Source organism: Eschscholzia californica, unplaced genomic scaffold (genome assembly GCF_041429995.1).
Source record: "Eschscholzia californica isolate CP2 unplaced genomic scaffold, dmEscCali1.0.p SCAF_2, whole genome shotgun sequence".
Classification (NCBI taxonomy): domain Eukaryota; kingdom Viridiplantae; phylum Streptophyta; class Magnoliopsida; order Ranunculales; family Papaveraceae; genus Eschscholzia; species Eschscholzia californica.
In genome coordinates this window covers 10,034,133-10,176,864 of record NW_028238309.1, presented here as the reverse complement: position 1 = coordinate 10,176,864, position 142,732 = coordinate 10,034,133, and the positions used below count along the sequence as shown (strand labels likewise).

General features: G+C 36.1%; 12 protein-coding genes and 1 pseudogene across 14 annotated transcripts; 9 read left to right on the top strand and 4 right to left on the bottom strand.

Annotated features, from left to right (window-relative positions):
- Window positions 1-4,580: 4,580 nt before the first annotated feature.
- On the bottom strand, window positions 4,581-11,907 carry LOC147556110 (aspartyl protease family protein At5g10770-like). Its single transcript, XM_086663873.1, has 2 exons — window positions 11,405-11,907; window positions 4,581-6,046 (listed from the first exon to the last, which is right to left on the bottom strand). The coding sequence occupies exons 1-2, from the start codon at window positions 11,601-11,603 to the stop codon at window positions 4,734-4,736; spliced, it is 1,512 nt and encodes a 503-aa protein (XP_086519999.1). The 5' UTR covers window positions 11,604-11,907; the 3' UTR covers window positions 4,581-4,733.
- Window positions 11,908-20,922: 9,015 nt separating this feature from the next.
- On the bottom strand, window positions 20,923-21,968 carry LOC147556109 (protein FAR1-RELATED SEQUENCE 5-like). The gene is made up of 2 exons (XM_086658575.1): window positions 21,740-21,968; window positions 20,923-21,572 (listed from the first exon to the last, which is right to left on the bottom strand). Exons 1-2 carry the CDS (start codon window positions 21,966-21,968, stop codon window positions 20,923-20,925), a joined length of 879 nt encoding a protein of 292 aa, XP_086514701.1.
- Window positions 21,969-26,962: 4,994 nt separating this feature from the next.
- LOC147556108 (uncharacterized) lies at window positions 26,963-37,099 on the top strand. Its single transcript, XM_086663872.1, has 13 exons — window positions 26,963-27,436; window positions 27,847-28,227; window positions 28,356-28,485; window positions 28,597-28,699; window positions 29,899-30,019; window positions 31,827-31,892; window positions 32,164-32,202; window positions 34,139-34,219; window positions 34,469-34,516; window positions 35,120-35,170; window positions 35,285-35,353; window positions 35,915-36,142; window positions 36,364-37,099. Exons 2-13 carry the CDS (start codon window positions 28,078-28,080, stop codon window positions 36,616-36,618), a joined length of 1,341 nt encoding a protein of 446 aa, XP_086519998.1. The 5' UTR covers window positions 26,963-27,436; window positions 27,847-28,077; the 3' UTR covers window positions 36,619-37,099.
- Window positions 37,100-48,668: 11,569 nt separating this feature from the next.
- Window positions 48,669-53,086, top strand: LOC147556107 (putative protein phosphatase 2C 66). Its single transcript, XM_086663871.1, has 5 exons — window positions 48,669-49,425; window positions 51,270-51,629; window positions 51,717-51,834; window positions 51,980-52,203; window positions 52,315-53,086. Exons 1-5 carry the CDS (start codon window positions 49,099-49,101, stop codon window positions 52,855-52,857), a joined length of 1,572 nt encoding a protein of 523 aa, XP_086519997.1. The 5' UTR covers window positions 48,669-49,098; the 3' UTR covers window positions 52,858-53,086.
- Window positions 53,087-56,459: 3,373 nt separating this feature from the next.
- Window positions 56,460-61,118, top strand: LOC147556106 (COP9 signalosome complex subunit 6a-like). Its single transcript, XM_086663870.1, has 9 exons — window positions 56,460-57,035; window positions 58,316-58,404; window positions 58,642-58,735; window positions 58,936-58,997; window positions 59,078-59,156; window positions 59,260-59,352; window positions 59,434-59,534; window positions 60,126-60,181; window positions 60,845-61,118. Exons 1-9 carry the CDS (start codon window positions 56,744-56,746, stop codon window positions 60,924-60,926), a joined length of 948 nt encoding a protein of 315 aa, XP_086519996.1. The 5' UTR covers window positions 56,460-56,743; the 3' UTR covers window positions 60,927-61,118.
- Window positions 61,119-66,910: 5,792 nt separating this feature from the next.
- LOC147556105 (putative WRKY transcription factor 2) lies at window positions 66,911-71,870 on the top strand. Of its 2 annotated transcripts, none has more exons than XM_086663867.1 (6): window positions 66,911-67,394; window positions 67,925-68,439; window positions 69,338-69,496; window positions 69,637-70,454; window positions 70,533-70,691; window positions 70,991-71,870. In XM_086663867.1, the coding sequence occupies exons 2-6, from the start codon at window positions 68,005-68,007 to the stop codon at window positions 71,541-71,543; spliced, it is 2,124 nt and encodes a 707-aa protein (XP_086519993.1). In that variant the 5' UTR covers window positions 66,911-67,394; window positions 67,925-68,004; the 3' UTR covers window positions 71,544-71,870. The 2 variants fall into 2 exon arrangements, with proteins under 2 accessions (XP_086519993.1, XP_086519994.1); XM_086663868.1 differs by having other exon boundaries at window positions 67,066-67,678.
- A 660-nt stretch (window positions 71,871-72,530) lies between these two features.
- Window positions 72,531-85,895, bottom strand: LOC147556104 (chloride channel protein CLC-f-like). The gene is made up of 10 exons (XM_086663866.1): window positions 85,762-85,895; window positions 83,685-84,347; window positions 77,374-77,776; window positions 76,603-76,797; window positions 75,484-75,938; window positions 75,258-75,362; window positions 74,627-74,848; window positions 74,290-74,499; window positions 73,412-73,641; window positions 72,531-72,881 (listed from the first exon to the last, which is right to left on the bottom strand). The coding sequence occupies exons 2-10, from the start codon at window positions 84,060-84,062 to the stop codon at window positions 72,818-72,820; spliced, it is 2,262 nt and encodes a 753-aa protein (XP_086519992.1). The 5' UTR covers window positions 84,063-84,347; window positions 85,762-85,895; the 3' UTR covers window positions 72,531-72,817.
- Window positions 85,896-94,693: 8,798 nt separating this feature from the next.
- On the top strand, window positions 94,694-98,258 carry LOC147556103 (protein GAMETE CELL DEFECTIVE 1, mitochondrial-like). Its single transcript, XM_086663865.1, has 3 exons — window positions 94,694-95,570; window positions 97,202-97,391; window positions 97,700-98,258. Exons 1-3 carry the CDS (start codon window positions 94,843-94,845, stop codon window positions 97,916-97,918), a joined length of 1,137 nt encoding a protein of 378 aa, XP_086519991.1. The 5' UTR covers window positions 94,694-94,842; the 3' UTR covers window positions 97,919-98,258.
- A 19,328-nt stretch (window positions 98,259-117,586) lies between these two features.
- LOC147556102 (aspartyl protease family protein At5g10770-like) lies at window positions 117,587-121,332 on the top strand. Its single transcript, XM_086663856.1, has 2 exons — window positions 117,587-117,912; window positions 119,891-121,332. Exons 1-2 carry the CDS (start codon window positions 117,795-117,797, stop codon window positions 121,165-121,167), a joined length of 1,395 nt encoding a protein of 464 aa, XP_086519982.1. The 5' UTR covers window positions 117,587-117,794; the 3' UTR covers window positions 121,168-121,332.
- A 579-nt stretch (window positions 121,333-121,911) lies between these two features.
- LOC147556101 (WPP domain-interacting protein 2-like) lies at window positions 121,912-125,338 on the bottom strand. The gene is made up of 2 exons (XM_086663855.1): window positions 123,539-125,338; window positions 121,912-122,747 (listed from the first exon to the last, which is right to left on the bottom strand). Exons 1-2 carry the CDS (start codon window positions 124,695-124,697, stop codon window positions 122,038-122,040), a joined length of 1,869 nt encoding a protein of 622 aa, XP_086519981.1. The 5' UTR covers window positions 124,698-125,338; the 3' UTR covers window positions 121,912-122,037.
- A 6,433-nt stretch (window positions 125,339-131,771) lies between these two features.
- On the top strand, window positions 131,772-133,133 carry LOC147556100 (uncharacterized). The gene has a single exon (XM_086658574.1). It carries the CDS (start codon window positions 131,937-131,939, stop codon window positions 133,131-133,133), a length of 1,197 nt encoding a protein of 398 aa, XP_086514700.1. The 5' UTR covers window positions 131,772-131,936.
- Window positions 133,134-133,959: 826 nt separating this feature from the next.
- LOC147556099 (transcription factor MYB30 pseudogene) lies at window positions 133,960-134,685 on the top strand (annotated as a pseudogene).
- A 3,130-nt stretch (window positions 134,686-137,815) lies between these two features.
- LOC147556098 (uncharacterized) lies at window positions 137,816-140,189 on the top strand. 2 transcript variants are annotated; one of them, XM_086663326.1, is made up of 2 exons: window positions 137,816-138,164; window positions 138,326-140,189. In XM_086663326.1, the coding sequence occupies exon 2, from the start codon at window positions 138,343-138,345 to the stop codon at window positions 139,996-139,998; it is 1,656 nt and encodes a 551-aa protein (XP_086519452.1). In that variant the 5' UTR covers window positions 137,816-138,164; window positions 138,326-138,342; the 3' UTR covers window positions 139,999-140,189. The 2 variants fall into 2 exon arrangements, with proteins under 2 accessions (XP_086519452.1, XP_086519451.1); XM_086663325.1 differs by having other exon boundaries at window positions 137,816-138,204.
- Window positions 140,190-142,732: the final 2,543 nt, after the last annotated feature.

Here is a 142,732-nt window from a genome sequence, read left to right as displayed (position 1 = left end):
ATTCTTTTTCAACCTCTACTTTGTGACCAGCTTCTTTTTCTTTATACTTTTTAGGATTAATTCCGTTTTGGCCCCCGATTTGTGACCAACTAGCCGTTTTGGCCCCGAATTGTGTCCGGCAGTTCGTTTTGGCCCAAAAAAATTCCTAAATGGCCCCAAATTTTTTCAACCTCCCAATTTTACCCCCATGGCATTTCTGTAATTTTATTTTTTTCTTTTTCTTTGTCCACCTCATCTAACAATCACCACATCACTCTGTCCACCTCACCCTTCTTCTCCGGCGAAAGGTTGCCGGCCGGAATAAAAAATTCCGGCCGGCCACCTTTACCAAAAAAAAAAAAAATTCTTCATCTCCTTCTTTCTCTCTCTTCTTCATCTTCTTCATTTATCTCTCTTCTTCATCTCCTTCTTTCTCTCTCTTCTTCATCTCCTTCTTTCTCTCTCTTCTTCTTCTTTATCTCTTCTTCCTCTTTCTTTACCTCTCTCTCTCTCTAACCCCTCTCTCTCTAATCCCTCTCTCTCTCTCTCTCTCTAACCTCTCTCTCTCTAACCTCTCTCTCTCTCTCTAACCCCTCTCTCTCTCTCTAACCCCTCTCTCTCAATATAACTCCGGCGAAGGGGCTCCGCCCCTTCGCCGGAGAACCAGACCTTCAAGGTCTGGTTTGAAACCAGATCGGGATCTGGTTTTTATACAACCAGATCCCGATCTGGTTTCAAACCAGACCGGGATCTGGTTGTTACAACCAGATCCCAGTCTGGTTCTCCGGCGAAGGGGCGGACCCCTTCGCCGGAGAACCAGACCTTGAAGGTCTGGTTGAAAACCAGACCGGGATCTGGTTCTCCGGCGAAGGGGCTCCGCCCCTTCGCCGGAGTTATATTTAGAGAGAGAGGGGTTAGAGAGAGAGGGGTTAGAGAGAGAGGGGTTAGAGAGAGAGGGGTTAGAGAGAGAGGGGTTAGAGAGAGAGGGGTTAGAGAGAGAGGGGTTAGAGAGAGAGGGGTTAGAGAGAGAGGGGTTAGAGAGAGAGAGATGGGTTAGAGAGAGGGGTTAGAGAGAGAGGGGTTAGAGAGAGAGGGGTTAGAGAGAGAGGGGTTAGAGAGAGGGGTTAGAGAGAGAGGGGTTAGAGAGAGAGGGGTTAGAGAGAGAGAGATGGGTTAGAGAGAGAGAGAGAGGGGTTAGAGAGAGAGAGGGGTTAGAGAGAGAGGGGTTAGAGAGAGAGGGGTTAGAGAGAGAGGGGTTAGAGAGAGAGGGGTTAGAGAGAGAGAGAGGGGTTAGAGAGAGAGGGGTTAGAGAGAGAGAGGGGTTAGAGAGAGAGGGGTTAGAGAGAGAGAGGGGTTAGAGAGAGAGAGGGGTTAGAGAGAGAGGGGTTAGAGAGAGAGAGAGGGGTTAGAGAGAGAGGGGTTAGAGAGAGAGAGAGGGGTTAGAGAGAGAGGGGTTAGAGAGAGAGAGAGGGGTTAGAGAGAGAGAGAGGGGTTAGAGAGAGAGAGAGGGGTTAGAGAGAGAGGGGTTAGAGAGAGAGGGGTTAGAGAGAGAGAGAGGGGTTAGAGAGAGAGGGGTTAGAGAAAGAGAGGGGTTAGAGAGAGAGGGGTTAGAGAGAGAGGGGTTAGAGAGAGAGAGGGGTTAGAGAGAGAGGGGTTAGAGAGAGAGAGAGGTAAAGAAAGAGGAAGAAGAGATACAGAAGAAGAAGAGAGAGAAAGAAGGAGATGAAGAAGAGAGAAAAATGAAGAATTTTTTTTATTTATTTTTTTTATTTGGTAAAGGTGGCCGGCCGGAATTTTTTATTCCGGCCGGCAACTTTTCGCCGGAGAAGAAGGGTGAGGTGGACAGAGTGATGTGGTGATTGTTAGATGAGGTGGACAAAGAAAAAGAAAAAAAAATAATTACAGAAATGCCATGGGGGTAGAATTGGGAGGTTGAAAAATTTTGGGGCCATTTAGGAATTTTTAGGGGCCAAAACGAACTGCCGGACACAATTCGGGGCCAAAACGGCCAGTTGGTCACAAATCGGGGGCCAAAACGAAATTAACCCTACTTTTTATAAATTCTGATTTACTTCAGGAAAAGACTCCTTCACTATATATATCTCTTTCCAAGGATTTTGTCCCTTTAATGGTGATTTAAAGAAGGGAAGATGAATTTGTTCTAATGGTAATTTTTTTTGGTGGGGGGGGGGGGGTAAAAGTTCAAGGCATGAAGAGGCCATATGCTTTTACTTTAAACAACTTGGATGCAGGCTTGGCCTCCCAGCACCACCCTACTGCTCACAGGTGAGATGGATCTCAACTTTATCTACAAATCATGATCAGAAATTATCTATGCACTTAACTTTACATCTTTTGTTTGCGTATATCTATTTTGGCCCATAGTATGTAAAATTTGTTTTTGACCCCTAAACTAACGGTTTTGTCATTTGACCGCTTGTTTGCGTATATCTATTTTGGCCCATAGTATGTAAAATTTGTTTTTGCCCCCTAAACTAACGGTTTTGTCATTTGACCGCTTGGAATTTTTATCTTCCAGTTTTGCCCATACATCAAAAGTTTAATCGTGCTCTTACTTTTCGCCTCTACTTTCTTTCATCTTTTTTCAAATCCAGTTCAAATTCAACGGACCTCCACCAATTGAATTCCGATCATTTAAACACCATCGTCATCTTTATTACCTTGTCGACATTCTGTACACCGGAAGTGCTAGAATCACAAAAGATCTTAACAAAAGAAATTACCCAGCTGATGTGGCGGTTGTGATATTCATCTCTCAACGGCTTAGATTTAGTCAAACTTTCAAATCACAACTGCCACATCAGCTGGGTACCTTCTTTTGCACAAATGGACCAGTAAATCTTGGGGTTGGATACTCCACCACCCCCTCCTTTATATTTGCGGAGAGATAAAGGAACCTCTTTTTTGCGCTCCTTCAGACACATCAAAGTTGGACTCGCCGCACTCATACGAGTCAGATCCAGATAATGGAAAAAAAAAAACACCACTTGCCACTTAATTGTTTTTTAGGATAAAGCTCAAATGAAGTTTTATTAGCTACATATTTTCCCATCCTCATGGAAACTGATAACCTTTTTGGGGCACTCCCTATGGCCAGTTAGAAATAGATGATTAAACAAGTTTGTAACTGTTATGGGTTTATATTATATAGTTAGCTAGTTCTACTACATTTTGTACCTCATTATCTCAATAATGGTTTTCTCTTTATAATTATAAGCAGGGAAGTTTCTTCAATTCGAAATTCTCATGATGAAAGCTTGATGACTTACTCCACCCAAATAACTTCACAAGTGACGGTGAAGCTAGGCGAGGTAGGCGAGGTGAGAAAGGTGAGAAAGGTAGCCCATTTTTGTCGTCGGCAAGTTCTCAATCTGGAGGACTCAACCAAACTCCTGTTCAAGTAAGAATATAAATACATTTTTGTCACATTTTTGTAAGTGGGTCATAGAAATATACCAAGTGATTGGCCTCAATAATTAATTCTGAATATTTTCGAGTTCGGGTCATGGACCAATAGCTGACCCATCTTTTCCAGTATGTTGATTTTTATGTCTAATTTTGACAGTCTAGTAACTCAGTTGGTATGACATTAGTTCGCAGTTCCGAGTACTATACTGTTTCTTATGAGCTAACTTGAATATGCAGGGAAGAAGAGTTACAGAGGCATTGGTTCACCAAGGTGGGCAAGTTCAGCAACAACAATTGTTGTCTCAGTTTGTTCCTCGGGGTGAAGGCGTGAAGCAAATCAGGTTGCGAATTCTGCAGCAACGTCAAACCATCGTGCTAAGAAAGCTGATAGAGGTTTTGATCTCAACCTAATCCCTGACCCTGAGTCTGATGGAGAAGTAGACCAAGAGTAGACAATGGGAGTATGCGTTTCTTTCTGCACTGAGAGTTTATTTTGATTATGACTAGATTTCCGTTTTAATTTGTTGGATTTAAAATTTACTGAGACTGCTTAATGACCTATGAATTAGACCTATTATGAACTAAGTTTGATTGTGACGTTGGTTTGGAAACTAATATGTGAAATTGAGCTCCCCATTGGCATGGGTTGATCACCTCGCCTTCTAAACGGCTGTCTGTCCAAGTGTATTTTGAGACCTTGACAAGTTTCACTTGACTCGTCCCCGTCATGGATCAGTCTACGAGTGTTGGTTGGTCCATGTTGGAGCTCTCGGGCTATGTTTCAGTGGGTCGGACTCGGCCAAGCAATAATCTCCACTATATACTAGGGCTAAAGCTCGATTAGGCCGGGGAAGGCAAAAGATTGCATAAGGCCGTCGCCTATCACTACCCCTGAAATGCTTCGGGCCTGTCGAAATCCTTGGAGATCAAAAGTCTCTTACCTTAGTGTTATGAAGAGGTCTAATGACTAATGGTCTTAGATTTCAATTTACGGATCCATTGCGGACAATGTTCCGTGTATGTTTATATTTGTCTGTCACTACCTCGAAAGGGTATGCCGAGTGACTCTAACCTTCTTTGTAAGAGACCACCGCCTTATTAGGATGTATGCGCATTATTACACATCATCTGAACATTAGGAATTTTGTGAAATTCCTTCTATTGAAAACTAGTTTTTAGTAAGAGTTGAGGCCCAATAGGCTCTAACAGTAAGAATACAATTACTCCAAAATCATACAAAGCCATTAGATTACTACATGATCCATTATTACTTTTACTTCATACTACAATCCTGGTTTATTTATCATTCTGATGATGAACTCAAATCAACTACAACCTCCTGGTATAAACCCTAATTTCTTCTTTGTTACATCATACAAAACTTTATAAGTCATTTGTTGCCTATTCCCAATAATACCAATATCTGTATCATCTTTGTTTCCAGCAAAAGCTAAACAAATCTGTTCAGCCCTACCCAAAAGTATCCCTGAAATACCAACATCAAGTATTGCTCCTCCTCTGAAATTCAAAGCTATCTTTGGAACACTCACCGTCTCATAACTACTTAGATTATAACAAGTATCAAATAATCTTGTTGGTTGTGTTAATGGATATTGAGACATTGAATCTCGAAAATTCGATCTTAAAACAGAATAAGCGGAAGGAGGCAAACGAGTAATGACCGTACCCGAATCAATAATCGTTCCCTTCGATGCGAAAACAGAAGCTCGGATCGGTAATGTTGCTCCTCCGAGACTTATCGATATCAAATCGAGGAAATAAAATGATGGGTCTTTGGAATTTATGTATAAAGGAGTGAGTTTGAATGAAGTTTTGGTATCTTCTCTTGCATCATTTCCTAGTTTTAGGTACCCAATTGAGTCTAGTCTAGATGGGAGACAATAAGAGAAAATTTTGCCATATTTTTTAGCAGTTTGAGATATCAAAGAAAATTGGTTTCTACCAAGTCCAAGTAAACCTGCAGTTTTACCAAATAATCCTTGATTATTTTGACCACAACCAAAAAGAAAATTTGGAAAAACATCAGAGGGTGTGAAAGTTAATTTATCAGAACTTAAGTACCCAACTGAAAAAGATTGATCACCATATTGAATTCCATATATGCAAGTAGAGGAAGAACTACATCTAGGAGTGATTGAAGTGGCTGATTTAACTTGGGTACATTGAGTAGTTTGACAACTTATGTTTGAATAAGTTTTTGATTTTGAAGGATCAAAAATGGGTTCTTCTTGTTCATGACAAAAACTCACACAAGGAGTACATTGAATCCAAGTAAAATCACTACCAGTATCAAAGATCAATGAAAGATCTCTTGTGGGTGTTCCAAATCCAATCTTTACATAGTAATTTCCAATTCCTAGTGGAAGACCTGATTTTGCAGGGATTGTGGATTTTGAGTAGTCTTTTTTTCTTTGAAGTTGTTTTTTGTTTTTGTTGTTAGAAACTTTAGATTGAATTGAGTTTACCCTTATTTGGTCTAGGCTAAGAAAATCATCTTGGGTCTTTTGGGAAGGAAAGTTTCTTGTTTCTTGATTTTGATTATTGAGATGTTGGTCATACTTTGAGCAAGCATCTTGTCTGTGTACCACTTTTAGTGAAGATGGATCACTGAGATCACCTGAAACCAAAAACCAGATAATGACAATATTAGTACTTACATGCAGTGTTTAAAACCGATCGTAGATTCAATATTTGGTAGCCTAAGTGGTGGATAATGTTAACATAAACTCCGAAAGTCTGAGGTCCCAAAGTTCGATTCTCAAAAGAGGCGGATTCCATGGTTTTTTGAACTTGAGTTATCAAGGTTAAGTTGAGATCCCCTAACATCAGTTTTGCAAATTTTCTTTTGAAATATCCAAAGAAAATCTTCTATTTACATCCATAAAACATATTTTATATAAAAAAGCAAATCACATAAATATATAAGAATTTTTGGGTTTATAGCCCAAAAAACGGGCCCTAATAAGACATTTAGTCCTCTCTAATCCTATAAAGGGTTTCAAAACCAAAAAAATAATATAAATGGATATCTAGTCCATTTGGTGTCATCTAGAGAAAAAACACAAATCCTTATAATACCAAATAAATCATAATTCCTAATCTAACCTTCCTCATATATTATAACTGATTTATCTTCAAAATCCTTAAAGATCTTCTTCCATTTTTATCTCCCACATTCTCTCTCCAATCACGTTTTTAAACAAAGAAATATATATTATAACTGATTTATCTTCAAAATTCATAAAGATCTTCTTCCATTTTTATCTCCCACATTCCCTCTCCAATCACGTTTCTAAACAAAGAAACGTGATTCATTATTTTCAGTAACCGAAACCTCTTTATTCTCTCTCTCTAAATCCGATTCACATAACAAAACCTCCATTAAACTCAAAAATCTTGTTTCATCTTCATTAGATTGTTTTTCAAACATTCGTCTTCTAATCCAACACAAGCTCAGAACTCCATTTCCATTTATGTCTCTTCATATCAAGTTAATCAGGTAAACATAAATCAATTTATAAATTTTTGTGATTCTATTTCAGTTTATAGTAGTTGATTCTCTCTCTCTACATCTTAATCTACTGAAAATCTTCCATTAAAACAAAGAAATTGTTTCATATTCATTAGAGTTTTTCAAAATCAGTTTCTTAATTGTTAATCAGGTAAACAAAATTCTTCTTTAATGATTCTGTTTCAAATCGAGTATGTTGTTATTGTATTTCTCTCTCTAAAAGTTTCTTTAATGATTTCGATATCGATGAGATAATCCTTCATTACTAATTCCTATAAATCGAGTATACTTATTGTTGCAATGAATCATCATATCAGATATCTTTAGATATGTAGTTTAAACCTAATGATATTCGTACTTTTTCTTCAGATCTGGTTTTCAATCCGTACGGATTTATGAAACGTGGTTTTTTCGTACGGTTCCTCATAACAGAATTAACAGTACATGTACTTTATCATAAATTACCATAATTTATAGTAAATTATGCAAACATCTCCCGTACGATGTTTTTCAAAATGAGAACATGATATATGTATTTTCTGACAAATTATATACACTTTATCACGAATATCATGAATATTATATGGAACATTAATTATGCTTTAATCTCAAAAACAGTACTCGTTTCATTATTAGAACAACTTCGCTTATATATGTAAATCCTGTGTACTTTGAAATAAATTACATATAATTTACGTAAATGTTCATGTAATTTATTGTAAATAATATTTTTTTTTTTATATAATTTATATGTATTAATCTCTCTCCATTTGTTATCACAGGAGTTCCAGGCAGAATAATCAAATCAAAATAAGCAAATCAAACTTGAAATACCCTTGTTCTTGTTACTTGACTTTTTGATTGGCTCCTCGAAATATTTCATAACAAATGCACACTTGAATGGATCTTGATCATGATTCCTTGGAAAAACCTCATATTCGGCCCCCTCCATTAGCATTCCAAGCAATAGGGCAACATGGATGAACACCATTATTGAACCAGAGAAGATTTTGTACGTTTTTTTTGTAACAGAATGTAAACGATGTGGTATGTAAAAGAAATAATGTGTAATGTAAAAGAAATTATGTGTAATTTACTGAACAAGACCCAAATACATTTGATAAATTACGTTGTATACTTGACAAATGATGGTTTATTCGTCATAACTAATACATAATTTACGTATTTATTTCATAATTTGTATTCGATGAGTATTTATGTATGAGTAAAAACGAAAACAAATGCTGCTTTAATGTTCCCAGAAAAATATACTATTTCCAAAACTAAAATTTAAGTGAAAGAAAGTGACATATATATGTTTTGTATATTAACCCCCAAATCACGCTAAATTGATCCTAGATTATATACTATTTCCAAATCTGAAAGTTAAGTGAGAGAAAATTGTTTTGAATCGAAAAAAAATTTACATAGTAAGATAGAGTAAATTGATTTGGTTTCCAAATCTGTAAACAAGAGAGAGAAAATTGATTTGGAAATATCCGTGGTGATAACGTTTTGGTTTTGGTTAGGATTTTGGTTTCTGATTGATTCGAATAATAGGAAAGAGAAAATTTGATTTCCAAATCTGTTTAGAGGAGAGAGAAATTATGATTTGTTTCTATCTATTTGTTTCTAATAAATCTCCATATTTTTGGCAAATAAATCTCCATATTAAATCTATAAAGAAGAGAGAGAAAATTGATTTGCAAAAGTTTGGATTCTGTTTCTAAACAGATTATAGAAGAGAGAGAAAATTTCGTGAGAATCTATCTGTTTTTTCCTAAATTTATCCTAAAATCAAGGTACATTAAACCGTGAAAAACGACTGGGACATGGAAGGAATTATGTAATATATATTAAGGGTTTTTAGTCCCAAGAGCAAAAGGACTAAAAATCCATTTTTTGGGAAGATTGGACCCTAAATCCTTTTTGAACATTATTTTGGGCTATATACCCACGGACCCAATATATAAACCTCTTACACACACATAAATTCAAAAACATACTTGAATATGTTTTGAAATTATGAATTTAAGGTTAAGTTAGTTAGGTGAATTTATGTGAATATTTTTAATTAGGTTCAAAATATGCATACTAACATAAAAGATAGGTAGTTATTTAACAAAAAAAAAAAAAAATATATAGGTAGTTCAACAAAGAAAAAAAACATAAAAGATAGGTAACTTCGTTTGATTTTCTAGGCGGAGGTGTGTGTAGAGGTAAAAAAAACTAAGTAAGTTTTGTGCATGGCTTATCTCATCAAAAAAAAAAAATTGTCCATGGCTTTAGGGAATTCTGTTTTGTATTTGGGGCATCCAAGATTTTAGGTGGAAAAAAATTAGATGCCCCCTATCACCACCTTTTTTTCTCCTCACGCTACGCTCGTCGATAAACTATCATTATCAACGACCTCAATCGTGAAATCCTAAGGCCCTCGAGGGTTCTAATACCCTCAATTGTAAGTCTGAAACTCTTGTCAAGGAATTCTTTAAAAACCCGCCATGACTCTCTTGCTCTCCTCTTACTGTTCCGATGAAGGGAATGGTTCTCTTCACCGGAACCCCCTTCCTCTAAATAGAGGAGAAGGGTTTCGCTTGAAACCCAAAACCCTCAATGTATCTGGTGAGGAGAGAGAGACGGGGGTGGGGGCATACAAGAATTTTTTGACCTAAAATCTTGGATTCTCCTTATCATTCAAAATGTTATTCTCTAAAGCAGCAACTAAAATTTACCTCATTTCTTTTATCTTTTGGAATAACACTAAGTTCGCATAGTATTGGTAGATATTATTTTGGTTTTTTTCCTAATTGGCCCCCAAAGTGTGACCAGCTTCACGTATGACACCCCAAGTTCGCATAGAACACTGTTTCGTATTTTTGATGCATTGACTAAGAAGTCAAGTTTCAACTTTCTAATATTGTCCTTTGTCTTTTCTTCTCTTATTTTTGTTTCTCCCTTATGTTCTATGTTTTCACTTTCGTCTTTATCATCTCTCTCTGCGAGGATCTCCATAAAAAGATCTAAAACGACAAAGTTTAAAAAAACACTAAAAATTGAAATTTCTGCACAAACATATATATATTTGTCTTCTTCAAGAACAGGCGTGTTCGTGAAGATTACCAAACAGATGTATTTGTTGTCATCGTGGACAAAATTGTTCATTAAAATCCGTGAATAAAATGATCCAAAGAACTTCATTTTTTCATGAAAATCCGTTGTCTTCGCGAACAAACTTTTTTCAAATATACTTTAACAATTGAGGACCTCTAAGAAAGAAAATAAAAGAGCTTAATTTTGAAAATAAAATTAAGGATCTTCATTAATGGAGGTAATTTTAGAGAGAGAAAAAGAAGAATCTATTTTTTATTTTCGAAAATTTAAAGCAAAAGGATTGGACATCTCCGAGTATTAATGGAGGTCATTTTATAAAGTGACGGAAAATGAAAAATGAGAAGATAGAATACAACAAACTAAAACAGAAATAAAGAAAAAAAAAGACAAGGACAATACTGAAAACGTTAAAATGTGACTTTTTAGTCAATACATCAAAAAACACAAAAAAGTCATCTCGACATTTATACAAACTTAGTGGACCATGCGGGAAGCTGATCACACTTTAAGGGATAACCCTACTATTTTTTTACATTAAGATATGTAGATTCTTATCAATAAATGAATATCCACATATGTTTATTTTTAAATTCACTTGTGTCTGAATGAACGAATGAATGTATAGAATGAAATTTTGTGGTTCTAGTTTCTCTGATATGTAGATTTGATCATGCGATTCTTGAATTTATGGAGTGTGCAGGTTTATGTGTTATGGATGTAAACAAGTTTTTTTTTTTTTTAATTCTGAATTTTTGATTGGTTTTTGTCTGCAAAACTATGTTAGGGGTATCTGAATTTAAATAATTGGCGTTAAGGACATCAAACGTCCAAAAAAATTAGTGTTTGGGCCATTTCAAGTTTTTGGACTAACGGAAGAGTTAACCAAACGTTAAGGGTTGTTAGCTTTGACTGGTAAAATTAGTCAAAGTTAGTCCATACACCAAACAAAATAAACAACATCTTCCTGCCCTAAACTTACGCCTGGAAATTATGTTTGCTGCTCCATTCGTTAACATCTCTAAATAAAATAAATAGAAGAAAATACCTCAACAAAATGTTATTATATAGTTTAACATTTTTCAACAACATCTTATTTCAATTAAACTATTTTACAACTCTTTTAGAATCTTCTAGACATTATTTTAGACTTAACCTAATTTAATCAAAGAAAACTTTAGTTTAGCCACATGTAGAAGAAAATGCAAAGTACCAAAAAACAAATGGAAAATGTGTAGTTGTCTAATCCCATTAAAAAATTAAAATAATAATTATATTTATGACAAAATAAATAAACAATGGTTAGTCCAACAAAAAAAAACAATGGTTGAAATATTAAATGTAGATTTAACTAACCTTGCATGGATGTGTTAATAGTGGAAGTAGAACAAGCAAGTGGTTCTGATAAAAGAGAGCTTCCTTTGATCACATGATAATGTCTTTCTCTTCTACTACTTTCTCCCCTTCCTCCTCCATTATCTGCCTCTGAAGAACACCAAATTATACTGGTTATCAAGAAGAGAAATCTCAAAGAACATATCACAGTTGTACCCATTCTCTCTCAACTCTCTCTATCTCTGAAATTTGTTGATATATCTCTATGTCTTAATTTCTATAAATAGAAGAAAAAAGTGCACAAGACATGATGAAGAAAAAGGGTATATATTTAATAGTGAACAGCCAAGTTTGATTTTTGAAGTTGTCCACTTTGAGAAACAGAAGATGATTATATCCACTAAAAGGACAGACAATATGTGAAGATGATTATATCCACAATAGAATCACCCCCCACTAAATATTAATAGTGCTTCATGGGGTGTTAGGATAGAGTGGGTTTGGAGCTGGATTTTCCTAGGGTTAGAGTCTGTGGTTCTAGAATATTGTAATTTAACAAATTAATTTGGTCAAGGACCCAATTTATCCATCACAAAAGAGAACCACAGAAAATAATCACCTCCTTCCACCCCAACCTCAAAGTTAATACAGATGCATCTTTCACTAACAGTAACGAAAAAATAGGAATAAATTTTATCGTTCATGATCACCATGTTAAATTCATTACAGCATCAAATGGGCGGCAGACAAAGCATATAAGTTCATTGACATAGAGAGTGACAACTTGAATATCATCAACCACTTGGAGGACCCTAAAACTGTCATTCAATGGCAAACTCTATCGACAACCAAGAAGATAAAGCAGATAAGTAAGCATTTCAGTGAAATTCGATCATATCAAAAGGGAATGCAACGTTCAAGAAAATAAATTAGCCAAATGGACAAGAATTCATCAGGAGGAAAGGATATAGAACTCGACTCAAGTAGTTATTTCTAACATGTATTGTAATAATACTAGTTGTTAATGTAAGAACGCTCATTTCAACAACAAAAAAAGGACTCATTTTATCATTAACACAACAATTAATAGATTAGTTAAGGGGATTTTGATTTTGGAGTTTTTACCATAACCTTTGGACACTAATTGGTAGTAATTGAATTGACCTCCTTACTAATGAGTGATTGAATTTGTCTCCTTGGATTTAGAAAACACTAGTGCAATATTTGACCTAAGGAAAGTAGGATCATAAATTAAATAATGGGCCGACAAACAAGTCTCTAAGAATTATAATCTTGACTAAATCAAACAATAAAATAGGGTGTTTCAATTACTAAATTCGTAATACCAGATCATCAACGGTAATAGTTATATTCTTTTTTCGCACATCAAACATTATCTTAGTGTAAATAACAAATATATTAAGTTTAAGGAGGTAAACTCAATACTAATTATTGAGAGAAGTAAAGTAAAAAAATATCTTGACATTTTTGCATCTAGAAATGGGGTTAATTCCTCTCGGCTCTCAATTTGTGGGCAACGATTCATTTTGACCACCAAGTGTGTTTGAACTTCTTTTTTTTATGTTCATTTTTTTTTTTAGTTCATCTTTAGGGGACTTTTGGCTTAATCTCTTCTTGCATTTTTATTTATTTTCTCTCTCTTCTACACACTTTCTCTCTCCTTCTCACCTTTTCTAGAGAAGGAGTGAGAAAAATAAATATCGGAAGATGATGGTAGTGGTGGAAAGATTTTTTCTCTCTTCTACACATTTTCTCTCTCTTCTACACACTTACTCTCTCCCTCTCACCTTACTCCCTTGTACACCATCTTGCCTAAGTGGCACATAAAAGTAGGGGTGTTCTTAAAAGTTGAAACACTTGCAGGGACTCAAAATGAAAAAACACTCCCTTGTCTAATTCTAATACGGTAGACAAGGGAGTGAGGTGGGGAGTTACCCCATCACGGTTGTTTCTATGGAGGGGGTGAGAAAAATAAAGATTTGATGGTTGACCAACCATCATCCCTTTGCCACCAAAAGTAGGATGAAAAAAAATTAACAAAAAATAACAAAAAAAAAATTAAGAAGAAATCGAAGTCAAAGAACCATAAGGTCAAAACTAAAATATAAATGACTTTTAAAAAGGCCAGCGCTTTGGGGAAAGCTAAATAGTTTTCGGGGTGTGAAATTTTAAAGAGAATATGCAAAATTTTAAAAAATTTCCGGAGAAACATATTTTATGGGGAATATGATTCAAAATCAGGCCCGTGGAAGGCCCAGTGCGGGCAGGGCGACCGCACTGAGCCTCCCACCATTAGGGGCCGTTTCTCATAGATATCTTGACTAATCTATTGTTAGAACTACAAAATAAATAAGTTAACCTTCTTAGCTCAACTGGAGAGGAACTTTGAGTTCCATATTAGTGGCTCGGGTTCAAATCCCGTGGCCTTCAATCACTTTTTGTTTCTCTACCAACAGTACAGTTGTTAAGTAACTCCTACTTTCTGCTTCATTATACATTTTAGCATTCTTTTTTGTCAATAAATTATTTTCATTCCCTCATATTTAATAACTTGTAACCAAAATATTCAATACGATATTATAATAAAATGCAAACAATCAATAAAAGTTTGAAATTTTATTGTGTTATTTTTGTTATAACGTACAATCTAAGATATAACAAACATATTTCTTTTTTGTTCCTAAGTGAATGTGGATTCTTAGCCTAGATATACAAAAATATTTTTAAATGAATTTTTTTTCTTTCTATAACTACTTTCTTCGAAATATATATGGATTCACCTACGATTTTCATACAGGTGTTGTAAAATTATCTTGCACTCTAATTAATTTTTACTTGTAGCTTTTTTATTGTACGAAAAGATCGTATTCAAATTTGGCACAGGGCCCCGAAATTCTCAGCCACGGCCCTGTTCAAAATAAAAAAGCCTCCACCTCACCGATCTCTCTCTCTCCACCTCACCTCTCTCTCTTTTCTCCGACTAGGTCGCCGGCCGGAAAATTTTTCGGGCGGCGACCATGAAAAAAAACAAAAAATTTCACTCACTCACTCTCTCTAGAAACCCCGGCGAAGGGGTTTCCCTAGCCGGAGTTCCGGTCTGTAGAAGAACATACCAGATCGGTATGTTGAAGAATAGACCAGAACTCCGACGAAGGGAACCCCTTCGCCGGAGTTTCTAGAGAGAGAGAGAGTGAGTGAAATTTTTTTTTTCTTTTTCATGGTTGCCGGCTGGAAAATTTTTCGACCGCCGACCTAGTCAGAGAAGAGATAGAGGTGAGGTGGAAAGAGAGAAGATGAGGTGGAGAGAGAGTGAGGTGAGGTGGAGGGTTTTTTATTTTTATTTTCTTCTAACAACTTACAAACTAAAATTGTCAAACAAAATTGACCAATTTATTACCAAGTCTTCAAACCCCGAAAACTATTTTGTTTTCCCCTAAACGCTAACCTTTAAAAATGAAGTCCTGACACAATTACATGTGAAAAGAAAGACCTTGACACAATTGAAAGTCAAAACAAATAATTGTACGTATAAGAGCCAAAAAAACTTAAACCCCGCTCCTTTACACTGATGAAAACCAATTACCTTCACATGTAATTTCTTGATTTAATATGACTATTGTTGGAATAGCTTCAACTAAGGACGATAACAATTATTTTACTATTAATAAAAAACACAGACATATAGAACCGCAAATAGATGTATAGCTAGTGGTGGTGCATTCCTTAAATACGCCCAAAGATCTTGCCTTTAGTGTTAGAGAATGGAATTTACATGCAAGATTTTTCCTATGTATTTTATAAGTACCCAAGAAAGTCCATAGTAGTTTGTTTCACTGCACCCTACAAATTCATTTGGTGTTCAATTTATAAGAAAATTAAATGGTAGTGACTAGTGGTGTGCTTATTATATCCTTTTTAACAATTAACATTGTATTGGCATAATTTGCTAGTGTCTTCTATAAAATCAGGAAAATGGAAAGGGTTGACCATTTCTAGGTCCTTTCGTGATCACTTCGATTTGGTGGGCCGTACTTAAAAGTGGCCTACTCCTTTTAGCCATTAATAAAAGGAAGAAGGTTTGCATCATGGATCTCTAGATGGCTTTAGAAAAAGAGAGACAATGTGAGTGCAAAATAGGGTTAGTCTTTTAGGGTCAATATGAATCATGCAATAAAAGAACACAACATATATCCGTCCTCTTCCTTTCTTCTTTTTTTTTTTTTCTAGACAAATTTCTTCTTCCTTTTGGCCCCCAAATTCTCCAAAAGTCTACCTACTTACTTATCAGCTACTAGAACAAATGCAAGGTAGGCGGATTCTCATTTGTCTTTCAACAAAAAAAAAAATTCTAAAGGCGACTAATTTTTTTTAAGAGCGCCCATAAAGGGTGTTTGACTTCCCCAACCTAACTAGGGATGGAAATTGGAGTCGAGTTAGGCGCTAGTGGATACCTATGGCCGGGCTGAGACGTTCTAGACAACCAAAATCAAAGACCAATGTACTTAATGGGCGGGATCAGGCTGGAATGAAACAAAAATTTAATGCACAAAACTGGCCGTGGGTACTATTAGGCAGGCAACGGGCAAAACTGGCTTCTAGCGGATCGGGCTATCGGTGGGGCTTCCGGTACAACCATCACAAATATATGAAAAAAACTCAATTAAGAAAAAAATAATTAATAAAAACTTCTTCACATATCAAGGTCCATGCCTACAAACCTATCCTTTCATACAAAATAAATTTCTTAGATCACAAAATGGACATATTAGATGTCTGAGATTCTGCTTAGAATAATAGGATACACCATAACTCAACAAAATGGACCTATTCCTACCCCTAAGGACTTCACTTTGTCTTCCTAAGCCCCGTACTTAATGTTTGAGGTTGCTATAAGCACCCCGACGTATCACAAAATTGATTTGCTAAAAGTGCGAACACTATTCACATTGAACATCATAATCTCAAGGCGCAAAACTTTTTGTTAGGGCTGCAACAAGCACTACGTTATCCAATTTCTAACAATTCTAAAAGGCACCAGCAAGTCGAGAGGCACCTCGCTAGCGATTTCTTTAATGAAGTTATAACTTGTATACAAATATATAGTTGATGTAAGGGTAGTATAGTCTATATAAATTCTTTTTATTTATCTTGTAAGAATTATGAGAGAAAAGTAATCAATGAAAACTGGTTCAACCAACTTCAACTTTCTCCACTCTTCTCAACTCTAGATCTACAACATCCTCTATGGCGGGAACCCCCTATTTTTGTCAGTCTTCATGCTACATTGATTCAGAGCTCTGATAACTTCTTTATTGTCTTCGTCGATTTCTTCTCATATTTTCGAAGAAAACGTAGGTGAGAGATATTCAATTTACGTCATTTTAGATTTGAGAGAATTAATATCATCTACATATTGAAACCATTATTATATTTTGCACGGTGAATAGAGAAATACAATTTTCAATTATTTCAAGAACATTATTTCAAAAAGAGACCTATCAAGGCAATTTAAACTTACAACAAAAAGAAATCAACCCTTATTCCAAGTCCACCTTCGCATGATTTTTCTCCTAAATCATACGCATAAATCGAGAAAGACTAACTTACCAAGGGTGACAAACATTTCTACGTGTGCTCGTTCGAGATGAATTTCACCTCGGTGAGAGTTAGAGCAAAATCAAAACTACACATAATGCTACCAGTATATTAAGTGAGATTGAGTGAGAAGATTACAACTGTCTGTAATTTAATTTTGGTGAAACAAAAAAAAATTCGGAGTACAAAATTTTTGGTAGAACAATAACTTTGTTTTCCACAATATCCCACTATCATTTATTCTCTTCTTATAAGGCAAGGGTCGCCGAAACCACTGTTAGTTCTTTTTTTATAGCTCTTCTCCCTCCACCTACCACCTTCGACTACACCATTTTCTACTCCTCCTCTCTCTCTGGAAATCTAAATCTAGACGAAGGCTCAATATTTTAGTTTTAATTCTTTTATCTTTCTGAATACTAGTTACAGCCCGTGCCTCCGACATGGTGAAGATCTAATTTAAATATAATTTAGAGGTGCTAGTGAGAATAAATTGTAAGCTTCCATGTTCTTTCATGCTATAGTGTAAAACCCATCAAAATGACAAAAAAATAAGATCGTTCTTGAAAACGTGAAGATAGCTTGTTATGTATTTAAATTTTTTGGGAATTAATTCTATTTAGCTACCAAGGGTATTTCTTAACAAAAATTTGAAATCTTTTTGGGTCTTGGGGGCTAAAACGAACTGTCAGACACCTATTGGGCCCAATACAGTGAGTTGTTCACAAATTGTAGACCAAAATGGAATTACCCCTAAATATTACTTGATCTATAGAACTTCTGAAGCGTATTTCAGATCTGCAAGCGAAGCCTAGGATTGAGCTGACCTTGTTCTTATACTTGCTATGAGACTTGAAGATCACTAACAACTCATAACAGCGGATTTCGACTTATAGCAAATGTCGCTAGATCTGTTGAGGTCTTGTGCTTGCCTCTTTGCTTGGTACTTTTGTTGCCCTACTGGTAAGCTTAGATAGCGCCAATCCCAGGTTTTTCTTTTGAAACACATAAGCTAAGGGGGTGCCTTAATACATACTTTATAAAAGACGGAGGCCCAAAGATTCAAACCGCAAGGGAGGGGCGGCCATTGGTTGTTTAGTATCTTTCCTCCCGTATCCCTTTCTAAGCATTCCTTGATCGGGAGAATACAACAGCCGTGAAAGCTACAGATTGGAACCAAGCTATGCTGCAATTACTTCCTCGGGTAGGACAAGTCATTTAATTACTTCTCTTCGAGTAGACAACAAAGACCAAAAGGCAGTTAGTTGGCTAACGCCCGACAACCAGCGACCTTCGCTCTGGTGGTCGTGAGTGACTGAACCAGTTTCTTTTGCTCTAATCCGACCGACCCCTTGATGGAATAGAATGACATGGTGGGCAGAAGCACCAATTAATAGAGGGGCAGAGAAGATTTAATGATTGGTACAATCGGTACTCCAGGATTGAAAATTGGATTCGCTAGCTCCACCCCCGCTCCAGGTAGGGAAAAGAATGGATGCATAAGCCCAGTCACTTTGTGCCATTCTGTTCAATCTTGGGAAGAATCTACCGCGACAGGTGGAATGAATCTGTCGAGAAATTAGAGTACTTTTGGAACGGCAACGATACAACTGCCGACTCATTTCCCGGCCGAAACCCGGCCTGGTGAGTTGGCAAGCCAACCGGGCGTTGTATCATGACGTGGATGTTGCTTTCATCTGATTTTATATAGAATTTAGTTTTAATCCTCATATTATGTTTAATTTTAGTTGAGGACCCCCCACTTAAACCTTGAGTTGCCCAACTTTCTTTCATAACAAAAATCACGACTAGACATCACCTTCCTCGCGAAAACTAGGGTTTATCTTTCTGCCGGGAGTTGAGGGTCGTTCTCAGCCTGATTTTGGCCGGAAATTGTTGCTTTGGGCGTCGTCTTCTCTCCTTTATAGGTAAGGTTTGATTTTGTTTTGGTTTTATCTATTCCTCCCAACTTATCATTACTGTCTAACTCTCCCTCTCTCTACGAATTTGAAGATTTCACTCTAGTTTTCCGATCTCTCTACAAACCAAAGTGAGTCTTCATGGTTTTCTATCTCTCTAAACTTTATTTGATTATCTTTGTCTGTAAGTAATACTTATGATTTTGACCTAAACTGCCCTAAATTCTGATTTTGCTCTCAATCATGTCTAAATTGTGACCTAAATTGTCTTATGTGATAAAATTGTGGGTTGATTAGAGTTTTATAACATACTAATTTGGTTTTTGAGTTCTTAATCGTATTCATGTAAATCTTTCAAATTAAACTTTTCTGAATTAGATTCTCTTAACCTAATTGAATAAAAAGTATTAAGTTGAGCTTCATCATCATTTCATTGTTTCATTATTGAAGTTCATCAAATTTTTTTTCTAGCTAAAATCGTTTTCTACTACAACTGTTTCCTGACGAAAATAATGTATACTTTGCTATTGAGGATTTTGTTTTACAGACGTAGGCGAAGACAATTAACAAGTAATGATCATATCATTTTGAAATCAAACAACTTCGTCTTCATTCTAAATCGATCTTTATTACTCAACCTACTCTTCTTGGACTCGAAGCTCCTATCAAAATTTGTGGTATTTATAACTCCTATTCATCTATAGTACCAATTTGATTTGATTTATTATCTTCAGTTACATGTTTCAATTCTATATCCAGTATGAAACCCTAAAATGATGGGTTTTTCTCAATTGGGTTTAGTTGCTTATGATTGGTGAAGTTAAGGGTTTAGGGAAACATGGAGATTTCTAGTTGTGCTCTTACATTCAAAATTTTGAATGGAAACTGAACTTTCTCTATTGTTGTTGATTTTTCATTTTGGTTGAATTCTTGAATGTTTTCACTTATAATTTTAAGGAGAATTCGTATTAGAGGTAGTGGTTGTTTGGTCTTGACTTCTTTTAGTTGTGAACGATGAAATGTAGAGTAAGGGGTGAACAAAGTGACCTGGATCTTGAGTCTTGGCAAATTTTGTTTATGCTCCACATAAGGTCCGGCCGACTAATTGGCTGGCTACTCCTGATCTGTTCTCTGGCTTAGCCTAATAATGGTTCCCTCTAATGGTGGCCTACTAGGTTGACATTTTTTTCTAAATGTATACTATTTTTTTCTAAATGTAATGTGATGTTATATTTTGTTTGCTTAGGTTACTGTTTTGCAGGCGATGGCTCGACTAACCGAAAGTGAAAGGTACGTAATGGTGTGGTCGTGTGTGTTTATTTAAATACTATTTTGAGCTTATAATAAAGGTTATCTATTTTTGACAAATAGAAAATCAAAGATAATGGATTCTGTTCAAGAAAGAAAACAAATCAAGTGCGCTTGCTCGAATGGTTTTCTTAAAGTGTTGTTTTCCAGAACTGAGCGGAATCCTAATCGATGGTTCACAAAGTGTCCAAAAGCGGTATCGTTTTCTTTACTAAATTTTATATGTTGAATTATTGAAGTATATAGTTACGATAACTCATAATATGTGTATTATCCTCTTTTTATATGTGTAGAGAGGATTTCATGACAAGGGATGTGGATTTTGGTGTTGGTTGGATGAACTTCCCTTATGTCCATGTGGGGATGGTCCTGCCAAGCTCATCACATCAAAATCGGAAGATCGAAGGTTCTATTGTTGCCCAAAGTCGTCTTATAATGGAAAGCGTGGATGTGGGTTTCACATTTTTGAAGAAAACATCTATGATTGTGATGACATAACGGAGACGTCTACCAGAGAAGACGATGAAATAAGCCGTATTGCTGAGAAATTGATGTCGTTAGAGTTGGAATCTCGTAAAGCCATGGAGCACTACCAACAATGTGAAGAATTGAAGAAACAACTTATAAAAAGCGCAGAGTTGAAGTTGAAAGACATCGGAAAGATGTAGTCATCTGTATGCCATGTACTATGTATGTAGTTTATTTTGGGTTATTTATGGTGTATGGTTCGGAGTGAAAACCTTGAAACTTAGCTAGTGTGTAAATGTCCATCATCTGGTTTTCTATTTCGAAAGGAGTCACACAAGGCAAGACAAAATTATAAGACCTAAAGTCTTCTCTTGCCTCTTTCTCAACTTTATCCTTTAAAGCGACGTTGTATTGTTCAACAAAAAGCTTTAATGACGTTTTCGCGTTAACATATCCATCAAAAAACGCATTCATACTCTCACTTCGTTGGGTACTAGACATTCCAGCCCAGGAGTAAGGTTTTACAAATACTGGAACCCATCGTTTTCTCTCTCTATACATATCATCCAACCATCGATTATCCCATAAACTATAATGATCCATCATATATTTCCACTTAGACTCGAACTCTTCAATGCTAACTGTGTCATAAACAATATCATGTAGCGTAGTATTTATCTTCTTGTATTCTTTGTAGCTACTTAGTTTTTGAGGTATCTTCTTTATTATATGCCAAATACACCATCGGTGTCTTGTGTTAGGAAAAACTTCCTCAATAGCACACCGCATAGCTTGATCTTGATCTGTAATAATACCATCAGGCGCCTTACCATCCATACAATCAAGCCAAGTCCTAAACAACCAACTAAATGTCTCTGTATCTTCATTAGACAATAGACCACAACCCAAAATAATAGATTGCCCATGATGGTTAATCCCAACAAAAGGAGCAAAAGGAAGACCAAATCTATTTGTTAGGTAGGTTGTATCGAATGTTATAACATCTTGTATGCCTCTCTACTCCTCCTATCTGTCCAAAACGCATTACGTAAGCAACCCTTATCGTCTAAATCCATACTAAAAACAAAACCATTGCTCTTCTTCTGCATAGTAAAAAAGTATCGTTGAATAGCTGCAACATCTCCTTCCCCGAGACGAATTGCTCTTTTCTTTTGTATATAATTTATGCAATCTCTTTCATTAAATGGGACCTTCTCATGTCCACCAGCTGCTACAACATGTTGCTTATAGTTTCGGTTCACTTTAATTTGTGCCATATCACTAATCTCAAGTTGTCTTGCCACACGTGCATTAATCTTTCGCTAACATCTGAAGTGGCGAGCTTTTCCGGGGCTAAGAATATGATTGTGCTCTAAAAGAACACAAGTAATTTCGTACTTCCCACTTTCATTCAACTTCCCACAAATTTTGGCTTGACACCCAGTTTTACTAGTATGTTGTGGTTGAATAGGATTGCTACTTGCTGATTTAGCTGGCCCATTTTTCCCACAAGTCAATGTAATGTATCAAACTACTCCTCCCGCTTTTTTTGATGATCGTTTGCTTATTGAGAACCCTTCTTTTCTAGCATAAGAAAGACATACTTCATACATTTCATCAATTCCAAACCAACACTTGGTACAATTACTTCTTTATGTTTGTCACTTTCTTTCTCGGACATTAGCTCAAAATCATCCATATGTTCACTTTCTGAAGATTGCGACATCTCTGCAAAAGATATTCTACTAATTTGGATCACATATAAGACATTTAGGGTTCAATTACAGCAAAATCAGTCATATTTGTTCCTAATAGACACAAGTATTTCTACACAAAAGGAACTAATTAACCACAAACACTTCTTGGACAAGAATTGATAAAAAATGAACAGAAATTTCAGTCATTCATTGATATCGCGAATGGGCAAATAGTAATGTTCACTAAAGAGTAGCTAAATTGAAACAACAAAAAAGCAATTTAAACACAATCTATTATATTAAAACAGGTCAGTCGGTTATCCAGGAGATAAGTCTGCCCGTCCATTTTATTTCAGAGATTTGGTTGGGACATATCCGACGGATGATATAATTTTTTTTTATGTAAATAGACTACAAAAAGAAGGGTATCTATGTAAATCAACTAAAATTGGTTAGAGTAACTACTACCCATATATTTCTCTCCTTTTTTTTTCTATTCAGTAGAAAAACGTGGGAGGATGAGAAATTAGTGGGGAGAAAATCTCTCTTCCACATTCTTGATCGGTTTTTTTATGAAAAACTTCCCAAAGTAACTACTTCGAAACATATATAAATAGAACTCTTGCCAGACTGATATCTTTTCACTGTAAGAAAAAAACAATCTCTCACATCTATTTTATAGTTCAGACTTCAATGAAATATTATTTTTCTTTTTTAAATGTAATTCTCTTTTTTTAAATGTACAATGAAATATTATTTTTCATTTTTAAATGTAATTCTCTTTTTTTTTTAAATGTAAATAGCTTAGTATTTGATTGCTCCTCTTGGTTGTTTAATGTATAATTATTGTTTTCTCTAAATGTAAACACGACGGCGCAGCCAAAAGGGATCTAGCGCGTCCGTAGGACGCGGTGGGAACCTAGTCAACTATAGAATTAAGAGAATTAACATTTTCAAATATACCCAAATTTGTTCTGGGTGTGAATATTTTCCTAACAAATGTAATACCAGAATATTGAACAAGACAAAAAAGTTTAAGCAGATGTTATCAGATTCTAACTACTTCAACTACTAAGAATTAAAGCTGTCTGTAACCAATGAAAAAATCCAATCCATAATTGAATTGCCAGGCACTATATTTTCATTTATCATGATTCTACTCTCCTTCTCCAACAAGATTTTGAAGACAATTAGGGTTTTTAAAAATATACCTAGGATTTTCAAATTCCAGTCTAATGTAACAAAGTTAGAGAGAGAAAATAAATAAGATAGAAAGATAGAGTGAGGGAGGGAGAAATACCTGAGTAGGGCTTTTGGAAAATCAAAGAGAAAATTTAGGGTTGGAAATGGACGAGAAGACGTCGGATTTTGTGGTGGTGGTGGTGTTTCTAACAGAGAGAGAGAGAAACCCTAACTCAAGAAAGGGAAGAGCTTCTTGGTTAGGAAATCTGATTTCTCAAGGCTTTTATGGGGGTCCACAACTATAATTAAACATAATATGAGGGACGAAAACTAGATTCCATATAAAATCAGATGAAAGCAACATCCACGTCATGATACAACGCCCGGTTGGCTTGCCAACTCACCCCGCCGAGTTTCGGCCGGGAAATGAGCCGGAAGTTGTATCATAGTTTCTTTTGGAATTATTTGAGGAGTGTAATATTAAATATGTCTTCTAACAAATAAACCAACCAACTGACTACTATCAAAAGTGAGACCGCATGGAGGCACATTCGAATTTCTACCCAAAGAATTCTCAGAGGAACTAAGGAAGCTACTGGATGAAGATTTCAGAGGGGGATTATCAGCATTCGACAGTCCTTATGCACATAGGGTTCTTTCGTTGGTTTATTTATTGGTTATTGCGTTGTTCTTGAATTTGTTAAAAAAAATTGATTGTTATTAGTTTCTTGTCTTTTTTAGTTTCTTTTAATGTAAAGGGTCGGGCCTTTCGACCCGTTGACAATTTCAATTAAAAAAATTCAAAGTCTTAGTTATAAGGGTCATTTTCAGGTCGGTTAAGAGTTTCGGTATTTTGAACGGGCAACGTTTTTCTTAATGAAGCCCAAGCTAGCCATTATAAGCATGTCAGGTTGGCAGAGTTAAGCATGTCAATAGATATCTGAACATTTGACATCCTATCAGTATCTGTATTTGATTTTCAAAAAAAAAAATTGAAATTTCGGATATCGGATACGGATTCGGATATTTCTTACCGAATATTTTCTTATCGAATACGAATTCAGGTACACCAATATCCAACACGATAAATATCCGTATCTGATAAGTAATACTCTCTCTGTCCCAAATTAAGAGTCTATTATTCATTTTTTAGTCCCAAATTAAGAGTTACATTCCTAATATATTATATAAAATCCCTTACTTATCCATGAATCTCGTTTCTTTAATATTTACAATATATGGTACATTAATTAAGCTAATTAAGACATTTGACACTTTCCAGTACAAAAATTGACTTCTCCAATAAACAAATTCATTCTTTTAGAATAATCTCATTACTTTATTAATGCCCAAATTTGATCGACCTACTAACTAAAAATTTACTTGCAATAAGTGAGGAATTAAAAGCAATAAATAGTTACATGTATTTCTAGAATGAAAATTGTAATCTTTGAATTATTTCAAGAAAAGTTATCAAATAAATAAGGGTAAACTTGGAAGAAGCAAAAATATGAAAATAAGTTAAACTAGTTGCATAAATACTAGTATTAATCTCAGACATCTAATGTCTAACACTAGTATTCTCAGGATCTCATGCATAAGCTAATAATGATAACTAAGTTAAACTAGTTGCATAAATACCTTTATCGCTAGTTTTCCCTCGAACCTTTCCAATCGCTTTTGGGAACCAAGAGCTCCAATTGTAGCTCCTCTACTTGGGACGCCGAGAAATCACCTCGATCTCCCACCTTGTTGCTAGCTAGAACACCAATGGTGGTTAGACGAAGAACACCTTCTTCTTTGACTAGATAGACAGTTGGGATTAATTATCTTTTCTTAGTCTAATTGATGTTGTAGAATAAGAGAGCTCCTTGAGAATTATCCACACCTTATTCAAGTCCTAAGAGACATTATATAGAACCCCAAGTTAGAGTACAACCCTAATTAGGTTTCCCAAAAAGTCCCTTTTGAATAAGATTAAGAAAATAGTCGAAAATAGATCTAGTTTCTATTTTCCTATTTTCTTACATTGGGTCAGCCAAGATATGCTCTAAAAGGGTAGATCTGGTCGGTCCCCTTAGGCTGGTCGGTCAAGCAAGGTCGACCCTTATAATGGGCCAAAAAGCCCTTTTAGGTGCCCGAACCAAATAACCCCTCTTCGGTCCTTTTGTATTATCTTTGCCCAAACTTCCTTTAGGCCTTAGGGGCATATCTATGGGTCTTACCCATCCATATATGTCTCATCCCTCTAGTCATATATTTCAATCAAGTTGTCACTCTTTGTGTAACTCGTTGTAGGATCTGGTCGAAGTTAGCCGCGAATTACTTAGTAATTCGACGATCGTAGTTGGTTTCTAGCTAAACACTACAACCCTAAATCGTTTGGACTTGATGATCTTCTTCATCAATTGTCCTATCCGACAAATTGCTCGCATTGCATCTTTGATCAAAGGACGATCTCCTTCAAATCGAACAACAAGTCTCCATCTATAATCGAGCAAAGAAACAATAATGAAAACAAATTAAAGTAGAAACCTAAAAAGACCTCGTATCTTTTCATCCATTATCAAAACAATGAATAATGAAAACTAATCGAAACAAACCAAATCTTTGTCTACAATCGAAAAAAAAGACAATGAAAACTAATCGAAGTGGAAACCCTAAAAATGCTATGACTTTGTTCAAATCGACTCATCTTCATCTCAAAATGTAATCAATTTGTTTGTCGAGTCGAAGAAATAAAGACAGAGAAGAAGATGAGTTGGTGATAAAGAGAGAAGAAGATTAGTTCCTGATAAAGAAGATTAGAGGAAGATGAAGACGATGAAGGACCAAACATACTTTAGAGAGATAAAATAGAGGTAAAGAGACAAAAATAAACCTGAAGAGGATATGGGTATTTCTAGAATGTGTCTTTTACAAAATGACCTGAGAAACGATTAGACATATTATTTGAAACACAGATAATAGTTACATATATTAATTATGACACATTTTAGTTAATTGAAAAAGCCAAGTATTATTTATTCATTATGTAAAATATATTGACTCAAATTCTCATTTTCTAAAGTTTGATTTGGCACGACTTACTTCGGTAGGTTAGATATGTCGGGTCCGAAAATGTGGCAGGGTCAATCGGACCCGTCGAGGGTAGAGGATTGTGATAGTCTCACATCTCTCGTCAGAGTATTCAAAGGCTGGGTTAAAGGTGTACGCTCAAACTTAGTAAGTGTGGAGGGTATAGGATTGTGATAGTCCCACATTGCTCGCGAGAGTATCCGAAATCTGGGCTATAGGTGTACGTTCAAACCTAGTAAGTGTCAAGGCGTTTTGGATAGGTTCGTGGATCCATCGCCAAGAACAAAATCCCTTACCTATAGACTTGGACCTGAAGTGCAAAAGACGGAAACAATATCGATAACTACTAAAACTTGGAGCGTCACAGTCGTGCCAGTTCCATGGGTCATGTGGCGAGTCAGCCCGGCTCGGCCCGGTCCCCACCAGTAAATTGGGGGATACAAGCAGTCGAGTCAAGTCGTAAATGGTGGTGCATCGAAGCTATTGCATGAGAAGGTAGAGAGAGAAAGACATTAAGAGGGAGAGATAAAGAACAAGTTTGATGATTTTGCTTCTTCCTTCCCTCCTTTTCTAATCTTCAGAACTTATACCACCTCTTTCTCTTTATCTCTCGAAACCCTATTTTGTTTCAACTCTTCTTCCCATTCTATTCGTTTCCCTTAAGACTTCAAACCCTAAATCGCCCGAGTCCGATACCGTTTCAGAACGTTTCAACTCGTTCTCCCTTCGGATCTCTCTCGCGCGTTCTATTCTCTCTCTAACTCGCCCTTGCGAGTTTAAATTGAAGGGTGAAAATCTTTACTCTTGTTGTCTTTATGATCTCCTCTTGTTTGGGAATTCTTTTTTGATGTTCGAATTTGAAAAAATGGCGCGTTTGTTAACCAAAAAAATTTAACCTTGAGAGAGAAAAACCCCATTTTTTAAGACATTGAGTATTCTATTGCTATTGAATTGTATTTTGAAACTAGGGCATTATCCCTGTCGTGATAAAATTTGATTTATCGATCACTAGGGTTAGGTTACATATTGCATTGAGGGTTTATTCCTTTGAAGCTCAGCTATCATAATTCTAGGGCTTTCAATTCTGTATTCCTTAACTCATTTTCTTGTCTGTGATTGCTATTCTTCTAAATTTATTGTTGTTTTTTATTTCTATTCTGGTGGGAGCTAAATTTGTTCTTGTGTTACATTTTTTCAGGTGGTTTGAAGTTTATAGTTATTGAGCTTACCATAGAAGGAGAAGATTAAGCTCGCATTGATTGTTCTGAATTGGGAGCTGGAGAATAACCGAAGGGGCTTGTTTATCGTGAATTATTTTTAAATTGTTAGCTTCATTTTGTATTGTTATTAGTGTTCCTTGTTTGGGAGTTGCAATGGGAGTGGGTTGACTGATGAGAAAAGATTTGATTCCACCGGGCAATGAGCGGACATGAGTAGGCTGTCATTTAGGCCTCGTCCTCTCGACATTCATAAGAAACTTCCAATTGTTAAGTCTCTTAAGGATTTTGATGATGATGATAATACTACTTCAACTCGTAATTCACAGTTATTTCGTCTTGCTGGAGATGTTGAAAATCAGGTAATGTTTTCAATTTGATTAAAAATGATTGGGAGAAAATACTAGGTTAGGGGAAGCCTTTAGAAATGAATAAACTGTTTTCGCCTTTTGTGATTTTCATGATTCTTAACCGTATATTGGTCTTACAGGTTCACCAAACCCCCAGTAAGAAATATGTCCCCGAAATACCTATTCCACAGTTTGATATTGTGGATACGTATGAAAGAGATTACACCCAAACTTTTGCTCAACCAACATCTTATTTACGTGGAAGGGGAGGTATGCCACATAAATCACTTTTATCATTCTCCATTAGAAGGTCAAGAGCATCAAATTACATTAATTAGTTGCTAGTGTAAACTAATGGGCCTTTGCTATAAAATTTTGCAGCCAGAGCGGAGATTGGAGAGTTTGTGGAGTATGACCTGGACAACGAGGATGAGGATTGGCTTCAAGAGTTCAACAATGAAAGGAAGATTCTTACGGCTGAAAAGTAAAGTTATTTTTTTTCCTTTTAGTGTTTCGTTCACATGTTCTGTACGTTATTCATACCCTCCATTCAACTGTGTAAAAAAGGAATCTTTTGTACATTAGAAGCAAACGATTTGTTTACATGTTGGCCCCAGACTCTCAATTACTGCATTTTTCTATTAGTTTGTTTTTCTTTCTAAAATCTGTTGTGTGACTGTCAGATCTACTTGCTTGTTCACGTGACCTTCGTGATCCTTAGCCATGAAGTTGTTTTCCTACCACCCAATCTTGTTCTTCTATAGAAGGAGAAATCCCTTTTCCTTTTTCATTAACTGTTTGTTTTTAATGCATTTATCATTAACTGATGCAATGCATTGATTTACCGTTTCCACTCTGTTCTGCCCGTTTATGGCAGGTTAGATAGGATGGGGTGGCAACCATACTTCTTAAGTTATAGTAACAAGAATATAGTAACTTAATATATCGATATAATTGAAGTATAATATACTTAATAATTGAGTAATCAAGACTAATCGGGTCCGGATGGGGCAGGGGGTAATTGCGATCCCATCTGACCCCATCCTTAAGTCTTAAGAGATTTGGATTGAAACAAAGGCTTCCCATTTTATGGAATATACTACCAACGAAAAATTGAGGCTCTGTGCCTCTGCATCACTTTTAACATATGATATCTTGCTGAATATTTGGCATACTATTACTACCCAGTATACTAAGTAAGTTTACATCATTGGACTCTATGGAAGATGTTGAAATGGATATTTAGTAATTCATCCATCCCATCAACTATAATATGCAATATGAGAGCATCTGGATCGCTTGTTCTTTGGTCCCAGCAATAAGCTTCTTTTTTGGTTGGTGCATCTTTTCCAATTATCTTCCAAGAAAGAAGAGATGAAAAATGGCATGAGTACGTAGGCACATCTCGGTTGTATTGGGTCTTCATCTCTAACAGTATCCGGTTCTGTGTGTTAGTGTTAGCTACTGAAAAATGTATTTAGTACGAATCGAGAAATTATATGCATTCGTTGATGACTAGCTGGTTAGAACTTTCTTAAACTTATTTAACTTAAAACGTCTAGGAACGTAAATTCATGAATTGATTGAACATGTTACTTAATAACTTATTACAACTATCCGAATAAGTAACACTGCACTGCACATTTTTCCTGACTCTTGCAAACTGCGTGGATATGTATTCAGCTTTGAGACCCTTCTTTTCAAATTAGAGGTCTTGGATCACAAGACTCGAGAAAGAGCAGGAGTCATTCCACCTCTGGGCTCACCAGTTCCTGCTATTCTGCAACAAGATGTTGGCATTGAGGTGAAGTTTGATTTTATGATGTGAAAATGAGAATCGTGTTAACTTTTTTTTTATAATTTTAATGTCGTGTTCAAGTATATATTTGTCGTTTCTTTTGATTTCACAACTTCATTAGTTCTTTCTTTTGCTACTCTTTGTCTTGATTATACATGCATTTAGCTCTTCTTTTTTCAGTTACAGTATCATATTTAAACTTAGCAAATGCAGGATCTAAGATATCCCCGTATGTTGAAACCAATGTTGAGTTGTTGGGCTACATAGTTTTTCTAATTTTATTTTCTTTTGTATTTTGCTCATGACATATGTTGCTTATATAGAAACTTATTCTTGTTAACTTGCTGTGGAAAGAAATTTGTTATTTCCTTTTCCATGAAGCAATATTTATCTTCTCAGACTTCCTAATTGCAGAACCTCTCTTTTTGTGCTTTCTGCAAATGAATTAGGATAGGTACCCCCAATATTTGATATTATTCTATTAATTATTTAAGGAAGCTGAATTTATTGAGATGTTTTGTCATAGATCCCTAGGTAGGGAATATTGGAGAATCATTGCCAAAAATAAAATATTGATATTACAAAGTTATTGAACTAGTTACCAGTATGTTTAGGAGCACTTGTAATTTATTGTTTCATGTTGATAAACAAACATATATAGTTGCTTATAAACCGACCAAAGGAAATGCTATGAAGCTTCAAAATTCGATATGGATTGCATTAGTAATTTATGATGAAGAGGAGAGATTGATCATTGATATACCTACGTTTATTGCAAAGGGGTCTTGTTCTTATTTGCTAGTATTTTGACCCGGGAGCATTATTGAGTTCTAATTTTGCCATGCTGAAATATTGGTACAGAAGGCTTGATTTAATCCTCGCTTGCCCTCTTATGTCGTGATATCTGAACAATAGTTCATGGCCTTCCATGCAAATTTGGTTTTATGGAAAATGGCAAACTTGATTGCATTACAAATTTATGATAAAGAGGAGAGATTGATATTTACCTACATTCTATTACTATTGCAAAGGCCAAATGGAACTTGTTCTTATTCGCTACTGTTTTGACCCGGGAGCATTATTAACTTATCATTTTCCGATGCTGAAATATTGGTACAGAAGGCTTGTTTTAATCATGTCGTTCCCTTTTGTGTCGTGATATCTGAACAATAGTTCATGGCCTTTCATGCAAATTGGGTTTTATGGAAAATGGCAAACTTGGGCAATGTTGCCAAATGATGAGACAGGTTTTATGATGTTCATGAAAGTATCTTCTTGGTTTTATGATGTTCATGGAAGTATCTTCTTTATTTAGTTCTTTATGCTTTTTTAAAAAGAATGAACTATCCGTTCCAGCTAATATTAACCAGGACTGAAGATTTTCTATGTCTCTTATTCCACTGGTCCAGGAACTTCCAGTGGGTCAAAAGTCTTACTTATTTGGACTACATTTTACAGTGGGACTGTGGGAGAACATAATAGTGTAACATTGCCCCTATAAGTTCAAATCCTCTTTTGGATTCTTTGTACAATTCTTTTCTTTTAATATTAATTCAAATTGTTCAAAGAAAAAATATTAACCAGGACTGTAAACTTCTCGAACAGAGGTGATTTATTGTAGCATGCTGCATGATTATAGGATACTCAATACTGACACTTGATTTCTATAGTTTGTTCAGTTGCGCACTTTCTCTTACTTGATAATTTTGTTATTGTTGTTTGTGGCGGTTGCTGGCTCAGCTAATTGTGCTGTCTTGTTAATTAAAGATCTGCTGACATTTTGTCTGAATGTTTGTTTTTCCTTGTGATTCAGCTCCTACAATCCCAATCCATTAGATATGCTATCTGCCAATCTGTATATAACTATTGGAAGGCAAAGGTATTACATAACAACTTTTTCTATTTACTTTATAAGGGTCTGTTAAGTATCAGTAGTTTCTATCTGCTATATATGCATTTCATATTCGGTTCAATGAAGGTTTAGTCGTAAGAGGTGCCATATACCAGTAGATATGATGGTTTCAGCGTTTATCTAGATAGTTGAAATTTTTTTCCCCATCTAATCTTGTTTTAGTTTTATTTAGGAGCTTTATGTGTAGTGTGTGCTATATTGTATTCAAGTTATTCATGTTTTCTTCTTTCTTAATCAGCGGGACAGGTGCCAAAAGCCTATTCTTCGTCGGTTACAGGTGAGTTTGTTCACATGTTATAACACTGGAAATTTTAATTCTAGATTATAGTCAATGAGCAGTTGTTTCTCGCTTCCTGCTATGAAGTAATCTAGTACTATGCTGTGTGACCTTGTCAAAAATACATAGGAAACCAGAGCCAGGGACCTTTGTTATTTCTCGTAGAACATTATTGATGCAATTTCGTTGGTTGTATGAAACACAAATCCTTCAAAATAGCTTCTGAACTCATATTTTATACGTGTTAGGTGTGGGGGATGGGGATTCTCAGGATTTCATGGATTATCCACATATCTGATCACACCCATATCCATATTTTGAAAATGTGATGAATCCCCTAGACATATTCTTATATCCACCTACGCCCTAGCTGTCAGTCTCGGCTGGCTCGGCCGAGTAACTCGGGACTCGACTCAGGCTCAGGGGTAGGCCCAGCTGAGCTTGGCCAAGTACTGAAGTGTCGAGTTATCTTGACTCGCCATCTTTTTAGAATGTGGCAAATAAGTAAATCCATATGAAAACTGTTAGAAACTTCTAGAAATAGTTTTTAGAGATACCAAAAGGTATTTCGAAATACCAAAGCCTTTTTAGAAAGTAAAAAAAGGTTATACAAGTCTGCTTACCAAGAGTTGAAAAAAGGAAATAGTTTAAAGCATTTTCATTAAATAATATAAGAACTAGATGATGTCTTTATATAATTAATGATTATTCTTTTTTTTTTTTTACCATGACTCGGCCTAACTCGGCTCCACTTAAGCTCGGCCTTTGGCCGATCCCTAGGCGAGTCTGAGTTGAACAGCTTAGCTTGTGCCTATATTTGTGCTTAATCTTGATCAAGGTTTGAAAATACGATTTTACACCTCGAGGCGGTTTGCTCTCACAAGGCGAGGCGGTGCCTCGAGGCACGCCTCGATGCGTAAAATACGAAAAAAAAGATTTGCTAAAGACAATGACATCAACTATGTAAGAATATATTATAACATGTTTTTGTAATTAAATACCATAAAATATATCAAAACTTCAAAAATAGTAAAACTAGAAAGTAATTGTAAAAGTAGAAGAAGAGATAGAAGATGATACATGTAGCAGGCTAGCAGCAGTAGCATGCTAGTAGCAGGCTAGCAGCAGCAAGCAGTAAAAGTAGAAGTCAGGGACTCAAAATTGTAAAGAGAAAAACACTTGCCAAAAAGTAGAAGAGATAGAAGATGACTAAAGAAGTAGAGGGAGTCTGACTTGTAGCAGCAAGCCATCAACCAACAAGAAAAGTAAAAGAAGATGACTAAAAATAATGTTTTTTTTTTCTGACCTAAAAAACGTACGCCTTGAGGCGCCTCGGGACGGCCTCGCCTCGATGCGCGCCTCGAGGCGTATGATACGGTAGTTTTTTAAAACCTTGATCTTGATTAATGTATTGGCGTATCCAGCCACCCATTAGTTAGCGTATTCAGTATTCCTAACTTGTGTAGCTCTCACCTTTAGATTTAGGATAGATTATTAGTCAGCTTTCAGATGATATTATGCTCTGGCATGTCATGTCAGCATGTGACATCTCCATGTATGTTGCATACATCAGCTTTTTTCTTATTTCTGCCGTCGTTACTTTGTTAATATGGTATAGTTTCTTTTGTTATACCCTCATTTTGGTTCATTTCCTGCATTCAAATTTGTGCTGCAGGAAATGTTATTTTCATCTGTTGCATGTCTGAATTTACCGTTCATTTTGTGATTATAGTATCCATTTTGGTGTGAAGTTGTAGTTGTCTAGTGAATATTATTTAGATATTATTAAATTATAGATATACGAGTGGAATTTGTTGACTGGTGAGTGGTGAATTCATATTCATGCCGTTATGCTGCAGTTCAAATTTTTGAATAACTTTGTTTGACTGGATATGCCATACCTGCTAACTAAATGTGATTTCCTTACGCCATGCAGCCCCCTCCACCAGTTAATGACACCAATCCATTCAATGTATTTAGGCCAAGGGAAAAAGCCCACCGATTGCACACAAGGAGGGTAGGTTTTACTGGTCCTTTAAGTTTATTTCTGTTCGATTTCCAGTAGAAATCAAACAATTTTGTTTTTTTGGCTAATGTAGACTTTAAGCCTTTGTTTTTCTAGACAACCTTTTTGTAACTGTTTTTCATGTCAATATAATTTTCATGTCTTTGTTCAAAACAAATTTCTTCGTTGGTGAAATACAAGGAAAAACAGATCGGTCAAAATCTGATATTTTTTTTTGACTTAACTTCTGGTCTTCTGTAGATGCAAAGGAGGGAGAACAATGTTCAGTCATTTGAAAAGCTACGTCAGGTAAATTTTTCTGTATGATTTGATTATGCAAATGATTTATTTGTGCATGATGTCATGCTGAAGACCAACTCTAAGTGGAATTTATATATGATTAAGACTTCATTTGTAGGTTAGCCCCTTTCCAATATGAGATTTCCAATTGTGTTCCTTAAATTTTCTAGTTATGAAATTTAGTTTAGTAGAAAGAATGAGGAGAAGAAATTAATCAGGAACTGGGTTGACAAAAAATCGTGCCAAATATTTGTTCGGTGGGTAATTTTTTTTCAGGGTGTACAACGCCCTACCTACTAGGCTGTTAGAGGGAGCTCGAGTGAGGACTGACGTAGAATCATTTTGCACTTTGTTTTGTCAAACAAGTCTATATACCTAAATAATACTGGTGAAACATACTTATGCACATATCATTTAAGTCCGGTCTTCAAGCTTATTTGAACCTGTGGAGAGCAGTACTCGTAATGAGTTGGGAACAACACCAACAGACAACAGTTACTTGGTACCCTTAACTATTTGGCACTCACTTAAACTCTTCTAGCAATAAAGATGTTTCTAAATACGCATGACTATGGTCCTTTGTTATTGACTTTTTTTTGTTCATATATTCAGGTGAGGCGCAACCTGGACCAAGCCAAAACAGTACTAGATGCGTTGATTAAGGTAATTATTTTTTCCTCAAAATATTATTTTACTTTATTCTATGATAATTCACTTATTTTTTGAGTCATGATGTTATAGAGAACAAATTATAGTGTGCTAAAATAATATTTGCAGAGAGAAGAGAAGAAACGTGAGGTTATGGAGAGTGAAATTAGCCTACAACGCATCAAAATGAAGTATAAGGTGATGCGTTATTCAATCTTTTTTGGTTGCTCATCAATCATCTACATTGTATCTATTTTAGTTGTTCATATTTTCATTCATTTAGTCTACTATTTTGCGATAATAGTAACAAATATTTCTGTACGAAGGTATACAACAAGGTCTAATTCAAATTTTAGCCACGACTTCTAGTGATGGAGGAGGCCTTCTAGATCCAGCCCGAGCCACTTCATAGGCTGTGCCTGTAACACGTTATTCATTATTATTAATTGTAGCAACCAATGGATATTTAGTTCATTATTAATAGTAGTAGCAACCAATGGATATTTACTTTTGCCGACCAGAGGGAATCATGTTAGAGATAATGGTATTCCTTAAACAAAAATGGGTTCCAGACTCAAGTTAACGCGGCCACAAATCATACCCAATGTCATTAATATTTTGTTCTACATGAATGTATAGCAGTATAGGATTATGAAATCTAATTATCTTGTTTACGAACTTCCTACTAGTAGTCTTTGGTTTGTTTACAATAGCTTGCACTCTTGGCTAGCTAGCTGACAATTTTTAATGTATCATCAGAATGAGACTCGGCTAATTGAAGATGGATTGGCATATATGGATGGCTACTCAGCTCAATTTGGATATGAAGACGATTCTTTCGATTCAGATGATCTTTCAAGTTGTCACCCTCGTACGCGACCAGCTGCAGCACAAAATCCTTCTTTCATGGATCCAAAGCTAATGATGGTTCCATCAGGTCGGAATTACAGACAGCCACCTCTGCACCAGGGATGGCTCCAAAAGCGGGTATATACACTAACTTCTCATGTTTCTCACACAGTAAGAAGAGCTCCTAAATTTGCTTTGGAGTTTCAACGCATATTATTTTCTGCTCATGTTTCTCTCACAGTAAGATAAGCTTCATAGAGACATATATTTTCCATGCATGTCTGTAAGAGAATTGATTGTTATGCCCTAGAGATTTGTCACTACCTCATTATTAATTTAGATTCGGAAAACTTACGCAGGATCCGAATGAGCCAGTTTTGTTGTTCACAAGACCTGTAGATCCAGTTAAACTGGCCACTGCGGGGATCGCCCCACCACCAAATCCTCCACCATTGGAGAATGGTGATATACCTTCGCAGAAATATTGTTACCGTGGACGAATTGGCAGGGGAGGAAGGATCATATTCGATCGGTGGAATCCACTTCTCCAAACTCCAGTAGAGCCTCCTGATAAGTCATCTCCATATTGCAGGCCTCTACCTCATCATGGTTGAATTAGTAGTTAGTTTTCCTCCAAAAAATTTCATGTCTCAGCGTTGAGTCGCAGAAACCAGGGGGATCCCAATGTATCCGTGGTTGAATGAATCCCGTATAAATTTTGCTTTCTGCGAGATTAGAAAATCACCTAGGCAGGCCGAGAATTACCTTGGAAGCAAATCCGGATTCCAGCAGTTTCTATGCAAATTTATTGGGTGGGTACCACGGCGACCAAGGAGAAGATGGTAGTAGCAGCAGCAGCAGCAGATGAAATGGCGATAGATGATTAATGTAATTGTTTACAGAGGTTGGTTGTTGAGGCCATATGGTGCATTTGTAGATGGTTATGATGTTGATGATGTCCCCATTTTTGTGCTGTTAATGTTTTGTTTTATTCCCCAATGACCTATGGGATTCCCTCTGCCACCCTATTGTACAATTGTTGTCACCTTCCTTGCATTATTTATAGAAGAACTATGACCAGCCTCAGTTGTGTTTTAACTATATCCTAACATTAGAGTGCAAAGGCCATTCCTACTATTTGTTGTTTTGCATTGAGGGTTTCTGCAAGGGTAGAGTCGTGGAGATAAACCTCGCACTTTTGCCCAAACCTGTTAGTGCCTTATAACCCTTGGACTTTTTGAGCCTGGATTATCTGCGGTGTGCGAAATTTTGTCCGTGGGACTCGTGTACTCAAAGTCTAATCGAAGGCAGCTCATGAGTTCAAATGTGCCCGAAACTCTGGGGAACAAGGCAAGGGGACCATTGTCCCCACTCTTCTTATTGATGGCTGAAACTCTGAGCCACTACTGTAGATAGGCGGAAGAAAAGAGATGGATTCAAAGAAAGAAATTAGGGTACCCCAATGAATCATCTTCAATTTGTTGACAACACTCTTGTGGACGAAATTAGCGTACCCCAATGAATCATCTTCAATTTGTTGACAACACTCTTGTGGACGACGGTCCATGACAACTCAGGAAACTTGAGGATATTTTGATCTGGTTCGAGTTAAGGGTCTCTAGGTGAACAACTTAAAATCTAAAATCTACCCTATGATGTTTATAATGAAAGGACCACTGGGTTGCATAGAACCTGCTACCTCGGGACATCTAGGTAGGGGGATTGGGAATTAAAAATCTAGAGATTATGAATGATGCACTGTTATTTAAGTGGATATGGAGATTCACAGCAGAGAAAACATTGCTTTGGAGGAGAACAATTGCAGAAAAGTAGGCTGAGGAAAAGGGGGATGGGAACTCAAGATCACCAAAATTTTATGAGTGGTGTTTGGAAAGGGATATAATGCAGATCAAGATGCTTCAACACGATCACACGATGGAAATTAGGTAAGGGTAAGACAATTAGCTTCTAGAATGATGTATGGTGACATACCATTTGCTTGATAGACAGATTCCCAACAAGTTTCCACATATCTACATTGAAAGAAGCAACAGTTCATCAAATGTTCGATTGGAACTATGGCTCTTAGGAGATATTCTTAAGAAGAAACCTTAACGACGGGGAGATCCCAATACTGTGACAGCTCTTGGAAATAGTCTAGGAGCACCGTCCTAGGGAGGGTGAAGAAGACAAACGAAGCCATGGAAGCACAACACTGAATTTGGAGCAAACAAATTCCAACAAGGGAGAGCTGTACAGTTTGGGCAGCCATAAAACACAAGGTTCGGACATTAGATATGCTCAAAGGGCGAGGGATGTCGATGCTCAACAGATGCATAAGATGCAAGCAATAAGAAGACACAACAAGATATCTCTTTCTTCACTGTGAGAAAGTAAGAAGTCTGTGAGACTATTTTTATCACTAGCCGGTGAAATCAATGGTGCATTCGATAAACCAGACTATATTCCAACGCAAAAACACCTTCCGGTTAAGAAGACAAAAGAAGATCTCTGGACTCTAATTACAATAGAAATTGTATGGACTATTTGGCAGGATAAAAGCAACAAAATCTTCAAGGACTCAAATCCACACATCACGCTAGTAGTAGACGATATCTGGACTCCGTTGTTTCATTGGTCCCGACTTACATTTGAGCAAAAGATGATATCTCCTTCAGATCTAGAAGATCGAAGAGTTCATGTGGGATGCTACAGAGTACAGAGATGACCTTCGACCATGACAAGCTCACATCCTTCTTCTGCGCGCTTGTTCCAGGTCTTCGGACTCACTTCCTGAGTCTGCTTCAAATATTGTCTTGCACTCTTGCCCGCTCCTTCTGTGATATTTACATGAGCAACTAAAGAACTTTTTAACGCTTTCGGCTATGTTCTATTTCCGATCTTGACAATACCCGTTGGAACTAGAGGACCAAAAGGTATAATTGGTTAGAAATAGGAACGGGTTCCCCAACGTGTAAAAAAAAATTGCCTGCAGAAAGCCAAAACAATTAGAGTCGGACATGTAAAACTTAACCAAAAATTCCTCAGCTACTTTTTACGATTCCTATGATAATTATCGTAACAAGTTAAGTCATATTCATCCAATAATCAGTAGTGTAAAATCAGTGAAATGATTTATGGTAGTCTGAAACCGTCCTCCAAGAAAAGAAAGAATCTATTATCAGCACAAGCCCCGTAGTTATTACAACATATGTGTGGCAGACAAAGATTCACAAGAAATTGTTATCAATGTCGAATATCATAAGTGAACAAACAAAAAAATGAAAATCGAAGAGAACCACAACTAGAGCCCGATAGAGCTATTAAACATTTACCAACATTCAATGCAACCAAACCAAACCAAACCAAACCGATCATAAAGAAGTAACATGGAAATGAGTGTATGACAACACTATGCTTCCTAAATTGATTGAGACTCAGTGAATCAGTAAATACAATTTGAGTGAGTTTGGATCCTAAAGTTTTTTGAAAAATAACGAAATTTCTCAAAACATAAGGGAAAAGTAAAAAAAAAAACGCTAATTGTTATGTAGAAGTCTATCTTATTATCGCAATGCCAATAACAGTTCAAGGCAAGTTTGGTGGTCGACTAAAATATAATTTTGAATAACAAGTTCTTCGCCTTAATCTAAATCCTAAAGGAACGAATTTTAACATTACAACGACAATCAAGAAACTGCAAATAATGATCTACAATGATATTAACATAACTCGCAACCAAATGAACACCCATAATGGATCTCAGGAAAAGCTAGGAAGAACATTTGAGGAGTTTTTGTATAGTGACAACAAAAGAAGACATAAAACCTAAAGCGACTGCTATGAACATTCGATAGGTACTCTTTGATCTATCAAGTCACCAAGGAGGAGAAACCTTGAACAATCACCTGAAAATTTCTTCCTCCGAAATTCCTCAATTATATTACTTGAAATTCCTCATTTATATTACTTAAAATCTCTATCATAAGTTCAATGATCAAATCCTTAATCAAATGGGCAATTTTTTTACTATAATACTATTATGAATTAGATAACAAAGGTGCCGTTTGTTTTTTTATAAATCTGAAAACTGAAATGATTAGATATGCAATTTTAGTTGTTTTGCATGCTTTTATATTAAGATCTTCAAACAAGTGTTCATGTTCAATGCACATGTTTTCAACTTTTAAAACACATCGGGTTTTGAAAATAAGACTTTGTTTCAAGGTCTGAATTGATTAGAGAAGTAAATTCATGCAAATACTCAAATTATATAAGTAATTACACATTATTTATTTCAGATTTCAGACTTAGAGTTAACGAAAAAACAAACAACACCTAAAACTAGAGATCCAGATAAAAGTTTAACATAAAACTTCTGATTTCTATTAGTTATAAACATGATTTAGACCAAATAAACACATACCATAAAACTTTATGGACTACCATTATAAACCAGAATGAAAAATATCAAATAGAAATAACAACTATGGAAGTAATAATCAAACTAGAGAATGAGTAAGCAAAATTTACGCCTTGTGTCGATCTTACACAAAGAATGGGTCAATCGTACTTATCACATCTTATTTATATATTAATGACACTGTAATTACTTTCATAATCAATTTTCAAAAAAAGAAGCCACTGAAATTTTCATTTCCTTACTTTTTACTGTTTTACTGGCTTATTTTCCAATTTGTATGGTTTGAGTGGTACTTTACAAATATTGGTGGTATCAGTTTAGTATAAAAAATAATATTGTAGAAAAGACCAAAAATCTATTAAAATTTTAAAATGGTTGTTCACTACAATCCAAAATATTATTTTTCTTGTTTTTTTTTTCAATTTTTGACTTATTTTCATTAATTATATTAATTATTCCCGTCTTTTATAGTTGTCTTGTCTTCATATCGTTTTCTCAAATGTATTTTACTTTTTGACTGTTTTTTGTTTTTTAATGTTACTGTTGTTTTTTTCTAAAGTTTTTTTTTCTTTTTTTTTCAAGTAAATACAAACGGCAGTTGTCACAAATACATACTTATTTGTTTTACTATATTATTATTCTTTATTCTAATAATGATTTATTAACCAATTCATGTCTGGAATATTTTTCGTTTATTTTATATTAATAGAAATCACATGATTTTGGTACCAATACACGAATATTTGTTCTATTTTTTTCTAAATTGACTACGATGTACGATAGTTATTACAATGACGTTGATATATCAAAGATGTGATAAGCACGATAACCACTTAATTCAAACTCTTACAAGAACGGACATGTGGTCCAACTAAATTATGACCTAATGTCCAATAACTTTATTTATATCTTAATAATTTAAGTTCAATAAACCATGAAATCCACCTCCTCTAAGAATCTAACCTAAGACCTTAGGTTGTGTTTGATAACAGGGAAACAATTCCATGGAAATACAAGAGTTCCATGGAAAGTCTTCCACTGAATTTACTCCGAGAGTTCTTTCGTTTGATAGTCATTTATTATTCCGTGGAATTACGGACTCTGTTATTTGGTTAACAACTAACTTCTACGAATATAATATTCAATTGAGAGTTTTTATTTACTCTTTATGTAGTCTAAATAATATTTTTACTTTTGCGAAAATTACATTTTCATCCTTATGTTGTCTAAATTACATTTTTACCCTTATGTTTTCAAAATTATATTTTTATCTCTATGTTGTAAAATTATTTAATCTTGTGTCACTTTACTAATTTAAGGGTAAAAATGTCATGTTGATATTATGCGAGGGTAAATATGTAATTTTGACAACGTAAGGGTAAAATGTCAATTTGATATTATAAAAGGGTAAGAATGTAATTTTAGCTATAAAAATCCAAAATGTCATTTTGACAACTTTGTAGCCATGTTATTTGGTAAGAAGGACAAAAATGTCATTTGCCTAATGTATAAGTAAAAATTTATTTTGCTAAATTTTATGGTAAAAAATCATTTTGAACATATATGGAGAAAAATATTAGGTTTCAAGTATCTGAACATATTAAAATATTTTTATTTTGATTTTTGACTTTCCACGGAAACTAATTCCGAGGGGGGAGCAAGGAATTAAAAGTGGACTATTTCATGGAAATAGATTCCCTAGGGAATTAAAGTCATGGAATTACAATGCGTATCAAACGGTGGAAATACCTATTTCCATGAAAATTCTTTTATTTCCATGGAAATGGGAGATATCAAACACACCCTTAAGGATTTTGGAATTTGTTCTATTGTAAAAGTGATTAGCCAAATTATTGTTGCAATCAATCTTTCTCTACTTCATCTTGGTCATTGTGAGGAACATGAAAGTGTTGAATTCAAGGATGCCCTAAAAGGTAGTGATGCAGGGAGATTTTCATGAGATATTCCAAGTATCTTGGATATCTTAAAATCTAGTTATTTTAGTAGTATAATATTTTTGTTCGTAGAGAAATATTATTTTAGCATTTTTATATTTTTAGGAAACCTTTTATCTTTTAAATTCTAGTATTTTACTAGGGTATATCCCGTGCCCTAGGGCACAGACACTTGTATCAATCAATTGTTACGAAATTTATTGTTATATTTTATTAAGAGGGACATTTTTATTAGTTATTATTTTTTTGTTTCTTTTCTCTTAAATTAGTTATTATTTTATTGAGAGAGAGAAAGAGATTTTAATTTCTTTTTTTAACCCTTGAAATTTATTTTGTTTCTTTTTTTCTTAAATTAGTTATTTTATTTCTAAGAAGGAAATGATTATTGTTTATTAAATAGGTATCTTTATTTCTACGAAGGACTATATTTTAAATTTCGAGAAGGGCTTCTAGACAATAATCTTTATTAAAAAGGGATGTTTGTCCCGGTCATCGTTTTCCCTTCTGTTTTATTATATAAATTTATTTAGAAGTTGTTTTTAGAATTTGATTAGGTTTAGGAAAGTAGTATTTTATTTATTAGAAATTGTTATTTGAGTTTGATTAGGTTAAGGAAACCTTAAGTCTATATAAAGGGGGATCTAGGAGTTGTTTTGTTCATTCAAGTTGATCAATAAAATCCAGTATTTTAATTTAATCTTATTAGTTTTGGTTCTACAAGTCTTAAGACGGAGATCTAAAGGCTTTTTCTAGGTTTTAAAAGTTTTAGACGGAGTTCTAATTCTTTTCGGAATTTTCCGCTGCGTATTTAGAAAAATATCCTAGTGATATTACATTTGTATCCCTCTAGGTATATTATCAAGTTGCACGAAGAGAAATAATAAAAAAGAAGAACTCTATAACCGCTTAGTCGTAGAGAGAGAAAGAGAGTTTGAGATCTAATTTTTCCGGCGAAGGCAATCCCTTCGCCGGATTTCCCTCTTTTTGCTTTTCTTTTTCGTTTCTTTCGCTCTTTCTCTCTTTAATCGTTGTTTCGTTCTGGTTGTGGTGGTGGATTAAGATTGGTGGTGGATTAAGATTGGTGGTGTTTTAAAATGAAAGAACTTTTTCAAGAACCAAATCAATCTGATAAATTTGTTGAAGAAGCAACTTCTGAGAATTTACTTGAACCAGATTGGGCAACTAATCTTGAGATCTGTGATATGATCAATACAGAAAAGATTAATAGTGTTGATTTTGTTAGTGGAATTAAGAAAAGGATCATGATGAAGAACCCTAGGGTCCAATATTTGTCTTTCGGTTTGCTTGAAACTTGTGTGAAGATTTGTGAGAAACTTTTTTCTGAAGTTCCTGCTGAAAGGGTTTTTAGATGAGATGGTGATGATTCTCAAACTGTTTTTAACCGAACCTGTGAGGATTGCTCAAGTCCAGTGATGGGTTTCTGATTTGTCTTAAGTGGTGCGGTCTGCGGCGGTGATGGTGTGGCAGAGCAAGGGAGAAGAAAGTGTTATTTAGTTTTCTATATAATAAGTACAATAAATGTTATGGTTCTTTGTTGGTCTTTAGGTCCTATATTGTTTGTCTTTAGGGCCTCTTTTGTTGGTCTTTAAGATCTTTTTATTTTTCGTTTTATTCAGGTATGAGTGTTTTGATCATCGATCACTATTGGGAGTTTTTTTCATCAACTTACAGCTCTCTTTACCGATGTACCTGATACAGTGACGCAAACTGGAGATTTACACGCCGACGGTTGACGCGGCGAGAAGAGAAGAAGGTGAAAGAAGCATCAGTTATTCTACTACCCTTAGTTGGTTAGTGGCGACTACCTAGAAGTAGCCCACCAGTTAGATCGGGCAGCTCTAGAGGCACTCCAAGTGGGCATAACTAGTCTTGTTTGTGCGGTTTTGGTTGTGTCTTTGTTCTTTTAAACTTCATGATGTAATTCTCATTAGCCTTTTGGCCTTTAAATGAAGTTTGATTTCCAAAAAAGAAAATAAGTAAAGTATTATCTCAATTTGGAGATCTATATAATAAAACTGGTGGATGGGTGCTGACTGGGACAAACCCCTGGATAAATCCACCTCTGACTCCAGTTGATCAAAATCACTATTGAAGAAGAAGAAGAAGCAGAGGAACCCAGAAAAGGGTTTCAGTTTTTTTACTACTACTACTACCACTACTCTCTCTAACTAGTGATTTCTCTCTCTACCTGCTTACATATTTTCTTTCTTTTATCTCTCTCTTCTTTGTTTTTGGGAAACTCAAAAGAGTAAAAGAAAAGAAACAAATATGTATTGTTTAACTTGTTATTTCAGGTATTGGTCTCTAGTTTCATCTTCAGTCTTCAATTTCTCAACTCCATTTCTTTTTTGAGATTACTATATTATTTAAAATCTCTGTTTTTAAGAATTGGGTTTTTCTTAGAATGCAAATTTGGGTTTTCTAATTTGAAGAAATCAACAAGGTGGGGATTATTGTTGATTGTTTAGGTTATAAATCAATGGGAAGCTCTGGTGATAGAGTTCATACTCAATTTCCTGCTGGTCTTAGGGTTTTTGTAGTTGATGATGATCTTACATGCCTAAAAATCATTGAAAAGATGCTTCATTATTGTCTCTATGAAGGTATAATCTTTAATGGGTTTTCACTTTTTCTTGTTTTTCAAGCATCAAAACTTCAATCCTTTTTAGTTTTTTTTACTCTTCTGGGGTTTGTTTTCCAGCCGAAGAGGGTGAGAGGGAGAGAGAGAGAGAAGAGGAAGGAGAGAGAGAGAGAGAGAGAGAGAGACATGAAAGAGAAAGAGAGAGAATGGAGGTGGAGGAGATGATTGGAGAAGAAGAAGATTAAAAAAACAATGGGGGTCGCCGGAAAAAGGTGTCGTCCGGCGACTTTCTCCGGCGACATTTTCCGTCAATATCTTATGTGGACAAATGTGACGTGAAAATTGCTCGGTGAGGTGGACATAGAGAAAGAAAAACAATTAAATTACAGAATTACCATAAGGGTATAATGGAGAAGCTTATAAAAAAATGTGGAGGCCAAACAAGAAATTGGGGTCAAAACGAACTGTCGGACACTTACTGGGGTCAAAACGGCGAGTTGGTCACAAATCGGGGGCCAAAACAGAATTAACCCGACTAATTATTTGCGGTTGTTGTAGAGACAGATTACTGACCTTGCATGTTCATTCAATACAATGGTGATTTCATCTTGAATAGAAGTGTTGATTTCAATACTATCCAATTTGGATTTGGCTTCTCTCTGCTTTCTTCAGTTTCAACTCATTCCATTCTTCGACTTGAAATCTCTACCATGGGCTACAAAGTCGATAAAGTTGTAGATGTCAAACTCCATTACAGTAGTTGATGGGTTGCGCAATATAAATTTTACCAGTATTCATTACAGAGAGTACTTTGGTGGAGATGAATTTGTCGTTTAATGTCGATATCACTTCAAAATATCTCACTTACATGAAGTTAACTGAAATTGCGTTTGAGGCATTCAGATTGCTGGATGGAGAAGTTTTCCTAAATATCAGTACTATTTTTCAGAGCAACGGGTTTTATGTTGTTCTTTCAACACTCTGGGTTGCAAATGATATCCAAGAAGACTAGAGTATATCTTGGGGGGTACCTGCATTTCTACGTGCAAGTTGATCCTCCAGAATCGTGCACCCCCTCCCCCCACATCCCAAACCCATTTTCTATCTCGAGGGAAAAACTCCTAAGGTTCAAGAAATTTGTTAGTTTAGCGTTTTCCTGTCGAAATATTTTCTTTTTGTTGTTTATTTCATATCTTCTCTAAAAGATCAAACAAGGTTTATCTGATTTATTTTTTAGGGAGGCAGAAAAAGATAAAATCTGAAAATTTTCATATTTTTTTTTGTTGAACTTACAAATAAAGGAAAAGAAAGAAAGCAAGAAGGGAAAAACTAATCCGCATCCTTAATAAAAGACGGTAGGGAGTTCCAGATATTCTTTCATTGATGTTTCCTTCCCCATTTAGCTACCGCGTCAGCTTTAACGTTGTTTATTCTCGGAATGTAGGAAAACTTGATGTTTGTAAATTTGCTTTTCAGGTGGAGTATTTCATCTAGGTGCTTTCTGGATTGCCATTGAGTGGAGTAGCTTTGATCTTACAAATAAGAAATAATGTTGAGGTTGTCACTCTCAGTATGGACGTGGTGAGGCTGGAGATCTATTGCCCATAAGAGTGTCGATCTGATTGCTAAACATTCGCATTTTTCCGCATTTTGACCTCTAACTGTATCCGCGAGCGCTGATATAAATTTTGCATCCGCATCAAATATAATACATCTGATCCCTGCTGTTCAGCTAAGTCTGTGAAGGATGCATCCGTGTTGATCTTGAGAAATTGTGTCGATGGAGGGTTCCATTGGCGTTGCTTTGGTTCTTTACCTTTGGTTGTACTCTTCAGTGAGACTGTTGAGGAGGCTTTAATTAGTTGAATGGTCTGAAAATGAGATTGTTTTTTTTTTTGCTGAGAAGCACGATTCACACATGACTTTCCAAATAAACCACATAATTTTAGCATATAAGGTGGTTAGTTCCTCATCTAGATCCTTCCAAAGAAGAATCCATTGTTTTACCGAAGTGAGATGTTCCGTCATGACCTGAAAAATCCCGTATTGATTTGTATACAATATAGAAATTGGTTTGTGGAGCATTTTCGGATTCGATTTAGGAAAAGAAAGACCTCGATAAAGTTGCACGAAAGTTTTAGAATCATTGGAGTAACCATAAGAAAAGGTTATTGTCATTTAGGGTTTGTGCGGGGGACAAATCAAAATAGAAGGTAAAAAAACCCTAAAGTGTAACTATGTTTTTCTTGTTTATCTAATCTTCTCTTCTAGTTATATTAGATCAAAGTTTCAAAGGAGTTTGATTTAAGGGAACTAAAGAGGTGATGATTAATTAATTCTAAAGGAGTTTTGTCGTCTTATTTGAAATCCATGAATATTTTAAGAAAACTTTGCATTAAGTAGATACTATTAATCTCTCTAATTATTTTAGACATACGATCATGGTGTTAATAATGAGCTATAATGTTCGTAGTTAAGTTTTAACTCGAAGCAAAAACTACGAGTGGGATCATTTTCTAATGCAATCGGTATGATTAATGCATGCTTTTTTCAACATGGAACACATCACGATAAAAATACATTTGTGTAGGATCATACCTAGCTACCAATTCTATTTGAATGAGAATAGTGATGTTTAAAAGGTCGGACGGAATTGGCCCTGGGACTATTTGAACTCAGATTGGTTGGGTCTGCCTATAGCCCCGTCTCGACCTTTTAAGCACCACCAAATGAGAATAAGAGCTAAAGTAGCTGGTTCATGTGCAACTCAATTGGCTATGCGAGTTGCATAAAGAAGGGAGATGGGAGCCATTGTCTGATGTCTACATTTGTAATCTAGTTACGAAATCTCCATAGAACTTCCATAGTGAATGACTACATTTTGAGTTTGTTTGCCTGACTGAAGACCTATTCTGAAGACTCTTATCGCTATTAAATGGAGGTAGATGATTAAAAACATGTTGAGGGGTATTCCTACAATATTCCTTCTACGTTTCGTTGTCTCTAACTAACAAAAAGTTATACGTTAATATAACCATTAAAAAATCAGGTTCAGGGTCCACGATAAACATTGAGACGTACAAATGTCATACATCTTGGAAAAAAAAATTTGTATACTTTTGAGTGAATGTACTTAAAAGAGTAAAGAGAGAACCTGGTTGCATTTTTTTTCTTCACAAAATCCTCGGACTTTTGAACATATGTTTTACCATTTACCTCTCTGGAACAATCGTTTTTGTAGCGGATAAAATCGTGTAATCTATCTAGGTTGGTTGGTGTTTCTTTAAAATTTATTTAGGAAGCCACTAATAGATAGTAGAGTTAATTCTTATTTGACCCATACTTTGTGACCAGCTTCTTTTATGACTTATATTTTCCGTAAATTCAAAAATGACTTCCTTTTCTTAACTTCGTCAAACATTAAAGTTAACTGACGGAATTAAGAAAAGAAGACCATATTTGAATTTACGGAAAACAAGATGCCATAAAGAAAGCTAGTCACACAATAGGGGGACAAATGAGAATTAACTATAGACAATAATACAGTATGGTTATTGCTTTACTACTAATCTATTGTTTTAAAGTTGACCTAATTTTTGACCGTTAATCATCTCCTTTGCCAAGTGAATAATTGACTCTTATTATATACACTTTTGGATTTTCATGACTACTAGTATTTTCAAATTATATATCAATGAGTACAAAAGGACCAGATAGCTTCCACGTCGTTGATGAAATTATTTTGTAATTTTATATTCAGAGGAGTACCTACTCCTTAGGTGTATACCTACTATTTCCCCCTTCCCCTAATGCAAATGGCTCTTTCTTCCACCCACCCTCTCTCTCTCTCTACTTTCTCTCTCTACCTCTGTTAATGTTCTTGTAGTTCAGAAAAATGGAGATTTGTAATCTTCATCTTAATCTTAATGAAGGGTTTTTTCTTACAAATCTATTCACATAGTATTTGAAAGCTCAATCATATTCATTGATTGATTTTGGGGTAAACATTGATTGATTTGTTTATCTCTTTCTTGGGTTTTCTCTCTCTCTCTCTAAGAAGAAAAAGAAGAAGAAGAAAGAGATCGGTTTGATAGTGTTTTGAAGTTTGGGTAGAATGGGTTCTTGTCATTCATCAAAAATGAGTAAAGATGTAGAAGAAGAAGAAGAAAAACCCCATGATTCTGTTGGTGGTTCTTCAACATCTCCTTCTTTGTTTAAGAGATTAAAAAGTAGTAATAGCATGAAAAAGAAGAAGAAGAGGAATCAGAGAGATTCAAATGAGGGTTTTAATGGTGGAACAGTGGATTTTAGTAATGTAAAAGAAAATGAACTTCATAAAATCCCAGATAGAATGTTTGTTAATGGAGCTAGTCATGTTGCTTGCTTATATACACAGCAAGGGAAGAAAGGAACCAATCAAGATGCCATGTTAGTTTGGGAGGTTAGTTAGCTTCTCTCTCTCTCTCTAACTTCTATTTTCTCACTCTAGGCTTGATAAGCTTGCAAATATTTGAAGAAGGTACTCAAAAAAGTGAAAAATGAAAAAGAATAGGGAAGGAAGAGGATTCCATTTTAGGGTTTTAATCTGTTAGTCAGTTGTTCAATTTAAACCTTTAATCCCACAGTTTTAATCTTTTAAAAGCTAGTAAAAAGGACTGTTGCTTTTCCATGTATATCTAAACCCTTATTTATTTGGGTATCTTCTTCAAGTATCATTGATACTAAATTCCAATATGAAACTTTAGTAAGTTAATTGGCTGTTATGTTAAGAATCTTAATGATCTGGCTTATTTGAATCCTTCGAGTTTAATTATTCCGATGATGCTATTGTTTGTTATGTTTGAGCAATACTTCAATGTACAGAGAGTTCCCACATTGTCTGAGTACAGATGGTATCAATGTCATGGCGTACGTATACAATGTTATTGTCGTTAGGGCTGGATCATCCGCTCACAATGGGACATCATTAGTAGAAGATGGTCATTTGGGTCATAACATGTTGAACTTGCATCTTGTTACTCTTTTCTCGCCCATATCTCAGTGTTTTTCAATAATCAAGTGTCTAAAGAATAGCTCTATTTTCTTCTAAGTATGCATATGCTTCTATGCTGGGAATTGGGATCGTAGTCCAACCATCCAGGCTTCCTCTTATTGAGTTCTTGAATTTTCATTATGAGTTGGTACTTAGTATAACTAGTACTGCTTGTTTAATATTCGTATACATACTTCTAAGTAATAGTAGATGAAGAGAATTAGGCGTCCGTGTATCTGACATCGTACCATACATGAAGTATTACAGTAGGTGAAAAATATAATCAAGACTAACTAAATTTATTTGCATGTTCATGCAATTCGCGAGAAAACATGAACACGCATTGTGAAATTATTGAAAATGACGAAATATGTCAATTGGGTGGTTGAGTTATGTTTGTTCCATCTCCGTCTACTTTTATTTTGTGGTTTATTGTGTTTGCTTTCGATCTTCTTTTCCGTTTTGGTATTGTTTTCTAATGCAATTGGAATGTTCTTTTTGGGCAAAAGATATAATATGAAACTACCTTGGGTATATGTTGTTATTCTAGAGCAACTGATCCCTTGTGGCCCGTGGGCGCACACTTCCAATAACTGAATATGCTCATTGTTTTTTTTTTTTTTTACTTTGAATGAATATATTGACTAGAAACAAAGAATATGCTCATTGTCTTGCTGCTTGAATTAGTACATCATCTTGACCAGTAATACCGTCTGAGTTGAAATTTACTAAAAGCATCTAAGTACAATCAATTTGGGTTTTCTTTGTAACTAGTGTTATTCGGTTGTGGTATTCTGTGAACCTTTGCAAATATTCGCAGTCCCCAATATGTGCCTTCTTGTGTATATTTAAGTTTTATCATATGAACCACATATTGTTCAATGTGCATGAAGTTTGACGAAATAGGGTCTGACAATGTAAAATCTTTCTAATTCTAAACATGGGTATAAATATTGAAACCAATTTTTGTGAAAGTCATGTGGACCGGATACAGATTTCGATACTTGTTTGTTTCAACTTAAAAAGAACAGAAAAGCATAACTTGAATTGTGAAACACCCAGAAATTCACAGAATACGGAGGCTGAGCCTTAGATGCAAATGCTTGCCTTTTCTTTCCATTGCATCAGTAGTTAGTGGTTTTTGTAGGTATACTTCAAGGTGGAACGAAATTGTTGCAATCTATCAGTAAAGTAACTTGTAGTTAACTTCAAATTTGCCTTATCATTGACTTATATTGGATTTATGACACTAGAATTTCAATTCAAGAAAAGATACAATCTTCTGTGGAATATTTGACGGGCATGGTCCTTATGGTCACATGGTTGCAAAAAGAGTTCGGGATTCCCTTCCTCTTAAGCTATGTGCTCAGTGGAAATCTAATACCAACACCGAACAAAACGATGTCGTCGATTCTGAGGAAGCAGCATCTATTAGCATGGATGATGAATGGTGTTACTCCTTGGACAGTGATGAGAATGAAAAGCCCGAGATGTATCTTCCATTAAAACAATCTTTCTTTAAGGCTTTCAAATTAATGGATAAAGATCTAAAGCTACATCCATCAATTGATTGTTTCTGTAGTGGGTCAACTGCTGTCACCTTAATAAAGCAGGTAAAATTCGATAATTTCTTTTGTTTTACTTTTGCAATTTGGCAGTGTAGCTGAATATGATAACATATTCAACATGGGATTATGTAGGGGGATAATCTAGTTATCGGAAATGTTGGAGACTCTAGAGCAGTACTTGGGACAAGAGATAAAGACAACTCTTTGATTGCTGTACAATTGACAGTCGATTTGAAGCCTAATCTTCCAAGTATGCTTCTTTTGATATACCTAATAATACTGTTCAATTTTCTTTATAAAGTTAGCTGACGATTCTCTAGAAATTCTTGTCGATAATTTCATGAAATTCGTTAGTATTATTTTCAAGCTGTGGAAGTTTATGCTTATTATTACAGGAGAAGCTGCAAGAATTCAACAATGTAGAGGAAGAGTCTTTGCCTTGCAAGATGAACCGGAGGTTGCTCGTGTATGGTTGCCCAACAATGACTCTCCAGGTTTGGCAATGGCTAGAGCATTTGGAGATTTCTGTCTCAAGGACTATGGTTTGATTTCTGTTCCCGATGTATCTTATCGCCGTTTGACAGAGAGAGATGAGTTTGTCGTTCTTGCCACTGATGGGGTATCTATCTCTTAGTTCTCCATATATTCCCTTCAAGTCATCAAATCTTATGTTAATGCTCTAATTCTGCTCTATAATTGTTCTCACTCTAAAAGTTCAAATTATTTTCAGATATGGGATGTCCTATCGAACAAGGAAGTTGTTGACATAGTGGCTTCAGCACCAACTTCTGCAACAGCAGCTAGAGCTCTAGTAGATTGTGCAGTTCGATCATGGAAACTCAAGTACCCAACGTCAAAAGCCGATGATTGTGCTGTTGTTTGTCTCTTTTTGGACCATTCCTGTCCCACTACCGAAGATCAATTAGAGAACTCTCAAGAACAAAAGTCAGAGAAACCAGAGTTAATCGTCTCAGCTAATGAAACTTCAACAAGTTCCACCAATGGTTTTGATTCTGTTCAAACTCCTAATCTACTACAGCATTCCAATACACTTCGAGGACCAGATGAAATCGTGCCGATTAACGAACCCATTGAAGAGAAGAAGCTTCCAGAAAGGACCCAATCTACTAGAAGTATAGCTGAATTCATTTCAACGACAGATGACGAGGAATGGTCAGCTTTGGAAGGAGTTACTAGAGTTAATAGCCTTCTAAATTTACCCAGATTCTTGAATGGTGATAAGAGATCAGGAAGTTGGAGAAAATGGTTATGAAACTTATAATATAAAGAAAACAGAATGAAAAGGAGAAGTAGAAATGAAAATGGTTATGTAAAATTTTCAAGTAGAATTGGAAAGTTCTTTGTGGGTTTGGCAGTAATTAGGTTTTTGGGAATGATACCTGAGTTATTGATGTTGGTTTCTTTTGAACTGTCTTCCCAATGTTTTTCCACTGAACTTTGTAGACAATAACAATTTTTTAATAGCACCTATGATTTCTAAATGTTTCAATCCTATTCATTTGTTTTAATATATTTATTGTAGTTTTGGTAGATGAAGCGAACGCTCTCTATTAAATGTTCTTGGTAGTTCCATACTATTCGATCGATTTTATCATTTCTTATAGTTCTCTCTCTCCCTCCCTCCTTTTCGTTCTCTCAACCTCCTTTTTTTTTTTTCTTCCGATCTCTCCTCCTCCCCTCTGCCTAGCTCGCGGGGTTTGCTCTCGCTTACTCATAAGAATGGGAAAAGAGCCCGTGAGTCCAAAACCACCCATCATTGCCCGATGTTGATTGAGTTCGTGAGCGTCTGATGTCTAAGACAGACAGTATCTTACGACTATAATCACCATAAACAATTGAGTTTTAATGACATTTTTAGTTTATCACGGAAACCCACCAATGATACTATTATCGTCGGTTTCTATTCTGACACCAAAACCACCATGGGAGATAGTATAACGGACAAATTTAACAACAATTTTAATTTTTGTCGACAATGGAGCACCTTACATTGTCTTGGTAAAGTGATGTAACAACACTTAAATAAAATCAAAGTCATCCGAACAATATACAAACCGATCATTAGTAAAAGCGAATTTTTTAGTGTTCGGGAGGAAAATGCCTATTTTATATATTTATAGCCTGATAGAATGACAAGCAGTTCCGACTCAAACGTTTACAATACTCAATTCGCAAGAAAAAAACAATAACACGGCCCTCTTCCTCTTCCTCCCAAATTGGAGAGTAGATATTTGATACTCCTAGTTTGTTCTGCATTCGATGCCTTCAAGAAATGGGCCTACCCCTTTTGTATAATTGCAAGGAGTAGTCCGTTGGAAAGCGTCGCGTAACATGACAATGTGTAGAATGTTGTCATGCTGCGTGGTTTATTAAAGAGTGAGTTATACACATTCGAATGTGAGTTGACCAAGTTTGTGATCTTCGTCATCATGGAGATATTTGATATGTGGAGAATCTCTGCCTTTGATGGCTATTTCACGTGATGCATAGAGATCTTTGTCAGAACTTTGACGTGTAGATATTCTAACACGTGGAGAGTGTGTGTGGAGCCTCCTTTAATAGGTTTTAGCCATATATGTGTGTAAGGAGCTCGTGGAGTCGGACCCAAAGAACCCACGAAGAGACTTTTGGGTTAAGCCCAAACAGGAAGGAGTAGGTCAAGTTAGGCTTGACACCTCAAGTGGCCATGTTCGCCGTCAACGGCCCAATATGGTTTTTGGTAATACAAAAACCATCTATGATGGAACACTTCTATGGGACACAATGATAATGTGAAAGTAATCAGAGACACTTCAAGAACATTCCAAATTTAAAGTGTCATCTCTCTACATGCCAACTCATCTAACTTTAAAACCTAAACCAATAGGAAATTTTATTTTATAATTATTTTTTTCTTTTTAAATTAAAGATTGACATGTGTATCAAATGGAGATATTTTATAGATATTCATTGTACACACAAAGTTTAGAATTTCTCTATTTTACCACTTAAAAAAAATCTTAATTGACACTATTTTTTTGGAGTTTTTGTTGAGTGTTTGATTCAAGATGCTCTAACACTTATCCTCAAAAAAAAAAAAGATGCTCTAACACTAAATATAGTTAATGTGTGAGATAGAGACACTCAAACAACAAACTCTAAATTAGAGTGTCTTTTTAATGTCTCTAAACTAGCTTCATTTATGTCATTATGGATCGTAAAATAAAATATGGGCGATGGAGATGATTTTTAACAAAAATTTTAAAATTCCTATTTCGCACTTTATGTGTTAGAGTTTGAATTTCGGTGCTTTTCTTCTTGAAAATACCTAAAATAACTTCTCTATGTCGTTTTGAGTTTCTAAACAAAATATATAATTCTTTTTTGAATATTGACTACACGGTAATTACAAACGCATTGATACATCGATAAATGTCGAATTATTACTGCCCTAAAGTCCGACAATATTAAATGGTCTAAAATCGACAAGAAATAACTTAAAACCTACATAAACTACTTTATCTATACCCATCTTCATTATTCTTGTATTTGCACTTCCTAAGTTTTTAACAAATATTCAAAAACTAATCATTTTAAGATTGATTATTTATATTGACAGAACAAACTTACTACAGTTATGTAGAAAATTTTATTTTTGTAGTCAAGATCATTTTCACATAATTTTTATTTGGAAATTGACTACGATCAAAGGTGTGATAAGCACGAAACTGTTGAATTCAAACTCTTACAGAGAACGGGCCTATAGCCCAACTAAACTATAACCTAAAGCCCAACAACATTATTTATATCTTAATAACCCAAATTCAATAAACCATGGAAACTACCTCTTGTGGAAATCGAACATGAGATTTTCAGAATAAAAACGATAAAAACAATTAACCATAAAACACAATAAACGAAAATAGCACGTACTAATAACTCTGTCTATTAAGAACATGTTTGGAATGTGACAATAAGATCATAAATTAAATAATATGTAAACAAAATCAATCTTTACTAATCATATTTCCGACCAAATCAAACAATAAATTTAAAAATTTCTATTTCGCACTTTATGTGTTAGAAACTTAGAGTTTGAATTTCGGTGCTTTTCTTCTTGAAAATACCTAAAATAACTTCTCTATGTCGTTTTGAGTTTCTAAACAAAATATATAATTCTTTTTTGAATATTGACTACACGGTAATTACAAACGCATTGATACATCGATAAATGTCAAATTATTACTGTCCTAAAGTCCGACAATATTAAATGGTCTAAAACCGACGAGAAATAACTTAAAACCTACAGAAACTACTTTATCTATACCCATCTTCATTATTCTTGTATTTGCACTTCCTAAGTTTTTAACAAATATTCAAAAACTAATCATTTTAAGATTGGTTATTTCTATCGACAGAACAAACTTACTACAGTTATGTAGAAAATTTCATTTTTGTAGTCAAGATCATTTTCACATAATTTTTATTTGGAAATTGACTACGATCAAAGGTGTGATAAGCACGAAACTGTCGAATTCAAACTCTTACAGAGAACGGGCCTATAGCCCAACTAAACTATAACCTAAAGCCCAACAACATTATTTATATCTTAATAACCCAAATTCAATAAACCATGGAAACTACCTCTTGTGGAAATCGAACATGAGATTTTCAAAATAAAAACGATAAAAACAATTAACCATAAAACACAATAAATGAAAATAGCACGTACTAATAACTCTGTCTATTAAGAACATGTTTGGAATGTGACAATAAGATCATAAATTAAATAATATGTAAACAAAATCAATATTTACTAATCATATTTCCGACCAAATCAAACAATAAATTAAGGTGAAATCTCTACGAGGAATTATATTGAAGAATAATTTCTCTTGGTAGTAATTTCATGTACGCCAAACACAACCTTTGTGTGTTTGTAAATAAAAGTAAATCTAAAGTTATAAGCTCAATTACCCATCCTCGAGGCCTTGAGGGGTAAGCTCGAAAAAACCCTAACAAAAAATTGTTGGAGAACTATTAGTATAATTCAATTATTTGAATTTTTATTGTTTTTTGTTAAATTTTAGAGTTTGAGTCTCTCAGGTTGGAGACGGTTTAAGAGAATCTCCGGCGAAAAGAGGAAGAAACCATCGACAATGGCATCGTCGAGCAGCGGACTGACCTTCAAGCTTCACCCACTGGTGATAGTTAACATATCTGATCACTTCACTAGGGTTAAATCTCAGGCAAATCCCGCCTATGTCATCGACAACACTAACAATACATCAACATCACCGCCACCTTCAACTCCATCTCCGAGGGTTTTTGGTTGCGTAATCGGAATTCAGAGGGGAAGAACGGTTGAGATCTTCAACAGTTTCGAACTCCTCTACGACTCTTCTACTGATTCCCTTGACCGATCATTCCTCGAGAAGAAGCAAGAGCTCTGTAAGTTACTTAATTATGTTCTAGATTTAGGGTTTCTCAAATTATATGATTTAGGGTCTCTCAAGTTATATGATTTAGGGTTTCTAGTGCTCATGATCAAGTTAACTAAGAGGGTGTTTGATTTTTTAGCACTTATAAGTGCTAGCACTTACTAAGTGAATATCACTTAGTAAGTGATATTATTTGTAAGTGCTATGGCGTTTGTTTATCCATCATTTCTAAGTGCTTGATTTTTGTTTTCATATTAATTATAAATGTCATAAAAATGCGAAATTATCTATTTTGACCTTAAAGTATTTACATATTAACATTTCATACTAATTCATTATGCTCGCGAGTTTGGGTACAAGAAAATTACGATTTATGAATACTTTGTGTTGAAAATATTAACCTCAAATAATTAAAAATTATGAACGAGAAAGAACGTAGGTTGCATCATGGAGTTTGGGTGATTCCGTGATTAATGAAGGAAGAGATGTGAAAAAAATTTAGGAGAAAAACTTAGGTGAAGGATGAGTGAAGAAGGAAAATAGTCATCGCTAAAGTAAGAAAAAGTTTTTTACTTATCAATTATTTAAAATTTTCTTTTTAGTTATAATTATATTGGTAATTTTTATATTCGGAGAAGGATAAAAACGTCTTTTTTAGCACTTAGAAAGTAAGTGCGCACTTACTTTGACCCCACTTACAAGTGATATTCACTTATTAAGTGAAAAATCAAACAACCTAAAATTGCCGGCCCGCACTTATTAAGTGAAAATCACTTAATAAGTGCAAAAATCAAACACCCTCTAAGCTTTTTAACCTTCACCTTAAACCTGTGTACTTAGAGCACTTATATTCTCAGAACCAATTGCTAATGAAGGGCAAAAATTCTTGATATCAGACCTAGAAATGAAATGAATGACCTCCATTGCTACCCAATTTGTGGACCTAGCCTGATAGGTAAGTAACCCTTTTTCTTAAGTTTAAACAAAGGTCCATGTAGTGGCTCTGATACTAAATCTAGGTATCTGACTAATATGCCTCATGACCTTAGTAGCTCCAATTAGGAGAGGAAATTATTAGTAGTTTAGCTAGGATTTATCCAAATGTTTGTTCCTTCTTTTGTCTTGTTTGGGTATCCGCTAGTTATTGCTAATATCGGGGAGAGAGGGAATTGCTTGTTCGCTGTTGTTTGTGTTGCTTATCGGTGCTATTCCGCTGTTTTTTTACAAACCTTTGTTATTTTTAATTCTTGCTGTGATTGGGTTGTTACACTAACACCCTCAATACTTCAGATAAGAAGGTTTTCCCTAACTTCTATATACTTGGTTGGTATTCTACCGGAAGTGATGCCAAGGAATCAGATATGCAGATTCATAAAGCTGTAAGCTCTTCTGATAAACTTAACTTCATATCTTTATCCATCCATAGCTCTTCAGTAATACGACTACTTTCTCAAGTCTTTTACATGTAGAGCTTTAGCATCTTTATTCAAATGTAAATTTGTAATTACTTACAAACTTGCGGAGGTTTGACAGAAACGTGGCTGTTGAACACGTAAAGAGCTAGAATATAGTTGTGTATTTATATACGATTCTGATGTCAATTTTTCCTGGAATAGTTGATGGATATCAACGAAAGCCCAGTTTATGTTCTTCTTAATCCTGCAATCAATCACGCACAAAAGGATCTTCCAGTGACCATCTATGAAAGTGGTATGTGATATTCCATAAAGAACACTCTATTTAATTTACTAGGATTTGATTAGGCAATTTCATAGCGGAATTTGTATTTAAAACATTAAATGTACTGCATCTAGAATCCTTCTGTCGATAAGCACAAAGTTATACCTTTTAGAAAATTTATACTAACAAGTGGCCCTTTATTTGTATGGGATGGATTGTAAAAACTCAAGAATTGCACGTAATAGATGGAATTCCGCAGCTAATCTTTGTTCGCTCGAGCTACACTATCGAGGTTGGTTCTAGTAGTTTCAATTCCTTTCATCCTATATTCTTCAACCATCATAAAGTATATCGATTGCAATTAATTTTCAGACTGTTGAAGCCGAAAGGATCTCAGTCGATCATGTAGCACATCTCAAACCATCTGACGGTGGATCAGCTGCAACTCAATGTGAGTCAAATGTTCTCACGTTTTCTTCCTTTTTCATCTTCTCTAAAGACTAACAGCTTGAAAGTAATCGGTCATTGAGAATCTGAATTTCTTCTCAATGCAGTGGCAGCACATCTTACAGGAATACATAGTGCAATCAAGATGCTCAAAAGCAGAGTGAAAGTGCTTCACCGTTGTCTCTTAGCTATGGAAAAAGGTAACTACTTTGCAGCTAGTGAAAATTTGACTAGAATTCCCTGCGAAAATTGGGCTCTATTTCATTTTGGTTTGTCTGCAGGTGATATTCCGTTGGATAACTCCTTGCTGAGACAGGTATCTAGTCTCCTTAGAAGATTGCCAACCATTGAATCAGAAAAATTCCAAGATGATTTTTTAATGGTAAGTGGTCTTCTATGCTCAAGTAATTAGCAATTCAGGAGCCTAGAAAAAAAATAATGTTTTGTCTTGGGGCAGTATTTATCTTATCAGTTTCAATTTCGAAATGTGTGTAAAATAGAATAAGTTAGTGAATACTGAACATCATAATGGTAAAACATCGTGTTGATTCGAAATTGTTAGGATCAGGCACTACACAAACAGTTTTTTCACCAAGAAAAGTACATTATAACCCACAGTTATGATCCACATCTTATTTTTTGCCGTGTTGTATTTTCGTACATCTTATGTGACTTGCACACAATCGTGTTAAAACCATAAAACACTTTAGATTAACTTCTTGGGGGATATAATGGAAAATGGTTCACTACTATAGTGAAAATCACAAGTAAAAAAGCAAAGGACCTGACAACTAAGATAAAAGCTTATACATGTCCCACTTTTGGCCTTTTCTACTCTCTCCCTCGACTCTTTGATACGTGTTTGTCTATTTCACATAAGTTAATGATTGCTGATTACTTGGACACTTAGCAAGCTTGGGTTTGGCTACTCTCTATTATCATGCTTTAATGGTTAATAATTGATATTTTGTAGGAATACAATGATACACTCCTAATTACATATCTTGCTATGATCACTAACTGTTCGAGGTACGCAATATCTATCTTGTCTATTTGTTCTCTTCTATTCTGGAGCGAATACAATCTGAATTTCTGAACTTAAATTTGTCTATCTGGATAACGTTATCCTTTACTATATGGGCCAAAACAGGCAAATCGGGCCTTAAAACGGAGTCCTGGCCCTCCTGGCTGTACAGGACAGATGAACTAATCCGTGTTACCGGTCTTGTAACATCTCTAGTCGGTAGCCAGAAACTTTCAAATGTTTAGAGTGATGGAGTCCACTATAGAAGAACCTGTGTCTTTGGTACCGAAGATACTGAAGGACCAGGCTAAGTGGTCTACATTTGATACTATTAATCCTAAAAATCAAATTTTAGATCGCTCTTTGTTCAAATAATTCCGTTATTTGAGAAAATAAAAGCGAAAGATGCCAACTGATATATGGTATATGTAAATAAGTTGCATGATCAACATTGGAAAAATTATGAAATAAATCATCACCAGAACCAGAAACGGACTGAATATTCTCTTATGTGGTTTTAACATCTTTTGAGTCCCCATTGAAGTAGAAAAGGGACAAAAATGAACCATTTTGGTTCTTTCCACAATCAAGACGAAAGATATTCATTTTTAAGAATGTGTTGAAGCCTGAAAACTCATTATGATATTAAAATTGTTGAAATTTTGCAGTACTGTGAACGAGGTGGTGGACAAATTCAATGTTACCTATGACAGGCATAGCCGAAGAGGAGGCAGAAGTGCATTTTTTTGAAGAATATCCCCTTCTTCCATGGCCAGGTTGAAAACGATATCTTCTTGGCGGGTGGTCAAATCTCCTACTTATGTGATGCAAGTTGTGGTAGCTGTGTTGTTGAATCTTTTCTTTGGTTTCCCAAAAAGGTGAAGAGATCAGTTTTCACTGTGAATTTTGTTTTAAGAGCAATCAAAATATATGCATCCTCAATCCTCTCTCACCTCAATCCGCTTCGAAGGAAAATTGATCTCGTTTGGGGATATTTGTAACATGTTCTACTAATTTCGGCGGATCTCCGAAACCAGTCTGGTTTATGGGGATCTCCAAACTAGGACGATGCTGGTTGGTAGACCTTCTGTTACCAATAATATGGCTAAAAGAACATCAGAGTAGACCAATACATCCGAAGTGAAGATGAAAAAAACAATAATATCCAAATCCAAAATCATAAAAGACCAATATTCTTCAAAATGAACACCAAAAAATACCAAATTATCCATGTCAACAAGCAAAAACAACATACAAAAAACAACATACGAAAAACAACAACCGTCATGGTATGCTCATCACGAGTCCCGATCGAATTCCAGCGGGCTGACGTGTCGGCCTAGGATTTGGAAAGATATTTTTTTTCACTTTCTCTCTCTAGATCATGGCCCGACACGCCAGCTCCCTGGGATTTACCTAGGACTGGTGTCAGGGCATAGTCTCATTTTCCGAAAAACAAACTTTAGATTAGATAGTTTTGCAGACCACGTGGATCTCCACTCATGTTGAACTGATTAGATGACTCACGACCACGTCTTTTACCTTGTCCTCGAGTGAATTTGGGACACCCGGCCTCTTTGGATATACTAACGGGCGCTTAACCTGTGACTGAGGTTGCTCTTGTAGCACGTGTGGAGCTTGTTGAATACTTAGAGACTATTGAGGTTGTTGGATTGTTATTAAGGTTGTTTTGAAGGTTGTTGTTGAGCATGTTTTCGTGTCGGCGGATCTGGTTATACTGGGGATTGTTGCTAAAACTCCTATTGTGGTTGTTGTTGCCTTCCACCACTTCCCTTGTTGTTGGTGTTGCTGATCCTGCACCCTCTTTTGTTGTAGCTGAATATGACATGTACGGCAAAAATAGCCATGATTCCCCTCATTAAAAGATGATGTCTTGAGTCAAATTAGATGTTTGCAAGAACATCCCTAAGTATAGGCAAGCTAGAATATAAAAAATCCCATGAAAAATTGTTCGAGTGGAGAGTGGGGGTTGTGCTTCTCCACTGTTGTGATTCTGTCCTCCATCCTTAAGGATTTCCACATAAAAAATAGTGGATGAGTTTTTTTTTTAAACAGAAATAACATCTATTGATAATTCAACAAATTTACAGAGATGTTATGCTGGGATAGAGAGCATGTAGGAAGACAAAAAGAAATACAAGTCTGGGACTTCCTAGTGCTACTAGCTAGAGAGTTAGCCATATTGTTTATAGACCTATTAACATATACATAAGCAATATTATCAAAAGAAGGGGCAAGCTGCTTTATATGTTTCAAAATATGCTTGGCCGTCCAATGAACAGAGCTTTTCCGGCCATTAAGGGAGTTGTTGATATTTATAGAGTCTCCCTCCAAAATGAGATTCTTTACACCATGTTTGATAGCCCACAAAATACCATATTGAGCAGCCTTGCTTTCTCCTTCATCTACCGATCTTGCTGTTGTGATGGTGGATTCTCTGGCTCTTTGGTTTCCTGTGCAATCCGAAATAACAATAGCCAAAGCAGCAGTAAGAGTCTGTCTAATGTAAGAAACATCATAATTTATTTTAATAAACCCTGTTGAAGGAGCCTTCCAAATTATATTGGAGTTCATCTGTTCTTTGGATAGGTTAGGATGAAGGTTCTTTTGAGCTTGCAAATAGCCTGTAATGGTATTAGACAGGAAACTCATATTAACCTGTTTTCCTCTAAAAACCAGTTCACATCTCGATTTCCAAATATGCCACAGACTAGTGGCCATTGATTCTAGATCAGGAACATTGTTAAACCAATCTGTGAAGGAAGTATGTGAGAGTTCATAGACATTTGAGCTTGAGAAGTTTTTTAATATCTCTTTAGTAACAGGACAGTTTTGAAGGAAATGAATCTGAGTTTCATCTTCATTCCTACAGAGGGGACATAGAGCATCAATCTCTGGCATGAAATTTTTAAGCAGGTATTTGAGGGGAAGAATACCATGAGCCAGCTTCCATAGGAATAGCTGAATTCTTGGGTGTATATTAAGATTCCAGATTGATTTCCAAATAGGAGGAAGAGTAGAAGGAGAATTCTGAAAAGCCATGTACTTATATAAGGATGAAACAGAAAAGTTACCCGAGTTAGATAACATCCATTTCTGCTGGTCCTGACTGGAATTGAGAGGAATGGCTTGGATTCTAGCTTGAATTTCTGTATTGAAGAGGAGAGATAGGATAGTGTGGTTCCAAGAGTGATCAGGGCTGATAAGCTGAGAGACCCAAGTAAAACCATGATGATTATGATTAAGTCCAAGAGCTTCTAGACCTGGGATCCATTTATCAACCCAAATATTAACCTTAGTTCCATCTCCTATCTCCCAAGTAATATGTTGGTCAATGTTTTGTTGATTTTTCTTGATAGATTTCCAAAGACTAGAAGAGTTAGATGGGTACCCAATGGAATCAAGGTCATATTTATGTTTAATATGCTGGACCCATAATGAGTTAGGTTGAGTTTTGATCTCCCAATTAAGTTTACTTCTCAAAGCTAGATTATCTTTGCCTACATTCCTAAGTCCTAGGCCTCCCATTGCTCTAGGAGTACAAATAGCATTCCAATTCTTAAAGTAAATCCTCTTCTTGTTATTAGTTGGTCCCCACCAAAATTCTCTCTGAAGAGAAGCAATGGAGTTCTTGATCTTAGTAGGAAGATCAAAAACAGCCATTTGGTATCTAGGGGCAGCAGCCAGAGATGACTTAATAAGCTCTCCTCTACCTGCCTGGGATAGCAAATTCCTCTTCCAATTGCTAAGTTTTTGATGAAGTCTGTCTAGAATAGGTTGAAATGTTTTGATTTTGGATTTACCTATAAAAATGTTTATTCCCAGATATGGTTCATCTTTGTTGATAGGTCTAACTTTAAGAATTCTAGCCACCATTCTGCAGTGTTTATTGTGAGCATTTGCACTGTAAAAGATCCCACTTTTGTTAAAATTGATCATCTGACCAGAAGTAAGACTAAATTGGTTGAGAATAGCTAGCAGGTTATGAACTGTAGGGATGTCCATTTTGATAAAGAGAAGACAATCATCTGCAAAAAACAAGTGAGTGATTATAGCAGGGGAATTCCTGAATTTAAACCCTTGAATGAGTCCCTCTGATTGAGCTTTATTGAGAAGTCTGCTTAAGGCCTCCATACATATTATGAAAAGATATGGAGATAGGGGATCTCCCTGTCTAAGTCCTCTGGAAGGAGAAAAATGATCACCAGGAACTCCATTAAGTAGAACAGCAGTAGTAGTGGTAGAAATACATTGATAGATCATGTTACAGAAAGTCTTGGAGAAACCTAATTTATCCATAATTTGAATGAGGAAGTCCCATTCCACTCTATCAAAGGCTTTGGCCATATCTAGCTTGAGACCTAAATACTTTTGATTGCCTCTTTGATTCTTCATAGAATGGACAATTTCTGTAGCTAAGATGATGTTATCAGTGCCATGCCTACCAGGCACAAAAGCATTCTGATAAGGGCTAATAAAGCTGTGGAGATGGGGTTTAAGCCTATTAGCAATAATCTTGGAGATAATCTTATATGTGGTGTTGCAGAGACTGATGGGCCTAAAGCTTGAGGGGGTAGATGGGTTTTTAGATTTAGGAATTAGGACTAGATGTGTTTGATTAATATCAGGTGGTAAGGTTTGAGTTTGAAAGAAGTATTGAACCATATTAACCACATCATCTTCCACCAAAGACCAATTATGATGAAAAAAGGATGGGGAGAAACCATCAGGTCCTGGAGATTTATCAGCTTTAAGGAGATGTACCACTTGGGTGATTTCCTCAGTAGATGGGATAGCAGTAAGAAGGTTGTTTATTTGATCAGAGATAATAGTTTGAAAAAGACCTTCCAAAGGAGTATGGCTTTGAGAGTGATCAGAAGTTAGCAACTTGCTGAAATGAGAGTGGAGTAAAGCCCCAATATCCTGTTGATCTGTGATCCAATTGCCTAGATCATCTTGTAAGCCTTTAATTCTATTGGTTCTTCTTCTAGAAGAGGCTGCAGCATGAAAAAATTTTGTATTTCTGTCCCCTAATGAGATACTATTGTCCCTAGATTTGATCTTCCAATAAGATTCTTGTTTATTAAGGAGGGAGTTTAGTTTCTCCAAGATTATGGGAAATTGGGTTGGATTGTTACAGTGTTCTAGAAGATATGATGTGTTGTTGATTTCTTTGACCAGATTGTTATAATGATTGAGGTTCCAATCTGCCAGTAGAGGTTGCAGGTTCATGAGCTTAGAGTGAACTAGAGTATGAGGGTTTCCAATTCTATTCCTCTTCCATTCTTTTTCAATAATCATAGTACATTTAGGATCTTTGCACCAATCAGGGTTGAACCTAAATAGTTTTTTGGCATGATCAGAGTAATTAGAGGTGTTAACCAAGATTGGGTGATGATCCGATCCCATTCTAGGAAGATTAGAAGTGATGGTGTGAGGAAAAGTGTCAAGCCAGTTTATGGAAACTAAAGCTCTATCCAAAAGTTGCTGGACAAGATTAGGGTGAGGTTGATTATTAGTCCATGTATAGGAGTATCCTTGATATGGACTATCTATTAAACCTAAATTATCAATCATCCCTCTCCATTTTTGTGTCTGAGTAAGATTGGGTTGAGAACCACCTTGCTTTTCTGATGGATGAAGAATAATATTTAAGTCCCCTATAGTGGATGAGTTAAAGAGGTTAAAACTTGCCATTATATTCTCTGAGGTTGTAAATAGATTTAATATAGGTTCTAGTTTAGTTGTTATAATTTTTGAAGAAGAAGAACATGATGAAAATGCAGATGTATTATTTTCTTCGTTTAATCTAATTGTGTTTAAGTGTACTTGTTTGTGATCCTTGAGTTCGTTATTGTATGAATATTACAATCTTTGTGTTGTATTCAACTGTCTCTTGTTATCGTGTTTTGGGCCATTTTTAGTTAGATTTTAGACATCTTTCATTATCGGTTTAACTTAAGAAGTTAACGTGTTTGTCACATCTTCGTGATGTACTAATGTCTTGTAATGACTAACGTATATCGCAGTCGAGTTCTCAAAAAAAAGAATTCCTGTTAGATAGAAATCAAATTAGTCAACTATTTTTGTTTATCAAATCTAATACTAGCACTATCATTTATACGCTTAAAAACTTATGGGTTATTTCCCAAATGGCCCCCAACTTTGTGACCAGCTTCCCGTCTGACCCCCTATTTAGCAATAATTTCCGTATGACCGCTTTTTTCTGTTATCTTTAACTTTCCGTTACTCTCTCTCCTCCATCTCATTTTCTCTTTCTGCCACATCATTTCAGCACGCCACATCATCGTCTTCACAGGCAGGGGTCGCAGGTCGGCCAAATTTACGTCCGGCAACCTTCAAATTTTTTTTTTCCTCTCTCTCAAAAAAATGTTTTTTTTTTCAGTCCTCTCTCTCTAGAACAGTTCTAGAGAGGAATGAATTTTTTTAGAGAGAGAGAAAAAATAAGTTTGAAGGTCACCGGCCGAAAATTTGGCCGTCCGGCGACCCCTACCGGTGAAGACGATGATGTGGCGTGTTGAAATGATGTGGCAGAGAGAGAAAATGGGATGGAAGAGAGAGAACGAAAAGTTAAAGATAACGAAAAAAGAAGACCATACGAGAATTATTGGACCAGGCAGGAAGCTTGTCACAAAGTTGGGAGCGATTTGAGAAATAACCCAAAACTTATAACTTGTTTCTTGTCCACCTATGAGCCACCAAAACAAAAGTCATTAACAAGAGGAGGCTCCTAAATCTGACAAAAAAAAAAAAGAGTGAAACAAAACACAGGAGAGAAAGAGAGGAGAGAGAATGGATGAATTCTTGTTTATTTTGATTCTCCAGGGCAAGCAGTGGGGTGATGAATGAGTTCATCAATTGAAACGCAAGACCCAGAACCCAATGCTGAATTCACAAGGGGGGAGATGGAGAGAGAGAGAGATACCCACAACAACTGATAATTTATTGAGTTTTGTTCCCTTCACAGAATCCATCCCCCATTTATGGGTCTTTGGTCAAACTTCTAATCACCATCATCCACTTCAATAAACTCACTCTCTCTTTCTCTTTCCAACCTTTTTCCTTCTTTATCTTCTCTCTCTCTCTCTATTCCTGTCTAGTACTACTACAAAAAGGGTATATTTCTTCTGTTATACTACTCCAGTAGCTTGCTCTCAAAAGGAAGAATTTAACCAGGTTTGCTCTCTTCTCTCTCTCCTCTTTCTCTAGGAGACCCCTCTTAGACAACTTTAATCTGTTTACAAATGATTGGGTCTCTCTATGTTTTTGGGTACCCATTATTTTTATTTATAGCTTTTGCTCTTTTTCGTTTATGGGTTTTCATTGATTTTTATCATCTCTCTGTTTTTCTTTTTGTCTGGTTCTTTTCTTAATTTCCTTTCCCATTTTTGGTCTTTAAATCCACCTCTTTCTGAATCAATCAATATTTGGGTTTATTACTGTTTCATCTCTATCTGCATGTAAGTAACTTAATACCAAGTTGGTTTGATTTTGTTTAGTGGGTCTGTCCTAAACCTAATATCTATGGTGATTTGAAAGTTCCCATTTTTAAGTTTGTTTCTAGGTTTATGTTTCTTGGATGATAAAGGGTTTGTTCATCTTGTTTCTTCAAAGTAATTTCAGAAGGTTTTATTTGTAGCTGAATCTTTATGGACTATTAATTTGACTGTTTAGAACTCATAAGATTCTTCTTGTGATTATTTCAGGAATTGGGTTTGTTCTTCTTAATTAGGTTATTTTAAGGATACCCAAACTTAAGCTGATATTAGGAAAGATTTGAATTTCCATGGCTGGTAGTTATAGTGGGGATTGGGTAATTTCAAGTCCTAGTCCAAGGAGTTTTTTCTCTTCACTTGTAAGTGATGATTTTGGTTCGAAATCGTTTTCGGATGCTTTTGAAGAAAAAGAAAATGAGGGTCCTTTTGCAGATATAGTAAAGCATAAAACATTGATGGATTCAGATGAAGAAGATGATAAAGAACTTGGTGTATCCGGCGAACGTGTCAAGGAAACATATATATTTTCTGTTCGAAAGCCAGGAAATCTTGCCGAAAGAATGGCAGCCAGAGCTGGATTTAGTGCACCAAAGTTGAACACTGCAAGGATTAGAGGGGCTAACATGCCCTCATCTCCTGAAATTCGGTCCCCATATTTGACGGTTCCACCTGGTCTTAGTCCAACATGTTTGCTTGATTCTCCAGTTTTCCTATCAAATTCTCTGGTAAGATTGAATCCCAAGTGGTATTTTTCTCTTGATGAAGTTATAAGATTGAATCAGTAGAGTAATGTTAAGTTTGTAGATGCAATGTATGAGTTGTTAAGTTTTGTAGAAGTTGGTTAGTATCAATTACTTTTGTTTTATCGGAGCTCCAAATTACGTCTCCATAGTTAGATGTATTAACGTTTATAATCTTTCTTGTACACAAAAAAATGTCAGAGATTAGAAGAAGTATTTAAGTTGGGACTTCAGAGTGCAACAAAATTGAGCTAGTTTTGATCCACAATATATCTCTCTTGGGTATTCATTTTAACATCGATAGATAGTCTCTTGATTACCAGCAAAATTGTGTTTTAGAATGTTTTTTAGTTCAGAGTTGAGCGATGGAGTAAAGTGAGCGACCAGAAGCTGAAAATTGTGCTAGATTTTCCTTGCTGAGTATCATGTTTGACATTTGGAATTTTGGATAACTTTTGTTGTACTTGTACGTAACTAGTTTGGCACCCGAGATCTCTTTCCCGTGCTTGATTTATTGTTATCACAAAAACGTTCAAGTTAAAAGCATAATTATTTTTGGATAGAAATTTAGAGAAAACAATTGGCTTACTAGAAACCCATTTGCAATCATTTGGATATCATTTTTCAGCTATTTCAAATGTCGGCGGTGAACAGCAAGGCAGAGGAGAAAAAGTTGGTCATTTACCGACCGAACTAGAAACTTATGTAGCTGTTGTAACTAGAAGATATGATGTTGTAAATACTTGTTATATTTAATTTGCTACTATATACGATCTAGTTATTTTGGAGCAGCGAAGGATGAGATTGAAAAATTTATATTGTTCGAACCATTTCCTTTACTATGATGTACTAGTTGTAACTTTTCACATTATATTTTATGCAGGCTCAGCCATCTCCAACAACAGGAACACTCTCCTTTGCTCCAACTAGTGGCAACAACGATAACAACAAATATAATGTGTTCCCAAAATTTGATAGTTCAACTTTTGCTTTCAAGCCTCACGGCCAACCGAATTCCTTCTTTTCTACCCAACGAAACAACGTAAGAAATGGTATTTCTAATTTTTAACAATATATTGGTCCAATGCACGCCAGTTTATTTACATAAATTGTTTGAAGTGAAATTAAAAATTATATTCTTTAAGTTTAATACATGCATATTTTCTTGCCTTCTTGGTTTAGGTACCCCCTTCCTCGAATCCTGAAGGGTTATTCCCAAAGATTTCGATACCAGTTCAATCGGAGCAGCAGCCCTTTCAGCCTCGAAATCTACAAGCTGACGAGGTCCAATCCCATAGTAGGACCACTTTTCATCAGACAGACTTGCTCAATTCGTCTATCAAAATGGGGTGTAGTGAGAACCTTGAACCTTCTCTGCCACTCGAAGGTCTACAGGACGGGGAAGGAGAGAAAGGAAATGGTGAATTAATTGTAACTGTTGGTGCTGGTGCATTATCGGATGATGGATACAATTGGAGGAAGTATGGGCAAAAACAAGTGAAAGGCAGTGAATTTCCAAGAAGCTATTACAAGTGTACCCATCCAAATTGTCAGGTGAAGAAGAAGGTTGAACGATCTCACGAGGATCACGTAACGGAGATCATTTATAAAGGAGCTCACAATCACCCCAAGCCTCCTCACCGACGATCTACTATTGTCTCTTCTAGCTCAGAACCTGATGTACAACTTGACCTCCCTGAAAATGGTGCAACTGATACTGATCCCATGTGGGCTAGTTCAGATAGAGGTGCTATGACTGGTGTACCGGGTTCTGGTGTTCCGGGTTCGAGAAATGTCAACACCGAGACGGCATCGTTGACCTCAGAATTCTGCAACCCCTCTACCTCCATGCACGCTAAAATTGGTTCTCCTTTTGAAACTGCCGAGACTTTGGATGTCTCATCCACTGTGTCTAAAGATGAAGCAGAAGATGATCAGGGTACACGTGAAAGTGTATCTATAGCTTACGATGAAGGAGATGAGTCCGAGTCAAAGAGAAGGTTTAACTTATTTTCACTACTATTTTTCTATTTGCTTTCAAGACTCAAGAGTTGATGTGACAATTCGATGATTAACAGGAAGATCGAAGCTTGTCCAATGGAAATGAGTGGCACTACAAGATCAATCCGTGAACCGAGATTTGTGCTCCAAACAACTAGCGAGGTAGACATCCTTGATGACGGTTACCGCTGGCGCAAATATGGACAGAAAGTTGTCAAGGGAAACCCCAACCCGAGGTACTCAATAGAAATCAATTTCCCATTCTCGACTCGTTTTTTTTATCTTTCAGTGAGCAGAAATATATTTCCTGAAAAAGGCCCGAGTGGAAGAGCGTTCAAAACCCCAAGTACTCTATCAAAGAGGACATGTACAAGGGAAACTCAAACTAAATGAAATACAAAATCCTCATATTACACTTACCGTAATCTGGTTCATAAATGCCCATAGAAACACCGAAGCCTTGAAATTCTTCTAATCTATCTATCTGTCTCTCTCCCACCGTCATACTAATACTAAAGATTATTGCATGTCTCAGGAGCTACTACAAGTGCACTAGTGCAGGTTGTTCTGTGAGGAAGCATGTCGAACGAGCATCAAATGATCTAAAATCAGTTATCACAACATACGAAGGAAAACATAACCATGAAGTACCCGCAGCAAGAAATAGCAGCCACCTAAGCTCTGGACTATCTAATGCGGCAGCTAATGGGCCTGGGCAGACCCATGCTCATAGACCTGAGCCGACCCAAATTCATGACAATCTTGCAAGTGGATCCGCTTCACTTGGCACATTCAACCTGCCTGGAAGTGATCAGTTTGGAAACCTATCTGGCTACACTTTCGGAATGAACCAGCAAAGGCTGAATAATAACTTTTCAATGGCAAGGTTAGGCCCTAGTCAAGGTACACTACCTCCTCAGCCGATACATTCATATCTACTAGGACAGCATTACCAAGCGAATGAAGGAGGCTATATGATACCGAAAGGAGAACTGAAAGAGGAACTTGTTTCTGAGCCGAGTACGAGTATAAATCACTCCAATGTTTCTAGTTTATATCAACAGATGATGAGTAGGTTGCCTCTTTGATGGTACAGGTCAGAAAGAAGCAAAAAAGAGTTGATATTTTCGAGTTTGTATAGTATACTACAAATTTCAGATGTAAGGCTTCATGTTCTTGTAGTTCACTGTAAAAGTGATTGGGGTAACATTGTAGTTGTAGCTTGTTTGAAGCTGGGTGTGCCCTAATCTTATATCACAGTTTCTTTTATGTTATAGACAGAGAGAATCATAAACTTATATTCTACAGAAATGTATTAGCAGTAGTACCAATAGATATTTGAATCTGAAATAGTTTGAAGAATGGTCTTTTAACTATTAGAACAGAATGATGATAGTCAAATTTAAGTTATTCTCCATTGTTGTTCTTTTTCTCTATATAATTTTTGCCTGTATTGTTCTTGTTACAAAACTGGGGAAGCACTTGCAGATCATCAAGCCAATGAGTTGGTTTCATTAGCAATTCACATATTCAAAATGCCACAAAAGAAAACACTCACTACCCTCCCGTATCTTGCATCTATAATATTTTTGCCCGGTAGAGTTTCTCTAATTTAATAGAAGTCTTGAACTGGTGAAATAACGGGCAATCCTTTCATCCGTTGGATAGATAGAGAGGGAATGCAGAGCTTTTGGTTTTTCATGTTGTCAAATTTGAAAATTATTTTTTGGTGTTGTCGAAGAGAATATTAGGGTGTTAGTTCAACAAAAAAAAAGAGAATATTAGGGTGTTCATAAGGCTTCGCAATTCTTGTGATAGCAATGATGAGTTTCCGCTTCACACAATTAAACCCTTTTTGTACATTGGTGTCTAATCCTTCTGTTCCTCGTGCCTCGAGCCAATGTCCGAGTACCAGGCGCTACGATGCTGAAGTAACCCATGTTAATACTTCCAATAAAAGCTCGACCTTCAACAAAAAGGTACCTCGAAATAACTCATTGTTTAAAACCCATGGGTTAACTAAGAGAGAGAGTAGTTGCTTGGTAGATTTTAACTCTTCAACTTAGGCATCCTTATACATCATGTAAAATTCTATATTAACTTCAAAAGAAACTAGAATTTACAGTGTTATATATTGTGCTTGATTTACATGACCTTTCTGAAAATATACTCCTATTCAAATTAGAGTCATAATATTAATGGATCTATCGATCTTCAGGGTCTCGGAAAGAGTTCTTTCTCAACGTACCCGGGTATATGCCAAAAATTCCGAAAAAGTATATCTCTACTGGCAATGGTGAATTTTGGAGAGTGTTTTTCATGAAAGCCAACTTGGAAGTTTAGGTTTTAACCAGTCAACATTTCAAACTATTGCCTGTTCTCCTCTCCTCTGCTGTTGTATTGATTTATGGTGCTCTATCTCCTCTCTGCGTAAACATCAAGAAACAAAAATCAACTTAATACTTGAAAGGTAAAGAAATCAACCTATGAACAGAAGTAATTAGTCAAAAATAACATCGATATGGCAACAGGTTAACGCTAAAAGACACAGGCTCTTCGTACCAAGCAGACCTAATTCAAACATATATCCTAATGAGCTAGCTGTTTAAGACACCATTTAAATTTGTTTGTAACAAATTCTTTCTTCCTTGTGTCTAGACATCAGCTTCATCTAAGGGTTTAGTTTGAATATTATATTTAGTAATGAGAACATTATTGCAAAGTTTTACTCAAATGGAACTCCTATCTCTGTTTATGTTTCCTGATTTTTTTGAGAAAATATATTTCCCGATTTTCTCGTGACTCTTGTAATCTTCGACAAGAAACTAGCAGAGGAAAATTTTCATAAGATGTCCAATTCGACTTTCCATGTAGATCGGTAGATGATTCTTAGTCAGGAAACCAAATAGGTGGATTAAAACTTAAAACTGGCATGGAAAATTAAACCAATGTTAACCTGATACAGCGCCAAATGGAATCGTAATGAAGAAGAGCAACAACTACACGCTTCCGTTTCCTAGGGTCTCCACCTCTTCTAACAACAGGCAATTGCTTGATTCCTTTGGCCTCCATTAACTCTTTTGCTGTTTCCAAATCTGTGTCTGGAAAGCAAGTGAGAAGACCACGTTCACACCCACGATAGTGTATTCCTCTTGTACAGACAGATGAAACAACACATGTGTTCACCTGTAAAGAGTTCCATTAAGGTTAACCAGAATTATATTGAGTATACAAACACTTTTATGATTAATCTCTACAGGATCTACTAGATATTAGGACATCCACATATTTCTTTGGTCAATTAGCAACCGTACTAGTTCTCCAATAGGAATAGAAACAAAAATCTTCCCTATAATATTTGACAGAGAAAAGTGCGATACAATATAACCTAAAGTCGGCAACCTACACTAATATCAGTATCTAGATTCTAGATCATGACTAATATATTTAGTAGGGATTAAGGAAGAAGAGTTTTCCAAGTATCTCAACTTATTGAGACGTTGCAAATGGATGATCGACAATAGTTCTTAAGGTTCCATCAGTACATCATCAACAACATAATTGTCGAGGCATAAGTGAAAACCTAATAAGTGTGGGGCCATGTGTTCAAATTTGTAACAGATGTGAATGATCAAGGTCTATCCTTGTTGTTATACTCGTATCTGTATGTTCATAATGCAGGATTCACATTTGGCAAGGGATGATGAAAACAGATAAGACATGTCATATAGTTGGTCATGATTCAAAAAGTTCTACCCTAATTTTTGTCCTTCCTATGCACTATCTGTGATTATACATAGTCTGAAACCTAAGAAAAGGGCAGGCAAACCATACATCTGAAGTTGGATCACCCTTGGAAGCATCACCATACATCATTGGTACATGTCTCTGGATATCCCCAAGAGTGAGGATCCCTACAAGAAGATCTTCAGCATCAACAACAAGGACACACCTCTGTTGCTTGTGATCCATAAGTTTTATCGCCTCACTCAAGGTTACAGTTGGTGCAACTTTCACATGGTTTTTTGACATGACTTGAGAGACCTAGAATAACAAGACATAAAAGTAGATTAATCTTAATGTCAATCACAATTTAAATGCTGAAATACTAGTTGTTCATGCTATAAGGATAGCATGAAAATGAGTATATTAAGATTAAACAAAACCATACCTTTAGATCCTCCAAAAGTGTATCTTCACGGACCTCAGAAGTTCCTACGACAGACAGTTCTAAATCATTTTCACCATTAGTAAGTTTCGGAATATACTCATTTTGCTCTTCAGTTGCCGAAATAGAAGAATAACCCCGTGATGCACTTCTTGTATCTGATACCTCACTCTCCTTTGGCTGGTTAGTAACAGAGGGTACCCATATTGCTAACCCTACTGCTCCCTGTCAAAAGGGGAAAAAGAAAAGTCGAACATAAATAGAATTTCATTATGGTGCTACCTCCAAACCATGTTTTACGACATTTGAAGGTCTTATATGTTTCTCTTTTTCAAATCTGTAGGAAGTTCTAGTGCCATGCAACCACAAATCTTAACTATACTGACAGAAATAACAATAGATGGTGTGTTATGCTGATTGACCCTATTTTAAGGTAATAAACTTAAAAAGTAACTTCCTTCACTAGGGTGTTTCGGAGAATTACATTGCAATTACAGGATGACAGCAAAAACAATCAAGTTGAATAAGATAAAACCATCTCGATGCAGAACTATGTTAGTTCATCTCCCTGTGCAACATGAAAGCTAACAGATTTCACTTGTTTTCGATTAAGAAGACTGAAGACTTGAATTACCATGAGCGGAAGCAAGATTCTATAATCTTTAGTCAGCTCAAACAGAAGAAGCACTGATGTCAACGGGACCGAGCAAACTGAAGCCAAAGTAGCAGCCATCCCAACCTGCGTTAAGAGGTTCAGACCTTATATAAACTTGCACCAGTTGCTATACTGATATTCACAAACATGGAAAAGTGACTTTCTTGCAGAAATATCTAAATCAAACTGGAGCAGGTGATTCTACCAGTGCATAAGCTTGTGGTTGGGCAACAGCAGCATTTCCTGGAATGGCTGAATTTATAAGTTGTGCAGCAGAACCTCCAAAGACAGCACCAACAGCGGCACCAATCATCAAGCTTGGGGCATAAAGTCCACCAACAAGCCCGGATCCCTTGCATAGAGCTGTAGCAACGACTTTGGCTGCAGCTAGTTGCGCCAATAACCAGATTCCAGGTGCTGAAGCACTCTTGCCTGTGTGTAGGATTTCTTCAATATTTGTGAACCCCCAGTACAGAACTCCAGGATACCTCAGTGCTATTATTCCTGCCCCTAATGCTCCTAAAGCAGGGCAGACAACAGGAGGAAGCCCAAATTTCTCCTTGATAAATTTGAATGACTTGTCAAACCAAGTAACCAAGCGGGTAAAAGCTACACTTACTACCCCACATAACATACCCAGTATCAGGTACAATGGCAGTTCTGCACAACAAAGAGTGTCCAAGCTCAAAACAAAACGATGCACATGCACCCGTAAATGTAATAACTCATACCAAAGAAATAAAGCACACCAGGATGCCCAGGTTATAAAGTTCTATTTGCATGGTGACTAACTAGTTTTTAGTTTACTTGGGAGTTAGAAAAACAGGTGTTCATAGTGCACGAATTGTAACTCCTCCAAATTTCTATAATATTCACCTATTTAGTTGATTTTGGAGATCAGAGCATATCATATGAATTATAATATTAAAGCATTTTAGCTTTTAGACGATTGGTTCTCAAATGGAAAATAGAAAAGAGTTGAAGTAACCAATTTGTCGGCCATCACAATTGACAAATAAGATATATCTGTTATGTAGAGCGAGTATCAGAATTATATGTGGGAAAACAAAAAAATGGGTCCTTCTCGACATTAGCTTTATTACATACTGATACTCAGTTTCAACTGAATAGAGTTGGCAAGTCACAACTGTATTCCTGAATCCTTACTAATTGGACAAGTGATATGAAACTTTTATATTCTTAAAACTATTGAAAAAATTCTTCAAAATTTGTCGCTGTCTAAAGTTTTTATCAAATCGTTTCAGATAACGTGAAACTCTTACTTTCATTAAAAATTAAGCTGAGTTAGGATAGGATAGGTTACCAGCAGCAGACTTCAACTCATATGCCGGAACAATAAAAGCTGGCTTCTCTCCAAGTAAAACATTTGATACAGTGGATGATATTACTGATGCCAAAATTATCATTGCAGTTGTAAATGGAGGGGAATTTTCTGCACGAAGAGGCCTTAAAACTGTTTCTATAGCGAAGAAACAACCGGCAACTGCTGCATTAAATCCTGATGAAGATAATGAAAAGATTAGCTTTAGTACACCAAAGTTCTCCAAAAAATGACAGCAGTTCAAAGATGAAGATAAAAAATGTTAACAATATGGGCTTCCATGTTATATTAATAGTTAATACTATATTCTTGCCTTTGTTCAAATAAATAATTGTCACGGAAGATACCACTAGAAAAATATAGAGAAATCAGCAACTACCAGCCTTTACAATTAAGGTAGGCTTGAAATTGTCATAGTTCTATGCCACTGTAGTTAAGGCAGGGCGCAAGCTCACTCAGGGTGCACCGTGCGTGTATCGCCTTAGACGCAAGGCACGAGGCAAATTGCACACCGGATGGAAGCAAGATGTTAACAATGTATAAACCAATAAAGTACATTAAAAAACATTTAGATTAAATTAGAAATTAAATACCAGATAGAGGACAAAGTATACAAGATAGAACCTATTATGTATATCAAACAGTAATGGAAGATTCGAAACATATGAAAACAGGTAATCAGATGAAGGTAACACATAGCTAATATTATTAATAAACAGTCTATACAAAATACAATTTTTGAGACTTTGATACCTGAAGCAATTCCAGCAGCTGAGCCAGCAGCTACAAGAGCAATCCTCCTTTCTTTGTTGTTCTCCATCATTTCAGAGCATCCGTTGGCACATGCTCTTCCTATATCCACATTTGGACCCTCAGGACCTAAAGAACAACCAGTTCCTAAAGTTACAGCAGCTTGAATTGCCTTTACTGTTGGGAGTATTCCAGCAAGCAAGTCGAAGCCTTGCCTTGGGGAAGATCTAGACTTATTTATTTGTTCAAAAATTTCAATCAACCCATGCATCATGCCTACAACAACTCCTCCTGTCACAGGTATCAACAATATTCTGTGCCATGTGTCAGCTAGTCTTTGTATACGAAGCCAAGCAGCACCCTCATTTGGAGTACCTGCCCAAGCCCATTCATGTATTACGTGAACCTAGATAAGACATTCACAAATGTCAGCACATTAATAGCAATGCGACTACAAAATGTATAAGCGGATGAGAAATAGCAGCATTTGTAATATGTCAAAATGGAAACGAAGCATAACAACCAACATCGACTATAATCGTTTGATTTATACTGATAGGCTCCAAGTTCTGAAAAGTTCAAGTTCCAAAAACACATTAAGAAGACGAAAAATTTAAGGGCTATGAAGACGTGAAACAATAAACATATTTAACCAATAAATAAGCTGGAAAAATTTCCACTTTGAACTTCTGAAAAGGTATAACCTGTATCCAGGAAAATGAATATGAAAAGCAAAAAACCAAGGGTTATTTCTCGATTGGCCCCCTAATGTATGGCCAGCTTCCCGGGCGGCCCCTTAAGCTAGGAGAAATGCCAAGATGGCCCCCTTTTTCCATCTGGTTGATTGTTATGTCAAAGTTAGTCAGATTTGACCTTCTTTTTTCTTATTTATTTTCTCTCTCATTTCTCTCTCTTGTTCTTCATCTTCATCCCCTTCTTCCTCCTCCAACACCACCACCACCACCACCATCTCTCTCTCTAACTCTAGTTTCTTTCTAAAATCAGTTCTGCAAGTTCACCACACCATGGGTCTTATCGTCGACAAAATCGCTTACAACCAGAATACAAAATCAAGGATATGTCTGAAGCTGAATCGGCCAAAGTTGAACCAACGACGATCATAACAAAAATGCAGTTATGCTTTTTCTAGAATCAAAGCCCCAGTTGCTTAATTTCCTTCAAATTGCTTGATTTTGTCTTCTAATGAAGAAAATTTCATCTCTTTATCATTATATCTTCCTTAGTAGACGATGAAAAGAATCTTCAAAAGAGGGTTTCCTCTTATCTGTTTTATAAAACCTAATTTGACAAATCCCTCTCCATCTTCATTGATGGATTTTGTTCTCTCTCCTCCACCATCTGTGTGGGACGGCGTCGAATTTGCGTGGTATGGAAATATACAGTATCTTCTCGACATCTCAGCTGCTGGTGCTTTATGTTGTGTCTTCATCTTCCTCTTTGTTAAGCTCCAGAGCTTCATCATCGGATGCCTGGTCCTGCCGTACTAATCGCTAAACTCCCCGCCATTTGGCACGCTCCTGGTCGTGAGATTGGTCGTCTCTGTGGTGTTGATGCTGCTCAATTCTTACTTATTGAAGGTGGAAGTTGTGTTCCTGTAAGGCTGTCACCTCTTCTCTCCTCCAAATCACGCCGACAGCGCAACTGCTCGTGATAGCCACCGTTGTGTTCGTCCTGCTCTTCTTACACTTAAGAAGGACGGAACTTGGAGGATCCGTATAGACAAAATAACAGTGAAGTATCAGTTTCACGTTTCCCATATCAGGACTTGTCGATATGCTCGATATGATGGCAGGGGCTACTATATTTTCAAAAATTGATCTCAAAAGTGGCGACCATCAAATCTGCATTCGTTCAAGTTGGTTTCCACCCTCTAGGTCAAGGGTTCGAGACACGGAGTCATACCCCATAAAGTATGCAGACCTTCAAAAGAAAGATCTGCATTCATCCAAGGGATGAGTGGAATACAACCTTTAAAACTAAGGATGGTTAGTGTGAGTGGTTAGTCATTCCCTTTGGGCTAACTAATGCTCCAACCACCTTTATTAGGGTAATGACACAAGCTTTGAGACCATTTATGGCTAAGTTTTTGGTTGTGTATTTTGATGCCGTTCTTGTTTATACTTTATAGTATGTCTAATGAACAACACAAAAGACACTTGAAACAAGTATCGGAAGTCCTTATGAGAAAAGTTGTTTCCCAATCCAAAGAATGTTCATTCATGTCAAACAAAGTTATCTTCGTATGAGTCGTAGTGTCATCCAATGGCATGTCGCCTGACTCTTAAAAGGTAAAAGCCATTGCAAACTGGTCATTAGGGGTAGCTACCCTCTATCGCCGGTTCATTAGGGGTTTTAGTACCATTTGCATAAAAAAAAGGGGATTCCCAATGGACTAAGCCGCATCTAAAGCTTTCCAAGATATCAAATGTAAGATGACTGAAGCACCTGTTATGCGCCTTCCAGACTTCTTAAAAGTCTTTTAAATTGCATGCGATGCATCTGGTGTTGGCATAAGTGGAGTATTAAGTCAATAAAGGCTCCCCATTGCCTACTTTAGTGAAAACTTAATGAGGCGAAACAAAAATACTCAAGCTATGACAAAAAATTTATGGAGTAGCTTCAAGATATTGGAGACATTACTTACTTCACAATGAACTTGTATTGTTTTCAGATCACGAAGCATTGAGGTACCTCAACACCCAAAAGAAATTAAACTCACGACATGGCAAGTGAGTCAAATTTCTTCAAGAGTACACTTTCCTACTTAAACACAAGGCAGGAGTTTGAGAACAAAGCAGTTGATGCCCCTCGTCGTAAGGTTGCATTATTGCATACTATGAGTGTACAAGTGACTGGATTTGACAGCATTTAATCGGATTATACAACTTGTCCAGACTTTGGAAATTTGTATACTTTGATGTTGGAAAATCAGCAAGTAAGCATTGCTGGTTTTCACTTAAAGGACAGGTTCCTTTTTAAAGGAACCCAGCTTTGTATCCCACATACATCACTACGTGAATCTTTGATTTGGGAACTTCATGCAGGTGGCATGTCTGGCTACTTTGGTCGTGATAAGACCATTACCCTCGTAGAGGATCATTTCCAATGGTCAAATCTCAAAAGAGATGTTGCCAATATATTGGGCAGTGGAGGACTTGTCAATTGGCTAAGCAACGCAAGCAGAACACTGGGTTGGTTTTATACCCCTTTTGCCTGTACCTCACTCTCTGTGGGAAGATATCATCATGGATTTTGTACTTAAATTACCAAAGCGCATTAGGCTGCACGACTCCGTCTTTGTAGTTGTAGACTGTTGCTCAAAAATGGCTCATTTTATCCCTTGTTCAAAAACTTGTTACTAATATTGCTAAACTCATCTTTCGGGAGATTGTTTGTTTACACGGTTAACCTAAGACAATAATGACTGATAGAGATGTAAGGTTCCTGAGTTATTTTAGGAAAACACTTTGGCACATAATGAGAACTAGTCAGCATATCACCCACAAATTGATGGGCAAGCAGAAGTTGTCAATAAAAGTCTAAGACATTTGTTACGGTGTCTTGTTGGTTATCATGTTAAGACTTAGGATAGCATACAAGGTACTAAATCACTTCTCCTGTTCTTTGATTGCGAACGTTCTTTCTACAAAGAGTACTCCGTCGGGTTCTCTGGAGTCCTCTTTGCCATGAAAAATGTTCTCAATCCGCAATCAGACAACTACATATTCACGCACGGACTTCTCTTTCCTGCACGTTATGCAGCATGGGCAGAGCTAGTCCTAATCCATATGTTATTTTTGTTGAATCATTACATATTCACATGTACATCTCTCCACTGGAGTGACTAGAGTTTGAATCTTGCCATTTCAAAAGAAAAAGTCGTAAAGAAGTAATTTATTACTTTTCGTACTTATGTAGATGAGTACTATAAGTCTATGTAAAATTTTAATAGACTCGTTATTTTTGTTATATACACTCACATCAAAGACATTGTTTATTCAAATAAAAGGGGATGTGAGTACATATAATAAAAATGTGAGTGCATTTAAAAATTTTGAGTCAATAACGAGCTTTACATAAATTCCATATGAGCTGGCCCGCTTATGGGTTGGAGGCCAACATGGGGAATTGATGAGGGTATCAAGGTTCCCACTTGCTAATTACATTAGGGAGTTATTTGTAGTTCTGTTATTTCTATTTATAATGTATGGCTAGTTACTTGCTTTTTATGTGTGAGAAGTGTATGTAGAAGCAAGGGTAGTTATAGGTGGTTATGTAATGTGTGAATGGCATGTGTAAAGCAGGTTTATTTTAACTAGTTATTCTTTGATCAACAAATAATTGTATTATATAGTAATTCGAAGTTTTCAAAAAAAAAAACGAATTAGAGTGCTTCCTTAACTTTGATGTAAAGCCACTTGCAGTGATTCCAAAAACTGTTCTTGGTGTGAAGCCAGTAGTGTTATTATGCATTTTTTATGCTTGGTTATAATAAATTAAGATGTTTGTTGTCCAAGTTATTTCCTACCTTTACTTTCTCTTATCTACTAATTATGCAAGATTTTCTAGCTTGCTTTCTTTCCCGGGTATTTTACTCATTTATCATTACTTATTTTCCCTGATTTAGTTGTTGCATCAGACTGTTCTTAACCTTCATCCCTAATCTAAACACCCTAGACAACCCTATGTGTTTGCCTTTGAGGTAGTATTGATCCCTAGACTTGTAATTGTTGTTTAGTAATGTAGGAGACACTATTGTAAGATTATAATAGGCTTTGAATCCTGAATATCTTAGTGATACTCGAAATGGTTATGTATGAAATCCACATTGTTTGATTTTTAATTGCTCATGTTAATGTGTGATTGATCTCGAATATGCATAACATGGTTATCTACATTGTCCTACATCATGAATATAAAAGTAACACTCGTGATTCAAACTTACAGATAATAAAAACAAATAGCATCACGAAAAAAGTACAAGACTAACCAAAGAAGATTGCTCTGCCACGTACTAATTTCAGCATACCCGTTTCGGCGCTCATTAAGCTACACTTGTGAGTAAAATTTTCAGGTTTGAGTCATGCTAGGAGACTATAATACTAGAGATGAAGTTTTCTCCGGTGAAGGGACCTCCCTTCGCCAGTTCCATTTCACGTTCAAAGTGGAAGTTGTCGATTTACGTTTTTTACTCGGTTTGTCCATCTAATTTCCATCTTTTGGAGTAGATAAAAGAAGGGGAGAAAGTTCAGGACTTCAGGTATGGGAGGAAGATCATTCTTCCATTTTTGACAAGCCATCATCATATTCATTATCACCAATATTTATCTTCTATGGTTTTCCTGTTTCTTTTTCTAGGATTATCAAATCTACTTAGAAGTTTAATTCGAATCTGGGAGTAAATTCCAAATATGAGATTATTGAGAAAGAAAAGATCAGTAGTCGCTTTAATTAGTTACAGTAATTGTTTGATCTGGTGGTTTTCTTTAAGTACTTTATTTGAAGACTTCGGAAAGTTTGTCAATCAAACAATTTAATCTAGGGTTTTCATTTTGATGATGCTCAAATGGAGTTCAACATCCCTTCCATCTACATCTACACCCTATTATTTAATTATCTTGGTCTTTGTTGGTTCATCTACAACTTCCAATTCAGATTTGGGTAGAACAACGATAAAGAAAAAAGAAAGAACGCAAAAAAAGAAGATTGGATTAAATCAAAAGGACAACAAGTCAACAACTTATTAAATCCAGAGGACAACATCTTATTCAATCAACAACTTCTGCTTAGTTCATCATTCATACATATATTTAAGTATATTAGGGTCTTCTCATTTGTGATCTTTAGGGTCTTTTCATTTTGTTATTGTAATGTTGTACTCCTTTAGCTTCGTATTATAATTTACTTTTGTAAGTCTCGTGGTGTAATTTACTTCTGTAAGTCTCATGTTGTACCCGAAGGAGTCAATAGTCTCAAAACTATATAATGTATTTGATTGAATTCCTACGTTAAATGAAAATTCTTGTTTAACTCAAAAGAAATAGACTACAACAATGACTTAGACGGAAGATGGCTACTAAGTCTGGAACTAGAAGTGTCTTGTCATTCTCAATTATACAAGGCCTGAGTTAATAAACTAAGATCATGATAAAATTCATAAATGAGTAATAATCTAATAACTAACCAAGCTTATAGGAAAATGATAACAAAAAACTCCATCTTTTCTACTTACTAGATGTTAGAAATTTATAAACCATAAAGCAAAGAATAGGTCAAAAAACAAATAAACTCACAGCATGATTGAAAGCAGCAACACAGAGACCAGTAGCAAGACCTAGAAGACAACCAATCAACAGCAACGCCCATTCAGGCGGGGCACCATCGGCGAGAGGATCATCAGATATTATTGATGATGGTGATGGATCCCTTTCCCCATTCCTATCCCTATCCCTATCCCTATCCCTATCCCTATCCCTATCTCTATCCAAATGTTTCCGACTACCAAGTCTTTTTCCAGAGAATCTTCGATCTAATTGCTTCAATATATCAGTTAAAGCATTCTTCTTTTTAGTTCCATGAGGTTCTAAATCTGATTCAGAAGAAGATGAATTCGATCGAAGTAGAATTATATGATCATTATCTTTACTACTATTAATTTCTCCTCCTGACATTTAATCCCTTTCTTTATACCAATTCAATTCAGATCTTCATCAAAATCAAAACTGGAACCAGAAAACATCCAAATACGGAGCCTGAAAAACCTTCGCGAATCTTCAAATAATCAAAAATTTCAACTGGAAATAACTTGATAAAAAATTGGTCTTCAAATCCCTTAGCTCTAGGGTTGGAAATGTTTTTTTTTTTTTTACTTTCTTTGTTTGTGTAAGATCTACTCTGATTGGGCGCACTTTCTCTCTCTAGACCTCTTTCATTTTTTCTCCCTACCGGACCTTTTTCTGTAAGGGTCCGTTTGATAGGTGAGAAATCATGAGTAAGAAAACTGATTTCTCAGGAAAATCAACTTTCTGCTGTTTGTTTGGACGTTTGAGTAAGAAAGTTGATTTCACATGAGAAAAAAAAGTGTGAAAATGACCTAAAATATTTTCTCACCTTTTAGGTGGGAAAGTTGATTTCTTACTCAAAGGTCACTGTTGCGCTCTCTCTCCTCACCTATCTCCCGCTCATTGTCTCTCCCTTCTTCTCCCTTCCCTGTCCTCCCTCTAAAGAATGGAACCCGATGAAGAAGATGGAGGGGAAGACGAGAGGAAGAATTAATTGTATTGTTGAAGCTATTATGACCAAATCTCCTCTTCTTAGGCTCTCTCTCTCTCTCTCAAAATCCAGATCTTAAAAACCATGACCAAATCAATTTTATGAGGTGATCAGAGAAGGTTCTTCATCAAATTAGTCGTTTCTCTCTCTAAAATCCAAAGACCCATCCTTTCTATTTCTCTCTCTCTCTAACTATTATATCCATGATGTGGTTTCTAATTTGTTAAAGTTATTGTTGGTTCCTCCTCCTCCTCCTCCATTAAAGATGTCAACAAGTGCTGCAAATTCCTGTAATGGAAGTCCAAAAATTTCAGGATGAACCACAACAGCAACAAGAAGAAGGGTACCTGATGTTATAATCGAAACAGAGAAACAAGATCTTCTTTGTCATCACCATGATCATCAATTCTTAGATGAAGAAAATAACAATGGTGGTAATTCTAATCTTGGGTTAAATCATAATTACCACCATAATCATAATCATCATCATCTTCATCATCACCATTCAATGAGAAATCGTATGCTTAGATCCATTGTGATTTTCTTACCAGAAACATGGATAATTTGGACTGAAAATATGGGTTCATGGATTATATTGATGTTTCAATTATTAACGTCAAGAAGAACATTATTAATGCTTATAACATTATTAATGCTTATAACATTAGTGGTTTGCTCTGTTTTTCTTAAATTCTCATTCTTAAATAATCATCATTTTGAAGAATTTAATGATAAAAATAGTTCATTTTTCATTCTTTGAAATTTTAAAGATGATTGAGTGATGGCTCAGAAGGTTGTTAAAGATACTGATCTTATGGAAGTTGCCGGTTCACATAATTATTTCTTCCGGTCGTCTCTCCGGTATTTGTTCTTGATCGATTTCTCTCCATTGATATGCCTGGATATTAGGACTTGGGAGAGATGAAGCTAGGGCAACCAAAGAGTCTAATTTGTATTATAATTTAAAGGCACCCCTAACTTTCTCACACCCCTATCAAATACTTTAATTTGAAATTCTAATGGGAAAGAAACTTGTTTTCTTTCTCATTAGAAAAAGGTCAGTTTTCTTACTCATGATTTCTCACGTATCAAACGGACCCTAAAACGAAAGCAACTTCCTAATGCGTTTAACATTGTACACCCACTTCAACGGAGGTGTCAATTATTTTGATCAACATATCATTTCCCCTTACAACAACTTCAGCCCCAGTCGGGCGGGACGGAGCAGAGGCTGGAGCTCCTCCCTCAGTCGCCCCTAATATTAGGGACGACAGGAGGGAGGCCCCAAGTGACCGTTGGGGTCCTCAACGGTCACTTGGGGACTGTCCCTAGCCGTTGGAGCAAATCCAACGGCTGGAAATGGGTCCAATCCCTATAAATAGGGGTTGGACCCATTATTGATCTCCCACCCTCTTCATCTCTATTTCTTGCTCTCATTCTTGCAAATTCTATTCTCTCCATTTCATTTCTATCTCTCTTTCTTTCAATTTTTTTATCTTTTCATTTGTTCACCCATAGATCCATTAGACATCAACGAGTTCGACAACCATGGTTATATGAAAATGTTGTCCCCTAATTCTACTTACCCGTCGGCAGGGATGGATCTACATGCAGGCCAAAGGGGGCCATGGCCCCCCTTGACTTGCCGTAAATTGTTTTAGAAATGCTGATTGCTCTCTGGTTTATCGCATAAATAAAGTTCGAGTCATACTCATAACATATATGTAGCGTGGGTGAGAGGGTAGAGGTCCGTGTTTCGGACGTGAGAGACCTGTGTTCGAGCATTGGAAGACTTAGATTTTTCTAATTTTTTTTTTTGTTCGGCCCCCCTTGACTACTACTCCTAATTCCGTCCCTGCCCGTCGGCTCAATCAGGAGTTGATGATTATGAAGTATGTGAGGATTCTTGCGTGCAAGGAGGGACGACTTCGACAAAGATAATTAAACGGGAATCGTATAAGCTGGATGAAGATATTTTACTTGCTAATTGTTATTTGAAAATCACATTTGATGCGGTTGTCGGAAATAGTCAAAAATATAAAGTATTTTGGCGAAAAATATCGGATGAATATAATGCGAGTGCAAAAGTTTCAACGCACATTTAGAAGTTGTAAATCTCGTTTCAGTGAGATAAGCTCGGATTTTCAAAGTTTTATATCGACTTTGAGGATAATAAATAAAGTTCCAAAAAACGGAGAAAACGATTATGACCGGGTAATTGTTTCAAACTTTTTAATTTCTTTTTTCTATCTTTTCACTCCATTCATAATATATACTTAAATATATTTTGTTTATTTCAGTTAAAAAGAGCTATCGAATTGTATAGAAAAAATCACCAAGGTAAAGGGTTTAGGTTCCTACATGTTTACAAAATTTTGATGACACACAACAAGTGGATGGCAGACATGTCAGGAGAGTCAACAACCGACAAAAGAGATTCTAATACCAATCCATCGGAGGAAAGACCAATTGGCCGTAAACAAGCCAAAGCAAATGCAAGAGTTGGGGAACCATCCACACATTCTACCGCTTCAAAAACTCCCAATGAAGGATATTGGTAAAAAAGAGATGAAGAATCCCAACAAAGATCAACAAGTTTGTGTGAAGCTGTACGGGTTCAACAAGAGACCCTAAAGGTGCAACAAGATTTTCTACGGGTGCAAACAGAGTTGGCGAACCGACAATATGGGATGGACTTAATGAAGATTGATGATAGGTCTCTCGACGAACATGCTCAACGAATACTTTTAGCAGCGCGAGACGCTTGGTTCAACGGTATACCACGAGACCAAGAAACCCCTTTTAGTTATTTTTAATTAATTTTTCTAGTGTTGTTTAGTCGTATGTAAGTAGTTTTAAATTTTTAATCAATTATTAGTTGTAATCGACGTTTTTTAATTGAACTTTATTAGTAAATTGGAAAATTTCTAATTCAAATTTTCGGCCTCAAGAGAGGTTGGGGCTGGAGCTGAATTTTAGAGGCTGAGCTGAGACCAATAATTTTAGGTGAAAAAGTGGTTTTTTCGGCCTAAGACAGGCTGGGGTTGGAGATGCTCATAGGCCATATGTAGGGGTGGGAAAAAGGATCATGAATCAGAATCCGCCCACGATCGCCCGAGGCCGACTGAGTCTGTGGATGCGTGAAACTCGGTCCGGAATGTCCCGGTCTGACGAGCTAATAACAAGCCCGAAACCCCCAAAACGGGCTTTTGCCCACCGAACCCATAAAAACTTGGTGGCAAGCTCTGGCTCTACCCAAAAATGTCTTATCTAAATTCATAGCTGAGTCACATACTCGAGTCATACGGCCTGTTAGACTAGAGGTCGTTAGATGGTCAGATTTAGAGTTCAATTTTTTGGTTTTCTAGTATAAAAATGCCTTTTTCACATGTTCCAATCTCTCCACCGCACAAGATCAGATAGAAAAGAGGATTGAGAGAGAGATATGAAGATTAAAAGAACAAAAAAACGAAAACTGTGAGTTGCAGGCTAGTTGTAGATGTGAAAATGAAAAATAATGTCTAGTCTTGCTATTTTTAGGGTTATTTTGCGAAAGGGTCGTATATAAGTACCGGGTGGCGAAAGGGGCATGACCGTTTATTATTTTGCAAAGGGGTCGTGGAGTAGGAATGACCAGTTAAGTTTTAACGTCGTTAAGTTTTAACACCGTTAAATTTTAACACCGTCAAATTCTAATTACATTACTTACAAATTTATGGTTATATTTAAGTAAACTTTATACAATTTTGACACAAATTCGTGAAAGTAACAGGTCTATGACATTTTTGTTTTTTTTGTTGAGAATGGTCTATGACATTGGTTCATCAAAATAAAAAGGTCTATGACATTTACTATTATTTTTCTAGGTTGCTTAGCTACTCCTATTAAGAATAAGAATTTAAGAACTCAGGTAATTTCGAAATTTCCTCTAAATTATTAGTTCAAACAAAATTATCCCATTAAATGGCCAACAAGAGAAATACAGATAAAGTAATTAATCCAATTATCAAAATAAAATAAAAATAAGTAGATCCTAAAAAAAGGAAATATAATATTGCAAACACACACAAATACTTCTTTCTCTTTCTATTGTAAACCAGTGAAAATAGTTAAATAATTACAAATTAATAAAGCAATTAGCTGGTACATTTTTTCTTCTTTCAACCAAAACTTTACTACGTTCGTTTAATTTAGAGAGTGGGAAACTCTTAGGAATTTAAGAAATCTAAAGAAGATAGGTAAACATTAAAAAAAAAAACAATCCAGAAAACCCTAAAGACAAAGTAAAAACTCTAAGATATAAAGTAATAAACCCTAAAATACAAAGTAAAAACTCCCGTTGCACTTACTGATTTCGGTCAAGAAAGATGTCGACTTTTTCTGGAGAAAGAAAATCAAGGTTTAAGCAAGTTCTTTCAATCGGCAACACCTCTTCATTATTTGGTGAAAATCAAAGGTTGAAGAAATAAAAAAGGAAGAAGATGAACTGGATAAGTTGTTTTCCTTTAACACAAATGTGAGATTAGGCAAGTTTTATCAATAGATGTGGAGGAATAGCATCCGTCGGATTTACTTGAGGTAACACCGTTACATCTACATAACGGCGTTAACTTTTCATCCAACGTGAAGTTAAATCCAACATTTATTTTACAGTCAATCCTAGTCCATGACTCCTTTGCAAAATAATAAACGGTCATGTCCCTTTCGCAATACATGGTACTTATGTACGAGTCTTTCGCAAAATAACCCTATTTTTTATCTTCTTTTTCTTTTACATTCATCTTGCATTTAATTTTTTTTCTTAAAGGTAAAGGTATTTATTTATTTTTTTAGATGTGTAACTTCATTTTCATTTCTTCATGCGTTGATGGTGATGATATATTTTGATTTACAGCTTCTTGTTCAGGTTTATATGATTTTCTCATTTTTTTTCTCTCTTTTTGTATCTCTCTCTCTCTCCTTGGATCACTATGTGTATCTTTCTTTTTGTATTTTTCTTTCCATGTATCTCTCTTGCTCTCTATATATATGTATGAAGTTGATGATAAATTATGAAGAGTTTGAAAAGAATTGTCCATAAATATAATTTGGTTTTAAATTTGTCGAAAATGCATAAAGGCGAATGCGTAAATGTCATCTTATGAAACAAAAATTTTGTTGTATACTACATCTTCAGAATGCACATACGTCGTCTAGTATTGTGCGTATGACTTAAACCCATGTGCAGCCTCACATAGACCCCTGTGTACCTCACATATGCTCATGTCTCTACCTGACGTATTCCCATTTCAATTCATGAGATGTGATATTTTCACCCTTTGAACTTGATTTCAACCAAAAAACCTAACAAATCAATCCCCAAACTAACTTTTCAAATTGATTTCAGAAAATTCTCGAGTAATTTTCCTTTTTTAGGTTGATTGCTCATTTGATATGCGAGAATGTAGCATAAATCTCATTACGAGTGATATAGACTCCTCTTAAGAGGTAATCCCAAACCTAGGGGCATGCGTATTTGCAATACCTTTTCCCTTAATGCCAAGCTAAGGGAAAGGGAATCCCAAACTCGTACTCCAAACTCGTACTCCTTTGGGGTTTTTAAGAAGAATGACATTCTTCCTCAGAATGCAATTCCTGACTTATGACTAGATGTTCGAATGCGATCTATAATTTATGTTATCATATGGTTTTATATAAAGAAGACATCTGTTGCAAATCATTGCAAAATACAATCTAACGATTTTCGTGTATAGTTGACATGAAATATAAGTTATAAGGTTTTAGAAATGGAAGAAATGAGTTTATTGTAGGTGGCCAATACGTGGACAACCGTTTTTCTTATATGGACAACTATCTTATGTGGACAACCAAAATAATTAATTTTTTTATATGGACACCCCTTTCTAAGGGGACAACTCTCTATTATTTTCACTCAAGTTCTCTTAGAATTAGATGTATTATTTTAACACCTCCCTCTTTCCTCATAAACCCTAAGTAAGTTTGGTCTTCTTCTACTACTTCATCTTCATCATCAACCAAAACTTCTAGAGAGAGAATTTTTTTGGAGAAGATTATGACATCAAACACAGGGAAGGGAATTGTTGAAGGGATATTCCTAACCAGAAAAATCAGATCTAAAAACCCGTTAAACTTTTAAAACCTAGAAATCAAAAATTTCAAAATCCTATATTTTTTTACAAACAAGTAGAGTTGCTCGTGCTTCGTGAAAAATCGATAAAACACGAGAGATCTTAATTTCTGAGTTTTTGTAAAATAAAAAATCTGACTTGCCAATTTCGTAGATTTCCTACGAAAATTTGGCAAGACAGAAGGAAACTTGTCACGAAAATTTAGCATATTTTCGTAGATTTCTCACGAAATTCTGGGAATTTCTTCTTCACTTCGATTTTTTTGCCTTGAAATTGTTTTGTATTCTTTCAAAACCCATCAATGTAGGGTTTGATTAAAACCCATCTAGGATTTGATAAAAAACAAAGGGAAGTGGTAGAAACTATAGTTCACTAAAAAACAAAGAGAAGTGGTAGAAACTATAGTTTACTAAAAAGTAAGGGGAGTGGAGATTGATGAGTTTTATCTTCTTCATTCATCTACGGCTTGATAAAAAAACAAAAGGAAGTGGTAGAAACTATAGTTTACTTTTAGTAGCAGTACAAGAATAAGAACAAGACTAAGAAGAAGGAAGAAGAAGAAGATGATGAAGAAGACAACTTAGGTTTTCAATTTTGAACTATTATTTTGTTAATGGTCCACAAGTTAGTAACTGTTAGTATTTGAGACTTTATGGAGTTGTCCCCTTATTAAATCAAAGTCAACTAAGTCAAGCATAATTGACTCGCACCGGGCCCGAAAATAGTTGTTCATATAAAAAAAAACAGTTGTCCACGTATTGGCCACCTTATTGTATAGTGTATATGGGTTGGTTCCCTATTTATAGAGAACCAACCCGAAATTGGAACTCCCAACAGTCATATTTGGGAGAACTCAAAAAAATTTAGTCGATTCTAAGAACAACTCCAACCTGTAGGGGTTGAGGCTGAAAATTCAAAATTTCAACCTCAACCCTTTAGGTCCAACCGGTTTCTCTATAAGCTGAGCTTAGACTCAAGCCCAAAGAGAAGTTTGGTTAACTCTAGGTTTATAGTCGACCGAACCCATTTTGGGTGGGTCACATATGACGGTTTGGAGCCCCAATTGTCATATGGTGAGCCAGATTTAGCCGTTGGATCTGTTCCAACAGTCAAATTTGGTAAAATTTGACCGTTGGGGTTCATCCAACGACCCCATTTTGGGTCGAATTTAAAAAAAAAGTTCACAGAAGTTTTTCACACATGCACTAAATCACACACGTTTTTCGCACACCCACAAAATACCACACACGTGTTTAGCACATACAACAGTTTTAGAGCTAAGCCCTTTTACGGTTGGAGTTGATTTTTAAGCTAGAGTTTTTTCATTTAATTATAATAAAAAAAGGTGGATTTTACGCTTAAGTGGATTTCACACATGCTCTAAGAGCATCTCCAACCCCAACCTGTCTAAGGCCGAAAAAACCACTTTTTCACCCAAAATTTTCAACCTCAAAAATTTAGTTCCATCTCTAGTCTCTCTTGAGGCCGAAAATTTGAATTTGAAATTTCCCAATTTACTTAATAAGTTCAATTAAAAAACATTGATTACAACTAATAATTGATTAAAAATTTAAAACTACTTACATACGACTAAACAACTATAGAAAAATTAAAGATAGCTAGAAGGGGTTTCTTATGTCTCGTGGACGACCGGATAAATAAGCGTCTCCCGCTTCCTTAAGCATTCGTGCACCATCTTCGTCGAGAGACCTAGCATCAATCATCGTTAAGTGCATCTCATATTTTCGGTTCTTGTACTCTCTATCTACTTGTAGAGCCTCTTGTTGAACCCGTATAGCTTCCTCCATTGTTGTTGTTCTCCGTTGGGATTCTTCTACTCTATTTTCCCAATATCCCTCATTCAGAGATTTTGAAGCAGTAGAATGTGTGAAATCTTCTCCAACACTTGCATTTGATTTGGCTTGTTTACGGCTAATTGGTCTTTCCTCCGATGGATTGGTACTAGAATCTCTTTTGCCGGATGTTGACTCTCCTAGCATGTCTGTCATCCACTTGTTGTGTCTCATCAAAACTTTGTAAACATGTTAGAATCTACAGCCTTTTGTTTGGTGATTTTTTTTATACATTTCAAGTGTTCTTTTTAACTGAAATAAACAAAATTTATTTTAAGTTTATATAATGAAGTGAAAAGATAGAAATAAAGGAATTAAAAGTTTGAAAAGTTACCCTGTCATAATAGTTTTCCCCGCTTATTGGAACTTTATTTACTAGCCTCAAAGTAGAGATAAAACTTTGACATGCAGAGTTTATCTCACTGAAACGAGATTTGCAACTCCTGAGTGTGTGTTGATACTTCCATTTGTTACTTTTTGTCAAAATACTTTATATTTCTGACAATCGCATCAATTGTGATTTTCAAATAAAAATTAGCAAGTAAGATATCTTCATCTTGCTTGTTCGGTTCCCGTTTAGTTTTGTTTGTTGAAGTCGTCCCTTCTTGCATACAAGAATCATCAATTACTTCATCATCATCAACCCCTAATTAAGCCGGCAGATAAGTAGAAGTAGGAGACAACATTTCCGTAAAACTTTCGCCGTACAATTCATTAGTATATAAGGTATCCTAGAAAGATCAAAATAGAAAATATAGGAAAAATTTGAAAGAGATTAAAGAGAGAAAAAATTGAAAGAGTAAAGAGATAGAAAGATGAGAGTGATGAGATGAATGTGTTCAACCTCTATTTATAGGGATTGGACCCATTTCTAGCCGTTGGATTTGCTCCAACGGCTAGAAAGGACCCCCAACGGTGTCGACTGACACTGGAGGGCCCGACTGAAGCCAAAATTTTGAAATTTTGGTCTCAGCCGAGCCCTTGTTAGATTTGTTCTAAGCCTCTAACCATAGGCTCACGCCAAAGAAAACTGGGTTGGAGTACGAGGCTCAGGCTGACAATTCAAATACCATTTTACCCTCTATCGTTTGACCAAACGGGGGTATTCAACTTTTTGTGGGAAATTTTATAGGCAATGCCCTGTATTGTTATAGGTAATGTTGAAAGGCAATCCCTAATTTAGGGAAAGGCAATGTAGGTTGAGGCAATGCTCCTACCTATGGATAAGTTATCCGCCAGAAATACGTGAAGTTGCCGGCCGATAATCCTGGCCGGCAACATTGGAAATTTTTTTTTCTCTCTTCCTCTTTGATTGTGTTGAACAGTTTCTATTTTTTTGGTTGTTAGATTGAAAATTATATGCTTTTTACCTGTTTAGTCAAGGTGAGATTTGAAGTTATTTGATGATTTGCTCTTGGTTAATGGAATTTGCAGATAAAGAGTTAGAGAGAAAAAATAGGTGAACATCTATCCATGAGGTATTGGTGTTATGAGTGTTCCAAGTGGTGAATCCAGTAATGGGGTTAGAGATCAAATGTCCATCTTGTGATGGTGGTTTTGTTGAAGAAATGGGTAACACAAATGATGAAGATATAGATCTGGGTAATGACATAGCTCTCTCTCTCTTTGGGTTAGGATCTTGCTTGGAATGTTGGGTACTAGTTCTAGTCTCTAGACGCCGTAGATCCGGAAGAGAGGATGTTGGTGATGAAGAACAAGAGGAAATAGTAGAAATATTAGGAGAAGCAACCAAACTAGAGAGAGATCTTAGAATGGTTCGACGAAGAAGGAGAAGCTCAGTTGGAAGAAGAAGAGAGAAGATAAAGAAATACAGATAGTTTTTTTTAACTTACCATCGTTGCCCGAAATTGTCGTCGGCTGGCCCTACCTTGGACGGAAAGGAAGGGGAGGCATTGCTTGTAACAAAATGTAGTCAATTTGATTTGACTAAATCTTGAAGGCAAAATACATTGCCTCTAACGACTATGGGCATTGCCTATAAAACCACCCACTTTTTTTTTTTTGAAAAGCTTTTGCACGTTTAGTTACCCACTTGTAAGAGTAGGTGATAATAACCCAACTCCTTAAATCTTACTGAGATTAGAGTTGCGTCATCTTTCTTCTCTTCTCTAGTACTGATCAGAAAACCCTAAAAAGTTTCATACGTGTGCGATGCGATGATGCAAAATCTCAATCGCATTCTCTCTCGCCTCTCTATTTCTTCAACAATCACTAGATCTCTAAGAGAATCCACACCCAAAGACCTAAAAATCACTTTAAACAGTGTTGAAACACTTCAGATTCCACTTCCATGGCGAAGCTTCTCAACAAAATCCGGCGGTAACGGCGAAAATGAAGGTTCTTGGGGAAAAGGTTGGGGTTCTTCTAGTTCAAACGACAGTAAGTCAGAACCAGTAGGTGGGGCAGCTGATTTCGGTTGGGAGTCAGTATCATCATGGTCGACTGGGTTAACCAAAGAGCATTTCGACGGAGAAGCTATCGGACGGCAGGTCACCGGAGAAATGGTAGCAAGAAGCCCGTCGATCACTCCACCGGAAGATGAAATGGATGAAGTGTCGGAACTGGAAAAGGAGAATAAGAGGAGTAGAGAGTTTGTAGCTGGATGGGGAGATAAAATGAAAGAAGTAAATGTGTTGTTAAAGCAAGTAACAGAACCAGGTGCTAGAGGATCTTACTTAAAGGATTCAGACAAGGCAGAAATGTATAAGCTTCATAAAGAGAATCCTGAAGTTTATACAGTTGAGAAGTTGGCGAAAGATTATCGGATAATGCGACAGAGAGTTCATGCTATTTTGTGGTTGAAGGAGCTTGAGGAAGAAGAAGAGAAGAAACTAGGTCATCCTTTGGATGATTCTATTGAGCTTTTGCTTGATAGTTGTCCTGAGTAAGCCATAAAAATCTCACTTTTCGAATTATTTTTGCTGTTTTCGAACCATTTTATGTTTGACTACATGTTTTAAATATCATCTCCACCCATTATCTGTTTTTTCAGTCTATATTATATTTGAAGTGATTTGATGCAATTAGGGTCTAAGTCTTAGAATAAAAAGATCATACATTCACATGAAAACTGGTTGTCTAGATGAATATTGCATGAAATAGGTTTTTCGTGAAGAGTTAATAGGACACTGAAAATAAGTAACATCGGTGTTTCATTTACTTATAGATTTCGTTTTGGGGTTCTGTTGTTACTTCAAACATTTCGCGTAAGAAGTTAAGAGTAGGCAAATTTTATGTCTAGAGGAATTAAATGGTGCAGTTTACTTGGCATACTGGTGGCTGAATGCTATCAAAGATGACTCTTGTTGGAGTTATCCCAATTGGTTGTAGGGGATAGTGATCAAATTATAAGTTTGTGAGGGAAACCTTCTTGAGCTAGCTTGTGAGGTAACTGCACATGAAATGGTATCAAAGTCCAAGTTTAATTGTAGTCTTTTACGCCCTATTATGGGAGCGAAGTATTTTCTTCCAAATCCCTATGAGCGAGATTTCCATACTGCTTATGGGTGGGAGGGGTCTGTTAAAAGTGTGACAGGAAGCTTCACTTCTTAAGCTTGCTTTCGGTGTAAAAGAGGGCCAAGACCACCTCGGGTAAAGATGCCCAAGACACCCCAATAAGGATGTCTCTAATGAGGACCACCCTGGGGTTGGCTACTTATTACGAGTTTTTATTTTTATTATGTGTGGTGGAGGGGGGGGGGGGGGGGGGTGGGGAGACCGCTTGGTATGAGATATGCTCAACACACCGCAGTAAGGATAATCTTGATCAGGACCTCAATGGGGTTGGTTGGCCACTTATTAGGAGTTTTTACTATTTGTGCAACTCTTATTTAGTTATTCACTATTACCCATATGGATATCGTATTTTGGATTCGAATTTAGAGCTTAATGTTATAGTTTATTTTGATCATGGTAGAGAAATGTAGTGATGTCTTCAGATTAAATTTTGTTTATTTTAAAGATTGTAAACCTTTGTTGATGCTTCCTCGAATGTGTTTACATCACACAAGGATGTCTAATTGTAAGTCTTTGGAATTGTTTTTGTCTTGTAATTTGTCTGTACAAGCAAAGGAGATGATATCATCTTGACTCTTTTCCATCGAAAATGATTATTCATGTACTTGTGTGGAAATGTGTTTCATTACACTACGTAAATTATGTTCGTAACATCAGGTACCGCATTCACGATTCACCACATGCCTGAGGAATGGGCAAATAGACTTAGGTTGCTAAAATAAAAGGCAAGAGTTATGAAATACAACATAAGTTATGCTGGCATATTACGTTGTGTTTACGAACTGCACAAATGCCAGTTTCTCACAGCAGTGATGGAATTCAAGAAGCGTTCAGAGTGTATACTTGGTTCATTTATAATTTCAAATGTTTCAAGTGTACAATTAAGAGTTGTTAAGAGTCTTGTACAGTTGTACTATGCATTTACATGTTATTTAGGTTCATAATGAATATTATTATTTGAAGCTTCTAATCAAGTGTTTAACCTGTTTCCTCTTTCAGGTTTTTCAATTCCCATGATAGGGAATTTCATGTGGCCTCCCTTCCTTACAAACCTGATTTCAAGGTAATGCCTGAAGGCTGGGATGGCACTACCAGAGATCCTGATGAAGTGCACTACGAAATATCTATGAAGGAGGATGAAATGCTGTACCAAGAATTTGTTCAAAGAATGAACTTTAACAAGAAAAAGGTAAGCTCAGTCTCCCCTTCCTATTGTGTATTTAAAAGCCCAAAGTTAATCTGGAATTACCTGTTGGGGCAAACACAGTGGTGAAGTTAGTTAAAAACGAAAAATTACTGACCGTGTTCCTTTACTTATTTCGTAGGCGAGTCGTAATTTGATCCTTTTGATGTCTTGGTTATATTGCATGTTTTGATATCTATGATGCATATTGTGCTAGTGCAAACACATACACATCTGTGTTTTACTTACTAAAATGAGAATTTTGGAAAAATTAAACCATAACTATGGGCTTTGAATTTGTTTTTTTCTTGCAGATGGCCGGAGAGGTGAAATGCCACAAATATAGCAGGAGGAGGTCCACAGAAGGATGGAACTTCACAGTCGAGAAATTGGGAGCCCGTGGAAAACGTGGAGGAGGCGGTGGATGGAAATTCGTTAGCTTGCCGGATGGATCTAGCCGAGAGCTGAATGAAATGGAGAAGATGTATGTGAAGAGAGAAACCGTCAAACGTCGGCGTAAGATCCTCCCTTGAGCAATGGCAACTTCAATGATGATGATGATGATATCGTAAGAGATTCAGAAAATTGCTGTTTCCATCTCTTACCCAAGGTCACTTCTTGTTTTTTCTCTTTTTGACAGAGATCACTTCTTCTTGCACTGATCATATTGTTCTTGGATTTTTTTCTTCTTTCATTTCGTAGTTAAGAGCAGTTAAAGATCAGTCTTACTGAATAATGCAAATTCGGAAAAGGAAAATGAGTTTTGAACTAAAACAGGATTTCATAAGTTGTGTAGTTATATGTTTTGTGGGATAGAAAAATTGAAGTGGTGATTATCATCTGTTAAGTTAATAAATTGCAGGTTCATTTAAACATTTCATTTATGTAACTTTCATGATTTTCTATAGACAAGCCAAAGATTTGTATTGAACTTATTTCCGAGGTATGCTGGCGGACTGGAACCCCAATAAATGCAACAAAGATGTACGCAACTACGGTGTAATAGGGCAACACCTCAACGGCTTGTGTATTTCAGAATCGGGAAGTTGAGCTATAGGTTCTATGATTGATCACGGATGTAAACGGGGCAGGTCACTCCCTTCCCATTTCTGTCCCATGAGTAATCAGGGTGGGGGGGTTGGATACGAGATTTAGTATAGATACAAGATTTTGCCCGTAGATCACTATCAAAAAATGCTGGAGAAGATCGACGTTCAAGAAAGCTAGAGATCATTGTTGAGAAATCTAGAGAACATAGAGAGGCGGAGAAAAGACGCGAAGAAGAGGCAAAGAGATGCCTCAGGGGTTTTAGGGTGAAGACTAGAGGCCTAAGGGGTTTTAGGGTGAAGACTGAAGTGAAAAAGTCTGAGAATATCGGAGAGAGGGAGGTGACAGGAGACTGGAAGAGACTTTCGTTCTTACGTCTGCGCGGCTATTCTGGCCAATACCATGGACAAATAAACTGTGCAGGTAACGCGGGTACAATCGTGTACTCAAAAGAGTACGGGATGGTGTTCGACTTACAGCTACCTACACCCGAGCCTATCTGTTGAATACATTTGGGAGGGGCCGATTATGCCCGACCTACCTACACCCGAGCCCGTCTGCTGAATTCATTCGGGACTGGCGGGTTATGCCCAGTTCTGGGTAGTGGGCAGATACATAAATATATCGCGCTCTGGGAACCAGTGGGCAGGTTTGGCCCGAGACTTACATTCCTTTAACCTTCATACTTGGCTAAATCTTTTTTTTTTTCAATGGATCCATGAGCCGATAAGAATATAAACATCAAGTACCTTAATTTGGGTTATTCTATTTGCTGGTGGAGTCATCTTGTTTTCGACAATTCAAACAAAATAAAGGAGAGGGTTACTGTGAGTGATAAGCAAGCAAGAAAGCAGGACCAGATAAAGTTGATGATGTTACAAGTAATTATTTAACTAAGAAGTAGAAGAACGTACGCAATGACAAAATTTAATGGTAGCCAAAGAAACCAGCCTACCCTAAAGTCACAAGACTATGACTCCACCTCTTATTCTTATTTCAAAGGCGGGCCAGAGATTAGGAACCTTATAATAGACTCTTTTCTGTTTACACTTAATAACTGATAAAGTGTAATTAGGTCGGACTCAGGTGGCCATTGGTACTTCCGGTTTGGGCTCGGGTGTTCCAGGTAGTAATTTAAAGATCGATGGACCTGATGGACGGGCCTGGGCTGGGGAGGATCGGGTAGCAGGTACCCACGCCCATCAGATAAAGAGAGTTCATTTGGACATAGACAAAAACTTCACATATACATCATCATAGATCTCTAATAAAACACATATATATGTGATCAAATATAATATATTGAGAGACAAAGATAAGAAGATAAAATAGAAAATTATATAGTCCAATCATCATCTTCTTCTTACATATATATAAACAAAAACAATAATGTTTGCCTAACTGACAAGAGATGTCATGGAAGGCCAAGATTTGTTTGAGGGGAGAGAGAGAGCATCCTTTTTGAAAGGTAAGCCCTTTGGAAGAAAGGGAAAGTATTCGTGGAACATCCAAAGTATGAACTTAATAGCATAATAAATCCATTATTAATACAAAATAGGTCAGAAGTCCTAAAAAAATTACAAAATTTAAAATGTACCAAACAAATTATTTTTGCATGACATCGATATCTTATTGCATTAAACAAAACATAAATGACCTTATACATTTAAGTTTACGCAATTTGGTTTATGTTGATTCTTACACTTATCTACACATTTACATAACAATCAACACATTACATTGTTGCTACATTTGTGTATTTGTACAAGTACAAAACAAATATTCAAAAAGAATTGATTTTTTTTTACCTAATTTATATTGAGTTTAGACCTTCAAATCAAGTATCTTTTATTTTGGACTTTTCGCCCACGGACTGGAAAGAAAGGTGTGCAAGCCAACCAAATAATAATTAGCGTTGCGGGCTTGTAAAGTCCGTTTTAAGCTTCAGGCGAGTTCATTAGCCCATTGGACTCATATCAGACCGCGAGCATCGGGCAACATCATTTTTAATTATAGACGTGTCGATTTTTTGATAAAGATGAAATTACTCCTAACAGACATGAAGTTCTAGTACACTTGGAAGGAAGAAATTCTTTAGGGGAGTTTGCTTTTTAACATTCATCCGAGGATGATGCATTTGAATATTTCACATCTGATTCTTCTCCAATGACATCTTAGTAATCTTTATAATAAAACAGAAGGAAAAAACAATGATTGAAACAAACATCTTTTCTTAATAAAGGATACTGTCTAGAAGTCCTTCTGAAAATTTAAAATACAGTCTTTCTTACAAATAAAATAACTTATTTTAAAAAAATGTGTCCTTCTTAAAAATAAAATAGTTAATTTAATAAAAAAGGAAACAAAAAAAATTGCAAAAGTTAAAAAAAAGGAAATTGAAACCTCCTTCTCTCAATAAAATAATTATAAAAAAAAATGAACAAAAATAAACAACAGGAAGAATACCAAAAATTTAGGGTATACAGAATATAACAATAATAAATATGGAAAGTCGGGTAACATGTTTGGGGATAGCGCCTAGAGCAATACTATGGAACACCTATAAAAACATTGGTTTAAAATTTCGTCAAATTTGATTGATACAACTGTTGTGCCCTAGGCTAACAACTAGTAATTCAGTTGGTAAGTGCATATACTCCGCAGTGCTGAGGTTCCATGTTTGATCTCATGGAAGTGCAAATCCAGGAATATTGAATTTGGATATAAATAAAGTAATTTTGTGGGCTTTAGGCTCTTTCATTATCAGTATAACTTACGCAGTTATCGTGCTTATCACATCTTCATATGTATCAATGTCTTGTTATGACTAACATACATCGTAGTCGACTCAAAAAAAAAAGTGTCAGTGTCCTAGAAAACCAGATATACCCTAATCTTTACTCAGATGTATTGTTAGTTGCACATAGATAGTCATAAATTGGCAAAGATCATATTTAACAAATGTTGAATCGGATCACAGTCCTATAACAAGATTATGTTTTATTATAACCACAACATAATCCGATAAAATAAAATAATAATGTTTTTTTTTTTAGCAGTGGACTCCTTTATTGGTGCTTTTGGGAGGCATTTTAGGTGTCATGCAAATTAAAAGGAGGCGGTATATCCTTACATACATCAATCACCACACGGGAATGGACATTGGTGGGGAGTTCCGTGTCACATAAGATACCATTGAAAAAGACTCATTGGTCATTGGTTTAGCTTTTACCCACCCAATTTTTCTTTTTTGGGGTCGGTCCCAAATGCCCATCACATTAACACTACAACCACCTTGCCTCTTTCTACTTCTTCATCCTCTGTCTCTTTAATTCAAAAGTTCTTTCAGAAAATAATATAAAATACTGTATATAATATATATCATATGTTGAAATCTATAATTTTTTTTTCAAAAATCTATAATTTTTTCTAAAAAATGTTTTTCACGAAAATCATTTTTTCCTTTAAAAACCGTTTTTTTTCCAAATTCAATTTTTTCGACAAATGTTTTTTTTTTGGAAAAATATTCTTCTCCAAATAACTTTTTTTTTTTGAAATCCGATTTTTCCCCGAAAACATAATTTTTCTTCTCCAAACTCGATTTTTTTTCTCGAAAACTGTTTTTTAGGTAACTGAAATTTTCTGAATTTTTTTTACTTTATGAAGACTATTTTTTCCGAATTATTTTTTTCTAGAAAAAACGGTTTTCGAGAAAAAATGATTTTCATGAAATCTCAGTTATTGAAAAAACTGGTTTTCGAAAAAAAAATCATTTCGGGATTTTTTTTTCTGGAAAAGCGACTTTCGGGGAAATACGAAAAAAAATGGAAAAACGGTTCTCGAAAAAAAAAATTATGAAGAAAACGGAGGGTTCTCATATGAAACGATATTTGAAAAAACGAGTCCCGAGAACAAGGTTTCTTCAATATTTTTTAAAAGATGCATTTAAAAATACTCAAATAATAATAATAAATCATAGGATTCTTATTAGTTGCCAAACAAACCAAAAAATATTACTTAGATTCATGAATTCGAAGGACTCATGAATCCGCGAATTCATGATTCCGTCATCCAAACACACCATTAGTTTTTGTTATTATAGGTTAGTAGAAAATTATCTTATTTAATAGATTTAAATTGTTTCAAAAACTTTGTGTTTTCATATTCAATCAATTCAATCATTTGATAGTTCAATATTATTTCGAAATCTTTATCTGCGGTTCGAGAAATTCTATCAATTTTGAATCTATTATCGTCTTTTTAATTTTGTTTTCCATTTTTTATTGCGTCTCTCTCTCTCTCTCCCTCTTCCTTTTTTTTTGTGAAGATCTTTACCAAACACTAATAAGGAAGAGAAGAACCATTAATGGATTGGAGGCCAAAGAACCTTCAGAGGACAAATGATCACGTGTTATTTAGTGAACAAGTCAACAATCTACATAATAGATGGGACAAACGACAAAATGATGGTTCCTTGAACATGATGTTGAGTAAAATCACAATCAATCTCTTTGTATTTGGTGCATTCATGAAAGACTCAATTATATATTTTTCCGTTCTTATAATTGAAAATAATTAATTTATTAAGAAAATTAGTTATACCAATGAACTAGGTACTGGAAATTTGTGATTTCACCGTTAACATGAACGAAGTATTGAGATAATATTGTCGCTTAATGCACAATTCTCATTAACATCATCAAAATTTTAAGTTTTACACTAACAGTGGCAGTTTGTATATCGTAACTATCACCACCAAAAATATTTTGGGCGCTATAGGTAACATAAGAACCCTTTAATACAAGTTAATAAATGACAGATTCAGAACTTGTAACTTTTAAACATTTAAAGTAGATGTATATTCAACTGGCCAAACAGTTGTTCATGTGACGTATATGATGTTAGAGAACCCCTCTATGGACATACCTTTTTTCACTTAGTTGTTAGTGTAATAAATGATAGAAAGAGAATCTTTCATTCTGGAATCTTGAATCATTGAATAATAAGAATCTATTTCGTGTCCCTGACGATAGAATCATGAAGAGAATTATTGTTATCCATGCATTGGACACAAAATGGATGGAAAGCGACATTTTCTTTTGTTATTTTCAATTTGATATATACACGTAGAAATGGACCAATTCGTAACTCTAATTATTTTGTTAACTGATTCTACTTTTCTTTTTTTAATTTTGTTTTTATCTTTTAACCAAAAAAAAAAGATTCTACTACCTTTTCTTTTTGTCGCGGTTTTGGGAATAAAGTAAAGTCTCCGGGGCATAAAGACTTAGTCAATGAAGATTGACTTATGGGACATATTTAGTTTTAGTCTAAAAATTGACTTAAATGATTTTAGCTCCTTAATCTTCATATCCTCTCTCTTTCTTTCTTCATCTCTCCCGCTTGCTGTTTTCTCTCTTTCTCTCTCTAAGTCGCACTTTCCCTTTCTTGCTCACTTTTTCACAACAATCTAGGTTTAAAATACCTAGCAGGAATGTAATCACTTTAGTGAAGATTTTGCTATCATTCAAAAAAAATTTAGGGTTCTAAGGAGAACCAATTCTACCCATCCGAGATTTTCTAAGTGAATATTTCTTTAGCCCTACAATTAGTTTGAATCATTTTCATTCTCACTTTTAGTCCCACTCTCTTGGATACGGATATTGTTTTTCCATAGAAACCCTTTTTAGGGTTATCCAAATTTTTGTAGTTAATCAGTTATGAAGCATCAATCTCCTTAACCTAGATTCTTTTTTGGTGCAGATCTAATGTTGGAATAGTATACTTCTATGGTTAAGGGAGGAATAGTAGATCTTCTAGCTGAGATGGTGATTTAGGGTTTGACTTTGGGAAAGATTTTGTAGAGAGAGAATATAAAGGTTTTATGGTTAGACAGAAAAAAAAAAAGAGTTGTTCTTCATGCAATAAGCAACCGAGAGAAAGAGAGAATAAAAGAGATAGAGAAACATAAGAGAGGAGGGAGAGAGAAGATGAAGATTAGGGGGCAATGTTTATTGATTAAGTCTTTATGCCCCGGAGATTTTTCTTTATTCCCCAAAGCCGCGGCCTTTTTTTTGTTGAGAGGTTAACTAATTCTACTTGGAGACATGATTTAGAAGCCCAACTTTTGACATAAATGTGAACCCTTAGCGGATGAATATTGTCCAGGTCTCAAGCTTGGATGCCATATGTTTCTTAATATATTCCAACACGTATAGAAACCCAAAGTAATCTTTTACCTAAGAAAAGTAAAAGAGAGAGAGAAGAATGAAATGTTATAATTTTGGAGGTCATAAAATTTATAAACTATTAACCCAAGGAAAAAAACATTCCGATTAGGATCTGATTCCTCTGCTGGGTTTCTGTGAACCAATTTTCTAATCTTAAAAAGTGTCAGTCAAAGCGAAAATACAATTTCAAGAAATAGTTCAGTAAGGTTTGTCGACAATTTTTTTCTGTGAAGATCATCCAATTTGATCATTATGTTGGGATAATCCTACATTAGGTGTAGAAAGGGCAGGGGTGAGCTTATAAGAGTATGAAAAGCCTTACCTCATGAGCTTAGCTCTTAGGGTGAGAGGGGCTCAAAATCACCCAACACTGGTATTAGAGTCCAAGTATAACAAGTCTCGGCCTATTCAGTATTGAAGTTAAGAGCAATGTGTGAGCCTCATACTTCTCAACTTTCTCGAAGTTTTAAACGGTTTGATCTTCAAGAAAAACACAATGATCTGAAGCCGTCTTGTGATACGCTTAATCTTTCATAAACGATTCTAAATTTTTTACCATTGTTTTGGTGCTTGTTTCAACCCATATAAACTCATCTCTAACTTACAAACCAACTGTTTCTTACTTTAACTTCAAACGCCATTGGTTGTTCCATATAACATATTCCTCCAAGTCACCAAACACCCGCTTATTTTTAAGAATTTTCTTATCCTTGAGTTTTTCAACCAATTTAAATGTGTTTTTCTTATGCAATGATTCAATCTCATCTTGCATAGTTTTCAATCATTCCTTCTTGTCTACATCATATAGAGCTTCTTCATACGTTGTTGTTTTTCACCATTTGCAATCATCACATACTCGTGTGGAGGATACTTGATAGATGCCATTTTCTCTCTGGTCGATCTTCTCAATTCAACTGGTGGTTCTTGATGAACTTCCTTTACCTGTTCAACATCATCACTTACCTGCTCAACATCATCACCCATAGGAAAATCTTCCTCCAACTCACCAAACATCCACTTATTTGTAAGAATTTTCTTATCCTTAAGTTTTTCAACCAACCTAAATGTGTTTTCTTTATGCAAGGATTCAATCTCATCTTGCATAGTTTTCAACCATTCCTTCTTGTGTACATCATCTAGAGCTTCTTCATACGTTGTGGTTTTCCACCATCTGCACATATTCGTGTGGAGGATACTTGGTAGATGACATTTTCTCTCTAGTCGATCTTCTCAATTCAACTGGTTGTTCTTGATGAACTTCCTTTACCTGTTCAACATCATCACCCATAGGAACATCTTCATGAGTTTCATCTTCATGATTTTGTTCTTCACCTGCATTTATCATGCATAACCTTAGAAAAGACATTTTGATCTAGATCAATAAGATCATCACTATGAGGCTCATGCTTATCAATTTTTCCGAAGTCTTTAACAAATAATCCAAGTAACTTGTTCAAGATAAAAGTTGTGAAACAGATCAGAGACAAAATTAAGGATCATTTAACGTGACAAAAACCCCTAGGACAGTAAAATATAAAAAAACCACGGGACCCACTATAGAAAACTTCCAAGACCAATAAGCTCCTCGGCATCTTGGGTTTTCTAGTCAATATCAAACGAAAGAAAAATACCAGATCTGATTAAACAAAAAATAACAGACCCTTACGTTTATATATCATTTTTAGTGAAAAACCTAAGCTTTTATTATTTTTTTCACTCTAAGTTTCTTCACCTTTAAAAAAGTATATATTGGATGACTACTTTGTTCACCAAGAAAACTTACATTCCACTAAAATGAATGATATCATATATTCAAGCATGGTTACAAAAATAACCAACTGACATCCCCAAATGTTAAGTTATCTGAGTTTTGGGAATACAAGAAAATGATTTGTCAGGTAGATCTCATTTTATTACAAATGAAAGATAAAAGTTTATTTGAAAAGAAAGTAATTCTGATCGTGGTCGTAAACAAATCACTAACTTATAGACGAGGTATGATTTTTATTTCTAGAAGATTATGGGCTTCATAAAGTTGGGATTTTTTTGGACCAATACCCAATTTTCATTTGTAGAGATTTTTTTTCGTTTTTGGAATCAGTTGAATTAGATGTGACATTGCAACTAGTTCGGGCAACAAAACACTTTAATGTGTGTTGTTGTTGAAAACCTTTAAAATATATTGTTACTTCACATTCTAAATGTGAAACCCCACATGATAATATTGGAAGTACGCGAAATTGAATTTTCTTCACGTCTTCTTGTGGGTTATTTCGTTATAGGGCCCAAATAAATACAGATGGTTGGTTTCGGAGTCTGAGCTATTATTATTTTCCGAAAGGAACTTGAACCATTAAATAAAATTAATATCAAATAAATTAATTAACACCGTTAGTTTGGCTTGATTGAGAATATTTTTGTAATTCTAATCCTAATGTTGTTATGAGTTTTAAATTTATTTGATATAAAATGTTTTTCCTTTATTCTATCAAAAAATAATATCGGTTACATTTCTTATTAAGTAAGACAATGATATATATAAAAAAAAAGAAAACCACATGCACAAATTAAAAATGCAGGAAAATGGTTCTGACACCCAATGGTCCCAATCTTAAGTTTTTTAAGTTAAAAAGGTGGCTATAATTTTTTTGTTGAAACCTAAATATTTGTATATTGTTTGGTTGAAAACTCAATATTTACAAAATTGTTGCTGGATAATGCAAAAGCTGTTGCAACTCGAAATGTGTTGCAAATTAAAAAAGTACCTAGTGAACTGAAGACTAAAATAGGTTGACTGATCATTTTTATTAAAACAAAAAATTTATAGGGAGTTTTGACCAAATTTTCCTTAAAGATAACATTAAAATCTAAAAAATACATGAAAATTAGCTAGATTTTATTTTTGACAACATTTTTACTTTAATTCGTTAGTTTTAAATTTTATTATGTTATTTACTTTCTTAGATATTATTTTTTATTTTGAAAATTTTAATTAACATTTTTTTTTGTTTTGAATATTGACTACAAGGGTCTTTACGAAGACATTGATACATCGATACGATGTGATAAGCACGACAACTGCCAAATTAGATGTTCCAGGATTTGCACTTCTGTAGGATCGAACCTGGGACCTCTGTATTGCGTAGTAGTTGCACTTACCAACTGGGTTACCAGTTGTTGGCGATTAATTTTATTTTTGATAGTACAAAGGAAAAATCATTTTATTTGTATTATAAACAATTTAAAACTCATTACAAGTAGGGTTAGACTCATAAAAATCAATTATCGAAATATTTCTGTGGAAAAATTGGAGACATTTTGGTTTTCCAGAGTATGTATACTAAGCCCTACTTGTGAAATTTCTCACAAAATTCTCACTGATGTCTCACGAATTATCCATTTAAAATTCGAAATGTTCGAAATCAAAGTTAGTCCATTCCCCGTATACAGAATAATAAGTAATGTTCCAGCGATTTGTGCTTGTGTCTCATAATAAATTTATTTTCCGTGGTGTTTACATATAATTTGATATCATTCAAACTTGTATTTTTCTTTACATCAGTTGATTGCAAAAAAGAGAGTTATGTTTCAAACAGGTTAGGCAACCCCGTGTTGTATGGGGTGCGGGTCCTGCGCCCGCACTGGCTCCCACCACAAAGAGCCGTTGTAGAGTATTAATTGTTGATGTCAAAATTTGTCAATCTGGTAACAGTTAGAATGACATTATTAGAGTATTGTATGTTACGCGTAAAGATCAGGTGGAAATTTGATTTTTCACTGTTTGACTGATCTAAAAAAGTGTGAAAACATATTTCTCGTGGGAAAAAAAAAATCTAAATTTGTTTTCACAAAAACTGTGTTAAAATAGTTTTCTCACCCTCGTAAAAACGTGCTTGTTCACTCCCCCGTACCTCTCTCCCTCTCCCAAACGCTCTGTTGTCATCTCTAAATATAAGTGTTTATCTTTTTCTCTCTTTCGGTAATACAATATTTTCACATGTCCAATTATTTGAATGTAACAAAGGGAGCCTAATATAAATTAGTCGACCGAATACAACTTGAGAGTGGAGATATGTAATTAGTTGATCCGTCCACTCCAACCTTTAATTCTATGATGAACCTTCAGTAATGGAGTTAGATGGATAACAGAAAAGTGTTATCGTGGTTAAGTAGTTAAATTTAAAACAATAATATGAAACAAGTAGGCCAAGATATGGTTTGGTAGGTCGCAAATATAGTGAAAATTTGTGAAATTGACAATTAGAACTTCTTGTCACAAACATTCATAGATGTGGGGAGGGGTATATATGTATATTTGTCTATTCCCAAACACCCCTAAACTATGATTAACTTCTTGTTTGGCCCCTTATTATGGTTTTTTCGTTTACTGTTAGTTCTTTCTTCACTACTCCGACTTTGCCTTTGATTTGTTTATTTTTCCTCTCTTTCTCACTACTTCCCGCCTCAAATAAATCCCAGAGGGAGAGAGACAAAGAGAGAGGATAAAGAAGGTAGAGAAATGAAAAAATAATAGGAAAAATTTATTTTTGGTCTAATGGCTAGAAAAACAAGGCACTAGTGCACTACAATATCATATCAGTATGTCATTCATGCCAAAATAATATCACCAGATGGAAGTTTAGGTAGAAATAATTTGTCCACAACGTGCTTGGATGATTTTTTTTCTTATATTAGCGAAAGTATTGTTTCTTATTGTAAGAGGAGGTTTCTTGGAGGCGGTTTGTGAAAGATGGCTTGTGGCGGTTTTGGATATAGGCGGTTCTGAATTGGGATTTCCAATTGAAGCAAATTTCATGGCGGTTTCAATTCCACCGGCTTATATAATATATAAATAGGAGGGGTTGAATGCTTGTAATAATTATCACCAACACAACTACTCAACAACAACTCTTCTTTAGAGAGCTAGAGAGAGAGCAAGAGTGAGAGAAATTTTTCATAGTTTTTTGAGCGGTGTTAAATTTCTCGGTCGTCAAAGATTTAGTATAGAAGTTTATTACTATACGGTACCATCTTGGGACGAACTTGCGGGTTGTGTGAGTCGTCTTCATATATCCTTCAATAAAGATTTCTTGTTCGCCCGAGGACGTAGGCTTTAAAGTCGAACCTCGTTAAATTCTGTTCGCATATTTGATTTTGGCATAGCTCTTCGATTAATCTTCACAATCGGATCAATTTCTAGGATAGGTTCGATAGCTTCTGCGACCTTTTAGTTATAACAATTGGTACCAGAGCCTTGTTGAGATTGAACGAAGAGGAGATGGGATCGAGAAGTGGTACGGTCAAATCAGGGAAATATGAGATAGAGAAGTTCAATAGGAAAAACGATTTTTCTTATTGGCGGATGCAGATGAAGAATCTGCTAATCTCGCAGAAATTACACAAGACGTTGACGGAAAAGAAACCAGGAGATATGTCAGATGAGGATTGGGAAGAGTTAGATCTCGAAGCACGGGCTACCATTATGTTGTGTCTTGAGAGGGACGTGGCGTTCCAAGTAGACGGAGAAGCAACGGCGGCGAGTGTGTGGTTAAAGCTAGAAAGCAGTTTCATGACGAAAACTTTAACAAATCGGGTCTACTTAAAATCCAAATTATTCACACGTAGAATGAAAGAGGGTTCTTCTATTCAGGAATATGTGAATAGGTTTGACAGGATTATCTCAGATTTGAAGGATATTGATGTTAAGGTTGAGGATGAGGACCAAGCCCTCATATTATTACTTTCATTGCCTAAATCCTATGAGAACCTTGTTCAAACTTTGATGCTTGTTGGTGATAGTCTAAGCATGGAAGAGACGAGAAATTCGTTATTAGCGGATGACCTTCGTAAGGTTGCTACTAGCAGTATGGCGTCGGGTGGAGTAGACAAGGATCAAGCACAAGGGTTGTTTGTAACGAGGGAGAGGAGTAATGAAAGGGGAAAGGGAAAGGGCGGGAAATCTAGATCCAAATCTAGAGGCTCTTTCAAGAAAACGTGCTTTAGTTGTGGTGAGCTTGGCCACTTTAAAGCGGCTTGTCCAAAGAGAAGTTGAAGCAAAAGAACGAAGACTACAAGGGGAAACAAGAGATGCAAGAGGCGGGATATGTGTCAGAAGACCCTGACGAATGTTTCTCGGTAACAGAGGTGTCTGAGAAGATCTCCGATAAGTGGATGCTTGATTCAGAGGCGTCACACCATATGTGTCCAAATAGGGAGTGGTTTACTACCTATATGAGTATAGATGGTGGTACAGTTATACTGGGTGATGATAGTATATGTAAAACTGTGGGACTCGGAACAATACGGATCAAGATGCATGATGGAGTGGTGAGAACATTGACGGACGTAAGACACATACCCGATTTGCGGAAAAATCTAATTTCCCTTGGTGTGTTGGAGCGAAGCGGCTGTAAGATAATTATAGAGAATGGCTCCATAAAAGTAGTTAAGGGTTCTTTGGTAGTAATGAGAGGTACTCGTTACGGTAATTTATACAAACTTTTGGGGACAACAATTACAGGAGATGTAGCAGTAGGAATCAATGGAAGGGATCCAACGGCTTGTACGAGGCTTTGGCATATGCGCCTTGGGCATATGTCGGAAAATGGTCTATCTTTGATGTGCGGGAAAGGCTTGTTGAAGGACATGAAGAAGACTTGCATGGAGTTTTGTGAGCATTGTGTGTTCGGGAAGGCACACAGGGTGACGTTCTCTACAAGCAAGCACAGGAGCAAAGGGGTGTTAGACTACGTATACACCGATGTCTGGGGACCGGCAAAGTTACCTTCCAAGGGTGGTTCCAAGTATTTTGTTACATTCGTTGATGATCATTCGAGATTCGTCTGGCTTTATTTTCTGAAGCATAAGAATGAGGTATTCAACACATTCCTGGTGTGGAAAGCAATGGTTGAGAACAAAACTGGTCGAAAGCTGAAGACGTTAAGATCGGATAATGGGACCGAGTACACGGATGGGGCATTCAAGGAGTTTTGTAATCAGGAAGGCATTGTGAAGCACTGGACAGTAGTAAACACACCTCAACAGAATGGAGTCGCAGAGAGATTGAACCGTACACTACTTGAAAAGGCTAGATGTATGCGCTCCAATTCGGGATTAGGCGTAGAATGGTGGGCAGAATCTGTTGCTACAGCTTGTTATATTGTGAACAGGTCTCCACATTCTTCTTTAGATGGCGGCATACCTTACGAGGTGTGGTCAGGTGAACATGCAGATTACGGGAGACTTAGGGTTTTCGGTTGTACGGCCTATTACCATGTTAAAGGTAACAAACTTGACAATAGAGCAAAGAAGGCAATTTTCTTAGGATATGCTACAGGAGTCAAGGGTTATCGGCTATGGTGTACGGAAGACAAGAAGTTTGTAATCAGCAAAGATGTGGTGTTTGATGAGTCATCTATTGTAGCTATGGCGAAAGCTACGGTGCCTAGTTGTGGTGATGTTGGGTCTACTAAGGCTCAAGTAGTGGAAGTAGAAGCCGAAGACCAACGGGTTTCTAGGAATCATGATCAGGTGGAGCATCAGGATAATACTCAGGATGAGGAAATTGATGAACCCGATCATGAGGAGGTTCAAGGGGAAGGTACACAAGTTTTACAACAACAACAGCAGGATGTTTCGGTACACACTAGGCCGAAACGGTTATATAAGCCGGTACAGAGGTTAGGGTCAGACAAACCTCTTAGGCATTTCGGGCAGGCAAATGTAGTTGAATATGCACTCTCGGTGGAAGACGACGAGCCGGTCACCTTCAAACAAGCTATTATCGCGGAGGAAAGAGAGAGTTGGTTGGTTGCTATGCAAGAAGAGATGGAGTCTCTTCACAAGAACCAAACATGGGAAGTTGTCCCATTGCCCGAAGGAAAGTCTGTTATTGGTTGTAAATGGGTGTACAAAAAGAAAGAGGATTCTTCCGAAATCAAGGGTACAAGGTATAAGGCAAGACTAGTGGCCAAGGGTTATGCAAAGAAAGAAGGGGTCGACTACAATGAGATTTTCTCCCCGGTCGTGAAACATACTTCTATTCGGGTGCTATTGAGTATTGTTGCTCACGATGATCTTGAGCTGGAACAACTCGATGTTAAAACTGCCATCTTGCACTGTGATTTGGAAGAAGAAATTTATATGGCTCAACCTGAGGGATACAAGGTTGAGGGTAAAGAAAATCAAGTATGTCGTTTGAGGAAGTCTCTTTACGGATTGAAACAATCCCCTCGCCAATGGTACAAACGATTTGATTTTTTCATGCTAAAGCATGGTTTTCGCAGAAGTGACTATGATTGTTGTGTATACATCAAAAAGCTTCGCGAAGGTGACTTTATTTATCTCCTTTTGTATGTGGATGACATGCTTATTGCTTCTCGAAGCATGGTGGAGATAAATAAGTTGAAATCTCAACTCAGTCAAGAGTTTGAGATGAAAGACATGGGAGATGGAAAGAAGATACTGGGAATGGAGATTAGAGAGAGCGGTCAAGTAAGAAACTTTACTTGAATCAAAAAGGTTACATCGAACGAGTAGTTTCTCGGTTCGGGATGCAGAATGCGAAGGCGGTGTCAACACCTTTGGCATCATACTTCAGGCTCTCGGGAAAACAATCTCCCACTACTACGGTGGAGAAGGATCATATGGATCGTGTACCGTATGCTAGTGCAGTTGGCAGTTTGATGTACGCTATGGTGTGTACTCGTCCGGACATTTCACAGGCGGTCAGTGTGGTTAGTAGGTTTATGGCAAACCCGGGGAAGACACATTGGGAAGTTGTGAAGTGGGTCTTGAGGTACTTGAAGGGTACTGTTGATATGGGTTTGTGCTTTGGTGGAGACACATGTCAGGTAAGCGGTTATGTTGACTCGGACTATGCTGGCGATCTAGATAGAAGACGATCTACTACTGGTTATGTATTTAGGGTACATGGTGCGCTAGTTAGTTGGCGATTGATGTTACAATCTACAATTGCGTTATCTACCACGGAGGCCGAGTATATGGCTATGGCCGAGGGTGTGAAGGAAGCATTGTGGTTGTGGGGTCTTCTGGATGATCTAGGGATTAAGCAGGAGTGCGTAGAGGTATGGTGTGATAGTCAAAGTGCGATCCACTTGACAAAGAATCAGGTTCATCATGCTCGTACTAAGCATATCGATGTTAGGTATCACTTTGTACGAGATGTCATAGAGGAAGGTGATGTTTCTCTCATGAAGGTACACACAAATGAGAATCCCGCGGACATGTTGACTAAAGTGGTGACGTGTAGCAAGTTTCAGCATTGCTTGGAATTGCTACAAATCGGCTCGTGTTAAGTTGCCCGAAAAGGGCGTAATGGCGACAAGGTAAACTTTATGTGAAGGATTGGTAGAACTACGGTAAGCTTGATCCTGTAAAAGGGTATGTAGGCAACCATGGGCATATGGTGCAGTCGGATGAAGCTACAAGAAGCAGATATATCTTACAAGGAGTATCCTGGTGTTCGTCCAAAATTTGAAGTATATCAAATTGTGTACGAGGTGGAGAATTGTGAGAGGAGGTTTACATAGGCGGTTTAAGGTTTGCTTGTGGCGGTTTGCTTGTGGCTATAGGCGGTTTTTGAAAGTAATTAATGGCGGTTTCCAATTTGGATTGTTTCCAATTTTTTGGTTCAAATTGGAGTCGGCAATTGGGATCCCACCGGCTTACTAAGATATATAAATAGGGGTCTTGAGTCTTTGTAACAACACCAACACAACTACTCAACAACAACTCTTCTTTAGAGAGCTAGAGAGAGAGAGAGCAAGAGTGAGAGAAATTTTTTCATAGTTTTTGAGCGGTGTTAAATTTCTCGTACTAAGCATATCGATGTCAGGTATCACTTTGTACGAGATGTCATAGAAGAAGGTGATATTTCTCTCATGAAGGTACACACAGATGAGAATCCCGCGGACATGTTGACTAAAGTGGTGACGTGTAGCAAGTTTCAGCATTGCCTGGAATTGCTACAAATCGGCTCGTGTTAAGTTGGCCGAAAGGGCGTAATGGCGACAAGGTAATCTTTATATGAAGGGTTGGTAGAACTACGGTAGGCTTGATCCTGTAAAAGGGTACGTAGGCAACCATGGTCATATGGTGCAGTCAGATGAAGTTATAAGAAGCAGATATATCTTACAAGGAGTATCCTGGTGTTCGTCCAAAATTTGAAGTATATCAAATTGTGTACGAGGTGGAGAATTGTAAGAGGAGGTTTCTTGGAGGCGGTTTGTGAAAGATGGCTTGTGGCGGTTTTGGATATAGGCGGTTCTGAATTGGGATTTCCAATTGAAGCAAATTTCCAAATTGATGGATGGCGGTTTCAATTCCACCGGCTTATATAATATATAAATAGGAGGGGTTGAATGCTTGTAATAATTATCACCAACACAACTACTCAACAACAACTCTTCTTTAGAGAGCTAGAGAGAGAGCAAGAGTGAGAGAAATTTTTCATAGTTTTTTGAGCGGTGTTAAATTTCTCGGTCGTCAAAGATTTAGTATAGAAGGTTATTACTATACGGTACCATCTTGGGACGAACTTGCGGGTTGTGTGAGTCGTCTTCATATATCCTTCAATAAAGATTTCTTGTTCGCCCGAGGACGTAGGCTTTAAAGCCGAACCTCGTTAAATTCTGTTCGCATATTTGATTTTGGCATAGCTCTTCGATTAATCTTCACAATCGGATAAATTTCTAGGATAGGTTCGATAGCTTCTGCGACCTTTTAGTTATAACACTTATATTAATTAAGCAGTAAAAGTAGGTTTTGTTTTTTCATTTGTTTTCTTCCCAAGCCAAATCACCCCTCTTATCCTCCAATCTTTCTTTTCTTCTCCGTTCTCCCTCTATCTTTCCTCCGATTCTTTGTTTATGAAGCTTAAGGAAAATATTACTATTGAAATTGAAGCAGCTTTGATGTTTATGAACACGAAGGTTATTGAACCCTGTGAAGGTTCCTCCATATCTGTAATGGTTTCATTAAGTTCTCTAAATCTTCAGGTGAGGTTGAAGATATGGAACAAGAGGCCAATTTCATCTTCTTGGTTTGCTTTTGCTTTCAGGGTTGGCCCTGAGATTTTGAAAGCCCCAAGTGAGTTTTAATAATGTGGTCCACATCCGTCTCTCTAGAAAATTTTTGTATATCAGAACTTTCTACATTTTTAAAAAAATATAATGTGGGATTTAAACATGAAACTTGTGTTTAAATGTATGCAGTTTGACTAAAATGATCTAATTGAACTAACCAAAAATCGGCTCAGATTCGGAGAGAACCCTAGGGGTCCTTGGTCCTTAGTCAAACTCTCGATTTAGTGATTCAACGAGTAACTCAGTTGAATGAAATGATATCTTAGTATGTTTTCTTTTTTGTTTTAAATATATCAAAAGTAAAAAATTAGAAAATGAAAGAACTAAAAAGTTGTAATTCTCCAAGAAGAGGAAGCAAGAGAGCGAAAAAATTCAACCTACTTTTTCTTTCTTTTTGTGGTGTGATTGTAATAGTGTTGGTTGTAGTCTCGTGATGATGGTGGTCGTGGTGTAGTGATCATGACATTGGTGGTCGTGGAGGTCTAGTAATTGTAGTGGTACTTGTGGTTCTGGTGGTGAAAACGGAAAAAAGAAACTTTAGTTACATTAGTGAAAATAACTCTCTTTCAACTAAAAAATAGTGAAAACAACTCTAAAATAGGAAAAGGACAAAAGAAGAAAATTCTAATAACTTGGAATGTACTGAAAAAAAGCAACCATTTTGAAATTGAAAAAGATTTTTTACAGTTTCTGTAAGGTCGCGGCTTTAGGGAATAAAGAAAATTCTTCGGGGAATAAATTCTCCAGGGAATTCAAATTTTTTTTAAAATTCTCCGGGGAATAAATTTTTATGGGGAATGCAAATTACATTTTTGTGAAAGTTCTCCTCCATCTCATCTATTCTCTCTGCCACTTCATCTTCTCGCCACCTCATCATCTTCTACGGCGAAGTTGCCGGCCGGAAAATTTTCCGGCCGGCGACCTTCAAAAATTTTTTTTTTTTTTTCTCTCTTCCTCTCTCTCTCTCTCTAACACTCCGGCGAAGGGAGACCTTCGCCGGAGATCTGGTCTGTCCATGAACAGACCAGATCTGGTCTGTTCATGGACAGACCAGATCTGTCCATGGACAGATTGGATCTGGTCTGTCCATGAACAGACCGGATCTGGTCTGTTCATGGACAGACCGGACCTCCGGCGAAGGTCTCCCTTCGCCGGAGTGTTAGAGAGAGAGAGGAAGAGAGAAAAAAAAAAAAATTTCTTTTTATGTTTGGAGGTCGCCGGCCGGAAAACTGGTCGGCCGGCGACCTTCGCCGGAGAAGATGATGAGGTGGCGAGAAGATGAGGTTGTAGAGAGGTGATGAGTTATAGCATCTTCTAAAATTAAAAGCCCCTTAGCAATAAAAAATAGACATAAAAGTCAATCTTATTTGACTAGTTTTAAGAAAATTCTTTATTCCCCGGAGAATTTTCTTTATTCCCCAAAGCCGCGGCCTTTCTGTAATATTTTAAGACTTAATTGCCACTGCCAATTTATGAAAATAAAATGGACCATTTGAAGTATATATAAGATGATTGTGGAGAAAGAAGAAAAAAGATACAGGGAGAATGTCTATATGTAGCTAGAGAGACAGAAAAACAAGTAAGGGCAGTTTTGACAATCTAAAATTGTCTTTAGAAGTCATTCATGGTCCCATGGACACTTAAAATTATTTCAAACTAAAATTTCGACGGAGGGCCAAACAAAAACTTCATAATAAACTAAGGGGTCACTTGGGAATTAGCCCAAATATTTTGTCACTGGTGTTCAAATGTTAAAGAGATCAAACCTACTTAATAATTTAAATGAACAAAAATGTCTTATTCAATTTGTTAAAGTTGTCCATTATCAACTAAGAAAAGTTCAGAAATGAATATTCACACACCCTCCCACTAAACAAGCAGATGAGATGTACTCATACATAATCCTCTCTCTCTCTCTCTCTCTCTCTCTCTCTCTCTATATAGAGTGTGATATCTTCTCTATAAATAGTGGGTTAGATTAGCCTTTAACAACAAAACACTTGTAAGAAGTAGTGATTTTCCAAGAAATGGATTTTATTTTATCTATTACCTTTTTCACATTTCTTTTCTTTGCAACAGCACCACCATATTCCTTTTCCTTTGGAGAAGGTAAAACAACCCAACCATGCTCCACAAAAGTTCAAGGTAATCACACAAAACTAGGCATCTTATCTTTGTCTTTGTTTTCTGTTTCCTTATATGTTTAATTGTCTCAAAGTAAGATGGGTTCTTTCTCTGTACTTGATTATCTTATCAAGTTTTTATGGATCTGCATATGAGAGCTTGTGAGCCATGAGATCAATATATAGTTGATATTTTCAGTACAGTACTTCATGTATGGAAGTCTCAAAATCTTTTCTGTCTACAAATATGTGGTTTTTTCACATAATTTGTGGCATCTTGAAGTCCATAGTTCAATTTCAACAAAACAAAAAAGGGTCCACAGTTCAATGCTTTAGAGCATATGGTACATGTAAGGACGGGTCACATAACGAACGACCACATACCGCTCTAGTGAGACTGTTTACAAGTTGTAACCAACTGTACTGGAATCACAAATAGATTATTACTGTATTAAAAATGCTAGATAACAAGAAAACTAAAGTATACTCTCAACAGAAATTCTATTTGGTTTGTCGTTCTGCACAATTTATTGGATCATAGTGATAGGAAGTACGAACATGACAAACTACATAAAATTTCTGCCTGAAAATCTGTCTGATTTTTCTTTTTCCGTAACTTTTTTTTTTTTAAGTTTGTGGCAGAAAGAAATATTTTTGTGTTTTAGGTCTTTAATAGAAGGATCAACCTAACACTCAGAGCTCTACTTCATCTTCCCTATCATTGCATCTAATTTTTGGTGAGATGCAAGTGCACAACTAATTAAATATATAAAAACAGCAACAGGATGTGTCAATTTTTCCCACTATATTCTGTACCACTCAATAATAATATATGCAGTTTTCATGTCAAATCACCATTAATGGATGGGGATTATTTTGGGATTGAAACTTGCCCATTAAATAGTAGGAACTCACTTATTGTTCAAGCCCTAAATTAAATTAAATAAACAAGTTTTCTGAATAAGTGGGTAAAATGAAACCACACAAGTAGGGGTGAGGAAAATCGAATCAATGGACAAAACTACACCAAGTCAAATTGGACCGGTCGGTATTTGGGCCAAATTGATCACTGTTCGATTCAGTTCGACTGGAAAATTGAACAACTTAAATCAGTTTGGTTTGACGTCGGTTTAGATTTCTAAAACAGCTCAAGCCAAACCGAACGGACCCTAAGGAATTTATCGTACTAAAATATTATATATAGAAGCAGAGAGTAAAAAATATTAAACTTTAGTAGTAAGTTCCGAGTTATCTTTATTATCTTAAGTTAATATTAATTTAATAAAGTTTAAATGTGTTAAACTGAAAAGGATAAGAAATTAAAAGAACCCTAATCAAAAATAAAAAATTTATATTTTATGCAATGAAATTGTTGGGTTGAACCCTGTCGGCCGGCTGAATAATCGGCTCGGCTTCGGCCGACGATTTAGTTAAACCGGCACTTATTGGTTCGAGTTCGGCTGAAGCTAAAATCGACCGTTGCTCACCCCTACACATACATAAGAAAAAGAATAAATAATGGAAAAGTGCTCTAAACAATCTCACGGTGATGGAATGGAGTGCGATGCTCCTCCTAAGAGGTTACCCACCATTCCCTAGTGAAGTCTTTTTAAACCGTAAAGTCTAGATATGCCAAAGCAAACAATATCACTAGCAGCCCAGAAGACTAGTCTGTATCGCCCCATAACACATCATCAGCACGTTCGTTCTACTATGATGTGATCTTGAGAAGGGTAAAACAATCTGATATCAGTAGAAAGACAGAGTGTCAGTGCTCCTCTTAGAAACTCCCATAACATAAAGTTACTTAATCATTCTGTCCTAGTTTTTGTACTTTCCTAAGAGTTAGTTGACCACTACACAAAACAAGTCCATCAAATGACCATAAGATGCATTTAGAGTCCCTGGATTGACTTGGGTTGTGGGCTTGGGTTTCATGTTTGGGCTTTAACAATTCACAAAGAAAAATGGGCTTGACATATTTTCTTATCTCTTTGCAGATGATCACCACCAAATCAACAAATCAGGTATCCACCTAACATTGCACAAAGTCCATGGGCCATGCTCACCTCTATCAACCCAACCATCTCAACCGTCGACCAAAATTCTAAATAACGATAACGAACGTGTGAGATTCATCAACTCTAGGCTTACAAACCCCATTAAAACCACCAAGAAAACTCGAGATCCGCGGGGCAAATCCATAGATATTCCATTACGATCCGGATTATCAATCAATACGGGTAACTACTACATAAATATGGGTCTTGGTACACCATCAAAATCTTATGCCATGATCATTGACACTGGTAGTTCATTAACATGGCTTCAATGTCAACCTTGTCAAGTATATTGTCATACCCAAGTGGGCCCTACTTACGACCCAACCACATCGAATTCATATAAATCCGTATCTTGCGACTCTGCCGAATGCTCTGGCCTCGAAACTGCTACATTAAATCCTTCTTCGTGTTCGAGAAAAAATGTATGTATCTATCAGGCAAGCTATGGAGATAGTTCATATTCTGTTGGGTACTTGAGTAAAGATACACTAACCCTAGCTCCATCTGAAACCCTAACCGATTTCGTTTATGGGTGTGGGCAAGATAATAATGGGCTTTTTGGAAAGGCAGCTGGACTTATTGGGCTTAGTCGAAATAAACTCTCAATGATGGCGCAGTTGATTTCCAAATACGGAGGTGTATTTTCATATTGTTTACCTACATCTTCATCTACGGGTGCATTAACGATAGGAAAATCATCTTATAACCCTTCGATATATAAATTCACTCCCATGTTGACAGACCCTCGAGATTCTACCTTATATTTTCTACAGTTATCAGGTATAACTGTAGCTGGTAAACTGATTGACGTCGCTCCACAAAAATACAAAACATCAACTATTATCGATTCAGGAACAGTTATCACAAGATTACCTCCATCAGTTTATACGGCTCTTCGTGTGGCGTTTTCGAAAGCAATGTCAAAATATACACCAGCTCCCGCGTTTTCAATACTTGACACGTGTTACAAGGTGAGTAGTAAAGGAATAACGGTGCCCGAAGTAAGTTTGGTATTCTTAGGTGGTGCTGATATGAAATTGAATGCTCTAAATATTGTTATAGAAGTGGATACGGACGTTACGTGTTTGGGTTTTGCTGCTAACGGTGACGATAGTGATATTGTAATTATCGGTAACCTTCAACAGGAAACGATTAAAGTGGCTTACGACATTACTAATTCTAAAATTGGATTCGCTGCTGGTGGGTGTACATAGTAAAAGAAAACGCCGGTGATGTATTTTATAGTGAAGGTACTTTATCTATTTTACTAGGTTAAAGATGAAATATATATATGTTTAGATATTTGGTTTCCATGGGAGTGTAATTTGTACATTAATAAGATGATTTCATGTAATTGTGAATACTTCGATTTTACTGTGCAATTGTGGTACTTTGTTATCTTATATACCAATTCCACCTCTGCCCTCTCCTAAGGGTGCTCACAATTGCTGAAGAATATCAGCTATAACAGCTCAAACTACAAGGACGATCGACCCTCTCTCTAATATTTAAAGAGGGACTATCAATCCTCTCCCTGTCTCCCTCTTAGCTCAGTCTGACTCGTCAAACTAAGAAATCGGGCACGCCATTATGTTCATCTCCTCGAGCTCTTCAGGTTAGAGCCAAGAATCACCCACATCCGATTCTGGATGAATGAGATATTCAAGTTTTGAAGTTTTTTGATGAAATTAGTTAAAATAGAGACTATAACGTAAGATGGGAAAGTTAGGTGAGGATCGTTCTTGCAATAACCTAACGTCTTTACTCTCTTGTTTTAGTTTTCGGGATACTTTCGGGCATAAGCTAGATCCTATGGATCACGTTCTTCCCGCCCGAATCCTATCTTGATATTGTGGGCTAACAAGAGTTCCAACATTTCTTTCATGCACTTAGTTGATAGGTGCTGTTAGGTAAATATACATAAAATTTAAAAGCATGAGATGCTAAAATCAGAGACAGAAATGAACTAATCCTTTAATTTATGATTCATGATGTAGTAGGTTGCTAAAGAACTTCAGTTTTAGAACCAAAAACATTTTACTCAGATTCAGAACGAGGAACTTAGATAACATTGATAGGACTTTTTAGGTCGGTACCATCCCATCCGGTTGAGGAAACAATTGCTGCAAAAACATCAGAACCCATAACAACAGCAATAGAAACTGCACCGAAAAACACAAAGTGTACTTACAGCACCTATTCTTCATCTTCATTACTTCGTCCGAATCTAAAGTCTCTTCACTTGAAGCATCTAACTCCTCTATATGGCTTCTCAGCACATTAGTTTTTATTTTCCTCTGGCTGAAGTTTTGAAACATCTGACTTTGCTGAGCTGAAGTAGTTTTCTGCTCCTTAATGACTGCATTTCGATCCTCGGAAGCAACTTTTAAGTTCTGGGTTGTTCTTGATATCAACAGATACTCAACTTCAGCTTTTATCTTCTTCTGAAGTACATCCTCGAGCTGAGCCTCCATCTCTCTGAACTTATCCTGTAGAAATGGTAGATTGGTTCCTGATTCTTCATATTTTAGCTTCCTTCGGCTTATAATATCTTCCAGTTCGGCAATCCTAGACTCCTTAAGCTTGAGTGTTGAGGATACCTCCTTTAGTTTGCTTTCGAGATGGTTCACATTCTGGTTTAAATCCGTTACCTGAGCTTTCAAAGGGTGGGAGCAACTTTTGTCTGTTTCATCCAAATTAGTGGAATCGAAGTCCATCGCCAAGCTTTGACTTGGAATATGCACCTCAGGTTGCAGAATAGGTTCCTCCCCTAGCTCCCTAAAGTTTTGAATTTCTGCATGAAGAGCACCATAATTCAGCGACCAGAATGCTCTGGAAAGTCGATACTAATTACTAGGTAAGACTTCGATCATACTAACAACTCAATAAAATCGTACACAACTCTAATATATGCAGGAAAAATACACATAATAGCAAGCAAACAGGAGATATGTCATAACAGAAGCTTTTGTCGATTTTCTCTCAAATGGCCGAAACTTACTGTGTGAACCTTGTACAGAATTGAAGTTTTCGCTCAAGACTACTGCCCCATGGTAGAATGGTCGAGTGCGTAGTGATCCCGGGCCCGGCATAAGAATATTTCAACATTTGTAAATAACAAAATGACACACACCCTGTCCGAAATGAATATAAAATATTCATTTTGACAATTGATGAATCAAATACATCTAAGCATAACCACAAAAGAAGGATCTTAATTGGAACAACATCGAGTAGGACTCTCCGTAGCTTTAAAACCTAAAGGAAGTATTTCTCATTCACGATGTACTGAATCATTTCTTTGTCTTTCATCTGATAAAGATTTTAGGTTTTCGATGCTCGGTTACTCTGTATTTTAATTTATATTTATTAAGGCCGACACGAATTATGCTTCATTTGTGTGTCGAGGATAGATGTTAACTGCTGATCCATATAATGGAGGTTAAATAGAGTAGGAGACGAATACAATCATGACAAAGTAACAACAAGAAGCCAACTTGATTTACCTAGGCATACTTGAAGATCCATATTTATTGCCAAAATGTAATAGCAAAAAAGAAATACTATTAAAGAGCAAAAACTCACCAATTTCAAGTGCTTCTTGAACAGCCTGGAGAGAAATTATCGATTTGAGCAGAGGATCCCAATCTCCATGAGTTTGATGACTTTCACTTTCTTCTCCCTTCTCTTCTAGCGATCCTCCAACCGAAACACCATTTTCAGAATCGTCTTCATTGCCAAGAAAACCGTCTTCATTGCCTCCCGCATTACCTTCGAAGTAGTCCGTCCCATCGTCTCTACAAATCTGAGGATTACAAGCTTCAACTCTCTCACTATTAGCTTCATCATAACTCGAAAATATCTCTCGTTGTCTCCCATTACTACTACCATAAACACTACCTTTCTGATCAGATCCGACACTGGAATGCGAGTTTTCCATCTCAATTTTAACGTTTTCTCCACGAAACTTTTTACCAGTGTCAATCCTACCCTTTACTTGTTGAACCTTTTGACCTACATTACTTGAATTGCTTCCACTTTGATTCTTCACCCTGTGTTTTTCCTTCGCCGACCCACTTGCTATATGAGCATCATGCCTCAATTTCGGACCACTGGCAGCGGTTGAAGATTTGCTGCTCCGATCCCCACTATTCTCAGAATCAGTACCAACAGCAAAATTAGATCCCCCGATTTCGACCGCTAAAGTTGAATCCACACTCAATTCCTTAATAGCAAAACCATCATGAAGATCTGAACTTTTTCCAACTGATTCAGCAGATGCAGCAGAACCCTCACTTCTCTGCTTGATTTCAACAAATTGAGATCTAGGTTTCATGGCTTCGGGAGGATTCGGAGGTCCTCGTTTTAAAATTCTATTCGAATCAAAACCATTACCTTCATCTTTGGTAAATTCTCTTCTTCTCCTCCTCCATTTCTTTAACCCATAACCTTTTCTTGCAGGCGATGTCTCCCCAGAAACACTAGAAGAACTTTCAGCCACTTCCAGGGGCTCCTGAATTGGAATTTCACCAAAACTTCTTATTCCTTCTAGGGTTTCGCCGTTCTCATTCACAGGTAAAGTATTATTACAATTTATATTATCAGCCAATCTTGAGTCAGGAATCAAATCAGCACAAGATCCATTATATTCTAATTTGGTTCCATCAAAACTACTAGTTCCTTCTAGGGTTTCATCATTCTTACTCACATTTACAGATTCAGAAGAATCACCTCCTAAATCCATCACTAAAAACCAATCAAGACCTAGATTCAATAGCTCTTCTTCTAGGTTTCTTTACAAATTTGAAATTAACCCATATATAACATAAATTCCCTCTATCTATCTAGCTATCCTCTTTGATTCTCAATACTCAATTCAGATCTAAAATTCCCAAATAATTCAAATTTCAAGAATATCACTAGCAAAAAAAGGTAAAAATTCTAACCAGAATTCACACAAAATGGGAACTTAATTAACTAATTTCCACATCAATCAAATCCATATAATTTTTATAATCAATTGAAGAAATTGACAATCTAAAAGAATCATAAGGGAAGATCTAATTATGGTTAAAAATTGAAGTAGAATTCAATTCTTGAAAAAGGGTTGATTTTGAATTAGTCAAATCAACATAAAAGGACTGAACTTTAAAGATCATACCTTATTTATAAATTGACCTAGAGAAGGTATAGAAATGGAATTCTTGGAAGAAGAAAAAGGTTTTTAGAGAGAGAAAGTGATGGAAGATTTGTTGATGATGGAAGAAATGGTTAAACAGTGGGAAGGGATAATAATAATAGATTTTCTCATAGTTTTTTAGTCGGCCGAACGTGGGAAGGAAGATTGCCAAGTTATTGGGTGGGGTCCACATTGGTGACGTCATTGTCCCTAATAAACAGTTTATTCAGGTGAGACATTTTGTGGATGCTACTATTTGGTAGCAAACTTTTGCCCGACCACAATTAGTTTCTTTTTTCTTTTTTTTGAGAAATCGAGTATGATCTACGTTAGTCATTACAAGGCATAAATACTTTATGAATTGTGATGAGCACGATAACCACCTAATTTAAACCACAATGAAAGAGGTCTAAAGTCCGACAACATGAAAGAGGCCAAAAGTCCGACAATTTATTTTATTATTTACTATATATATTGCTTAAATTACATGAGATATATTGTCTATTTATTGTGTTAGTAGAATCTTTTCTGCTGTCCCAATATTTCTAGATAGGGTAAACGTGAGTTATAGTAATAGTCGTCTCAGTGATACATAGGTGGTAAATCCAAGTTTTTATCTTGAAAATGTCTATCAACGAAAAGAAAAAGCATTTGTTGGAGGGAGCACTATCCATTTTTCTTAAGTTTAAAATTCCAGCTCACTTGTTGTAAATTGTAAACAATCCCGTATCAGGTGAAAGGTAAAACGTGGTGCATCTTAAAGAAATTAAGATCTACATTCGATGTCGTGCGTATCATGTGAAAGGTAAAACGTGGTGCATCTTAAAGAAATTAAGATCTACATGGTGTCGTGTTTTAAGAAATAATAGGTTGACCATTTGATACGTGAAGAATATCATGTTGTTTCTTCAGTATCTGCCAAGTGCTGCTAACATCCATGTGATCATTGAAATGTGGTTAGTTTTACGAAAAGTATTGAAATACTGAACAATCACGTGCAATGTACATGATGAGCAATTTTACCAAGTCGATTGTGCGTGAAGTGCACATGTGATGCAGGGGCACCCGGCATGGAGACTAATTCCATGACCGGACCCGGTCATGGTCCAACCGGCCAAGGAGAGAAGACTTAGAAAGTTCTTATTTTAGTGTGTTTATTAATTAATTTTGGTTTAGGAATTATGCTATTTTAATATTTCCAATAATTGGAAAGGTCCAGAGTTAGTCCAGTTATTTAGGCAAGTTGCAGTATTTAATTATTTAGGAATTCTAATTCAAGTCTATCTAGGAAAGTCCAAAACCCTATAAGAGAGATATCTAGTTTGTCTATTATTTTCAGATTTGAGAGAAAAACCCCATTGAAGTTTTAATAAAGTTTATTATTTAGAGTTATTTGATCTTTAATTTCATTGTTCTTATTTAGTTATTTCATATCTTTAATTCCGCTGTGTTTCTACATCAAGTGGTATCTAGAGCCATAATTTTTTTTTTTTTCTTCATCACTTTTATCATCATGGTTAATACTACTACTACTAAACCAGCTAAGGAGAAATCACCAACTTTCTCTTCTGAATGGGACAACATTAAAGAAGGGCTATCTGCAGGAAGAAAATTGGAAGAAGGGTTCAATGAGTACAAGAAGGAAACAACAGAAAAATTCGACAAAATCGATAAAAGATTCGATCAACTCAATGACTCAATCACCATCATCTCCAAACAACTTGAAGGTATGTGTAAAAACCAAACTCCACCTCCTACCACTATCACACATCAACCCTCACCACTAACGGGCACCACCACCACCACAACCACTCGGTTTCCCCCTCTAGGTTTCTCCTCCGAACCGACGACACCACTCTTCGGCCACACCATTAGCCACCCTCCACCAATTATAACACCACCCTTCACCACCTCCTATTCACCAAACACATTTTTTCCAACACCTAGCTACCCCCCCTATACCCACTCTTCAACACCACCATCATTCTCCTTCCCCGAGCCGACGACAACACCACACCGACCACCACCCGAGAGCCACCTCTCGGCCGATCACAATACCCTCACCACTCCACAAACCAACAACCGAAACATCACCAACCTAACCCAACCAATTGGCCCTTTAGGAACCGTTACGACCCATCAAGACCCACGTACCCTTTACCCGTATAACCGATACCCATCATTCCCAACAAACCCAATCGAAACCAACCCACCGTACCATCAACATCACTACCAATACAACCCTCATACCGAAACACGATCAACCACCACACCTTTTGATCCGGTCACACCACCTTCACAACACCGTCGCCCCCTTGAAACCGAACCACACCACAACTTCCCTTTCCAACCCGACAACACTACCAACCAACGTCATCAAAACCACCCGGTCAACCGAAACCGAGACCACCTCTCCACCAATTCTCTAAACCGTGACCTTACTACCACTCTCACCCGTCCAACCAACATACAACAACGACAAACTTTGGGAGTACAAAGCAACCAAACCGAACGTGATCACTACATTCCACCCACCGACATCGAATCTCCAAATCCTAGTTCATCATACCGTATTCGAATGGAGGTACCTTCATATGATGGTTCGATTAATATTGAAGATTTCTTGGATTACGTCTCTAGACTTGAGATATTTTTTGATGTTATGCAAGTTGAAGGCCCTGAACAGGTACGTTGTGTAACTGGTTATTTATCTAAAACTGCTCTTACTTGGTGGAAACAGGAATCTGAGAATCGTCGTTTATTAAACCTTCCACCTATTTCTTCATGGTTAGAATTGAAACCATTAATGTTCTCCCGTTTTCTCCCTCCGGATTATGAGAACCAACTATGTGTTGATTATTTACGTTGCCGCCAAGGAAGACGTTCCGTTGAGGAATATGCTTCGGAATTCCAAAGACTTATTACTAGACTTAATCTCCCAGATTCAGAGTCAATGAAAGTAGAAAAATTCAAGGACGGACTTCGTAATGATATTAAAGATTTGGTTAATTTGAGAGCTTTTAATTCGGTTTCTGAATGTATTAGTGTAGCTCGGTCTTTTGAATCTGATTCACGTTCAATTTTTCGAGGACATAGTACGAGAAATCAAACAGTCAGACCTCTACCAGATGAATTAGATCAATCAAAGCAGGCGGAAGACGGTACTAAATCACTAACAGAAAATCCTTATAAAAAGCCTCCACCAGTTAAGTGTTATCGTTGTTTTGAAACAGGCCACTATTCTAATGCTTGCCCCTCTCGCGGTAAAGCTAATTTGGTAGAAAAGAAAGCTGATTCGGATACAGATGAGGATCAATTTGAACGAATTAACACTATTCCCGACAATGGTGATAGGGTTATGTTACTCACTCGACGAGTTCTTTTCACACCTTTCAAGAGGAATTTATCTGAACGAAAGAATTTGTTCGTTACACGGGGAACAGTACTGAATAAAGTTTGTACTATTGTGATTGACAATGGTTGTGTAGAGAATTTGATTTCTACTAAACTAGTCAATTTCTTGGGTATTCCTACAGTGATTAAATCAACACCATATAAAACAGCTTGGATTCAGTCCGGTACTACTACAAGAGTTGATCATATGTGTACTATTAATCTTTCTATTGGTTCTTCTTATGTGTCTACAGTTAATTGTGATGTTACATATATGGATTTATGCCACATCATATTAGGACGGCCATGGCAATCTGATGTTGATGCCACTTACCGTGGTCGTTCGAATGTTTATGAATTTCCATGGAAGAAGAAGATTGTGACATTATTACCAATTGAAGATGGATCGGAGGAATTACATTCTCTTCACAAACGGTTCGGGACGAACCTCTTGAGGGAAGAGGATGCTGATGCAGGGGCACCCGGCATGGAGACTAATTCCATGACCGGACCCGGTCATGGTCCAACCGGCCAAGGAGAGAAGACTTAGAAAGTTCTTATTTTAGTGTGTTTATTAATTAATTTTGGTTTAGGAATTATGCTATTTTAATATTTCCAATAATTGGAAAGGTCCAGAGTTAGTCCAGTTATTTAGGCAAGTTGCAGTATTTAATTATTTAGGAATTCTAATTCAAGTCTATCTAGGAAAGTCCAAAACCCTATAAGAGGGATATCTAGTTTGTCTATTATTTTCAGATTTGAGAGAAAAACCCCATTGAAGTTTTAATAAAGTTTATTATTTAGAGTTATTTGATCTTTAATTTCATTGTTCTTATTTAGTTATTTCATATCTTTAATTCCGCTGTGTTTCTACATCAACATGTAAAAGCAAACAGATGCTTAAAGGTTTTCGTAAAGGGCCTAAAAGTAAATTTGACATTAGTTTGGGGGCATTGTCACTTGTGTATTAGTTTTAAAGGGGACAAAGGTAAAATTCTAGTTATAAGATTAGTTAAGATGGCTAATTGGTAAAAGGAATTTCATTAAGGGAGAAAAGGGTAACTTTTGCAAAACATACAAAAATAAAAATAAGACAATAGGTCGCTAGTATTTATAGAGCAGCTAAGGATATTGGGAGTACAAATTATTTTTAGATTTGAGTCTTTCTCTCTAACTAGTAAATTAGTTTTTAAAGATTAAATTTAGTATGTAGATAAAAATTATTAAGAATTAACAAAAAACAAAAATATTAAATTCATAAATCATTCTCATTGGGTGTCCGTGAGCCTGTGACGGAATCATTACCGAAATTTCTTCTCCTTCTTTTTTTTTTCTCCCTTCTACCTATGTTGACCCCGGTCTCTCTTCCTTATTTTGGTCCAAATCCAGACAATGGAAACCTTTGCCTGAAACTTAGACGAGAGAATTACTGAAACCCCCTAACTCTGATAATGCTTTTACTGAAATCCCCCACTTTAATTAGTAATTACTGAAACCCCCCAACTCCGTTTGATTTAACAGATTTGAGCCGTTAGTGGGAAGGAAATGACTAAAATCTCCCTTTGCTAAATCCGGACCTAATAATGGGAGCAGAAAATGGGGCGCCTTCGACTAAAAACAAAGGCGCATATATCACCTTTAATATCTTCTCCCTCACTTTCCCTTGTCCCAACCCAAATCGTCTTCATCTCCCGCCTCCCATCAAACGACTTCATCTCCCACCTCCCATCAAACCAACTCCATGATAATGCTCCCTTGCTAAAATTAACCAGACGAAATCAAGCACAAGCCGAGCAGCTGGCGTCTTCGACTAAAAGGTTATGAATTCATTCACTCTCTCTCTCCATCTTTCCCATCAAACCAACTCGGTTCCCTTGCTAGAACTAGGGTTTCTGTAGTAGAAAAAAACCCTAATTTTGGGCTTTTGAGAGATAATCTGTCTTCAAGAAATATATATATAAAGCAGTTTCAAGAGATAATCATCACATCTACACTGGAAAGGGGAGCGAAACCCTAAAATTCTGATAAGGTTTTACTCTTTTTCACTGTCGATTTCCTAATTGTCATTAAAGAACTTTACTAATTCTACTAATTCTATCTCACTCTAATTTTAGTGGATTGTTTTCAATCTTGTTCACATTATAGTAGTGGTTTATTCATATGGAATTTTTGATTATCCATAAATTTGATAACTATTAGACAACCCTCTCTCTTCTAAATTAGGATTAATAATGGAAGCCTAAATCTAGGTTACCTTTTGGTAGGCACACAGATGAGTTCTTTAAAAAAAATCAAATATTTACATGAATATTGAGGTGATTAATGGAATTCACCCATAACCATGAAAGAACAGAACAATGTTGGTATTTTATGGCTTACTTCATGTTGATCTTTAGTACAGTTTTCGTGTATAAGCAATTAGTATAATCGGCAATTTTGATATACCCATTACGTAATGACTTTCTTTGATGGTTTTAATCCTAATCCACTTGAAGTTTGCCTACATGAGTCCATGCACACAGTAGAGGAATATAACATTTGCTTCTCATGCTTATTGTCCAACTTGATTGTTCATATATCATACACAACATGACTAGTACTAATATGAATATCCAAGCCTGCTTACTAGACGACTTCATAGATTAACTTTATGTTGCTTTTCACAAATTCCAACTTGAACTAGAATTTTGATTAAAGAGTACCCTAGAATATGTTCTCATGCAAGCTATGTTTTTTTTTGTTTATGTTGAAACCTCATGCAAGCTATGTTGGCATATAAAAGTGGGGGGTTTTAGTAAACGCATTATCAGAAGTGAGGGTAAAATGTAAGAGGGTAAAAAAGTAATATTGAAATTATCAAAGTTAAATCAAACAGAGTTAGAGGGTTTCAGTAATTACTAATTAAAGTGGGGGGTTTCAGTAAAGACATTATCAGAGTTGGGGGGTTTCAATAATTCTCCCAACTTAGACGAAGGCTACCTCAATCTTGATCTAATCGAGGAAGGAAACCTTCATCTAGTTTGGATCCAGAAGAAAGTTGCCTTCGTCAGGTTCATATCCAGATGAAGGGGCACTCATTGTCTGAGTTTTGGACGAAACCCCTTCGTCTGAAACAGATGAGAGAGAGAGGAGAATAGAGAGAATGAGAGAATGAGAGAATGAGAGAGAGAGAGAGAGAGAGAGAATGAGAGAGAGTTTCTAAAAAAAAAAAAAAGAAAGAGCGAGAGAGTTTCTAAAATTTATCTTGGCTGTAAGATGTGAGCATTTATTACTTTCACTTCCTCTGTTTCATCAAACCCAAACCCCACTTTGTTCGTTACTCCTCTCTCTCTCTCTTTCTTGTAGTTGTTTACTCCTCTGTTCTTGTTCTGTCTCTTCATTTTTTCTCTACACCCATTTTCATTATTAATCATGGTTGATCCATTGCAAAACTCCTCCATGAAATTAGGGTTTGATCAAATTGAGAAATCAATCAAGAAACCCAAACTAATATTCAAACTGAAACCTAAAACCCTAGATGATTTCATCATAGAACAACAACAACAACAAAACCAAGAAACCCATCTTCAGATTCAGAGAGGGGATCAAAATCTAGTAGAATTCAAGGGTTTTCATTGGAACCTCAAGAATCAGGAATCTACTTTATCAACAGAGGAGAATAATGGTGGTCATACTGAAAACCCATTTCAAGAATCCATTAATGGTGGTGGGATGAAGATTCTGAGTGAGAAAACTATTTGTAGGGTTTGTGGTAAATGTTTTCCTTCATTGAAATCATTATCAGGTCATATGAGAATACATCCTGAAAGATCATGGAGAGGGACTAAACCTCCTTCTTCAATGGGTAGTTCTATGATTGATCATCAAATACAGAATTCTTCCCCCAGTTCTGAGAAATCAAATTCTTCTGGTTTGTTACATTCTTTGAGATCATGGGGTTCTACAGATAAGAGAAGAAGACCTAAATTAACAGATAATGAGAAAACAGCCATTGATGCTTTATTAATGCTGGAAAATCTGGTTGTTTTTCATTCTTCTAAAGAGGACAGAGAGAAAACATCAAAGAAAAGAAGAAGGAATATTATTTCAAGACCTAGTATTACTGAATTTCAGTACTACAAGAAACCTAAAATTTGCAAGGAAAATGGAACACCTAGTTCATTGTTTGATCAAGAAACAATAAAGATGGGATCAAAATTAGAGATTTTGAAAAAGTTTGATGAACTTGAAAATATGTATTCATGGTGGAAAAGCCCTAAAATTTCAGAGGGATTCAACTTCAATAGTCAGATTACATCAGTTCACAAGAACAACAAGAAGGGAATTGGTGACTCAAATTTCAGAGGGTTTTCATTGATAAATGCAGTAAAAGAACTTACCCAAGTTAATGATCAGTTGAAGGAATTGAAGAACAATGTCGGTCGACATGAATTGAAGATCTGCAATTCGATGATTTCGACAGTTGAAGCTCTTGGAGGACATCAATGGGAACATGATACTAGTACAATCAGAGCTCCCATTGACTCAGTAATGTTGATTGAAGAAACCCTAATTGCCAATAAGAAGAAAATAGAATTTGATCTCAATGAACTACCGTCTTCCCCATGATGAATTTTTATTTGAGTTAAAGTTTAAACAAGTCTGTGATTTTGATCATATTATCTCTATTACTTAGACCTGAGTAAGATATATAGATTGTTGATCATTATTTTGTTACTTAATTTTGTAATTAGTCGATCAATTTTGTTCATACAAGTTCTTTTGGAGTTTTATGTTCTATAAGAATAATAAAATTTCTTCATTTTAGAATTGAAAAATTACTTTTCTTGAATTTTGATGTTTTTTTTTAATGGTAGGAGATTTTCTCATTTGCCTCGCCTGTGAGGTTCACATGGGTCAATGGTCATGATGAAAGTTCATGAGTTCTAGATGATTATTTCATCACCTTTATTTAGGTCATGATCTCAAATATTTGTTTTTTTTTTTTTTTGATGAGATCTCAAATATTTGTTAATATCTCTATCTTCAATTGTTTAGAGCTAAAACAGGAGGGTTCCAACAGTTTTTACTTTCTAAAAAGATCTTTATGGATATTGTTACCTTAGAATGGTTATATATCTATAGTTAACGTAGTTCTAACCTATAGTAGAAAAAAACTATCGTGACACTCTAAAGTTTAGAGTTTGACTGTTGCATTTGAGATACCTTTACATTTTCTTAATATGTAAGGGTGCTTCTAAAGGCACCTGACCAAACAGCTGTTAGCATCCATCTCTGTTGGCACCACGCCCAACCGCTCTATTCTCTGTTGGCACCACTCAAGTATGTAGGCACCGGTCCATTATCTGTTGACCCTAACCCCTCCATCCATCTCTGTTAGCTACTAACCAAGCTATGTACTAGCCATCCTCAATTAGACCTAACTCACCACTGATCAAGAAGAAAAGATGATTATCCACCTTCAAGCTCTTTTGGGTAACAGGTAAATATACTCATTACTTCTTTGTCTAGAACTAGATGATATGTCTTGTTGGATTTGTGTTTGATCTATTATTTTGTTCTTTTGTATAGATGGGCTGCCATAGCTTCTTATCTTCCTCAAAGAACAGACAATGATATAAAGAATTACTGGAATACCCATATGAAAAAGAAGCTCAAAAAGATTGAATTAGGTTTTAGTGATCATTTCACAGAAGGGTTTTCAAGTTTAGAACCAATAGCTAAAGGCCAATGGGAAAGAAGACTTCAAACTGATATGCAAACAGCTAAAAAAGCCCTAACTGAGGCTTTATCTATTGAGAATTATAAACCCATTTCTGTATCTGAATTAAGTTCTTCATCCATTTGTTCTGATTCACTTATGTGTACACAAAACCCTCAACCAACAACAAGTACATATGCATCAAGTACTGATAACATTTCAAGATTGCTTCAAGGATGGATGAAGAACTCACCTCCTCCTAAGTTTTCTCAAACATCAACTTCAGGAACTACTACTACACAAAGTTCAAGTGATCATGAAGGAACCCTAAGTGTTGTTACAAAATCAGATGGATGTTTTCAATCTCTATTAGGGTTTGATCATTCACTCTATTTGGTTTTGCTCATGGAGTATTATTCAGTCTCCAACATGATTCATCCAGTTGTGACAGAACCCTAACTCACCACGGTCAATGTCCTGCAACACTGGTTTCAATCTTTCAATGCTTTCATAGACGCTGACTTCAAACATTTGAGCTTGAAAACAGAGAACCCCAAGATTAGTGTTCGGATGGTATCATATTTCTTTCTTTTTCCCTCCATTGTTGATCCTTGTACACCAATAGGAATTGAGTCTAATTTGTTGTTAGCTTTGAACCTTTCCCTTCAAAGTTGTGGATAAATTTATTAATCCACAAAGGTGAACGTGTCACCCACATTAAAAACGAAGAATGTTGCACTCTTTTCTAGGGTTTTGTTTTGGAAGAAGAATTGATTAGGATTCCTTTTTTGTTGGAAGAAGAAGATGGAAGAAGTAAACGAAGGTGAACGTCACCCACATTAAAAACTGGTGCTTATAGAGACCTCGAGTCAAAAATCATTGACTTGAGTCAACAATATTTTTGGATGCTAACAGCTGTTTGGTCAGGTGCCTTTAGAAGCACCCAATATGTAAGTAGTCCTTACTTTTAACCATACACACATGCGGAGTAGGCAATAGGCATTCTGGACGCATTGGCACACTTTGTTTCTCCAAGTCATGGGAAACCTTTGTATTTTAGAATTCAGATGTAATCTCATAGTTGAGGTTAGCTATTCAACAAGTGAAGATCACACATAATTGAGACGATGGTTAACGCTAGTAACTTTGGGTTGAGCTCTTGGATTTGACCGCAGATTTGAAAAACCACTTACAAACGCTTTAAACCAATTCATTTCCGATAACGCTTGGATCTTCTGTCTTATAGTGGCTGCTGGTCATGAGCCTGTGCTAAAGTTTCAATCAATTGCTCTGCCGATATCCTGCGAGGAAATTAAGAACATAAATACAATAGATCAAACAAGATGAGATCTATTTACCATCTGCTCTCAAATGAGGTCTTAATTGTTCTTTTGGCATCAAATCCAAATATGCCATTCCTTTTTTTTTTTTTTGAATTGTTCAATGTGCCTCGAACCCTTGACCTCTAAGATGGAAGACATTACCTCTTACCACTCCAACCAAGGGTTGTTGGCAAATATGCCATTCTTATGGATTTCTTTTGTTATTTTTATTTCTTTTTTCTTATTTTTTCTTCTCTTCTCCACTTAATTTCTCTTTTGTCTACTTCATCTCTCCTCCACTTCGGCCATCGTCAAAAAAAATTATTGGTCGGTTTTCTAAAGATGACTCTTATTATCTGCCTCTCCGTTTATGAAGTCCAACGAAGAGCCCCTTCAGCGAAACCCTTTCATCAGTGAAGGGGACTAATGAAGAGAAAATATCCCTTCCTCACCCTACAATATTAATATACATTTTGAAGCGATGGGGTCCTTTTTCTTCGTATTATTGAAATGTATTTTCATTTGCCCTAAAAAAAACTATTCAAGTCTTCCAAACCATCCCTAGCTAATTTTGTTATAAATCAATTGCTAATAAAATTCATAAGAACCGGACTGAAGAAAACCCATATTCTCAATTCTGGTTCTACATAATTGACTAATTAAGGGAGTTGAGATATTTAAGTCTGTGGAACATTTTAAATGGAAAAGAACCTAGCAATTTTGAATTTTAACTATGTGTCAAAGTATATTAGAGTGACCTTGATGGCGGCCATCATTATAGTGGGCCTCTCGGCCAAAGTACTAGTAGGCCTAACGGCCAAGTCGTCGCCTAAGCCCGCATTAGTATAGTTACCGGTTTGAGTATTTAGGGTTTCCATGTTTTAGTATTTTAGTATCTTAGCAATCAAGGAAAGTATCCTTTAATAATTATCTTCTTTCTTTATTTGAGTCTATCTAGGAAAGTACAATCTCTATATAAGAGAAGTCCGGTCTGTCTTGTTAAGCATTGAATTGAATTATCAAAATACAAAATCTCCTTGATTGCATCTTCTTCTTTAATTATTTCAGTTGTTCTTCGTTATTTTATCGTTTATTCGTTATTTCATCAACTTTATTTCCTTAGTTTAGTTTAATAATAATGGTGGATTCCATTACTTTTACGCTTCCGCAACAATCTACATCAGACTTTCTAGTCGACAATCTTCGCCATCTGAGTGATATTTCTACTATCATTTTTGAGATATGGAAAAGTCTTCTAGTCTCTTTATTTAATGGTGGAGATTATTGCTCTAGATATATAAAATGACATATATATATATATATATATATATTATATTTAGGGTTATTTCTCAAATGACCCCCAACTTTGTGACCAGCTTCCTGCATGGCCCCCTACTTTAGCAATAATTCCCGTATGATCCCATTTTTCTGTTATCTTTAACTTTCCGTTACTCTCTCTCCTTCATCTCATTTTCTCTCTCCGCCAAGTCACCTATCACGCCACATCATCATCTTCTCCGGCTGGCCAAATTTCCGGTCGGCGACCTTCAAATTTTTTTTTTTAATTCTCTCTCTTTAAAAAAAAAGAAATTTTTTTTAGAGAGAGAGAGAATAAAAAAAAAATTGAAGTTTGCCGGCCGGAAATTTGGACGACCGCGACTTATGCTGGAGAAGAGGATGATGTGGCATGATAGGTAACTTGGCAGAGAGAGAAAATGAGATGGAGGAGAGAGAGTAACGAAAAATTAAAAATAACGAAAAAAGGGGCATACGGGATTTATTGTTAAAGTAGAGGGCCAGACAGGAAGCTGGTCACAAAGTTGGGGGCCATTTAGAAAATAACCCATATATTTATTTATTCAGCATCCACTTGGATTAAAGTGATATGAGTATGAGCTCATAAATAGTAAGAAAAATTATCCAAAAGATCATACTAAACTATCCTAAAAGATTATAACCCATCGGTTATAATTGGTAATTTGTTAAACATCTATAAGATATGACTTTGCAGAAACCACTAAACGATGACGTTAAAATATTCATCATTAAATAGCTTACCATGAAGACACTAACGCCACACATTGCCAAATCTGAATGGTGGATTATCAGTCCACTAACCTGAAACAGTATCCGAAAGTATTTCTGCAGAGAAGATTAATAAGTAAAATATTTTCGGGTTGTAGTAGGATAAGTTCATCTCATGAATCTACACTTATGAGTAACCCACTTATGTAGAAATTTCTCCTCAATGTCTTAGAAAATGTTTCACAATCATCAAACAAACATTCAATCAAATCCCCCCAATTCCTATATCTAGGTTCCAATTTTTGGTTCTAATTATCCTATTGGTTCCATGCAGTTTGAATAGTGCTAGTTGAGGTAAGCACTAGTACCGATATAATCGGAAGGAAATAAGGAAGTATGGAAAGAGAATAATGACGGAAAACAGAATTAGAAAGACTCGACAACGTGACAGTCAATCTTCAGCAGTTAGAGAGAGAGAGAGAGAGAAAAACTTGATTCAGTAGTGTGAGAGTGAGAGTTTTTTTTTTAGAGAGAGAAAGAGAATTTAGGTTTTTTTTCATTGTTGGATTGAAAAAGGCAAACAAATCCGAGGTTAAGAATCTTGACTGATTTTGCTTATTTTATGATCTGGGTAGTCATTTTTTTTCTGTTTTGAGCTTGATTTCGTTCTGTTTTCTACTTATTCTTCTTCAATCACTAAACCCTTTTTAGCTCGAGTCTAATCTCTTTTATTGTTTTCTGTTTGATTACAGTTCTGTTTTCTTCATTCATGGATAATCCGAAGAACCCTTACGAAAAACCTAAAGAGAAATACAAATGGAGGAACCTCAATCGATTCTTTGAAGAAAACGAAAGAACCCATGTTCAGGAAAATAACCTAAATTCATTAAAACCCATTATCAATCAACATCAAAAGCTCAAGACTTCATTAATGGAGGAAACAAAACTACAGGAACTTGAAGAGTCTTATAATGGAGATTTGAATACTACTTGTAGGGTTTGTGGTAAGTTCTTTCCTTCAATTAGATCTTTATCTGGTCATATGAGAACACATCCTGAAAGACAATGGAGAGGTATTCAACCTCTTAAGATTCTTGATCATCAAAATCAGAATTCTTCTTCTTCTTCTTTTAATTCTGGGAAATCAGATTTGTTTGATTTGTCACAGAATCTGAAAAATTGGGGTTCTACTGGGAAAAGAGGAATGATTAACTTAACTAAAGATGATCAAATTATTGTTGAAGGTTTATTAAACGTTGGGAAAAAGATTGAAGAAGAAGAAAGGTCTAAACTTTCATTATTAGGTTTTCCAGTGAAGAGAAGAATCAACAATTCAATCCAAGAAACTCAATCGAAAAAACCCAAAAATCGTATGAAAAATGGGAATTCAGGAGCTGGGTTTAATCCAGAAATAGTGAAGATGGATTCTAGATTGAAGATTTTGAATGGGTTTGAAGCTGGAAGAAAAACCGAACTTCATCAGTACAACAAGCCTGAAGTAAAACCTAAGAATGATGAGCAAAATGGGGATTTTGAATTGAAATTCAATCTTGATTTGATGAATATGGATTCTAGATTAGAGATTAGTAATGGGTTCAAGGAATTTTATCCTAATAAGAGAGTAATCGATCAAGCCGATAACATTTGCTCATATTATAATGTACAGAGGAATTATGAGAATTTAGTGAAGAGAATTCATGGAAATGGTAAAGAAACACCACCAGTAATCTCTAATGAATTCAAATGCAATATCTGTCACAAATCATTTTCTTCTTATCAAGCTTTAGGTGGTCATAAATCAGGTCACAAGAACTGCAAGGATCATGATGAATCTTCATTACTAAATGCAGTAAAAAACTTCAACCGAGTCGATGAATTGCAGGAGCTTAATGTTTCAATGGTGAAGAGTAGTGCAACTATACATCAGTGTAAAATCTGCAATATGTCGTTTTCGTCAGGCCAAGCTCTTGGAGGACACCAGAGACGGCATAGGGTTAGCCCGCTCGGTGCTACCATTAGTTCAGAAGTAGTACTTGATGAAGCCCAACGTCGAACAAGCCTAGTCGGAGGTCCCATTACTTCAGACGCAGCAGTACTGGAAGAAGCCCGGTATAGAGCTATCCCGGTCGGAGCTGGCACTAGCTCAGAAGTAGTACTTGAAGAAGCCCGATATCGAGCTGGTCCGGTCGGAGCTGCCATTAGTTCAGAAGCAATACTTGAAGAAGCCCAACATAGAACAGGGCCGATCTCTCGAGCTACCATTAGTTCAGAAGTAGTACTTGAAGAAGCCCGATATAGAGCTGGCCCTGTCGGAGCTACCATAAGTTCAGAAGTAGTACTTGAAGTAGCCCGTAATGTGAAAGATAAGAGGATGATATTAGACGTGAATGAATCGCCGTTCCCCTTAATGAATGTTATGAGTTAGTTTATGCATTTGTGATGAATCTTCTTATGGATATACTAAGCTCATTGTGTCTTTTTGGAGCTTCATCACTTTTTTTTTGTTGCTTTTTTGTTCTTCCTTGTTATGAAATGAACTTCATTTTTTTGTTTACTTTCTTGTACATGAAGATAATGTAAAGAAGTTCACTTTTGAATGAAGTTTATGTTATCCAACTCAATTCTTCGTACATATTTTGTTTATGCAAATGTTAGCATAGGTAAAAGGGCGAAGAACCTCACCACCAAGTTTCGAGCGCTGCTCTCACCTGTGAGAAACAACAAAACACGATATAAAATGGTAATTGTATCTAGCGGTTTCCGTCTATACACTTACACGCCTCACACGAGAAATAGGGTTGATGGGTTTTGGCAGGCTAGGTTCAACCCAACCCGCCAACCCATCTGACATAGCAAGTCAGACCATCAATCTGAAAAATTTATCTAGAGGAATGCATTATGACTTTTTAAATGCTTTTTTATCTTGTGAATTGAAGTGAAAGAAATACCTAACTTTTGTCATCTTCTATTTAGAAGTTTAAAAGGTGGTTTGTGTTTTATTGGTAATTGTCCTTCAATACATAAGTTATTAAGTTGGAACCCTCAAATTAATTCCATTTGTCGATCATCTGCATTTCTTCCATACTCCTAATTTCTTTCGGCTTCATAAGCTAGTTTCTTGACGCGTGTAGAGGTATCACTATCTGACATCAATATTACCGTGTTGGATATAACGTGAGCTAAAATACCAACTTCTAGTTTCAGGAGTCCTCTCACATTTCTATGAATACAATGCCAGACATAGCCAGCTTTCTATGTTCTATTGTACCATGTTTAAGGCGGTGTTCGTTTTCCCATTGTCTAAATGTGACTCGTCTGAATCTAACTTGTTTGACTCAAACAAACACAAATCAACTTAAATTAGTCATTCAAACAAGTCTGACATCACGGTTTAGACAAAAACAAGCATTCACAAATCCGAATCAAGTGAGTTAAGACTCGATACAAAATGTTGAGAGCAGTTTCTGAAATGCTCTACACTAAATACAAAATGTTGTACGTCAACCGATACTAATATGCAGAAAGAATAAATTTTTTTTTTAAATATGTTACAACTGCTCTGAGTGTATAGTAAAATGCTCAAAACTAGAAAGCCTTAACATTACATAGGATGGATGCACAATGCATTGTTGTGGTACAGAGGTTTGTTTTACTTGCCTCTATTTTTCCCTTATCTTGGCATCCTAGTCCTATGTTTGTTAACGACTAGACTAGACTGTTACTAACTACTAAGAGCATCTCCAATGCAAGACTCAAGAAAAATTCTGAAAATTTTATGTGTCAAGTGTGAAAAGTGGATCTCTAAATGGTCTCTCTCTTATTTAGCCATTTAGACCATTTAGAGATACTCTATTGGAAAACCTTCTCCAATGCAACACTGAAGATAAACTTTAAAAATCTATATTTTGGTGTAAAATTAATTGATTTGCTTATGTAGCACTCAGAGATCCTTAAGATGAGAGCATCTCCAATGCAACACTCAAACTCTAAATCTTAGAATGCCACATAGGATTTTTTTAGAGTTTTTCTTTAAAATCCATCTCCAATGCAAAACTCAACATGAATCTCTAAAGTGATGTGTCAAGATTTATTTTAGAGATTCTTAAGAGGACACTCTAAATTTAGAGTGTCCTCTGCAGATTCTCTAAGTGCCACATAAGCAAATCTATAAGTTTTAAATCAAAATATAGGTTTGTAAAGTTTCTCTTGAGTGTTGCATTGGAGAAGGTTTTGCAATAGAGTGTCTCTAAATGGCAAAATAGGAAAGAGGCCACTTAGAGATCCATTTTTCACACTTGACACATAGGATTTTTAGAGTTTTTCTTCAGTCTTGCATTGGAGATGCTCTGACACTCTAAATTTAGAGTGTCCTTTTAAGGATTTCTAAAATAACTACCGCCACCTCATTTTAGATATCCAAGTTAAATGTTGCATTTGAGATGGATTTTGAAGAGAAACTCCAAAAAATCCAATGTGTCACTCTAAGATTTAGAGTTTGAGTCTTGCATTGGAGATGCTCTAGAGTTTAAGAGCATCTCCAATGCAAAACTCAATCTTAGAAACTTTGGGTGCCACATATGATTTTTAGAGTTTTTTCGTAAAAACTCTCTCCAATGCAACACTCTATTTGGATCTCTAAGATTACGTGTCAAGGGTGAAATAGAGATATCTCAAGAGGACACTCTATTTCTAGAGTGTCTTCTTGAAATATCTATAATTGTCCAACTCATTAATATTAGATTTTCAACCAGTAGAAATCGAGTCTTCTATATTTTTTAAATAACTAATTATTTATTTACAAAAATAACTATGCCACATAAGTAAATAAGATAAGTTTAGAGTTGTGCATTGGAGACAAAAAATTGAGGATCTCTATTTTCGCCACCTAAGAGTGAGAATCTCAATTGGAACTTGACACATAAGATTTTTTGATGACTAGTTCAAGAGTTTTAGAGAAAGAGAGAGATTATGTGAGAGAGAAATAGGGACCGAGAGAAAGAGAGGAGTAGCATAGAGTGAGATAGAGAATGACATGAGAAAAAGAGAGAGCAGGAGACAGAAGAGGTGGTAAATGGTGATCGGTGCTTGGAAATGGAGGAGAAGGTGACGAGAAGATTATGATTAGGGATCAAAATTCAATCAAATGAGTTTTTCGGCTG

Coding starts and splice junctions, on each gene's coding strand:
- LOC147556110 (XM_086663873.1), bottom strand. CDS start 11,603: ATGGGTACAACTGTGATATGTTCTTTGAGATTTCTCTTCTTGATAACC. Junction 6,047..11,404: donor TATTAACACATCCATGCAAG/GTTAGTTAAATC, acceptor TTTTGGTTTCAG/GTGATCTCAGTGATCCATCT.
- LOC147556109 (XM_086658575.1), bottom strand. CDS start 21,968: ATGGCACAAATTAAAGTGAACCGAAACTATAAGCAACATGTTGTAGCA. Junction 21,573..21,739: donor AGACGATAAGGGTTGCTTAC/GTAATGCGTTTT, acceptor TGTCTAATGAAG/ATACAGAGACATTTAGTTGG.
- LOC147556108 (XM_086663872.1), top strand. CDS start 28,078: ATGAGTAGGCTGTCATTTAGGCCTCGTCCTCTCGACATTCATAAGAAA. Junction 35,171..35,284: donor TACTAGATGCGTTGATTAAG/GTAATTATTTTT, acceptor TAATATTTGCAG/AGAGAAGAGAAGAAACGTGA. Junction 36,143..36,363: donor AGGGATGGCTCCAAAAGCGG/GTATATACACTA, acceptor AAACTTACGCAG/GATCCGAATGAGCCAGTTTT.
- LOC147556107 (XM_086663871.1), top strand. CDS start 49,099: ATGGGTTCTTGTCATTCATCAAAAATGAGTAAAGATGTAGAAGAAGAA. Junction 49,426..51,269: donor ATGCCATGTTAGTTTGGGAG/GTTAGTTAGCTT, acceptor TTATGACACTAG/AATTTCAATTCAAGAAAAGA. Junction 51,835..51,979: donor TTTGAAGCCTAATCTTCCAA/GTATGCTTCTTT, acceptor TTATTATTACAG/GAGAAGCTGCAAGAATTCAA.
- LOC147556106 (XM_086663870.1), top strand. CDS start 56,744: ATGGCATCGTCGAGCAGCGGACTGACCTTCAAGCTTCACCCACTGGTG. Junction 58,736..58,935: donor AGTGACCATCTATGAAAGTG/GTATGTGATATT, acceptor TAAAAACTCAAG/AATTGCACGTAATAGATGGA. Junction 59,157..59,259: donor TGGATCAGCTGCAACTCAAT/GTGAGTCAAATG, acceptor TTCTCAATGCAG/TGGCAGCACATCTTACAGGA.
- LOC147556105 (XM_086663867.1), top strand. CDS start 68,005: ATGGCTGGTAGTTATAGTGGGGATTGGGTAATTTCAAGTCCTAGTCCA. Junction 69,497..69,636: donor TTTCTACCCAACGAAACAAC/GTAAGAAATGGT, acceptor TTCTTGGTTTAG/GTACCCCCTTCCTCGAATCC. Junction 70,455..70,532: donor GAGTCCGAGTCAAAGAGAAG/GTTTAACTTATT, acceptor GATGATTAACAG/GAAGATCGAAGCTTGTCCAA.
- LOC147556104 (XM_086663866.1), bottom strand. CDS start 84,062: ATGTCAGGAGGAGAAATTAATAGTAGTAAAGATAATGATCATATAATT. Junction 74,500..74,626: donor CACTTTTGGAGGATCTAAAG/GTATGGTTTTGT, acceptor TTGTTATTCTAG/GTCTCTCAAGTCATGTCAAA. Junction 73,642..74,289: donor AGGGTGATCCAACTTCAGAT/GTATGGTTTGCC, acceptor AACTCTTTACAG/GTGAACACATGTGTTGTTTC.
- LOC147556103 (XM_086663865.1), top strand. CDS start 94,843: ATGATGCAAAATCTCAATCGCATTCTCTCTCGCCTCTCTATTTCTTCA. Junction 95,571..97,201: donor TTGCTTGATAGTTGTCCTGA/GTAAGCCATAAA, acceptor TTCCTCTTTCAG/GTTTTTCAATTCCCATGATA. Junction 97,392..97,699: donor TGAACTTTAACAAGAAAAAG/GTAAGCTCAGTC, acceptor TTTTTCTTGCAG/ATGGCCGGAGAGGTGAAATG.
- LOC147556102 (XM_086663856.1), top strand. CDS start 117,795: ATGGATTTTATTTTATCTATTACCTTTTTCACATTTCTTTTCTTTGCA. Junction 117,913..119,890: donor ATGCTCCACAAAAGTTCAAG/GTAATCACACAA, acceptor ATCTCTTTGCAG/ATGATCACCACCAAATCAAC.
- LOC147556101 (XM_086663855.1), bottom strand. CDS start 124,697: ATGGATTTAGGAGGTGATTCTTCTGAATCTGTAAATGTGAGTAAGAAT. Junction 122,748..123,538: donor TCAAGAAGCACTTGAAATTG/GTGAGTTTTTGC, acceptor CTCTTCATGCAG/AAATTCAAAACTTTAGGGAG.
- LOC147556100 (XM_086658574.1), top strand. CDS start 131,937: ATGGTTGATCCATTGCAAAACTCCTCCATGAAATTAGGGTTTGATCAA.
- LOC147556098 (XM_086663326.1), top strand. CDS start 138,343: ATGGATAATCCGAAGAACCCTTACGAAAAACCTAAAGAGAAATACAAA.